This window comes from Hyla sarda, chromosome 12, assembly GCF_029499605.1.
Source record: "Hyla sarda isolate aHylSar1 chromosome 12, aHylSar1.hap1, whole genome shotgun sequence".
Taxonomy (NCBI): Eukaryota; Metazoa; Chordata; class Amphibia; order Anura; family Hylidae; genus Hyla; species Hyla sarda.
Genome location: NC_079200.1, coordinates 64,437,411 through 64,564,189, shown reverse-complemented (window position 1 = coordinate 64,564,189; position 126,779 = coordinate 64,437,411). Strand labels below are relative to the sequence as shown.

The window sequence follows — 126,779 nt, the reverse complement described above, 5'->3', positions numbered from 1 at the left end:
TACTACATGTATATATTTAAAAATAATGTATATCTAATATAATTTACTTACCTTGTTTAGCGTCGCAGGACCTTCGGTCATGTAACCATGTTAATATCCTCTATAGTATGTTGGAGGACCTTTGGAGGTCCTTGGGTCACGTGTTGCCCACAAGCCTTTGTAATGGTGATTGACACAAGTATGGACCAATTAGCACTAGTCCAGCCCCTGCCCATATAAGGGAGCTGTAGCCAATTATCGCTCTCTTGGGCTGCTGCTCTCGTGGATGCCGGACTAGCAGGACGGATCTGCGCAACTTGCAAAGACACGCTAGGCCTGAAAACCTCCCGGCCTCAGCTCAACTAAAACCGTGAGTTCAAAACTACCCCCGCTAAAGCTAGCGTAACTACTGGACCGCAACTAAATCCCCTAAATAGAGTGGAATAGCGCATAATACCATAAAGACTCTAAATTGCTAAAGTCCCAACCTTTGTCAATCTCCAAAGAAAGCAGTTGTATGCATAGAGACTGTTCCGTTAATGAAGTTTGCAGAAAATCTTCAGTAAAAGTTATACCTGTTTCACAAAACTCTCCGGTTGTGGACATTCTATTATCATCTACCTCCCTATCGCTCTTAGGAAGGGTGGCGGTAGGACAAGCATTACTGAGGAGCCCTCACCCTGCTGTCAGGAATAGCAAGGTTTAACAAGCACCCTTTAATCACCGCACAGCTACACTTCCCATACCTTACTCCCCCAGGCTATCACACTAGTCTGTCATAATCGAGTCAGTCAAGTCTGCAAAAATTCAGCGTGGGTCTGCAGCCATTTGTCCAAGTCCCAGCGAGCCCGCAAGTCTCTAAAGTCACTGGTCACCTCCTTGGGCCTAACTGAGCTGTAAAAGACAACTCCATCTGTCTGCCTCAGTAAAGCTGCTGTTGTTCCGTAACTTGGCGTTGGAGTCATTAATTGCCCCGTGCCTAGCCACAAGATCCAGCAACCATACCTCGGATGGTGCAGAGGTTAACCACGCCCTGGCTTCACAAATATAAGGGGTTAATGCCATCTGCCCCTGGGGTAATAACATCGGCCCTTTCATTGCATCCTCACCACACAGAATCTTACTCAGCTAGTCCAGCATTTAGCTGTAAAGGAGCATGTGACATCTCAAACTTGCTCTAAGTTGGGTTATTTCATGCTCTTGCATGAATTGCCCATTTCAGATTCTTTTGAAACTACAGGTTAATTTGACAATTTTTCTGGGAACTGGAAGGTGTAAGTTCTACTTTCGAATGAGACCCTACTCTTTTGGTTCTGAGGTCCAGAGAGTTATGATTATTATTTCCCCTCTGCAAGTGGGTCCCCAAGAGTGGGTATTTTCCCTTGACCCTGATTCTTTGTTTTCAGCTTTGGGTCTTTTGTATGCTGAGTCTCAGCTGCATACTTTGAAACAAGAACACGGACCAGTGGAGGAATATTGCACTGACTTGAGAACACCACAGCTTTGATTTGGATACAAACAAGACAAAAACTACTTTGGCAGCAGGCGCTCAGGATCCCAAAGGAAGTGGTCACACTCAGGTCATAAAGTGGCAAAGTGCAGCAACTTTATTTGATGTACAGCAATAGAACAATGACGCGTTTCGGGGTGAAACTACCCCTTCATCAGATTGACTGTAGTACATACACAGCATAAAACATCTGGGGTTTAAATAGGCATGATAATTGTCAAACACGATGGAGGATGGTGCAAAGATGAGAGGTCATCATCCACATAGCGAAATGATTGTACTGTAAAACACTTATAGAAGGGGTAGTTTCACCCCGAAACGCGTCATTGTTCTATTGCTATACATCAAATAAAGTTGCTGCACTTTGCCACTTTATGACCTGAGTGTGACCACTTCCTTTGGGATCCTGAGCGCCTGCTGCCAAGGTCGTTTTTTTCTTATTTGTATCCAGTTTATCTACAGGACACTATCCGGCTGCACCTGGGACCTTTGGGCTGCACAGATCCATACCATCTTTAATAACCCCATACGGGGTGATATGCATATTTCCTATAGCGGCTAATTTATAGAGCCTGCAACCCCTTCCCCCCTCCCTCTATCTAGGGTAACGCACGAGGCGCCGCCTTCCGGTCTCTCCCCCCCCCCCTTTCTACAGCTTTGATTTGTCAGTTTAGATTGGGCTTGTCTGACTCCTTGAGGGACATGCTGGTTATTCCACACACACACACACACACAGACACAGACACCCTTGACCAAGCTATGACAATAGCTGTGCATTTAGACAGATGTCTATGTGAACGCAGGTGAGAGTGCTTTACTTCTTTTATCTCTCCTTTTCTGCCTGACCCTTCTTTAGTTCCTGTTCCTGTTTAACAAACTTGTGCCAAAAGTGGAACCCATGTTGCTAGGTTCTACCCTGACCCCGGAAGAGCGTCAATGGTGACAGCGCAGTGCCGGGCGGTCCTACCTCCAATGATTCCGCGGCCACCAGACAGAATCTCCGCTCGCTGAGATTCTGCAGTGTGAACATACCCTTAAAAGCTATCAGTCTGCTTCCTCCTATTGCTTGTGATTACAGATCATATCTGTGTCTCTAGATTTCTGTCTGTTATGCCTTATACGTTTCTTCAACCTCCTGCCTGTTTATTAACCATTTTTTTACCTGCTGTTCTGTGCCTTGTAATCCCTCTGGTTTGACCCTGGTTTGCATTTAACTTTTCTTTCATTTGGGGTTTTCTAATTACGTTACTTTCTGTTTTTGACTCTGGCCTGTTTGATTCCCCTTTGGATGTTTGCTGCATTGTTCTCCTTGGTTTGTGCTTTGGTTAACCCATTGTTGCCTGACCTGATCCCTGACCTCTTTACTGTGTTCTGTTTATTGTTTTGAGTGAGTTTATTGTTTTTGGGTAAGCTCAGCTCGCAGTATTCCCCCTCTGACAATAAAAACTATAATACTGCCCCCTAATGTACAAGAATCTAACTACTATAATATTAGCCCAATGTACAAGAATATAACTACTATAATACTGCATACTATGTATAAGAATATAACTACTATAATACAGACCTCTATATATAAGATTTTAACTGTATTAATACTGCTCTCTATGAACAATATAAATACGGTGAAACCTCTCCAAAAGACCATCTCTTTGATCAGTCCACCCCTTTATCTAGACCAGATTTGCTGTGATGTATTTATTATGCACTTTTGAGAAGATCAACTCAAAAGAACACCCCCCATTTTTGTGCAATTTTGGGTAGTCACTTAAAGAGGTCTTAGTGTTCTATAACCCTGCCTCCTATGTACATTGTATGAGTATAGCTAGTATAAAACTGCTCCTATGTACAAGAATATGATTACTATACTAGTGAAAAAACACCCAACCTTTTTTGAGAAATTTTGGTTGGTCGTCTTTAAGAGGTTATAATGTACTATGTACAAGAATAGAACTGCTATGATACTTCCCCCTAGGTACAAGATTCTGTCCACTATAATACTACCCACTTTGTACAAGAATAACTAATATAATACTGCATTTTATGTACAAGACTATAATTACTATAACACTGCCTTCTATGTACAAGAACATAACTACTATAATACTGCCTTCTATGTACAAGAACATAACTACTATAATACTGCCTCCTATGTACAAGAATATAACTACTATAATATTTCCTCCTATGTACAAGAATATAACTACTATAATACAGCTCCTATGTACAAGAATATAACTACTATAATATTGCCTCCTATGTACAAGAATATAACTACTATAATACTGCCTTCTATGTACAAGAATATAACTACTATAATATTGCCTCCTATGTACAAGAATATAACTACTATAATACAGCTCCTATGTACAAGAATATAACTACTATAATACTGCCCCCTATGTACAAGAATATAACTGCTATAATGTGGAGAGTAGATGGAGAGATAGGACCGCACCGCGGCCACCCACCATGTCCGGGAGTGTGTTCACTGTGACAGGGGATGTCAGTGGGATGGTGCAGGGTGGTGCAAAAAAGCAGGAATAAACAATGTCCAAAATAGCAAAAGGAGAAAAAATCGCTTCTGCACTCACCCTTCTTGCGCTGCTTCACTGTGTCACTGAGTTAGTCCATGTACGGCCGGCCGCTGTACGGGAGAGGATTCAGAGAGATCGCTGCAGCCGGAGCTGAGCGGTGACAGCTACGAGCTCGTTCCGAGGTTAAAACAGCTTCTTCGGGCTTCACCTTGTGTCTGTCCGAGCGCATCCTTTATCTGGGTGCTCCAATGACATCATCCTCAGTAGGAGGAGACTAGTGCTACCTGTTCAGGTACGTGATTGATATTCAAAAAATTATTTATATGGTTTAAAACAATGAAGATGCAATATAGATCCAACGGTGCATATGAGGGGAGTGAAATACATCCAAAAAGGGGGGAATTTTATGTACACGGGGATTACAGAATAAGTTCATGTCAGTGTACGGGGGTTCATACACTGGAGCTCACTGGAATACTGGAAGCTCATTGCGATCATTGAGCCCCAAAATGCCCATAGCATCGGTCTTAATGATCCAATGTGCCTCTCGCTGTCGGAGGACTTTCTCTCTGGCTATACCCCCGGTGGCTATTTTTTCCAAGCCGCAGAAAATCAGTGTTTTTTCATCACTGTTGTGGTGAGCCTTCATATGCTCGATCAATCTGGCTGAGCCGATCCCTGTTTTTAGGGACCGTTTGTGTTCCCTGAATCTTGAAAAAAGGCAGCGTTTAGTAGACCCTATGTAATATCTATTACAGGGACATAGGATCGCATATATGACCCATTCCGATCTGCAGAAAATAAAATCCTGTATTGAAATGTCACAGTTACCCAATTTGATGTAGGCGCCTCTATACATCTGGGGGCAGTGAATACATGTCCCACATTTGTAGTTTCCTTTTAATTCATTTTTCGCCATCCAGTTCTCACCGGGTTTTTTGCTGGAGAAAGAGGAGGAGACTAATTGATTTTTCAGACTTTCGCTCCTGCTGAAAGTGACCAGCGGTTTTTTCACTGTGGCTTTTTGCAGGACAGGATCTCTTTCGAGAATGTGCCAATTATTAAGGAGAGCTTTTCTGATGATATTAGAAAGGGGGTTATACTGAAAGGAAAAAACTAATATTTGCTCTTCAATGTCTTTATTCGTTTTCGCAGAAGTAGCATGTTTTTAATTTTTCTTGTATTTTTTATTGATCAAGTCACTTCGGGGGATCTTTTTCACTCTCTCCAGAGCTTCTCTCAGTAGCCTAGGAGGATAACCTCGCTCCTGGAATCTGTTGGTAAGTTCATCAGCTTGTTTTATGAAACCTTCTTCTGTACTGTTGATCTTTTTTATCCGGAAATATTGGCTGTATGGTAGTGCATTTTAAGTGTGCTGAGGATGAAAACTTTGGTAGTGGAGATACGAGTTGGTGGCTGTTTCCTTTCTGTATCCTGTAGTAGTTATGTTGCCATCTTCCATGTGGATCTCTACATCCAAAAATTCTATTTTTTCAGCTGAAAATTTACTGGTGAAAAACATGTTCATCCTGTTTTGATTATTTAAGTACTGTACAAACTCGTTGAATTCGGATTCTTCGCCTTCCCATGCTACAAACACATCATCCACAAATCAACTGTACAATTTTATATGCCTGATATAAGGATTTTGTGTGTCCTCTGCTCAAGTGCTGCCAAAAATAGGTTGGCGAAGGTACATGCGACAGGAGTTCCCATCGCCGTACCTGAACGCTGGGAGTACCATTCCCCATCAAATGTGAAGCAGTTGTTGGTGAGAATTAACTCCAATTCTTCCTTCACAAAATTTGTGTATGCTTCACTTTTTCCAGCGGTGATAAGGAATTCACCTATTACCCGGATCCCCATTTCTTGTGGAATCCGGGTATAAAGGCTCTCCACATCAATGGTAGCCAGTCTGTAGGAGTTAGACCATTGGGTGCTGTCTAGAGTTTTGAGGAAGCTGTCTGTGTCCTTCAGGTAAGAAGGTACACTCTCCAGTAAAGGTCTCAGTAACCAGTCTAAATACTGGGAGAGGTATTCAAATGGTGCCCCAATTCCTGCAACAATGGGTCTCCCCGGGGGAGATTCCAGGCTTTTATGAACCTTAGGTAAAAAATACCAGTGCGGCTTCTTTGCGCATTCTGGTATAAGCTTTTCAGCCTTCTTCTTATCTAGAAGTCCTTTCTCCACATTTTTGTGCAAATATGTTCTCAGCCTGGAAATTATTTTATTTGTAGGCTCTGCGGCAAGGGGCAGGTATACCTCCTGATTTTTTAGTTGGCAATGCGCTTCCTTCAGGTAATACTCCTTGGACATCACCACTACACTCCCACCTTTGTCGGCTTTTTTGATGACCAGGTCCTGTCTGGTGCGGAGCCGTTTAAGTGCTTTTTGTTCTTTCAAGGATAGATTACTTGTTATACTGGGGTAAATGAGTGATTTGACATCTTTCATCACCTGAGCAGAAAATATATCGAGGCTACTCCCTGGTTGTATTTGGGGGGTAAAAGTGGACACCTCCTTTAAATGTGTCAGGTGGGGGTATAATTTCCTCCTGAGATATTGGATTGCTGTCTCTGTCCATATTTACCAGATCAAGAAGGCATTCTTGCTCGAATGGGGAAAAGGTTCCTGGTGCAAAAAACCCTAAAGGGCCAATGCTGGCTTGTACTTCTCCTTCTTTAGCAACATTGGGTTTACTTTTTTTATTAGTGGCTTTTTTTATTGAAGATGGCAACATAACTACTACAGGATACAGAAAGGAAACAGCCACCAACTCGTATCTCCACTACCAAAGTTTTCATCCTCAGCACACTTAAAATGCACTACCATACAGCCAATATCTCCGGATAAAAAAGATCAACAGTACAGAAGAAGGTTTCATAAAACAAGCTGATGAACTTACCAACAGATTCCAGGAGCGAGGTTATCCTCCTAGGCTACTGAGAGAAGCTCTGGAGAGAGTGAAAAAGATCCCCCGAAGTGACTTGATCAATAAAAAATACAAGAAAAATTAAAAACATGCTACTTCTGCGAAAACGAATAAAGACATTGAAGAGCAAATATTAGTTTTTTCCTTTCAGTATAACCCCCTTTCTAATATCATCAGAAAAGCTCTCCTTAATAATTGGCACATTCTCGAAAGAGATCCTGTCCTGCAAAAAGCCACAGTGAAAAAACCGCTGGTCACTTTCAGCAGGAGCGAAAGTCTGAAAAATCAATTAGTCTCCTCCTCTTTCTCCAGCAAAAAACCCGGTGAGAACTGGATGGCGAAAAATGAATTAAAAGGAAACTACAAATGTGGGACATGTATTCACTGCCCCCAGATGTATAGAGGCGCCTACATCAAATTGGGTAACTGTGACATTTCAATACAGGATTTTATTTTCTGCAGATCGGAATGGGTCATATATGCGATCCTATGTCCCTGTAATAGATATTACATATGGTCCACTAAACACTGCCTTTTTTCAAGATTCAGGGAACACAAACGGTCCCTAAAAACAGGGATCGGCTCAGCCAGATTGATCGAGCATATGAAGGCTCACCACAACAGTGATGAAAAAACACAGATTTTCTGCGGCTTGGAAAAAATAGCCACCGGGGGTATAGCCAGAGAGAAAGTCCTCCAACAGCGAGAGGCACATTGGATCATTAAGACCGATGCTATGGGCATTTTGGGGCTCAATGATCGCAATGAGCTTACAGTATTCCTGTGAGCTCCAGTGTATGAACCCCCGTACACTGACATGAACTTATTATGTAATCCCTGTGTACATAAAATTCCCCCCTTTTTGGATGTATTTCACTCCCCTCATATGCACCGTTGGATCTATATTGCATCTTCATTGTTTTTAACCATATAAATAATTTTTTGAATATCAATCACGTACCTGAACAGGTAGCACTAGTCTCCTCCTACTGAGGATGATGTCATAGGAGTGCCCAGATAAAGGATGCGCTCGGACAGACACGAGGTGAGGCCCGAAGAAGCGGTTTTAACCGCAAAACGAGCTCGTAGCTGTCACCGCTCAGCTCCGGCTGCAGCGATCTCTCCGAATCCTCTCCCGTACAGCGGCCGGCCGTACATGGACTAACTCAGTGACACAGTGAAGCAGCGCAAGAAGGGTGAGTGCAGAAGCGATTTTTTCTCCTTTTGCTATAACTGCTATAATACTCCTCCTATGTACAAGAATATAACTACTATAATACTGCCTCCTATGCACAATACAACTACTATAATACTGCCTCCTATGTACAAGAATACAACTACTATAATACTGCTCCTATGTATAAGAATAGAACTTCTATAATACTGCCCCCTATGTACAATACAACTACTATAATACTGCCTCCTATGTACAAGAATATAACTACTATAATACTGCCCCTATGTACAAGAATATAACTACTATAATTTGCCTCCTATGTACAAGAATATAACTAATATAATACTGCCTCCTATGTACAAGAATACAACTACTCTAATACTGCTCCTATGTACAAGAATATAACTTCTATAATACTGCTCCTATGTACAAGAATATAACTAGTGGAAAGAAATGGAGTTGTCCAGAGCAGGATGTCAAGCAATACGATATTTATTCAGCGGTAACTGTGGGTGATGACAGGGTGACGCGTTTCAGCCGCACTCAGCAGCCTTAGTCATGACTAAGGCTGCTGAATGCGGCTGAAACGCGTCACCCTGTCATCACCCACAGTTACCGCTGAATAAATATCGTATTGCTTGACATCCTGCTCTGGACAACTCCATTTCTTTCCACTATTATATGGACTGAGGTCCGGTCCGGTCCGTGAGCGGGAGGGGCGATCGAGTGAGCTGTGCCGCACCTGTTGCACCTATAAGAATATAACTACTATAATACTGTCTCCTATATACAAGAATATAACTACTATAATACTGTCCCATATGTATAAGAATATAACTACTATAATACTGCTCCTATGTACAAGAATATAACTACTATAATACTGCCTCCTATGTACAATATAACTACTATAATACTGCCTCCTATGTACAAGCATATACGGTAACTACTATAATACTGCCCCCTATGTGCAAGCATATAACTACAATATTACTGCCCCTACAGATTATTCAGAAATAACCCCTATTAAATGGCTTGACAGATACAGTGCTCATTCACTCAGCCTATTACAAGACCTAACTATTGTGCCATAATGGCCACATGAATGAACACTGAGTCATTTGTGTGGCCCTTTGCTGCCATCATTTCTTGGTCGCACGTCCTCAATTACACGGGGAGTTGTGCGGCTGACAACTGATGTTTTCTCACCAACACAATCAACCAATGAACAGCTGACCTCTGGTCCCATTACACAGGGCTATATCTACCTGTTTGGCCGATCCATGTAATAGGGCCCCAAGACTGGCAGTGTGAGTATAGAGATAAAATTATGCATTTGTGGAACATTAAAAAAATCCAGAATCATAGAGGAGGATTCAGTAGATGTATAGTCTCTCTCTCTCTCTCTATATATATATATATATATATATATATATATATATATCTTCCGTTTCTTTATCTTCCCAAGGCCCCCGCTTCTGGTAATGGATGTGTGATACAGAGCAATTCATTCCATTCTGTTTCATTTCTCATTAATAGAAGTAGATCCCTATCTCAGTGACAGCACAATCTGATACTTGGAAGACAGACGCCCGAGCCAAGTGAAGTGGCGGTCTCGCTGTGGAGCGACGGTGCTGGGTTTTGATTACTGCAGTGGCTGAGGAAATGTGATAGGTTTGTGTAAGAAAGTAGGACAGTGCATTAGGAGCTGAGAGCGGGGAGCTGGGTGCTTTCTTGCAGGTAACATAAGCGGAGGAAATTCATTAATAATGCACCTACACACATGGGATGAACTAAGTGAATGAGGGGAAGGGGCCCACAGCTACTGCAGCACTCTAGAAGTGGCGGAGACCATACCATTAAAGAAAATTACCAGCATTGCTAGATTAGGCGTGGTCAGTATTGTTTGTGCCAAATTTACACTATGGTCATAATGGTAGCATGGGTACCATGTGACATGGACCTTATCTGGATAGACGCCCTTGGGGTTTTTGGTTTGGTTTGACCATACAGACCATTAATAATGACCTTGTTCAGTTTCCATGAGTTGGTTATGAGGATATAGGGTGCACCTGACCCATCCACACTGGTGGTTACATTAAATAACTTCAATAAACTTTAATATAAACTGTAAAAGAAATAAGAATAAAGCAAAGCACTCACAATGGGGTCTTCTGTCTTCTATTAGTTTATTGCTGCCATTCAGTATAAGAACAAACAACTTGCCGGGAGAAGTAGAGTAGGTGATGGGGCGTGACAGAGGCGACGGGCCGTTTCAAGCTAATAGAGACATAGGCAACAGCCCGTTTCAAGTTAATACAGCACTTCTTCTGGCCGAAAGACGGAGTAATGACATGAAATGGGCTGTCGCCTCTGTCGTGCCCCCTCACCTGAACTACCTCTCCCAGTGCGCCAGTTGGTTGCAGAAGTAGGATACATTTAATTAGAAAATAAATAAAACAATTAAAAGAAGGTTGTAAAAAAGTTTTTTTAAATTACAAAATAAATAAAAAAATTATGAAACATAAAACATAAAAGTATATATAAAAAAATCTATTAAAAAGGGGTATTAAAATATAATTAAATAAATACATAGAAATTAACAAAAATAAAAAAAGGAAAATACAATAAATTATTCAAAGCAAAAAAGTCAACCCCATAGATAAAAGCAATGAAGTATTAAAGGCTATTTATCAATGATGACAGGAAAACATTCCAGAACTGCTGTTACATACACATGAGTTATGGTTCTCTTACAGCCGACAAGTCATCTGGGGATGAACATGTTAACAGTGTGTAACAAAGTGTTTCTGTATATGAGCTTGTTAAATAAATTTTCTAGTGGGTGAACATCAATGTGAGCTAATACCAAACGGGGGCCCGAACAAATAGAACAGAACGAGCCAAAGAATAAAATAAGACTAAAAAAAATCTAAAATAAAAAAAATTCAAATGAAGTAGATTTAAAAAAAAAAAAATAAATAAAATGTTTTAATTCTGTGTGTTTAGTGTAGAGTGAATACACTTTGTATTATTATTTTTTTTATTATATGTTAATAATATAACATGACCACTAGGGGCACTGTTGCACAGGCTCTTATGCAGAGTTTTTGTGATGATGAATGTTATCGACATTTTTTAATACATTTTGGAACTATAGTAAAATATGATTTTGAAAAACTGTAAAAAATAAATAAATAAATAAATATTAGTTTTTAGAATTTTATAATGATGATCTTGCCCTGAATCGATCAATCTATTAAATGGGTATAAATAAGGGAAGTGCCCTGCCTAATATATGTTTACAAGAGAAATGACCTTAGTAATTATTCCCAGGACAGAGACGCCTGAAGATGACCTGTCACAATCATGAATAATGGGGGTGGTGGATCTTATAAACTAGTAAATAGGTTACTGTTCCATGTACAAGCAATTGGTGTGACAAATGACTGCAATGGACCAGATGGTTTATAGTATCACATAGTGCTAAATGGACAGCGATACAATTGGCTGTGTTTGGACAAGAGGGTTGTGAATTGTAACATTACAATTTTCATAGAATAAGTCCATCTAATGTATTATGAAGGAATTACATTAATATCTCCCTATAACTACAGCACATTTAGGGTGGTACTTCTAATAGGATTTCTTTTGTGTAGGAGAGGCACAAACCCTACCATACAATTACCTTTAAGATACATAAGAATAATTGCTACAATGGAAACACAGAAACTGCTCCGTGGTGTATTATCGTGGTGTATTATCCTCCGGACAACCGATAAACGCTAATTGCAATGTGCTCTTACTGGGTAATGTTGTAAAACCCAAGTACAACTTTGGATAGGGCATAAACAGATGGAGATCACTGCAGCCACTCCTAGCCTCAAACAAACAGCTTGCTACTAACCTTCATCCAGGTGGGGGCTGGATAAATCAGGTGCTAATACTTGGGGTACAGGAGAATGACACACTGACACTTGGGGTATAGGATAATAACACTTGGGGTACAGGATAACACTGACACTTGGGGTACAGGATGATGACACTGACACTTGGGGTACAGGATAATGACACTGACACTTGGGGTACAGGATAATAACACACTGACACTTTGGGTATAGGATAATGACACTGACACTTTGGGTATAGGATAATAACACTGACACTTGGGGTACAGGATAATAACACACTGACACTTTGGGTACAGGATAATGACACTGACACTTGGGGTACAGGATAAGGACACACTGATGCTTGGGGTACAGGATGATGACACTGACACTTGGGGTACAGGATAATGACACTGACACTTGGGGTACAGGATAATAACACTGAAACTTGGGGTACAGGATAATAACACACTGATACTTTGGGTACAAGATAATGACACTGACACTTGGGGTACAGGATAAGGACACACTGACACTTGGGGTACAGGATGATAACACTGTCACTTGGGGTACAAGATAATGACACTGACACTTGGGGTACAGGATAATAACATTGACACTTGGGGTACAGTATAATGACATGCTGACACTTGGGGTACAGGATAATAACACTGACACTTGGGGTACAGGATAAGGACACACTGACACTTGGGGTACAGGATAATGACACTGACACTTGGGGTACAGGATAATGACTCTGACACTTGGGGTACAGGATAATAACACTGACACTTGGGGTACAGTATAATGACATGCTGACACTTGGGGTACAGGATAATAACACTGACACTTGGGGTACAGGATAAGGACACACTGACACTTGGGGTACAGGATAATGACACTGACACTTGGGGTACAGAATAATGACTCTGACACTTGGGGTACAGAATAATGACACACTGACACTTGGGGTACAGAATAATAACACTGACACTTGGGGTACAGGATAAGGACTCACTGACACTTGGGGTACAGGATGATGACACTGACACTTGGGGTACAGGATAATGACACTGACACTTCGGGTACAGGATAATGACACTGACACTTGGTCTACAGGATAATAACACTGAAACTTGGGGTACAGGATAAGGACTCACTGACACTTGGGGTACAGGATGATGACACTGACACTTGGGGTACAGGATAATGACACTGACACTTGGGGTACAGGATAATGACACTGACACTTGGGGTACAGGATAACACTGAAACTTGGGGTACAGGATAAAGACTCACTGACATTGGGGTACAGGATAATGACACTGACACTTGGGGTACAGGATAATAACACTGAAATTTGGGGTACAGGATAAGGACTAACTGACACTTGGGGTACAGGATAATGACACTGACACTTGGGGTACAAGATAATGACACTGATACTTGGGGGAACAGGATAATGACACTGACATTTGAGGTACATGATAATGACGCTGACACTTGGGGTACAGAATAATGACACTGACACTTGGGGTACTAATGACTCTGACACTTAGGGTAAAGGATAACGACACACTGACACTTGGGGTACAGGATAATGACACTGACACTTGGGGTACAGGATAATGACACTGATACTTGGGGGAACAGGATAATGACACTGACACTTGAGGTACAGGATAATGACGCTGACACTTGGGGTACAGAATAATGACACACTGACACTTGGGGTACAGGATAACAACATGCCGACACTTGGGGTACATGATAATGACACTGACACTTGGGGTACAAGATAATGACAGACACTTGGGGTACAGGATAATGACATACTGACACTTGGGGTACAGGATAATGACACTGACACTTGGGGTACAGGCTTATGACACTGACACTTGGGGTACAGGATAATGACATGCTGACACATGGGGTACGTCGACACTTGGGGTACAGGATAATAACACGCCGACATTTGGGGTACATGATAATGACACTGACACTTGGGGTACAGGAAAATAACACGCCGACACTTGGGGTACAGGATAATGACACACTGACATTTGGGGTACAGGATAATGACACTGACACTTAGGGTACAGGATAATGACATGCTGACACTTGGGTACAGGATGATGACACTGACACTTGGGGTACAGGATAATGACACTGACAATTGGGGTACAGGATAATGACACTGACAATTGGGGTACAGGATAATAACACTGACATTTGAGGTACAGGATAATAACACTGACAATTGGAGTTCAGGATAAAGACACTGACACTTGGGGTACAGGATAATGACACACTGACATTTAAGGTACAGGATAATAACAATGACAATTGGGGTACAGGATAAAGACACTGACACTTGGGGTACAGGATAATGACACACTGACATTTAAGGTACAGGATAACACTGACAATTGGGGTACAGGATAAAGACACTGACACTTGGGGTAAAGGATAATGACACACTGACATTTAAGGTACAGGATAATAACACTGACACTTGGGGTACAGGATAATGACACTGACACTTGGGGTACAGGATAATGACACACTGACACTTGGGGTACAGGATAATGACACTGACATTTGAGGTACAGGATAATAACACTGACAAATGGGGTACAGGATAATAACACTGACAATTGGGGCACAGGATAATGACACTGACAATTGGGGTTCAGGATAATGACACACTGACACTTGGGGTACAGGATAATGACACTGACACATGGGGTACAGGATAATGACACTGACACTTGGGGTACATGATAATGACACACTGACACTTGGGGTACAGGATAATGACACTGACACTTGGGGTACAGGATAATGACACACTGACACTTGGGGTACAGGATAATGACACTCACACTGGTGTGGTGCTGTGCGGCGTCCGTTGCTGCCGTGGCGCCGTGTCTGTGGGGAGGTGCGACCCATAGACTGGTTTGAGTAGCATTGGGGCCACTCTGCCGGTGGGTCGTTTTCCCCCCCGTGGGCACTGGTGTCGCGGCGGTAGTGGTCGCCGCCCAGTGCTACGCCATTTTATGCTAGGGACGTTAGGGACCCACTCTAAATAGGTGGCCTTGACGTGGCGAGTGGGCTTGTACTTTTTGATCAAAAATGTATACTAACAACCTGTTAGTTTTTGATATTATGCTGAGAAGCAATCAGATCATTATGCAAGATTGTAGATGTGCACCATGTTTGTTTTCTACCCGAATTCCTACAGGATAATGACACTGACACTTGGGGTACAGGATAATGACATGCTGACACTTGGGGTACAGGATAATGATGCTGACACATGGGTACAGGATAATGACACTGACACTTGGGGTACAGGATAATGACACTGACACTTGGGGTACAGGATGATGACACTGACACTTGGGTACAGGATGATGACACACTGAAATTTGAGGTACAGGATAATAACACTGACAATTGGGGTACAGGATAATGACACTGACACTTGGGGTACAGGATAATGACACTGACACTTGGGGTACATGATAATGACACTGACACTTGGGGTACAGGATGATTACATTGACACTTGGGGTACAGGATGATGACATTGACACTTGGGTACAGGATGATGACTCTGACACTTGGTGTACAGGATAATGACACTGACAATTGGGGTATAGGATAATGACACTGACATTTGAGGTACAGGATAATAACAATGACAATTGGGGTTCAGTATAATGACAAACTGACACTTGGGGTACAGGATAATGACACTGACACTTGGGGTACAGGATAATGACACTGACACTTGGGGTACAGGATAATGACACTGACACTTGGAGTACAGGATGATGACATTGACACTTGGGGTACAGGATGATGACATTGACACTTGGGGTACAGGATAATGACACACTGACACTTGGGGTACAGGATAATGACACTGACACTTGGGGTACAGGATAATGACACTGACACTTGGGGTACATGATAATGACATTGACACTTGGGGTACAAGATGATGGCAATGACAATTGGGGTACAGGATAATGACACACTGACACTTGGGGTACAGGATAATGGCACTCACACTTGGGTACAGGATGATGACTCTGACACTTGGTGTACAGGATAATGACACTGCTGACACATGGGGTACAGGATTATGACGACACACTGACACTTGGGGTACAGGATGATGACATTGACACTTGAGGTACAGGATGATGACAATGACACTTGGGGTACAGGATAATGACAGACTGACACTTGGGGTACAGGATAATGACACTTGGGGTACAGGATAATAACACTGACACTTGGGGTACAGGATAATGACATTTCGGGTACAGGATAATAACGCTGACACTTGGGGTACAGGATAATGACACAGACACTAGGGGTACAGGATAATGACACTGACACTTGGGGTACAGGATAATAACACTGAAACGGGGTACAGGAAAATGACACTGACACTTGGGGTACAGGATAATGACACTGACACTTGGGGTACAGGATAATGACACTGACACTTGGGGTACAGGATAATGACACTGACACTTGGGGTACAGGATAATGACACTGACACTTGGGGTACAGGATAATGACACTGACACTTGGGGTACAGGATAATGACACTGACACTTGGGGTACAGGATAATGACACACTGACACTTGGAGTACAGGATAATGACACACTGACACTTGGGGTACAGGATAATGACACACTGACACTTGGGGGTCACCTAACAATGGATGCTGATGAGAATCATGGAACCGTAAGATCTCTGCTAGTTGAGGGGGGACATGTTGTTTAGCGGTTTTATGTAAAGATAGAATTACTGGTATCATACTATTTCCCTCTATTTGAGTTTTAGATTGCGGGGGGATCCGAGCGCTGGGGCCCCCTTGATCTCTTGTATGGAGCCCCGGCCCTCCCCTTGAGCGGGGGCTGCCACGCCCCCTCCATATATGTCTATGGGAAAGCCATTTTGCTATCTTTGGCTCTCCCATAGAGATATATGGAGGGGGGGGGGGGGCGGCCCTCGCTTCGTACAGGGGTCATGGCGCACCACTCTAGGGGAGAGCAAGGGCCCCATACACCCCCAGCAATATAAAAGTTATCCACTACCCTGCGGATAGGCGATACGCTTTTTTCATGAGATATCTCCTTTAATGATTCTATGTGGGAATTATTGCTGTGATGATGATTAGAAAATGAATACTGGAATCATTCTACTTCGCTGCATGTCACATATCATTGTGAATACGGAGGACTTCAGGGATGGGGTGACTACCTACAGTCACCATATTGGCTTCCTTTCCAGGATGAATAAACCATGACAGCAGGGTAGAGATGACTACACAAGTCTAATAGAATATCCCATCATATTTATCATGATTCCTAAATGATGGTAAACAGAGGTTGGCACAGACACACTGAAATGCCTCTGTTGATTAGGGACCCCTGAACTAAATTTACCCAGGAGCCCCCTTTCAGTTGTTGGAGGGAATAACATATTTATTCAGATAAAATCACCACACATTGCCCATAAAAAGCTGCCACACAATACCACATTACTACATACCACAATAATACCAGTAATACCACAGCCAGATCCATGACAGGATGACTATAGGTGGAATCTCCCTTATGCATGCAATGTCCTTATGGCCCTTTATATGTGGGATGATTGACAGTATGCAGCCACATTGGATGATTGACAGTATGCAGCCACATTGGATGATTGACAGTATGCAGCCATAGGAGATTATTGACAGTATGCAGCCATAGGGGATGATTGACAGTATGCAGCCATAGGGGATGATGGACAGTATGCAGCCATAAAGGATGATTGATAGTATGCAGCCATAGGGGATGATGGACAGTATGCAGCCATAGGGGATGATGGACAGTATGCAGCCATAAAGGATGATTGATAGTATGCAGCCAAAGAAGATGATTGATAGTATGCAGCAATAGGGGATGATGGACAGTATGCAGCCATAGAGAATGATGGACAGTATGCAGCCATAGAGAATGATGGACAGTATGCAGCCAAAGAGGATGATTGATAGTATGCAGCCATAGAGGATGATTGATAGTATGCAGCCATAGAGGATGATTGATAGTATGCAGCCAAAGAGGGTGGTTGACAGTATGCAGCCATAGAGGATGATTGATAGTATGCAGCCATAGGGGATGATGGACAGTATGCAGCCATAGAGAATGATTGACAGTATGCAGCCATAGAGGATGATTGATAGTATGCAGCTATAGAGAATGATTGACAGCATGCAGCCATAGAGGATGATTGATAGTATGCAGCCATAGAGGATGATTGATAGTATGCAGCCATAGAGGATGATTGACAGTATGCAGCCATAGAGAATGATTGACAGTATGCAGCCATAGAGGATGATTGACAGTATGCAGCCATAGAGAATGATTGACAGTATGCAGCCAAAGTAGATGTTGGACAGTATGCAGCTATACGGGATGATGGACAGTATGCAACCTAAGAGGATGGTTGACAGTATGCAGCCATAGGGGATTATTGACAGTATGCAGCCATACGGGATGATGGACAGTATGCGGCCATACGGGATGATGGACAGTATGCAGCCAAAGTGGATGTTGGACAGTATGCAGCCATAGGGGATGATGGACAGTATGCAGCCATAGGGTATGATGGACAGTATGCAGCCATAGGGGATGATTGACAGTATGCAGCCATAGGGGATGATTGACAGTATGTAGACATAGGGGATGATGGACAGTATGCAGCTATAGGGGATGATGGACAGTATGGAGCCATAGGGGATTATTGACAGTATGCAGCCATACGGGATGATGGACAGTATGCAGCCATACGGGATGATGGACAGTATGCAGCCAAAGTGGATGTTGGACAGTATGCAGCCATAGGGGATGATGGACAGTATGCAGCCATGGGGGATGATGGACAGTATGCAGCCATAGGGGATGATGGACAGTATGCAGCCATAGGGGATGATGGACAGTATGGAGCCATAGGGGATGATTGAGAGTATGTAGCAATATGTGATGATGGACAGTATGCAGCCATAGAGAACGATTGACAGTATGCATCCATAGGGGACGATTGACAGTATACAGCCATAGTGGATGATGGACAGTATGCAGCCATAGTGAATGATGGACAGTATGCAGCCATACGGGATGATGGACAGTATGCAGCCAAAGAGGATGGTTGACAGTATGCAGCCAAAGTAGATGTTGGACAGTATGCAGCTATACAGGATGATGGACAGTATGCAGCCTAAGAGGATGGTTGACAGTATGCAGCCATAGGGGATTATTGACAGTATGCAGCCATACGGGATGATGAACAGTATGCAGCCATACGGGATGATGGACAGTATGCAGCCAAAGTGGATGTTGGACAGTATGCAGCCATAGGGGATGATGGACAGTATGCAGCCATGGGGGATGATGGACAGTATGCAGCCATAGGGTATGATGGACAGTATGCAGACATAGGGGATGATTGACAGTATGTGGACATAGGGGGAGATGAACAGTATGCAGCTATAGGGGATGACGAACAGTATGGAGCCATAGGGGATTATTGACAGTATGCAGCCATAGGAGATGATGGACAGTATGCAGCCATGGGGGATGATGGACAATATGCAGTCATAGGGGATGGTGGACAGTATGCAGCCATAGGGGATGATTGACAGTATGCAGCCATAGGGGATGATTGACAGTATGTAGACATAGGGGATGATGGACAGTATGCAGCCATAGAGGATGATGGACAGTATGCAGCCATAGGGTATGATGGACAGTATGGAGCCATAGGGGATGATTGACAGTATGTAGACATAGGGGATGATTGACAGTATGTAGGCAAAGGGGATGATTGACAGTATGCAGCCATATGTGATGATGGACAATGTGCATCCATAGAGAACGATTGACTGTATGCAGCTATAGGGGATGATTGACAGTATGCAGCCATAGGGGATGATTGACAGTATACAGCCATAGTGGATGATGGACAGTATGCAGCCATATTGAAGATGGACAGTATGCAGCCAAAGAGGATGGTTGACATTATGCAGCCATAACAATGATTGACAGTATGCAGCCAAAGTAGATATTGGACAGTATGCAGCTATACGGGATGATGGACAGTATGCAGCCTAAGAGGATGGTTGACAGTATGCAGCCATAGGGGATGATTGACAGTATGCAGCCATACGGGATGATGGACAGTATGCAGCCATACGGGATGATGGACAGTATGCAGCCAAAGTGGATGTTGGACAGTATGCACCCATAGGGGAGGATTGACAGTATGCAGCCATACGGGATGATGGACAGTATGCAGCCAGAGAGGATGAGGGAGGACAGTATGCAGCCATAGGTGAGAATGGACAAAATGCAGCCATAAAGGATGATTGACAGTATGCAGCCATAGGGGAAGATTGACAGTATGCAGCCATAGGAGATGATTGACAGTATGCAGCTATAGGGGATGATTGACAGCATTCAGCCATAGGGAATGACTAACAGAATGCAGACATAGGGGATGGTAGACAGTATGCAGCTAAAGGGTATAATGGACAATATGCAGCTATAGGGTATGATGGACAGTATGCAGCTATAGGGTATGATGGACAGTATGCAGTCTTAGAGGATGATTGACAGTATGCTGCTATAGGGGATGGTTTACAGTATGCAGCTATAGGGGATGGTTTACAGTATGCAGCTACAGGGCATGGTTTACAGTTTGCAGACATAGGGGATGGTAGACAGTATGCAGCTATAGGGGATGGTAGACAGTATGCAGCCATAGGGGATTGTAGACAGTATGCAGCTATATGGGATGGTTTACAGTATGCAGCTATAGGGGATGGTTTACAGTTTGCAGACATAGGGGATGGTAGACAGTATGCAGCTATAGGGGATGGTAGACAGTATGCAGCCATAGCGCATGGTTTACAGTATGCAGACATAGGGGATGGTAGACAGTATGCAGCTATAGGGGATGGTTTACAGTATGCAGACATAGGGGATGGTAGACAGTATGCAGCTATAGGGGATGGTTTATTGTATGCAGCTATAGGGGATGGTTTATTGTATGCAGCTATAGGAGATGGTTTACAGCATGCAAACATAGGGGATGGTAGACAGTATGCAGCTATAGGGGATGATTGACAGTATGCTGCTATAGGGGATGGTTTATAGTATGCAGCTATAGGGGATGATTGACAGTATGCAGCTATAGGGGATGGTTTATTGTATGCAGCTATAGGGGATGGTTTATTGTATGCAGCTATAGGAGATGGTTTACAGCATGCAGACATAGGGGATGGTAGACAGTATGCAGCTATAGGGGATGATGGACAGTATGCAGCTATAGGGGATGATGGACAGTATGCAGACACAGTAGACAGTATGCAGCTATAGGGCATGGTTTACAGTATGCTGCTATAGGGGATGGTTCATAGTATGCAGCTATAAGAGATGGTTTACAGCATGCAGACATAGGGGATGGTAGACAGTATGCAGCTACAGGGGATGATGGGCAGTATGCAGCTATAGGGGATGATTTACAGTATGCAGCTATAGGGGATGGTTTACAGTTTGCAGACATAGGGGATGATTGACAGTATGCAGCTATAGGGGATGATGGACAGTATGCAGACACAGTATACAGTATGCAGCTATAGGGCATGGTTTACAGTATGCAGACATAGGGGATGATTGACAGTATGCAGCTATAGGGGATGATTGACAGCGTTGAGCTACAGAGGGTGATACAGTCATATAGGGTGATTGACAGCTAGAGGGGGTGACAGCTAGAGGGGGTGACAGCTAGAGGGGGTGACAGCTAGCAGCCATAGACGATTACTAACATCTTCATAGGGGTGATTTACATCTAGCAGTTAGAGAGGTTCTGCAGCAGCTGTAGGCAGTCGTCTGTTTCTAGCAGTGGGGGTGGGGTGTACAGTCCTCGCAGCCCCTCCCTCCAGTAATAAATGATGCTGCCCTGGCTGTCGTGTGCAGTCTCTATACTGGAGCAGGTAGAAGGGGTTAAGCAGGGAGCTGAGCGGCTGCCAGTCTAGGAGGAGCCCGGGTCCGGATTGCGGAGGTTCGGTTCTCATCTCGGTGCATTCAGCAGCAGCATTGATCATCCAGGGAGATGAGCCCCCCACCCGGTGACACCCCGCCGGTCTGCCCCCCATCCAGCATGGCCCCCCCAAGTCCCATTCACTGACCATGGTGCAGAAATCCCGCAATGGGGGGGTCTACCCCGGCCCCACCGGGGAGAAGAAGCTGAAGGTGGGCTTCGTGGGGCTGGACCCGGGGGCCCCGGAATGCAGCAGGGACGGGGCTCTCCTCATTGACGGCTCCGAGCACAACACAAAGAGGAGCAGCATCCTCAGCAGCAAGAGCCGCTCAGCGGTGCCCGGGACCGGGAAGCCCCCGAAACGCAACGCCTTCTACCGCAAGCTGCAGAATTTCCTGTACAATGTGCTGGAGAGACCCCGGGGCTGGACCTTCATATACCATGCCTATGTGTGAGTACAAGGTGGTGGGGGGCTCAATGGGGGAGCATGCTGATCATTGGGGCACGGTACATCAGGGTACCCCATAAATAGGGTACAGCCAGCCATAGGCATAGTCTGCAGTGGTGGTCTCCAAACTGTGGACCCCCAGATGTAAAACTACAACTCTCAGCATGGGGTGTGAGTACATTGTGATGGGGGCTCTACACAATGCTAGAGGGGCTGTCAACACTGGAGCACACTGGGGTACAGTACATCATGGAATATCAGGTTACCCCATAAAGAGGGTACAGTTGGCTAAAGGTATAGTCTGCACTGGTGGTCTCCAAACTGTGGACCCTTAGATGTCGTAAAACTACAACTCCCAGCATGGGATGTGAGCACACTGTGATGGGGGCACTACACAATGCTAGAGGGGCTGTCAACACTGGAGCACACTGGGGTACAGTACATCATGGAATATCAGGTTACCCCATAAAGGGGGTACAGTTGGCTAAAGGTATAGTCTGCACTGGTGGTCTCCAAACTGTGGACCCCCAGATGTTGCAAAACTACAACTCTCAGCATGGGGTTTGAGCACACTGTGATGGGGGCACTACACAATGCTAGAGGGGCTGTCAACACTGGAGCACACTGGGGTACAGTACATCATGGAATATCAGGTTACCCCATAAAGGGGGTACAGTTGGCTAAAGGTATAGTCTGCACTGGTGGTCTCCAAACTGTGAACCCCCAGATGTTGCAAAACTACAACTCTCAGCATGGGGTGTGAGCACACTGTGATGGGGGCTCTACACAATGCTAGAGGGGCAGTCAACACTGGAGCACACTGGGGTACAGTACATCATGGAATATCAGGTTACCCCATAAAGAGGGTACAGTTGGCTAAAGGCATAGTCTACACCCGTAGTCTTCAAACTGTGGACCTCCAGATGTGGCAAAACTACAACTCCCAGCATGCCCGGACAGCCGTTGGCTGTCCGGGCATGCTGAGAGTTGTAGTTTTGCCACATCCGGACGTCCACAGTTTGAAGACCACAGGTCCATACTAACACTTCCATCGGTAGGTGGCATCAGTAGACATCAATGGGTATTCATTAAATAATAAGGGGTTCCTGGGGTACACTTAACAGCAGAATGTAGTGTAAAATGGGGGTACAAGGCTAGGCCATCAAGTAAAGTAACTAGAGGTGAAAAATTAGGGTACCCTTAATAATTTACAAAGTAACCATTTGGGGGTACAGTAACGATGATCGGCAGTCTAAGTATCCGCAGCTTCACAGCTGTAAAGTTGGAGCCCTAACATAGGCCTGCAAAGAAAATGTAGGGTTCACAAAATGGGGGTTCACACAACAATGGGGTACAAGTCTGCCGTCAATACCCATATGATAGGTGCAGCAGGCAGGTAAGTCTGGATCCTCAGACATAGGAGTGGTCTTCTCTGAAAGACATCATATGGTAGTTTTTAGGGTGTAGTGGAAACTGGGTGTAACAAAGGACAGTAGTTTCCAAGTCATAGGGCTGTACCGTCGTTTCAGATGTATGGTTACGTCCCTTCGATACTTAGGGTGCACTATATAGATTACCTTGCTATATCATGATGCTTTGGCTTGTATTGTTACATCATTATGCTTATGCTGATATAGGAAGCTGTCTATCAAATTGTGGGTAGTGGATTGACGTCATGTTGCCCATTTAGGTTCCTAGAAAGTACTGAAGATACCAGGTGCAGTATTTAGTCCTATGTTATAGCTATTGGTGGTGTTGATGGTGGTGGTGGGGGGTTCTGTGACTGAAGACCGGTGGGGTGTTTTACAGAAATGTTGAACACAAGCTATACATATGTGATACCTATAGGTTAAATTGACTCATTGAGGACACTATGTTGCCATTTGTGTTACTCGATGCCAACATGAGGTACAGGACTCATAACATGAAGAGGAGATTTGTTTCGAAATTCAATCCATACAATGATCCTATGCACTTTAGGACCAGGCCAGCGACCATTGATGGTCAGGTGGCACTTAGGTTCAAGTGGAAGATGCAGTATATTAATGTTCACCTATATGGGTGGTCAGGATTTTGTTTCATTGTTCATGGTTTTAAAACTCAAAGTGGGGTGGCAAATTAACCCTTAGTTTATGGACCACAGATATATGACTAAGCATAGCCCATGTTTGTGAGCTATTCTCTCATTTTAAGAAAGCTTCTTTATTAGAGGATGGTTGGACACCCTATGGGTTCTTTGCACAGTATGGATCTTTTTATACTTTCCATAGTATATTTTTGCCTTATTATTGTTACTATATGGCTATATCATCCCTCTGCCTTTTAACAACCACACCCCAACAATGTCTTCCTCAAATTGGATAATTCTTTAGCTATCATTACAGTCCAAGATCTAGTATGAGCCTGCCTTTTCCTACAGCGTTTGAAGATGTGTCTTATGGTCCATACAATGGTTACATCTCGATCAGTGGTCAGCTTTTTTGAGACTTCAGCTTAGAACTGATGTTTTTATTAGATTCCTGAGCAGTAGGAGGCAAGATTGTCTGCGAATTTGGTCCATCCCACTATTTGTAGACACAAAAGGGGGGAACCTTCCATTCAAAACATCTACAACGTCACAGCTGGAATTCTTGTGCGTCGAGAGGAGCAAAAAGCTGAAGATGTCTTGGTGGTGTAGAGAATACATACAGCATCTGTCCTCAGGGCAGAACCATGTGGAGCTGTAGTCTCTGTATCTACCAGATAGCACATGATAGAACATTCCTTGGCTTATTCTTGTCCTTGGAATGACCACGAGATTGATCTCCCTGAGAGATGTCACTTCTGTAGTAGATGTGGGGGGTTTTCATAGAGCAGAATGCTACATTAGACCCTAATCCACAAACACTGATCAATGGAGATCTTTGCAGAATGTCAGCTGGTGTGAAACCTCTCAGGAAGGTGTGATCTCCTGCCTCTCTTATAGACGTGAGCTTCTTGTTACTGAATAAAGACTTAAAAGAGTACTCTGGCGAAAATTAACTTATCTGCTGCTGAGGTCCCCCCGATATCACCGGGACTAGACCCCGGCGCTCTCAGCAAGGAGTGCGTGTCGTCTACTGGTAGACGGCACCGCTCCATTCATTTCTTTGGGAGCGCCAATGATGCCCGAGAGCTGTACTCATGTCTTTTTGGCGCTTCTATAGGAATGAATGGAGCACATGCCGGCTGCAGCACGTGCTCCATACTGAGCGCCGGGTCCTGTCCCGGTGATCGTGGGGGGCCCCATCGGTCAGACCCCCACGATCAGTTATCTATCCCCTATCCTGTGGATAGGGTATAAGTTATTTTTCATCAGAGATCTCATTTAAAAGAACAGTTGACCATGAAAGATCATAATCTGTAAGTCCATTGTAACAAACAGATTGCCAATGGGAATAGAAAACAGGCTATCAGAGAGGGTTAATCTTTTTTTCTTGGTCTTTGGTCTTAGATCTATCTATCATTCTTGTATTGGTAAAGGTCAGTGAAGACTGGAACAAAGGTATCCCAACTCTCCTTTGAGCGTCTTCACCCACTGGCTTTTAGCTTTGAGGTCTCTAGATCTCAATGTTAACATTGATAGACTGCCCATATGATATGGGATAAGTCAAAATTTATATTTGATATGAACTGAACTTTTTTCTAGCCAAAAAAGATTTTACATATATGTTGTTTAAGACCTATGTCATATATACCAATTTGGTAGCACCTATAGATATTATGGTGAAGTTGGGTGGCCCAGGTCAGACCCATGCCTTCTAATCAGGCACCTGTTTTTTGCTGACACGGTAGGGAGTGTAACTATAGGGACTGAAGTGTATAGTGCTATGGGGGGTGTAGACATAGCAATGGTGCCTTAAAACTGGGTGCCAGAAGGGGCCCACTAGCACCTCTGGCACATAATAAGACACCAATATTATAATGGCACATCAAATTTTGACTTTGGCCCCAGAAGTTTCATGGTACACCTCAAAGGGCAAATAAGTTAGGGATGGAGGCTTATGTTGGTCAAACCATCATAAGAAGAAGCTCTTGGGCTGTTTTTCAGCAAAGGGACCAGGACAACTGATCCATGTAAAGGAAAGAATGAATGGGGCCATGTATCATGAGACTTTGAGTGAATACCTCCTTCCATCAGCAAGGGCATTGAAGAGGAAATGTGGCTGGGTCTTTCAGCATGACAATGATCCCAAACACACCACCCGGGCAACCAAGGAGTGGCTTCGTAAGAAGCATTTCAAGGTCCTGGAGTCTCCAGATCTCAACCCCATAGAAAACCTTTGGAGGGAGTTACTCTAGAGGAGATCTGCATGGATGAATGGGCCAAAATACCAGCAACAGTGTGTGATAACCTTGTAAAGACTTACAGAAAACATTTGACCTCTGTCATTACCAACAAAGGGTATATAACAAAGTATTGAGATGAACTTTTGTTTTCAACCAAATACTTATTTTTATTTGCAAATAAATTCTTTTTTCCCCCATTATGTCTCTCATAGCTGAGGTATACCTATGATGAAAATGATCTTTTTAAGTGGGAGAACTTGCACAATTGGTGGCTGACTAAATACTTTTTTTGCCCCACTGTATATGTCGCCATAGTTACAGACTACAAATTCCTGCGGTCACAAGTTACTCAATTCTCCCTGCCACCACCGCCATCTTCGATAATTGAAGGAAGTAGCGGAATAACACATGACGATAGGGTCAGGGTCTGTTTGTAGTCTGTAACCATGGAGACACATCGGTCTACACAGGCGATGGATGTACATTATAATACAATGAAAATCATTGGCTGACAATCGGGGACAATTTATTCTACAAAGGTCCATAGCAGATATTACTGCAATGTCTTATTAATAGCTTCTTAATGTATGAGTCAAATCCTATTCAGTTGAAAGAGAAAATATCTACGATGGGGAACGATTCATTTTACGATGAATATGTAGGATAATTCCACTTATTACCATGTTGAGGAATAACTTGCATTCTCTAAGAACCCAGATTATAAATAGTGCATCACTGTGTTTGCCGATAACTAAAGAAGGAATAAATCCATCTGATGGTTTGCATAGGGACCTTTAAGAGTTCAAAATTTCCTGTAATGGACAGATTACTGGGTAAAGGGGGATACGCCTTTACCCATATACCTAAATATAATCTACAGAAACAACTAAGTGAATACAACTAAGCGAATTATGTGAATACATTACAATACTTATCCTGTACAGATCTTGTATTATACTCCAGAGCTGCACTCACTATTCTGCTGGTGGAGTTACTGTGTACATACATTACATTACTTATCCTGTACTGATCCTGAGTTATATTCTGTATTATACTACAGAGCTGTACTCACTATTCTGCTGGTGAAGTCACTGTGTACATACATTACATTACTTATCCTGTACTGATCCTGAGTTATATCCTGTATTATACTCCAGAGCTGTACTCACTATTCTGCTGTTGAGGTCACTGTGTACATACATTGCATTACTTATCCTGTACTGATCCTGAGTTATATCCTGTATTATACTCCAGAGCTGTACTCACTATTCTGCTGTTGAGGTCACTGTGTACATACATTGCATTACTTATCCTGTACTGATCCTGAGTTATACCCTGTATTATACTCCAGAGCTGTACTCACTATTCTGCTGGTGTAGTCAATGTGTACATACATTACTTATCCTGTACTGTTCCTGAGTTACATCCTATATTATACTCCAGAGCTGCACTCAGTATTCTGTTGGTGGAGTCACTGTGTACATAGATCACATTACTTATCCTGTACTGATCCTGAGTTACATCATATATTATACTCCAGAGCTGTACTCACTATTCTGTTGGTGGAGTCACTGTGTACATACATTATATTACTTATCCTGTACTGATCCAGAGTTATATCCTGTATTATACTCCAGAGCTGCACTTACTATTCTGCTGGTGAGGTCACTGTGTACATACATAACATTACTTATCCTGTACTGATCCTGAGTTATATCCTGTATTATACTCCAGAGCTGTACTCACTATTCTGCTGGTATTATACTCCCACTATTCTGCTGGTGTAGTCACTGTGTACATACATTACATTACTTATCCTGTACTCATCCAGATTTGCTATTCTGACCAGGCTCTCTTCTACCAAATGATTGTGCTACTGATATGAGGATTAAATGGATGATATGCTATATTGCCTGGTATGGGTTGTCTGTGGGTCCCTTACTTAACCAGCCTGATGAGCTCCTATTTACCATATTAAATTAGCCAAATTCCCCACACAAGTCAATGGAGATCTATGGAAGCACTCTGCCTAATCCATAACTTTCCACTTCTCCAGTGATTTCTCAAGTGAAATCAGCCAAAGTAAATGAACAACAAGGGCCATGTGAACCATGTCCTACCAGCAGGTAAGGGTCCCATTGGTGGTGCACACAAAGATCAAGCAGTTATGGCATCTCCTGTGTATAGTACGATGGGAATACCCTGTACAATATGTTAAAATCATATTAAGACATGACAGTGTAATGAATATGACATGGCTTTTGTCATTAGCTCAGTTCTAGAATGGTGTCCCCAAGGTCTGGTGGAACTACAAGAAGATAAATCATTTCCATTTCATTAAAGTGGTCCTGTCACGTGTGTGTTGGAGGGCAGCCATTTTGCAGGCTGTACCTAAAGGCTGTTGTAACCTCCTTGGATCTAGAAATGACAGTAAACTAGGTCAGTAATCTTCATGAGGCAGCAATACATTATGAAGACCCTTCTGACTTAGTAGGTGACTGTACCTTAACAGGCAGCTTCACTTAAAGCCACTTCTCATGGTCTTGATCCCAATGTCTTACCTTATGGTGCCACCAGAAAAACATAAACTATTTGGGCAAGATATGGGCTCCTACAAATCATGCCACTCTTACATACCCTTTGGAATAAAGTTGTGGTATTTTTCTTAATGGCTCCCAATAAGCCATTGTTTTCCTGAAATCTTTTAATATGTATCTTCGCACTAATGAATCAAAAATGGGCATTAAAAAGAATGGACATCATAATAGAATGGAATGGGTGTCCTGTCAATATCTGGTTTACCTGTTTACAATGATGGCTTCTGTAGAGGAAAGAGGCTCTAGAGCATGATGTTTCCACCCCCATGCTTCACAGTAGGTATGGTGTTCTTTGGATGCAACTCAGCATTCTTTCTCCTCCAAACACAACGAGTTGAGTTTTTACCAAAAAGTTCGACTTTGGTTTCATCTGACCATATGACATTCTCCCAATCCTCTTCTGGGGGGGCGGGGGAGAAGCACATGATTGGGGGGGGGTAAATACCGTTAAATACTGTGGAACTGCCATAATTTACAAAAGTACCATGATACACATTTTTGGTCATACCGCCCAGCTCTAACGGAAGCCCTAAAAAGTTGCAAAATGGCATTTTTTTTTTCATTACGCCCCACAAATACATTTTTTTTGTATTGCCGCAGATTATGTTATAAAATAAGTAATGTCATTACAAAGTACAAAAAAAAACCCCTTATATAGGTCTATAGGTGCACAATTGAATGCGTTATGATTTTTATAAGGTGGGGAGGAAAAAACGAAAGTGCAAGAACGTTAATTGTTTTGAGTCTTTAAGGGGAAAATGGGCTGAGTCTTTAAGGGGTTAAGATACATTGGAGTAAAATTGCTTTTTTTATGGGAGTAAGGTAGCCCTGAATCCATCAGGAGCCAGCATAGGAAGTGAGTGTTTCTGGGCTCACCATCTTTATCGCATACTAAAAGGATCTGAGCTGATGAGAGTGGCCTGGTGGTGAGGAGTAATGGGGCTGAACTCCGCAGCTAGGAGACTATTTGTCTGCTGGTCATTCAACAGTGCCCTCACAGATACAACACAGACATTCATTTCTTTGATCATTTCCTAGTTGGCGTTGTTCATGTTCCGTTCCTGCCCCCCCCCCCCACCCCAAAATTCAGGCTACCGACAGGTCATATGACTCAAAATGCAAGGGTTTAACATTTTACAGTCATGGCCATAAATGTTGGCACCCCTGAAATTTTTCTAGAAAATGAAGTATTTCTCACAGAAAAGGATTGCAGTAACACATGTTTTGCTATACACATGTTTATTCCCTTTGTGTGTATTGGAACTAAACCGAAAAAAGGAGGAAAAAAAGCAAAATGGACATAATGTCACACCAAACTCCAAAAATGGGCTGGACAAAATTATTGGCACCATTAACTTAATATTTGTTTGCACACCCTTTGGAAAAAAAAATAACTGAAATCAGTCACTTCCTATAACCATCAATAAGCTTCTTACCCCTCTCAGCCGGAATGTTGGACCACTCTTCCTTTGCAGACTGCTCCAGGTCTCTCTTATTGGAAGGCGCCTGTTCCCAACAACAATTTTAAGATCTCTCCACAGATGTTCAATGGGATTTAGATCTGGACTCATTGCTGCCACTTCAGAACTCTCCAGCACTTTTTTGCCATCCATTTTTGGGTACTTTTTGACGTATGTTTGGGGTCATTGTCCTGCTGGAAGACCCAAGATCTTGGACGCAAACCCAGCTTTCTGACACTGTGCTGTACAGTGTGACCCAAAATCCATTGGTAATCCTCAGATTTCATGATGCCTTGTACACATTCAAGGCACCCAGTGCCAGAGGCAGCAAAACAACCCCAAAACAACATTGAACCTCTACCATATTTTACTGTAGGTACTGTGTTCTTTTCTTTGTAGGCCTCATTCCGTTTTCGGTAAACAGTAGAATGATGTTCTTTACTAAAAAGCTCTATCTTGGTCTCATCTGTCCACAAGACATTTTCCCAGAAGGATTTTGGCTTACTCAAGTTCATTTTGGCAAAATGTATTCTTGCTTTTATATGTCTCTGTGTCAGCAGTGGGTTCCTCCTGGGTCTCCTGCCATAGCGTTCATTTCCTTTAAATGTCGACAGATAATTCGCGCTGACACTGATGCTCCCTGAGCCTGCAGGACAGCTTGAATATCTTTGGAACTTGTTTGGGGCTGCTTATCCTCCATCCGGACTCTCCTGTGTTGTCACCTTTCATCAATGTTTCTCTTCTATCCACGCCCAGGGAGATTAGCTACAGTGCCATGGGTTGCAAAGTTCTTGATAATGTTGCACACTGTGGACAAAGGCAAATGTAGATCTCTGGAGATGGATTTGTAACCTTGAGATTGTTGATATTTTTCCACAATTTTGGTTCTCAAGTCCTCAGACAGTTCTCTCCTCCACTTTCTGTTGTCCATGCTTAGTGTGGCACACACAGACACACAATGCAAAGACTAAGTGAACTTCTCTCATTTTTATCTGCTTTCAGGTGTGATTTTTATATTGCCCACATCTGTTACTTGCCCCAGGTGAGTTTAAAGGAGCATCACATGCTTGAAACAATCTTATTTTTCCACAATTCTTCCTCAAGATACCATTTTCAAGGTACCTGCTTGCTGTCAGTAAATAGAAACATTCATGGTATTGCATATTTCTATAGCAGTAGTCTCAAACTGTGGCCCTCCAGTCGTTGGCTGTCCGGGCATGCTGGAAGTTGAAGTTTTGCAACATGTGGAGGGCCACAGTTTGAGACCACTATAGGCTAAGAAACTACAGTCCTTATTAGTGGAAACAACCAGGGGTTGTCTGAAAGGGGTGGTCTCCATCTTCCTGCACCCAATATCTTATAATGAGAATGCAAAAATAATATTTGAGATACTTTTTGCAAATTTATTAAAAGTGAATAACTTAAATTTCCCATGAACATAAGTATTCAGACCCTTTCCTGTGACATTTGCTATTTAGCTCTGGCTCCTCCCATTTCTCTTGATCATCTCTGAGATGATTCTACACTTTGATTGGAGTCACCTGTGGTCAATTCAGCTGATTGGACAGGATTTAGAAAGACACGGCCCTGTCTATATAAGGTCTCACAGCTGACAATGCATATCAGAGCAAAAACCAAGTCATGAGGAGGAAAGAACTGCCTGTAGAGCTCAAAGACAGGATTGTGTGGAGCCAAAGATTTGGAGAAGGGTACAAAAAAATTTTGCTTCTATGAAAGTTCCCAAGAACATAGAAGCCTCCATTTTTTTGGGAACAACCAAGACTCCTCCTAGAGCTGGTCACCTCACCAAACTGAGGAAGAAGGGACTTGGTAAGAAAAGTGACCAAAAACCCAATGGTTATTCTGACTTAGCTGCAAAGATCTTGGGTGCCGATGGGAACTTCCAGAAGATCAATCATCACTGCAGACCTCCACCATTCTGAGTTTATGGCAGAACATCTGAAAATAAGCATCTCCTAAGTTAAAGACACATTAAAAAGCCGCCTGGAGTTTTCACAAAAGCACCAAAAGGACTCTGAGACGGTGTGGAACAAAATTCTCTGGTCTGGTAAACCCCAGATTGAAGTATTTGGCTTCATTTCTGTCATGTCTGGGGAAAACCAAGCACTGCTCCTCACTTGCCCAATACCATCCCTACAATAAAGCATGGTGGTGACAGCATCATGCTGCGGGGGTCGTTTTATCGGCTTGAACAGGAAAAATTGGTCAGGGTTGAGGGAAAGCTGAATGGAGCAAAGTACAGAGATATTTCCAATGACAACCTGATCCACAGACATCTGGACTTCAGAATGGGCCAAACATTCACCTTCCAACAAGACAATGGCCCTAAGCACACAGTCAAAACAACACAGTGGCTTAGGCACAACTCTGTAAATGTCCTTAAGTGGGCAGCACTTGTCTCCACAGAACCTGCCAGACAAACATTTTAGGCTCCTTTCTCTAGCACAATCCTCACCTCTTTTTAACCTGTTGGGGACGAAGGGCGTATGGATACGCCCTTGCGTTCTGATACTTAAGGACGAAGAGCGTATCCATACGCCCGTGGGAATTTCGGTCCCCGCCGCGCGTTGGGCAGGGACCGGACTGGGGTGACTGCTGATATCTATCAGCAGGCATCCCGTGCAAATGCCCAGGGGGGTCATTAGACCCCCCCATGTCGGCGATCGGCGCAAATCGCAAGTGAATTCACACTTGCGATTTGCACCGATTCCGGGTCTATGGTGACCCAGAATAGAAGGGGGATTGTGGTTGTCTAAGACAACTACGATCCCCCTGAAGGCATAGGAGTGAGGTGACAGGGGTGCCACCCCTCCTATCCCTACTATTGGTGGTCTAGACGCGACCACCAATAGCACATCGGCGCCGGAGGGGTTTACTTTCGTTTTCCCCGTCCTGCCCACCCACAATAGGCGGGGCAGAACAGGGAAACGAAGGGAACCGAACGCCGAAGGTCCACTTACCTCTCCGGAGGCTGCGGGCGACGGTGATCGGTGGGTGGCGACCGAGATCGGTGGCGGCGACATCGTGCAGCAGAAGAGGACGGCTCCCTGGATCCTACGGAAGTCGGTAAGTTGCCTAGCAACATCTGGAGGGCTACAGTCTGAGACTGTAGCCCTCCAGATGTTGCAAAACTACAACTCCCAGCATGCCCAGACAGCTGTTTGCTGTTTGGGCATGCTGGAATATGTCGTTTTGCAACAGCTGGAGGGCTGCAGTTTGGGACCACTATAAAGTGGTCTCTAAACTGTATCCCTCCAGATCTTGCAAAACTACAACTCCTAGCATGCTCAAACAGCTCTTTGCTGTCTGGGCATGCTGGGATTTGTAGTTTTGCAACATCTGGAGGATCACAGTTTGGAGATCACTGGGCAGTGGTCTATAATCTGTAGCCCTCCAGATGTTGCAAAACTGCAAATCTCAGCATGCCCAAACAGCAAACAGCTGTCTCAGCATGCTGGGAGTTGTAGTTGCGTAACCTCCAGCTGTTGCATAACTACATCTCCCAGCATGCCCTTCGGCGATTAGTACATGCTGGGAGTTGTAGTTTTGCAACAGCTGGAGGCACACTGGTTGGAAAATACTTAGTTAGGTAACAGAACCTAACTGAAGGTTTTTCAACCAGTGTGCCTCCAGCTATTGCAAAAGTACAACTCCCAGCATGCACGGTCTGTCAGTACATGCTGGGAGTTGTAGTTTTGCAACAGCTGGAGGTTTGCCCCCCCCATGTGAACGTACAGGGTACATTCACACGGGCTGGTTTACAGTAAGTTTCCTGCTTCAAGTTTGGTCTGCAGCAAATTTTTCGCCGCAGCTCAAACTCCTAGCGGGAAACTCACCGTAACACGTCAGTGCGAATGTGCCCTAAAAACACTACACTACACAACACTACACTAACACAAAATAAAGGGTAAAACACCACATATACACCCCCTTACACTGTCCCCCCCCCCCCCCAATAAAAATGAAAACCGTATTGTACGGCAGTGTTTCCAAAACGGAGCCTCCAGCTGTTGCAAAACAACAACTCCCAGCATTTCTGGACAGCCACTGACTGTCCAGGCATGCTAGGAGTTAAGCAACAGCTGGAGGCAACCTATTTGGGAATCATTGGCGTAGAATACCCCTATGTCCACACCTATGCAATTCCTAATTTAGTCCTCAAATGCGCATGGCGCTCTCTCATTTTGGAGCCCTGTCGTATTTCAAGGAAACAGTTTAGGGCCACATATGGGGTATTTCCGTAATCGGGAGAAATTGCACTACAAATTTTGCGGGCTTTTTCTCCTTTTACCCCTTATGAAAAGGAAAAGTTGGGGGCTACACCAGCCTGTTAGTGTAAAAAAAAAAATGTTTACACTAACATGCTGGTGTTGCCCCATACTTTTTATTTTCACAAGCAGTAAAAGGAAAAAAAGCCCCCCAAAATTAGTAACGCAAGTTCTCCTGAGTACGGAAATACCCCATATGTGGGCGTAAAATGCTCTGCGGGCGCACAACAAGGCTCAGGAGTGAGAGCGCACCATGTATATTTGAGGCCTAAATTGGTGATTTGCACAGAGGTGGCTGATTTTATAGTGGTTCTGACATAAACGCAAAAACATAAATACTCACATGTGACCCCATTTTGGAAACTACACCCCCGACGGAACGTAACAAGGGGTATAGTGAGCCTGAACACCCCACAGGTGTTTGACAAAAAGTGTTTTCACTAAAATGCTGGTGTTACCCTAAATTTTTCATTTTCACAAGGGAAAATAGGAAAATAAAGCCCCCAAAATTTGTAACCCCATTTCTTCTGAATAAGAACATACCCCATATGTGGATGTAAAGTGCTCGGCGGGCGCACTACAATGCTCAGAAGAGAAGTAGCACCATTGGGATTTTGAAGAGAAAATGTGTCCGGAATTGAAGGCCACATGAGTTTACAAAGCCCCCATAGTGCCAGAACAATGGACACCCCCCCCACATGTGACCCCATTTTGGAAACTACACCCCTCATGTAGTGTATTAAGGGGTACAGTGAGCATTTACGCCCCACAGGTGTCTGACAGATTTTTGGAACAGTGGTCCGTGAAAATGAAAAATTTAATTTTTCATTTGCACAGTCCACTGTTCCAAAGATCTGTCAATCGCCAGTGGGGTGTAAATACTCACTGCACCCCTTATTAAATTCTGTGAGGGGTATAGTTCCCAAAATGGGGTCACATGTGGGGGGTCCACTGTTCTGGCACCACGGGGGGCTTCCTAAATGCACATAGGCCCCTGACTACCATTCCAAACGAATTCTCTTTCCATAAGCTCAATGGCGCTCCTTCTCTTCTGAGCATTGTAGTTTGCCCGCAGAGCATTTTACGTCCTAACATGGGGCATTTCCATACTCAGAAGAGATGGGGTTACAAATTTTGGGGGGCATTCTCTCCCATAACCCTTTGTAAAAATGGTAAATTTGGGGGAAAAAACTGCACTTTAGTGAAAAAAAATTTTTTTTTCATTTACACATCCGATTTTAACGAAAAGTCGTCAAACACCTGCGTGATGTTAAGGCCCACTGGACCCCTTGTTACGTGGCTTGAGGGGTGTAGCTTCCAAAATGGTATGCCATGTGGGGTTTTCTGCTTTTCTGGCACCATAGGGGCTTCCTAAATGTGACATGCCCCCCAAAAACCATTTCAGCAAAATTCACTCTCCAAAATCCCATTGTCGCTCCGTCCCTTCTGAGCCCTCTACTGTGCCCGCCGATATTTCCGCCAGGCTTTTTCTCCTATTACCACTTGTAAAAATTCAAAAACTGGTTCTACAAGAACATGCGAGTGTAAAAAATGAAGATTTTGAATTTTCTCCTTCACTTTCCTGCTATTCCTGTAAAACACCTAAAGGTTTACAAACTTACTGAATGTCATTTTGGATACTTTGAGGGATGCAGTTTTTATAATTGGGTCATTTGTGGAGTATTTCTCATTTGAAGGCCCCTCAAATCCACTTCAAAACTGAACTAGTCCCTGAAAAATTCAGATTTTGAAATTTTTTTGAAAAATTGGAAAATTGCTGCTGAACTTTGAAGCCCTCTGATGTCTTCCAAAAGTAAAAACATGGCAACTTTATGATGCAGATATAAAGTAGACATATTGTATTTGTGAATCAATATATAATTTATTTGGAATGTCTATTTTCCTTACAAGCAGAGAGTTTCAAATTTAAAAAAATGCTAAATTTTCAAATTTTTCTTCAAATTTGGGAATTTTTCACCAAGAAAAGATGCAAGTATTGACAAAAATTTATCACTAACATAAAGTAGAATATGTCACGAAAAAAACTATCTCAGAATCAAATTTATCAGTAAAAGCATCCCAGAGTTATTAATGCTTAAAGTGACAGTGGTCAGATTTGCAAAAAATGCTCCCGTCCTTAGGGTCATAATGGACTCCGTCCCCAAGGGGTTAAACACCCCATATGTATTGCCCTACACAGTAATAGTGTCTGGATTGTGCTTCATATATAGTTAAAAGCACATTCTGTGCCCCCATGTATAGTTTTAGACCCATATATGGCTGTTGGCCCATTATGTTCCCCTTATATATGGTTGTAGGCCCATTCTGTGTCCCCATATATGGTTGTAGGACCATTCTGTGCCCCCATATATGGTTGTAGGACCATTCTGTGCTCCCATATATGGTTATAGGCCCATTCTGTGCCCCCTCATATAGATGTAGGCCCATTCTATGCCTCCATACATATTCTTTGCTAGCATATATAGTTGTAGGCCCATGATGTGCCTCCATGTAGTTGTAAGCACATTCTGAGCCCCCATATATATGTGTACACCCCTCTATGCCCCTATATATAGTTTTAGGTACCTTTGTGCCCTCTTATAATTGTCAACCACCTCTGTGCCCCCATATATAGTTTTCAGACCATTCTGTGCCCCCCTATATAGTTTTAGACCCATTATGTGCCCCTATATATAGTTGTAGGCCCATTGTGTGCCCCCATATATAGTTGTAGGTAGTGCTGGGCAGTATACCGGTTCATACCGAATACCGAAATGTTTTTTTCCTGCACGTTATGAATTTTTGCCACAGTAAGATGTCACAGTAACAAGCAGAACATAGGAGGACCATCTCGGGACAGCACCCAAAAATCATGCTATCTCACTGTATTTGGGATGGCTGGGACATATGCATCACATTTTTTCCTTAGTGGTTTATAAGAGGAAAAATTTCCCAGTTTCTTGAAAAAAAAAAAAAAAACTTCTATAGGCAGGGCACGCTGGGAATTTAAAAAAACTGCTATTGAGCCAAAGCACGGCTCCGGTTGTAACAAAAAGTTGTGAGAAGCATTAAATCTGTTTGGGCCAATTCACACAGTGGATTTTCTGCCGTGTGCTCGGGGCAAAAGAAGCCCATTAAAAACAGTGGGAAGTGGAGTTTTTCCAGCCACATTCCGCTCGTAAATTCTGCTGTGTGAACTAGGCCTAAGGATGATGTCAGATTTTCTTTGACTTTTGCAGTGGTAGCTGATTTATGAAAGGTGAGTATTTCTTTGCGCAGTCTCACTCCAACCCAGACCACATTTTAAAACCCTACTTAGATCCAAGCTTTTAAGTGATTAGTATGGCCTCTATCTAGTAGCACACAAAGGGGCCAGGAGCCGGCCGTGGGGTCTTCACCATTATTTTCTGCTGTTTTACAGTGACTGCCTCACATGCGGAGCTGTATAGACCATTGATTTCTTCTCATCACTTCCAGTCCCGGTGGAGCTGACAGTCTGATTTCCCTGCAGCAACACTTGCTGTGTGTGCAGTTTGCTTTGCTGAAATCCTCTGTGACTCCAGTGTAAAACAGGCTCCAATTTAAAGGAAAGTCCAATTTTATTTGTCATTTTTCAAGACAATAACAAAGAGCTAATATTCCTGATCTACCCTATGAACCGGTGGGATTTAAGTAAAAGTGCATAAAAGTAGCACTTTCATAATGATTGGGGGTGTTCCTGGGCTAAGCAGGGGCAGGGCTTAAAAAGTTTTACACCTGTATTTATTGGGAATTTCCTGATTTAAAGAAAATATTCTCTTCAATAGTCTTTTTTATTTCCATTGATTATGTTGACATCCCTGCCGCCCCGGTGACCCCCAATGCGCCTCTTCAGAGTTAAAGGGGCTGTAAAGTTAGTGTAGTTCATAATATTGTGTCTGTACTTGTGTGTGACGGTGGTCTTGCAATTCTTCTGTGATTTCCGCCCCAATATTTATTGTTAACAGCATACAAAATTACTCTTGTCTCAGGTTTTCCCAGGTTGTAGTACAGCCGAGACATTTTATTACTAGTCAGGTGTGAAAAGGAAGCCTGTCCTGCTTCAATGGGTGGAGCGACCGGTGGGTGGGGAAGAGATCATTCTGCAACTAATTGTATTTTTGCAATAGCTCTAGGCACCCAGTTCAGAAAATACTGGGTTTTTGAATGGAGTGCAGGTCATTAGGGTTTCAATGGGTGGGGTGGCTGATGTGTTGGAGGGAGGAAAGTGACCTCACACTTACACATAAGGAACTATGGGATTTGTAGTTGAAGAAGGAAACACTAACAGGAAATAGCCAGTTCACAAAAGATAGCCACAGTGTTATGGTAATCTCACAGCATAGCCATATAGCTCCAAGACAAGCACAGATCCTTCCTAAGCATGTCCATTACTGTCTGCCAGGTACATCCTAAAATCACCTTATGGTGGAGAACCCCTTTAAACACTGCACCAATTATAGTAACCAAGTGCAGAACTCCCCCGCAATCTGTCAATATTAAACTCCAGACGTCCCCTAATTTTCCTTTATTGATTTCTCATTTGCTTTATAACTAGATTAGAGCCAGCAGAGCAGGCCTGGTATCTGTACCAAGAAGAAGTCGGTGCCAGGCTCCTGCACCATTCTTATTCAGTAATTGCTGCCGCGAAACCTGTGATAATTTGTCATTATTTCCTGGAGGTATGACTACAAATACATCAACGGCAGCAGACATGGCCATGAGGGTTCGAGGAGGGGGGAGGGGTTGGGTTAGGGCACTAAAAAAATTGCAGCTTGTAAATTCCCGGGTGTGGACAGTGATGTACTGATGAAAGGGTTCAGAGGTTACTGTAGCTCACGCTAAAAGCCAAGCACTTGCACTCCAGGCCCTGGCTATGGATTTTCTGGTCCCATAGGGGATGCATTAGAGTCAGAGATGGACTTGCGCATTTTGTTGAATTTATTGACACCATTTTCTGTTTCCTGGTGAATACACTGGGTAAATTAGATATTATGGGGGCTTCACCACAACTCCCCTTGTAGCTATGAACTCTTTTCAGGCATTTCATATATATTTTTTGAAAAAGTAATGTTTTAATGGCTGCACACATTTGTTTTCCATTTGTTTAACCTATAGAAGCTGTCCAGCCAAAAACCACCAACCTTATTCATAGACTTCCAAGAGGAATAACAGTGGAATTTCACAACACATCATTTTAAAGGGGTACTCCACTGCCCCAGCAACCAGAACATTTTGCTCTGAACGCTGGGTGGGGGCTACGGGGTTGTGACGTCACGTCCACGCCCCCTAGTGATGTCACGCCACGTCCCCTCAATGCAAGTCTATGGGAGGGGTGTGGCTGCTGCCACGCCCCCTTCTATAGACTTGCCTTGAGGGGACGTGGTGTGACATCATGAGGGGGCGTGGCTGTGAAGTCACAACCCCCATAGCTGCACCCAGCATTCGAAACAAAATGTTCCGAACGCTGGGGCAGCGGAGTACCCCTTTAAGTAGTGATACTCCAGAATTATTATCTCATAAGCAATATAAGGATTTAATATGGCATATGATGTTCGCTTTCCTTCATCCTGAACAGATAAGTATATATTCGTATTGCTATATACCAACAAGATACAGAAAGAATCCCCTCGGTCACCGAATTCACAAGATAAATATTGTTCAAACAAGAACTAGGGTACCGTTATAAACTTCGCTTTTAATACGTGCTCATTAAAAGATCACTGAATTATCAAAATCAATACACATAAAAGTATCAAAGGAATAAACGTGACAAATACTCATAGGACCTAATATTCCAAGAAAAGCTAAATGATCCTCACAAATGTAATGCTACATCCAGCAGCAAACAATATTGAATAGTTTCAACAACAATTGATAGAAATTAGCTGTCCCTGTCCCAACGCGTTTCCGTGTGTGGGATGATTATATATATATGTCCCTCACACTTCATCAGGGGACCATAGAGTAGCATAGGTGCATAAAGATTAGCACCTTAGGTCTTAATACCAAAAAATAAACCATATATCACAACAAATTGGAATAGGACTAGTTAATTTGTATAGTCCAAAAGATATATTCATACATTCCCCTGTCAGGGTTAGTAATAAACAGCGGTCATGGCAACTGAAAATTCGTCTCCTCTATATACCCAAGATGCATAGTAGCGATCGGGTACTGGAGCGATCGCTAATAGTATGTGCGGCGTGGAAGACAAAATAGTGTCCTAATAAAGTCAGTTTTAGTCTGCAATCACAAAAATATTCATACCTCAGATCATAACCAAAAAGGTTTTTCAGGAATAGAAACAGCAACTCCCTTATCCACAGTTTGTGTATAGTATTACAACTTGGCTCCATTCGCTCCAATGGAACTGAGCTGCAATACCACTCCCAACCTATGATGTGGTGCTGTTTTTAGAAGAAATCATTTCCGTTTTTTAATCCTGGATAACCCCCTTCAAAGTAATTCAGACCCAAGATCAGTTATCTGAAATAATTCAAATGCCTAAATAAATTTAGACCCCAGAAAAAAGACCTGAAAGGGGTACTCCGGTGGAAAACTATTTTTTTCATATCAACTAGCTCCAGAAAGTTAAACAGATTTGTAAATTACTTCTATATAAAAAAAATCTTAATCCTTCCAGTACTTATCAGCTGCTGTATACTACAGAGGAAGTTGAGTTGTTCTTTTCTGTCTGACCACAGTGCTCTCTGCTGACACCTCTGTCCAGAACTGTCCAGAGCAGGATAGGTTTGCTATGGAGATTTGCTCCTACTCTGGACAGTTCCTAAAATGGACAGAGGTGTCAGCAGAGAGCACTGTGGTCAGACAGAAAAGAACAGCTCAACTTCCTTTGTAGTATACAGCAGCTGATAAGTACTGGAAGAATTAAGATTTTTTTTAATAGAAGCAATTTACAAATCTGTTGATTTTTAAAAAAAAAATCTTGTTTTCCACCTGAGTACCCCTTTAAATAATTCAGACCCCTAAATAAATTCAGACCTAAGACCAGACCTCTAACTTCCTCTAACTCCTTAATAAATTTAGACAGCAAACCAGACCCCTCTATAAAGGTATTTTTCTCACTCTGGAGCTCATCTTAAGCTCTAGCCGCTGCTGCACAGATGGTACTAATGCTGGCATTATCTGAACAGTGTGTGCCGACTGCACATTATGTCCTGATGCTGGATGGTGTCACAACCAAGTGTGGCAGCAAATCGAGCTGAACAGGAGCCCAGAAGTGAGGAACATTAGTAGTATGGACTGATAGATAGATAGAGGCTGATTAAAATGATCTGTGTATCTGTCTAAGGCTATGTTCACACGGGGGAATGTTCGCACAGAAAATTTCCATGCGGACATTTCACCGTCAGCTGAGCACCGGCTGAACATGCCGCGCTAGGACCACTCAGAAATGCGCAATCTCATAGATGGCAATGCCTCTCTCTGCAGAAGCGGGACTCTGCAGAAAAAATAGACATGAGTGTTTTTTCTGTGGACGCCGGAATCTAAAACATCAGAATCTGAAATTCTGCTGCACTGTTTACATGGAAGAATTTCCACGCCAGATGTTTCAGTCGCGGAATTTCTGCCATGTGAATAGTGCAGCAGAATCCCATTGAAATGAATTAAATTCTGCTGCTGTAGAATGTCTGTGCGGAATTCTGCAAGGAAATCCCATCATGTGAACATAGCCTAAATCGGTTTGAAACAATTTTAATTCCTTCGGATTACCCCTGTCCATGTCAGGAACTGTCCAGAGCTGGAGCAAATCCCCATAGCAACCCTCTCCTGATCCAGACAGTTCCTGACATGGACAGAGGTGTCAGCAGAGAGCACTGTAGTCAGGCTGGAAAGAAGTACACAACTTCCTCTGGAGCATACAGCAGTTAATAAGTACTGGAAGGTTTAAGATTTTTAAACAGAATTCATTTTCAAATCTGTTTAACTTTCTGGCACCAGGTGATTTGAAAACATTTTAATTCCTCTGGAGTACCCCTTTAAGGTTCTAGATTGGTGTGGAGATACGTATGAGGAGATTTATCCAAACCTGTGCTGGGAAAAAGCTGACCAGTTGCACATAGCAACCAATCAGATTGCTTCTTATATTTAAATATATTTAAAATGAAAGAAGCAATCTGATTGGTTACTCCAGGCAATTGCTCCAATTTTCACCAGCACAGGTCTTGAAAAATCTCATTATTAGGGTGCATCTTGATTTAAAGTGCCGGCAGCACATCTCTAGTCTATGGATGGGCTGTGTAGGTGTTTGCACCTCAGCCCCATTCTCTTGAATACTGTAATACCAGACACATCCTTTAGGCAAGAGTGGCGCTATTTTTCCGAAAAGAAGCAGATCAGTTTTTTTTAACTTCTGGACAGATCCCTTCAGTTGCCTATAATGATTAGTAGAGACCTAACACTTGTGTGACAAGTGACATACATGACTCGCCTCTGCCACATGTGAAATAAACTCTCCTCTACTGAATCCGAAATAAATTCAATGGTGTATGCAAGGAACTCAACTCTGCTGCACCTGAAAATAACTGCACTCTACTGCGTCTGAAAAGAAACCCCGCTTTCATCTTTCCTCACCCAAAAGAAACTTGCCTTTTCTGGGCACAACAGAAATGTCACCCAGCCACATCCAGTTCAACTACAGCACTACTATGTCAAGGACAAACACAGCTCTGCTGCATCTGACAAAACCAAATGAACGACGCATTGGGTAAGAAGGACACAGATTAGTTGAATTGTTTAAAGGGGTACTCCAGTAGAAAACAATTTTTTTAAATCAACTGGTCCCAGAAAGTTAAACAGATTTTTTAATTACTCCTATTTTAAAATCTTAATCCTTCCAGTACTTATCAGCTGCTGTATGCTCCATAGGATTTCTTTTTGAATTTACTTTCAGTCTGACCACAGTCTGACCTGTCAGGAACTGTCCAGAGCAGGAGAAAATCCCTACAGCAAATCTATCATGCTCTGGACAATTCCTGACATGGGCAGAAGTGTCAGCAGAAAGCACTGTGGTCAGACAGAAAAGAAATTCAAAAAGAAGAGAACTTCCTGTGGAGCATACAGCAGCTGATAAGTACTGGATGGATTTAGATATTTAAATAGAAACTTTCTGGCACCATTTTTTTTTTAACCCATTTAAGTTTGGAAAATATTTACAATATTAGCAGAGCTGGGAATGTCAGATATATCAGAGCTGAATTTCTGCAGACCACAAGCAGTAATGTGTTGTTGCTGGACACAGCAAAGCTGACTTTCTTTAAAGGGGTATTCCAGAAAAAAAATATGTCAACTGGCTCCAGAAAGTTAAACAGATTTGTAAATTACTTCTATTAAAAAATCTTAATCCTTTCAGTACTTATGAGCTTCTGAAGTTAAGGTTGTTCTTTTCTGTCTAAGGGCTCTCTGAGGTCTCGGGAAACGCCCAGTTTAGAAGAGGTTTGCTATGGGGATTTGCTTCTAAACTGGGCGGTTCCTGAGACACGTGTCATCAGAGAACACTTAGACAGAAAAGAACAACCTTAACTTTAGAAGCTCATAAGTACTGAAAGGATTAAGATTTTTTAATAGAAGTAATTTACAAATCTGTTTCACTTTCTGGAGCCAGTTGATATATATATAAAAAAAGTTTTTTCCTGGAATACATCTTTAAGACACAGCAGGCCTACGTTTTTCTGATCCAGCAGATGTTTCTTTTGGATTTAGCCATGGTGAGTTTCTTTTGGAAGCAGCAGAGCTGAGTTTGTTTTGGACAAAGCGGCGGTTAGAGTTTCTTGGCTTTATAGTGTTAATTATTGTCTCTGCTCTGGCAGTGAGTGGGTTAACTCCAAGGCTTCATTCAGTCTGCCTGCCAAGGATGGAGTAAAGCGCCCTGTCAGCAGAAGTGGTCCTGATCCGTCTCCACTTGGCGCTGCCGGGTCCAGTTTCATCGGTTAAAAGCTTTAAGTAAATGAAATGCGGTCTGATTGCAGCTGATTTGTGTTACTCGCTTGTTTGCCCTCCACAATTGTGTGCAATCTCCCAACATAATCGCCCATATCATACCCACGTGGATGGCGCCAGTGCCAGGCAGCCACCTAAGTCCTGCAGCCGTCCAACTCAATGTCTGTTTATCATTTCCAATAAGTTCAGCGGGTAGTTCCTAGCGACATGGGAGGCACAATGTACCTCATGCCTCTCCATCTCACTGTAAAGAACTAGGTGCCCTTCACTGCAGACAACCAATAGGATGGTAAAATTGGTCATAAATTGAAAACATATTTACAAAAGAAGCTCATACAGTAGTGAGGGAAAAAATTGTATTTATCGAAAATTATATTTTTTTTGAACAAATTTTTTTATACATTTTTAAACACGGATGAGTTTATGTGGGCGGGCAGAGAACTAAAAATCTAGCCGGCAATATAAAAAAATGTAGAATAGGGCCATTTAATTATAAAAATAATTTTTTTTTTATAATTAATTTTGTAAAACTTTTTATTAGTAATGTATTATAATTATGTGTTTAATAAAAAGTGTTTTTTTAACTTTTTATCTTTTTTTTATAAAATATTTTTTAGGTAGTACTACTACTCCAACCATGGAACAGACTGTTCCATTATGGGTGTAGTAGTACCTGTACTTATAGACAGATCGCAGCGGGTGTCACTTCTGACACCGCGATCCTCTAGTACAGTGGTCTTCAACCTGCGGACCTCCAGATGTTGCAAAACTACAACTCCCAGCATGCCCGGACAGCCGTTGGCTGTCCGGGCATGCTGGGAGTTGTAGTTTTGCAACATCTGGAGGTCCGCAGGTTGAAGACCACTGCTCTAGTATAAACTATAGAAGCGGGTGTCACGCCGCACTTGTCTGGTCCCCCTGCCCGGCACTATACGCTGTCATGTGAGGTTCTCTTCACTTCACAGATTCATATTTCCAGCTGAGAGTTGTGATTGGCCAGATAGTGTTGGCCAATCACAACTCAGCGGCATATACTAATCTGTGAAGTGAAGAGAACTTCATATCACAGAGGAGTATAGTGCCAGGCAGGGGGACCAGTCAAGTGCGGCTACTGCTGCTTCTATAGCCTATACTAGAGGATCGCAGCGAGTGTCAGGAGTGACACCCGCTGTGATCTGACCTTAACTGCAGGTACTACTGCTCCCAACATGGAGCACACTCTGCTCCATGCTGGGAGCTGTATTACCTGCATTAATAGACAGATCGCAACGGGTGTCTGAAGTGACACCCGGGCCATCTGTCTATTAGTACAGATACTACAGTTCCCAACATGGAGCAGAGTGTGCTCCATGTTGGCAGCAGTAGTACCTGCAGTAAGGGACAGATCACAGCAAGTGTCACTCTTGACACCGGTTGCGATCATCCTGATGTGAATTTCGTGACTCAGCTGTGCTCAGGGCTACTGAGCCGGGAGAACAGCTGATTCTGAGCAGTATATACAGTATACATCGTATATCTACTGCCCAGCAAGAACTTACAGTGTGCCTGCAATGTGTATACACATTGTTGGCTCACTTAACAACTTGCTGAGCAGTGCGATATGCGCCAAAAGAGTTGGACAGTGTAGTCTAACCCATTGGGTGGTATACACTATATACAGCTATCTATAGCTAGCTGTATATAGTGTATACAGAAGATGAAGTCCCCTTACCTCCCTCCAGTCCCGGCTGGGTCCATGTAGCCCCGCCCCTAGTGATGACGTAATTAGAGGCGGAGCTACAGACGGGAGCTGGACTGGTAAGGGTGTGAGGCTCTGTTTATATTGTAGGTTTTGTATAATGTGAACAGACCCTTCTGACAGGGAGACTCCAGCTGTTGCTAAACCACAACTCCCAGCATGCCCAGACAGCCAAAGGCTGTCTGGGCATATTGGGAGTTGTAGTTTTGCAACAATTGGAGGCTCCCTGTTTGGGAAGACAATATTTGGGAAGCAATATGGGCGTTCTCCCCAGCGGAGAGTGCCAAAAAATGTCCTAACTAATTTTTTGTGTTTTTATTTTTTTCATGAATAAATAAAAATGCATAGGGTTCCCGTATTTTTATCCTTATATAAACCAGATACCAACCAAGCAGCAACAGCCTGGCATTACCAGGGTGGACGAGGACCAGTGTTACTGGCCCTTACCAGCCTAAATAACGCCAGCCTGTTACCGCTTAGGCCCAAGAGCGCCATTTTTGATGCTCCGGGCCTGTTGGTATCGGATCTTCCCGGCACCCCTGAGGCGGTGGGTACTGGGGTAATAATTGAGGGTTAGCGCTAGCTGTTTTTGGGGCTAACGCTAAGCTTCGGCTTAGTAATGGATTCCGTCAATAAAACAGCTTCCACTACTAACCCTGAAAATTCTATTTAAAAAACACTCCCCCACAGCCCTCGTTAGCCATTTTATTAAAAGGAAAAAATCCAGTTAATCCGCAGCAGTCATCTGAATCCGCCATAATCCTCTGCATATATGGATCTGAAACGAGAAGAAAAAAGAAACTAAAAAAATGGGTTAGGACATCAGCGGAGAGAGCGCTCATAATGCAATGTCTTCCCAAACAGGGAGCATCCAATTGTTGCAAAAGTACAACTCCCAGCATGCCCAGACAGCCTTTGGCTGTCTGGGAATGCTGGGAGTTGTAGTTTAGCAACAGCTGGAGTCTCCCTGTCTGGGAGGACACTGCTAGAAGGCTCTGTTCACATTATACAAAACGGATAATGTGAACAGAGCCTCACACCCTTACTAGCCTGGCTCCCGTCTGTAGCTCCGCCCCTAATGATGTCATCACGAGGGGCGGGGCTAAACGGACCCAGCGGGGACAGGGAGTGAGGGAGGTAACCGGACCTCGTCTTCTGTATACACTATATACAGCTATCTATAGATAGCTGTATATACTGTATACCGCCCAAAGGGGTTATAGGAGCAGGGAGTCCTGTCAGTCTGGTGACAGGATTCTTGGCTCCTGTACAGTATACACGGGTACACTATGCACCCCTGTATACTATACTGCCGGGGAGGTGAGTAGTGATGCTGTACATAACTCCTCATCTCCTTAAACTCTGTGGATCGGGCGCTCAGCATCCGACCCACAGAGCGGTACCTGAAGACAGTGGAAAAACTGGCACAGGGTACAAAACTGGCTGTTTCCACTCACCAGGAAAAATGCTAGAAAAAACTGCCAAAATGCAGGAAAAAGCTGTGGCAGTTTTTCTGGCAGTTTTTCCTGACGTTTTTGCTGGTGGGAAAAAACCTCAGTGGAAACCTACCCTAATAAGCTATCCCGTGATCGCTCTGACTACTAGAATGGGAATGTTAAGTTTTGAAAAAGGAAAAAGAAAAAACAGAGAACCAATTCAATTCAGATACACATCCTGAAATAAATAGTGAGTTTAATCTCAGAAATATAGGGATTAATGATAATGTAATGGAAAAATACACCCATAATGGTGCTATTCCCAAAAGAACTTTGGATAATATGTCTTTTGCAAATAAATATAAGACTAAAAATAATAATAAAAATAGAAACCATGAGACCAACAGAGGGTGAATAAAGACACTGTAGATCGAGAGAAACCCACAGTGAATAATAGCAACGAACGCAGCCATACCAGAGAGAACCCCACCTATAATGGCAGGGTATTCTACAAATCTGATACACACAATCATAATCATAAAGAAAGGGTGAGAACTAACTCCACGGTTCCTTCTTTCACTATGAACACCATTCCACCACGTCTCCCCTTTGTCTTTCCCCTTGCTGGAGTTGGACCACCCTTCTATATCAGGGGAGGTCCCCATTGAGAATTCCCCTACTGAAGCTATTAACATTAAAGGGGTATTCCAGGCCAAAACTTTTTTTTTATACATCAACTGGCTCCGGAAAGTTAAACAGATTTGTAAATTACTTCTATTAAAAAATCTTAATCCTTCCAATAGTTATTAGCTTCTGAAGTTGAGTTGTTGTTTTCTGTCTAACTGCTCTCTGATGACTCACTTCCCGGGAGCTATGCAGTTCCTATGGGGATATTCTCCCATCATGCACAGCTCCCGGGACGTGACATCATCATTGAGCAGTTAGACAGAAAACTTCAGAAGCTAATAATTATTGGAAGGATTAAGATATTTTAATAGAAGTAATTTACAAATCTGTTTAACTTTCCTGCGCCAGTTGATATATATATAAAAAAGGTTTTGCCTGGAATACCCCTTTAATGTCACTTTGAATTCTTCAACTGAGCTGGATGATTCTTTGGTTACTATATATAACACACCATCAGCTCTCATACCCTCTTCCGTAACCAATCCATCCCATCCACATCAGTCTCTTTTTTAGAGCTTTCCCCCACACTGACTTCCAATACCAAAAATCCCCATCCCCTTACCCCTGTGACAGTTTACAATGCTCGAAAATTAATCCAGAAAAACAGAATTACAGAGTATTTCAGCATAGCAAAGACTACATTAACCCCTTGGGGATGCAGGGCGTACAGGTATGCCCTGCATCCCCGATCCTGAAGGACCCAGGACGTACAAGTACGCCTCTGGGAATTTCGGTCCCTGCCGCTCGCCGGGCGGGGACCGGACCGGGATGCCTGCTGAAATCTGGCACAGTAGCATTTAGGGAAAGCTTTAGTTAGGCAGGGACAGTTTCTTAGGGGTTAAAAAAAGATTTTTTTTCCAGCGTACCGTCTGTAGGTGTCTGCGGGTCCACAGCACCTTTAGCTGTTTGACCTGTGCCCTACATGGTGGCTGCGGTCTGCCCCCAGCGTTTTTTTAGGGGGGTGCAGACCTTTTTTTTTTTGCTAAACTGTATGGCCGTCCCTCTTCCATATAAAAGAGTGGCTGGCCCAAGCTAAAGCCCACCCACCACTGAGCAGCCCTGTAGTACTGATTGCTTATTTGTGGTGCAGGCACTTTTTCGTTTTATAGCAGCTATTTATTTTTTATTTTTGCACTTATAGTCGGTCCATAACACCAGTAGCAGGCCTGTGCTGTGTGGACAGACCTTACATGTGTATGCGGCCTGCCCCACCACAGTGATTTATCACTGATCAGCATTTTTTTTTTTCAAGGAAAGGAACTTTTTGTCGGGTTTTAATTGTTTTTTTATAATTTTATTTTTCAGTTTTTTTTGTGTGGGGGTCTGTGTACGTGCCACCTGCCACTGTTCTTGGCTGAGTGGCCAGACCCCCCACTGACTTCTGCACCCCCTGCCGCCATCAAGTGCTAATCAGTGCGCACACCACTGCTTAGGTAAAAGTTTTTTTGTGCTTTTTATTTTTTATTTTAATTTTATATTTTTATACTTTTGTTTAGGTGGTTGGTTAGGGAGGGCTAGGTCGGGTTAGGGTAGGGCAGGTAGTATCGCACCACACCACACACAGCACATACATTAATAAAGATTTCCCCACACATACATCCCCCCCCCATTAGAGTAGGGAAATGTTTTCAGTGGAGGAGGCATATGTCATACTTGCCTCAGAAAGTGCCTCAGAGGACGAGGAAGACCCCACCTTCCTTATTTCCTCGTCCTCCTCCTCATCTTCTGATGATGAGCCACCAAGGCGGCGGAGACGCCCCCAAGCAAGGCCGCAAACCTCCTCTGCTCCTGACCCTGTGCCCCATGCTAGTATGAAAACCTGTTGCTGGTCAGGTATAAGGATAAGAGGGATGTCCTTATTCTCACCACAATTCATGGGAACGCCAGCACCCCTGTCCCTGTACAAGGTACCGTGGGACCGGTCCTCAAGCCTGATTGTATTCTGGGCTACAATCAGTATATGATCAAGTCCTGAAGCCATATGATGCCATGCGGAAAATACGGGCATGGTACAAAAAAGTTGCTGTCTACATGGCACAGGTTGCCATGTATAACTCTTTTGTACTGTTCCAGTACGATGGCAACACAGGGACATTCCTGCAGTTCTAAGAGGAAGTTCTAAATGCCCTCATCTTTGGTGACCACCAAAGAGCAGGTAGAGCACCTCTGGAATTATGGTTGCTCGGATTGTCCCTGGCCATCACTTTCCAGGTGAGGTCCCCCACACTGGAAAGAGTGATGACCCAGAGTATAGCCGAAAGTAAAAATTATGCCTGCCCCAAACCCTATGCTCTGAATCATCATTCTGGGAATGGGATGTGTGTGGGCGTCCCTATTCTGTTACCTCAAATGCGCACCCCGCTCAGATGGGGAGAGAGCGCTGTGAATTTGAGGTAACTGAAACCCCCCAATGCTGTTGACTCTGTGTCCCATGACCCATATTATTGGGGGGAAAAAAGATACTATGAGGGGTATTGGGAAATAATTTTTTTTGAGGGGGGATGTTTAGGTTTAAAATTTTGAAGACGATGTACTCTGGACTGGTACATTGGAGTCGAACTTTGAGGAATTAAAATTAGGGAAAAGGAATATAAATGTAGTGCTCCATGGAAGTGCAATTTTTAATGCAGAGGCCTGGATGATCGGGCAAGTGTCACACTGAGTGGTGGTGTCCTTCCGAATCCCCCTCCTGTGACGTGCTGTGCATTTTTTTGGGATCGTCACATGTGGGTGTTTCATTTTTGTACTTTCCTCTGAATGTATGTAACCGTCAGCTACTGATATGCCATAGGCCTCAAATGCAAACAGGGATACAGATGTGGAGGACAGGAATCCTGGCAGGGGTTCCCTTGTTCCTCCAGCAAAAACCGACTTCGGCACGGTGAGCGCTAAAACCGGCGGCGTGATGACACGGGAGTCAGGAGTAGCTTGTATCAAACTTTTTTTAATATCATAAAAAGTGGTAATACATAGGGACTACGCGTTTCGGAGGGGCTCCCTCCTTCCTCAGGTCCAAGTTACAGTGTGAGGATACAGTGTTTAATATATACAAAGAACTATGAATACATTATTACATTAAATATAGAAAAGTTTAATGTAATAAGGTATTCATAGTTCTTTGTAAATATTAACACTGTATCCTCACATACATACAGCAGCTGGAAGGATTAAGATTAAGTACAAATCTGTTAAACTTCCTGGAGCCAGTTGATATGAAAAAAATAGTTATCCATCAGAGTACCCCTTTAAAGGGGTAGTCCAGTGGTGAAAAACTTATCCCCTATCATAAGGATAGGGGATAAGTTTGAGATTGCGGGGGGTCCGACCGCTGGGGCCCCCTGCGATCTCTCTGTACGGGGGCCAGGCTCTCCGGCCAGATAGCGGGTGTCGACCTCCGCACGAAGCGGCGGCCCACACGCCCCCTCAATACATCTCTATGGCAGAGCCGGAGATTGCCGAAGGCAGCGCTTCGGCTCTGCCATAGAGTTGTATTGAGGGGGCGTGTCGGCCGCCGCTTCGTGCGGAGGTCGACACGCCCCCTTCCCGTGGGCTGTCGGGGCTCCGTACAGGAGATCGCAGGGGGCCCCAGCGGTCGGACCCCCCGCGATCTCAAACTTATCCCCTATCCTTAGGATAGGGGATAAGTTGTTCGCCACTGGGTTCACCGCTGGACTACTCCTTTAAGTACCTTGGAGATAAATGGGAGGTTAGAAAGGAACAGTAGGAGGAGCAGAGCCCCAAAGCAGCACGGAGTAGGTCAGAATATCAATGTTTGGGGACATGCCTGTATGAAACAGAGACAGTGGGGGAGAGTTATCAAAACCTGTCCAGAGGAAAAGAGGCCTTTTCAAAAATAAAAGAAGCAATCTGATTGGTTGCTATGGGCAACTCAGCAACTTTTCTTCTGCACAGGCTGATAAATCTCCCCCTATATGCTGATCATGTAGCTGACAGTGACATTTCTGCTTTTGTGACTTTAGGATAAGGCTCAGTGTTATAATTGAGTAAGGTAATGGAAGCATGTGGGAGGTCACAGATTGATGCGGAGTCTGCCAGCTGCAGAGTATTTCAGAAAATCTATGCTCTGATCATGTGGGGAAAAGGGGCCTGGCTTATCACAACGTTAGGACAAGGCTGTGTGGTAGCGCGGTGTGATGAGGGCAGTTGTTGTTACCCTAGGGGCAGATGGCATTAACCCCTTGTATTCGTGATGCCAGGGCATGGTTTAGCCTAAATCCACCCGAAGGTATACTGCTGAATCCTGGGCTAGGCACGGGGGTAATAAAGACTCAGACGCTAAGTTACGGATAATGGTAGCTTTGCTGAGGGTAGACAGATGGTAATGTCTATACAGTTCAGCCAGGGCCCAAGGAGGTGACCAGTGATGCAGAGACCTTAAGAGCTTGCTGGGACTTGTAGTAGGACTGGACAATTGAATGCAGACCACACTGACTTGACAGATGACAGGGACTGACTTGACTTGACTCATAAAGCTGTGACTTTATCTTACTTGACTTGATGGTGGCTGCAGGACTGGACTTTGAGGTCTCCAACACTCTGGACACACACACTAGGCGACTGCACTGGACCTCAGCTTAAAAGAGAGAGAAGCTCCACCCAGGGCTTATATGGGGGAGACTAGCAGGGAGCCCATAGGTCACTTTTGGGATCACCTGGTCACTGGTACCTCATGGGTAACAATCACATGACATAACTCTTCAAGATACAACACATTTTATAATACGATACACTGCAGAACATATGTACAGGGGGGGAAACAGGTGCAAGGGGCCCTGGGGACACTGAAGGAGGCTGCCTGACAGGACAGCAATGGTACGGGGCAACATCTCCCGTACTGGGCCACCACAGCTGCTTACAAGAACACAAGGATGTCCAGCGCAGGTAAATGGCAACAGGATGCTTTATTACGGTACTTCAGCACATAGGTGACAACGGTACAGGTAACGCGTTTCGGCCCTGGAGTTGGGCCTTAGGTCTTGACTAAGACCCAACTCCAGGGCCGAAACACGTCACCTGTACCGTTGTCACCTATGTGCTGAAGTACCGTAATAAAGCATCCTGTTGCCATTTACATGCGCTGGACATCCTTGTGTTCTTGTATTCCGTATACCAGGCGCTGCCCACGCCAGTCCGGGCGCTGCGGGCTAGGGGTGAGAGCTGAACATCTCCTGTGTGCGACCACAGCTGCTTGTCATGGAAGCGTAAGGGTCTGTTCACACTGATTTAGACAGGGCCACTGAATCCCAACCAGGAGGCCTCCAGCTGTTGCAAAACTACAACTCCCAGCATGCTGGGAGTTGAAGTTTTGCAACAGCTGGAGGCACCCTGGTTGGGAAACAATGGAATAGACAGTCTAAGAATGTGCCTACTTTTTCATGCTGCTTGGTATATCTGCTGCATTCTTAGTCTTCATTCACACGGACGGATTTGCGCGTATTTTATGCAACGGATCTGCGGAAAATGGACCCCTACATTGTGCCGGCATCTGTGCCTGCTCATAGCTGCAATCCGCTGCTAAGAGCAGACACTCTTCGATGTGCGAGTCGCCACGCTCTTGCGGAGTATACTAGCACATATCGCGGCCACTTCCCCTGCTCCCTGAGCTAGGCTGAAAGCAGCCGCGATGTGTGAGAGTATATTGCGCATGCACCTGGCGGCTTGCACATCGCAGCGTGTTTGCTTGTAGCGACGGATTGCCGCTATGAGCAGGCATAAATGGAGGCACAATGTAAGGGTCCATCGTCGGCAGATCCGCAGCATATTTTATCCATCTGTGTGAACGCGGCCTACATACGCAGATTTGATGTGGAGGATTTGATGCACAGGATTTTCTGCTGCAGATTTCAATGTAAACTAAATGACTGATCACAGCTTCTAATCGGCAGTTACAAATCCTGCGCATTAAATCTGCGCAGGATCCTGTAAGTGTGAACGTACCCTAAGGCTGAATTCACTCTACAGAATTTACCAGCTGAGAGACTTGGAGTTTACACCCCAGAAATTCAAATTTCAGTCACCGCCCCTTTTTTGGACATGCCGGAAAGAGTCTGAAACTACTAATAAATTTGGCGCAAGTCACATATGAAATTTTTTAAATATTTTTTTTGCACCAACATACACTAAAATTCTGGCACATCTGCAATAGGAACTGTGGTGATCTTCTAGGCAGTGAGTCTTCAACGCACTGGACCACCTAAATGGTTGTCACCCCAAAACTACCCCACTCTGAAGTATAACTGAGCCTGTGCCCCTGTGATAAAGTAATAATAATCCCAGGATTGTGCAGCTACCAAAGCTTCTTGATAGACAATAGATTAATAAAATATGTTTTGTTTTTTGTTTTGTTTTTTCGTAAAACCGCAGATTAATTTCCCTTCTCATTATCCTATTATATGAGCTCCAGATAATGAGACGTTCCCTGAATCCCCAGGATATTTGTGATGCAGATCTTATAAACAGGCGCAGCCATGTAATTGTCTCCACATAGCAGGGCGAGCGCGCCCACAATAGAAGGGTGTTACCCATGGGACTAGGGCGGGCGTATTAAGCCGAGATGCTGACTATGGCAAAAACCACAAGGAAGTGCTAAAGTCAAGTTATTGACTGGATATTGCTCTCTTCACTAAATTTGAGATGCCCCCTGGGACTGGAGTAAAGGACCCCCTCCCTCCTTTCCCCAATGATCATTGTGTATTGCTTTGCTGTCTTCTGATTCCTCTCACCCCCCCCCTCCATCTGCAATTCTTTGCAATTAACAGAACCGTGCAATTCCTGTAGGTGTTGGATTCTCATATGTCATGTAGGAGGCAGGAGAACAGGAACATAATATATAATGGATTTGTAGGATTGCGGTGTAATGGGGGGGGGGGAGAGTTCCTAAAAATATGTCTAGCAGGGGAATATGAGACTTATAAATGTAATTCTTAAAGAGCAAATCTTAGAGGTTATGGAACGTCTACTACCCTTGCAGGTATGTATTCTTCAGCATAAGGGGCAGTATAATGATAGTAGTTATAGTCTTGTATATGGGACAGTATTAGGGTAGGTTCACATGGCAGAATTTGTGCAGAATGGACATTGATTTCAATGAGATTCTACTGCACAGTTCACACGGAGCCCGCGGTAAGAAGAGACCTGTCTATTCTTTCTGCAGATTTTGCAAGGAAGTGCATTGCCCTCTATGAGACAGCGCATTTCCGGGTGATCCTAGCGCCTGCAGGATTAGTTAACTGTGCGGAATCTGCAGAATTTCCGCTGCAGGAATTTCATTGAAGTGAGTTGTCTATAAATCTATACAGAATTTTCTGTTTCAATTGTTTTAATGAACAGGTTTTTGTGTTATATAATAGAAAATACAAAGGTCCCATGCAAGGGATACATAGTATCACATATCACATTCTTATAACATAAGAAAAGAGAAAAACATATAGCCAAAAGGTTAGAAACATATAACCAAAAGGTTAAAAACATTGGTGGAGCCAAATATAAATGATATCCAATAGACAGAAATCAAATGTCCAAAGAGTCAAAGAAAACCGGAAGTCTGTGTTATCCAAGTTGGATGATGGAAGATTAAAGGGGTACTCCGTTGGAAATTTTTTTTTTTTTAAATCAACTGGTGCCAGAAAGTTAAACAGATTTGTAAATTACTTCTATTTAAAAAACTTTACCCTTCCAGCACTTTTTAGCAGTTGTATGCTGCAGAGGAAATTTCCTTTTTGTCCTGTCCACAGTGCTCTCTGCTGATACCTCTGTCTGTGTCAGGAACTGTCCCGAGTAGCATAGGTTTGCAATGGGGATATTCTCCTGCTCTGGACAGTTCCTGATACGAACATCAGGTGTCAGCAGAGAGCACTGTGGGCAAGACCAAGAAATATTTCAAAAATAAAAGAATTTCCTCTGTAGCATACAGCTGCTAAAAAGTACTGAAAGGGTAAAGATTTTTTAATAGAAGTCATTTACAAATATGTGTAACCTTATGGCACCAGTTGATTTAAAAAAATTTTTTTCCACCGGAGTACTCCTTTAAATATCAGGTTCCATGGGAGATTTGTAAGCAGTCCACAACCTATGGAAAATCAATATATAATCCCGAGAGTAAATTAAAAGGCAGGAAAGAAAAAGGAAAAGGGGGGGGGGGATTGGGGTAATGGAGGAAAGGTGAAGAGGAAAGGGAGGGTAGAGGATTAGAGAAGGAGCATATGCAGAGCTGACAAGTCAATTGACAGTAGTGACATATTTAGAAGAAGACCATAGGTGCCAATGTGCGTGAAGACCCAGAGCCATAGGCAATTGTTCTTTCATTAACATACGCGTTATTAACTTTTTGTACAACCGTGTCCAGTGAGGGTACATGAGGCGACTTCCATAGGCTAGTAATGGAGATTTTAGCTATAATCAAAATAATGCAAGCTAGGTCTCTGGCTTTAGTAGGGATATTATCAAGGTCGATAAATAGTAGTGCCATTTGGGGGGAACACATTAGGTCAACATGAAGTACCTCTTCCAACAAATGTTAACACGAGGACCAATATTGTAAAATAAGCGAACATTCCCATAGAACGTGTAACAGAGTGCCCTTTTGGCCACAATTATGCCAACAGTGCATGGAAGTGTTAGGATACATGCGGGACAATCGACCAGGGGTGTAATACCACTGTAAAGTAGATTTCATTGCAGATTCAATATGGGAAACAGTGAAAAGCCCTATGGGAACACCTATAGGCCTTCCTCCATTGGTCTTCAGACAACACAGTGCCCAACTCGTTATCCCAGGTGCGGAAAGGGTGTGACTTACGGAATTGAGTAGCGTGGAAAGCTGCTGAGTATAAAGGACAAAGACCTTTTATGTTACTTGATAAGAAAGCCAGAGAGGGTTTATGAATATGGATAGAAGAAAGGGGTGTAGTAAGAAGAAATGTGTAAGTTGTAAGTATTTGTAGAAATCAGAATGGGGAATCTTAAAAGCGCATTGGAGAAAAGTGAAAGGAAGGAGGTTGTCAAAAGAGTACAATTGATGGACATGAGATAGACCTAGCTGTACCTAGTTTATAATATCTAGGTGGGGGACCATGGCTTTGACTAATGACAAGGATTAAAGAGCCTTTTCAGTGGGCGTAGGTGTGCCAACCATGGAAACATAGTCCCTCCATGCTTTATAGGAAGCTGCCACTATAGGGTTTGAGAAGGAGAGCTTAGAAGATGACCAGTATGGAAGAACATCTTTGATCTGATGAGGGGAGACACAATAATTTTAAATGTGAACCCAGGGAGCATAAAGGTCGGCCTTTCGCCAGCCACGTAATGTTCCTACCAGGGTAGCAATGTAATAACACCAAAAATCAGGCTTTCCCAGGCCACCCAAATCTTGTGGTTTGGTCAGGATGGAAGCAGCTAATTTAGGTTTATTACCGGACCACACAAAGTTAGAAAGGAGTGATTGAGCCTCAGAGAAGAAAGATTTAGGGATTCATATAGGAAGGGTCTGAAAAAGGTAAAGAAAACAAGGAAGGAGTAACATCTTGAAAGCGGCTACTCTACCCAGCCAGGATATATCAAAACCTGTTAGTCGATCAGCTTCCTTGCTAATATTCCGTAAGAAGGAGTCGTAGTTGTCAGAATATAGAAGTTTATGGGGGTAAAATAAGTTTATCCCCAGATATCTGAGACTGGAGGTTTGCCAGTCAAAGGGATGGGCAGTTCAAAGTGCTGAGACAGAAGATGGGGCTAGATTTAAAGGAAGTGCCTGTGTTTTTGTAGAGTTAAGTATATGCATGGCAGCAGGCCCCGAGACAGAAGGGTCAGTGAGTGACAAAATAATGTCATCTGCATAAAGGGATATGAGATGGTATCTCTCAGCAATAGAGACACCCGATATCTTTTCCCCCTGCCTCAGCGCCTGCACAGGCGGTTCTAGACATAGAATGAAAATGAGAGGGGATTGGGGGGCACCCCTGCCTTGTACCGTTGCTTATGTCTAACTCCTCTGAAAGGGTACCATTAGCGAAAACCCTAGTGGAGGGCATGGAGTAAAGCGAGATAATTGCATTATAGATAGGGCCTTCAAAACCCAGATGTCTGAGGACCGAGAAGGCGTAGGACCAGCAAAGCCTATGAAACGCCTTCTCGGCATCAAGTGCCAGGACCAAGGCAGGAGTGGAATGGACCTCAATGTGGTGTAGAATATTAAGGAGTCGCCGTGTATTATCTGAGGTCTGACAGCCGGGCACAATTCCGGCCTGGTCAGTATGGACCAGGATGGGAAGTAATTTAGCAATTCTAGTAGCTATCAGCTTAGCAAAAATTTTCAGGTCCTGATTCAACAGGGAAATAGGCCTGAAATTCTGGGGGGCTGTCTGAGATTCGCCCGGTTTAGGAAGGGTAACTATCAGCACCTGAAGATTTTATTTTGGAAAGGCTCCTTTAAGGATAGTCAAAATATAAAAATTATGCAAGTGGGGTAAAATGATGTCTAGGTAGGTTTTATAATAAAGGTTAATAAACTCATCAGGGCCAGGGGCTTTTTGTAAGGGGATAGAGCTAATAACCTTCTTTATTGCAGCTGGAGTGAATGTAGAATTTTGGGATGCAAGCTGGTCATTATTTAAGTATGGGAGATTGAGGGTAGAGAGGAAAGATTGAATAGATGAGGAGCGGTTGGGGGGGGGGCAGGGATAGTGCGTTCCAGGTTATAGAGGGAAGAATAGAAATCTTGAAAGCCGTTAGAGATATCCTTAGGAGTATATAAAGTGGTACCAGAGGAAGGGTGTACGAGATGAGCAATGCGGGAGCCAGCATGATTGGCTTTTAGTCTGTTGGCCAGAAGAGCACCTGCTTTATCATTTTGAGAGTAATATTGCGCTTTGACACGCCTCAGGTTCTTCTCATACATGAATAACATTAGGTTCTTGAGTTCCTGACTTAGGGATAGCAGTTGGGCAGAGGTAGTGGGGGAAGGGGTAACTCTATTAAGTGCCTCAAGGGTATTAAGTTGCGCTAAGGTGTCAGTAAGTTGCTTGTCACATTCTCTTTTACAGAAGGTCCCATATTTAATAAAAAAAAAGCCCCTCATGTAAGCCTTATGGCAATTCCACAAGGTCATCAGGTCTGTATTAGGAAGAGCATTATTCATAAAATAATGTGAGAGTTCAATACACAGAGACTGGGCATGTTTCGGGTGGGATAGTAGAAAGGGGCTAGCTCTCCACAAGTAGGATGGAGTCGGATGGAAGTTTTCTTGCAGGAAGAGAGTAATAGCTGCGTGGTCGGACCACTTGATTGTTTCGATAGTGGAATCCGCTAAAACATCTAGGTAGGGTCGTTCAACTAAAAACATGTCCAATCTCGAATACGTATTATGAGTAGTGGAGTGGTGGGTATAGTCCCTTTCATTAGAATGCATAATGCGCCATACATCATATAACTAAGCGGATCACAGTAAATGAGAAAATAAGGTGGTCAGGTTGCGGTGAGAGGTGGCAGTATCTTAAGTGGCATCCAGTACCAAGTTGAAATACCTGCATATAATCAAAGGCCCTACTTTGTTTTGGGAGGCTATTTTCAGTGTGCGTCGTATAAAATGCAACTGCCCTTGATCGGGTGCGTATAAGCATAGGATCAGGGGTCAAGTCCTGGAAAAAAAAAAGTGAGGGAACTCACCCATGATTTCCACTCAAGGGCTGGTGCTGCTAATGGAAATGGTGTTCTTGCTGTGGAAAAAGGGCAGGAATTAAGTTCCCACACGTTCCTGCAGGACTTGACCCCTGGATAGGATGGTATAAGATTTATTATTGATAGAGCAAACTAGGAGGACAGAGGTGTCTCTTGGGCACATATGATATCCCCTCCTAAAGACAAAGCTTCTTTCCATAGAAAAGCTCTCTTATATGGGCTATTAAGACCGTTTACATTGATACATATTATGGTACTTTGAGAACCATAGGAACTTACATAGTAATGAGAGAATATAGCAGTTTATCAGGGAAGCAAGGGACCCAGTGTGCCTCCCAGCCAGCACGTACAGGTCACAATAGTGTGGGTAAGGCTGCATTCACACCTCGTTTTTACTTTACGGGTGCCGGACGGCTGGGGGAGGGGCAAACCGGGCTCTTCCGTACCCCAGCCGGACCAGCGCTGAAATTCATTTACTTTAATGAGCCGACCGGAGTCAAACGGTGACTCCGGTCGGCTCATTTTTGACCCGTAACCGGTTTTGTGACCGGACCTAAAACTGTAGTATACTACGGTTTTAGGTCCGGTCAGGAAACCGCATACGAGTCAAAAAGGAGCCGACCGGAGACACTGTTTGACTCCAGTCGGACAAGTAGTTATAAACTTGTCCATAGGAAGCAGTATAGTAGTACTTTTTTCTTGTACATAGGAACAGTATTATACTGTAGTAGTTAAATTCTTGTATATAGGTGCCAGTATTAGAGTATTTATATTCTTATACATAGTGGATAATGGGGAAAAAAAAGGTCTTAGAGGTGCTGCGAAAAAGTGGTCACAAATGGAGAGACTCGAGCCAGCACAGGACAATTATTATTTTATTTGACACAACGGACGACGCGTTTTGGCACACAGAGAGTGCCTTCCTCAGGTCCAAACATACAGTGCAATCTCTGGGGTGAAAAAATGCATGGATGCACTTGTGGTGTTCCTGTGAAGATAGGTGCTGGCGTGGGTATTATAGTAGTTATGTAGTTGTACATATGAGGCTGTATTATAGTAGTTATATTCTTGTACATAGTAGACAGTGTTAAAATAGTAATATTTTTGTACATGTGGGGCAGTATTATAGTAGCTATGGGCATATGTAGAGAGGAGGGGGCACCCGAGTAACGGTGCCGTGCTCACGTACCCAGGAAATCCAATGAAAAGCAAAATGCTCTGGCACTGTCTTTTTTTGAGTATCAAAGAAGCCAGTGCTAGGACATTTTTCTTTTCATCATAGTAGTTATATTCTTGTACATGGAGTACAGTATTATTATAATTATATTCTTGTACATAGGGGGGGGGGCAGTATTATAGTAGTTATATTCTTGTGCATAGCATCCAGTATTATAGTAAGTATGTTCTTTTACATAGGAGACACTATTATAGTAGTTATATTCTTGCACTTAAGAGGCAGTATTATAGTAGTTTTATTATTTTACATAGGGAAACATAATTTTATTCTTGTACATAGGAGGCAGTGTTATAGTAGTTATATTCTTGTATATAGGTGGCAGCATTATAGTATATTATTTTTGTATCTATAGTATAGTATTAGAGTAGTATTATTCTTGTACATAGGAGCAATAATAAAGTTGTTATATTCCTGTACATAGGTGGCAGGATTATAATAGTTATATTCTTGTACATAGGAGGCAGTATTATAGTAGTTATATTCTTGTATATAGGAGGCAGTATTATAGTAGTTATATTCTTGTATATAGGAGGCAGTATTATAGTAGTTATATTCTTGTACATAGGAGGTAGTATTATAGTAGTTATATTCTTGTACATAGGAGGCAGTATTATAGTAGTTATATTCTTGTATATAGGAGGCAGTATTATAGTAGTTATATTCTTGTATATAGGAGGCAGTATTATAGTAGTTATATTCTTGTACATAGGAGGCAGTATTATAGTAGTTATATTCTTGTACATAGGAGGCAGTATTATAGTAGTTATATTCTTGTATATAGGAGGCAGTATTATAGTAGTTATATTCTTGTATATAGGAGGCAGTATTATGATCACTGTAAGTTAGTGTTCTGTTCTCTTCTTCCTCAGGTTCCTGCTTGTCTTCTCCTGTCTCGTTCTTTCTGTCTTTTCCACTATTAGAGAGTATGAGGAGAAGTCAGAGGGTGCCCTCTACATACTGGTATGTATAGGAAATAGATTGTCACCTCTTTGAGGCAAGGACTTGAGTGATGAGATTTAATATTGTCCTTTCTAGGGCTGGATGATATGGCCTTTAAATATTCGCTGAACAAACCAAATATACTGTACACACATTATTCCAAACTACTTTCTCCAGCAATTAGAAATCTGCCCCCCGTCCAGTGATTGTGGGGGTCTGACTGCTGGGACCACCAGTCAATGGGCACGTCGGGCTGTACCTGATATCCTGTTTTGACAAGTTGCTGATTGCTTGACATGAACACTATGAAAATGGGGCTTTATAAACTAACACAAATACAGGCAACCTTAATACGTTACCTTTGGTATGGGGTTAATAAAAAAAAGTTACTAGCTGTATCACTCAAAATAAGGGGACTCTATTATTCCTATGGACATTTAAATACTTACAAATCCCCAAAAATAAAAATCCAAGAGCCATTGTCCATAAGCATTAGCCACAGTGTGTAAACAATAAAGAGGACTAGCATCTTTGTGAGACAAAAGGGGTTATGTTTCTTCTGGAGGAGAGGATCATTAATTTGTGGGGAGACTTATAGGCCATTCATGCTCCAGTGGGAATTTTGCGACGAATGGATATTCAAAGCAGCTCTCACACCGCTTTCTCCAAGTGGCTTTCCCTTAAAGTAAGTTTTTTTTTATTCCAACCAGGAGTCTTGGAAACTGAGTGGGAATATATGCCAAGCCAGCACCCTGCTCTGTAAGGGGAGAAAGGGAGAAAACCTCAAAATAGCTGTCTGCAGATGAGTATTATGTTCAGAGGAAAAGTTGCTGAGTTGCCCATAGCAACCAATCAGATTGCTTCTTTCAATTTTGAAAAAGCATCTGAAAAATGAAAGAAGCAATCTGATTGGTTGCTATTGGCAACTCAGCAACTCTTCCTAAGGACAGGTTTTCATAAATCCCCCCCCCCCCCCTTGTTCTTCTAGAGAGATCTCTGGCTTGGCATACATACAGTCAGGTTCCAAGATGCCTAGTTATAATAAAACACTGACATTAAAGGGGTACTCCATTGCTAGACATCTTTTCTCCTATCCAAGGGATTGCGGGGGTCTGGCCATGCCCTCTCCCATAGACATGAATGGAAAGGTGTGACGACACGAGGAGGCGTGGCATGACATCGACCACGGCTACCACAACCCACCGTTCTAAACATAATGTTCAGAACGCTGGGTGTCTGCACGGAGATCGTGGGGGGTCCCAGAGGCTGAACCCCTGTGATCACACATTTTATCCCCTTTCCTTTGGATAGGATATAAGATGTCTAGCAACAGAGTACCTCTTAAAGGGAAAGCCATTTGGAAAACTGCTTTAGATATCCTTTATTCCTAAAATTCCCAGTGGAGCATGAATGGCCTACATATCTTTATGAAGCTCTCCTTAAAGGAGTACTTTGACAAAAAATAACTTATCCCCTATCCACAGTAGCTGATTGCGGGGCACTCACAGTGAAGAGCGCGTGTCATCTACCGAAAAACGACACGAGCTCAATTCATTTCTATTGGAGTGCTGAAAAGACCCGAGAGCTGTACTCTGCTTATCACTGAGCGCCGGGTCCCGTCCCGGCGATAGCGGCGGGGGGGGGGGGGGGGGGGGGTGGTGGTGGGGGGGGGGTCTTTTAGCCCTCTCCTGTGGGGTGGGGATCAGTTATTTTTTGCTGGAGATCTTTGCCCCTATTCTCATTAGGCAGCCAGTACCCTGCTCTGTACTGACAAGGGGCGAGACTAAAAAATATCTGTCTGTAGGTGAGTATTCTTTCTGGAGAGATTTCTCTCTTGGCATATATTCCCAGTCAATTTCCAGGATTCCTAGTTTAAGGGAAAGCCACTTGGAAAAGGTGGTGTGAGAGCTGTTTTGCATATTCTTTTTTTTTTTAGCATCTCTGTAGCACTAGTTAGTCTGTTGTACCCCTCAGATGGAGTGCCCAGTGTGAGTGGGAACAAAAATTGTGTGGAATGGTGCCATTCTGTGAAGATTTACAAGCCAAAACCTATGCTACAAAACACCAGATGTCTCAATAATATGACATTGACTTCTGGTTGTAGAGGTGCTCTAGCTGTCAAGAAGGACCTGCCTGTTTGTAATGAAAACTGTTCTCCCTGTGTCTTCTTACTTTTTCTGCCTATTCTGCGCTGTCCCTAGGCTCCTTCAGATAAGCAGTAGGTACCTACACTAAAGTGGAACTAGCCTAGGGTGACTAAGTTGAGGAGTCTTACTATGGAAATATTTACACACTTGAAGTTGAATGAACCCAGGATTATATCCTCTTCTAATTTACAATCTTTTCTTTCCAACAGGAAATTGTCACCATTGTGGTCTTCGGGGTAGAATACTTTGTCCGGATCTGGGCTGCCGGCTGCTGCTGCCGTTACAGAGGATGGAGAGGACGGCTGAAGTTTGCTCGCAAGCCATTCTGTGTCATCGGTGAGGCTTGTTTTGTCATATCTGGTTTATGATAGCTATCAGGTGACCTTCCCAGTCACCTGCTAGGTATCTATAATATTCAGCTTTCAGTATAATATTCCCTCTCCCAGATCCAAATTCTGTCAATATGTAGACATTAGAAAGTCGCCAAAGAAGGACTTAAGGTCGAGGAGAAAAACACAATTATAGTGCTCCGAACCCTGAAACAGATATAAAGTTAAATGTATTTAGTTTTGGCTATAAAAACACATGAGTATACTAGGACAGACAGTTACATTGATACATATGATCTCTCTAAATTTACAAGTCGTGAATGGTATTGCATAACCTATGGGGGTAGGGAAGGGAAATGTGCCCTCTGCAGCTTAACCCCCAATACCTCTCTCCCTACCTTTTGGGAAGCCGACCTCCTTAAAAGGATTGCCTCAACCACAAAGACGGTCCCTATCCTCTCGCGAAGTAAGGGAATAAAATAATAGAAAATGACAATAAAGCTGCTAAAAAGAATTATGAGTATTTAGAGTGACCACAAAAACAACACACACAAGTGCAGTTTGAAAATATTTACACTATAGGACAATATATTTATATACAATATCTGATGATATCATGTAGATCAATAGATAAAAAGACTAAATGATGCCAGTACCAGTACTAGTTCCAACAAGTTTCTCTCACCTTATTGAGTTCATCGGGGAATGAACCGTCGTGGTTAAAACAATAATGACATTAGCATCACACAGAGATACAGTGATTAAAAGAAAAAAGACGGTATTCAGACAAAGTAGTGTATGTCATCCAAATGTAATGTTCAGTTATCCAGGGCCAAAAGAGCATCTAGCACAATACAGGGAATAAAATGCAATGTGAAAAAATAACCTTGCGGGATAATGTTAAAAATCATCAGCCATTAGCAGAATAGAAGCATAATTTCACTACATGTGTCCTATCCAATAAGAGATAACCAGATGTGTAATCTCATTACACATATCTCATAATATCAGTATCACATATTTATGCCCAAGGGTTCCTATACACACCAAAGCTACACAAGTTGCTAGGAACCATATCAACGTAATAGGTATTGTATCCTTCTATAGGCATATACAGTATACATATATTGTGTGCATATATACAGTGGGGCAAAAAAGTATTTAGCGCCAATTGTGCAAGTTCTCCCACTTAAAAAGATGAGAGGCCTGTAATTTTCATCATAGGTATATCTCAACGATGAGAGACATAATGAGGGGAAAAAATCCATAAAATCACATTGTCTGATTTTTAAAGAATTTATTTGCAAATTATGGTGGAAAATAAGTATTTGGTCAATAACAAAAGTTCATCTCAGTACTTTGTTATATACCCTTTATATACCTCAAATGTTTTCTGTAAGTCTTCACAAGGTTTTCACACACTGTTGCTGGTATTTTGGCCCATTCCTCCATGCAGATCTCCTCTAGAGCAGTGATGTTTCGGGGCTGTCACTGGGCAACATGGACTTTCAACTCCCTCCAAAGGTTTTCTATGGGGTTGAGATCTGGAGACTAGCTAGGCCACTCCTGGACTTTGAAATACTTCTTACGAAGCCACTCCTTCGTTGCAAATGCTCTCTAGCAAACTTCAGACGGCCTGGACATGTACTGGCTTAAGCAGGGGGACACGTCTGGCACTGCATGATTTGAGTCCCTGGCGGAGTAGTGTGTTACTGATGGTAGCCTTTGTTACTTTGGTCCCAGCTCTCTGCAGGTCGTTCACTATGTCCCCCCGTGTGGTTCTGGGATTTTTGCTTACCGTTCTTGTGATAATTTTGACACCACGGGGAGATTATCAGTGGTCTTGTATGTCTTCCATTTTCTAATAACTGCTCCCACAGTTGATTTCTTCACACCAAGCTGGTTGCCTATTGCAGATTCAGTCTTCCCAGCCTGGTGCAGGTCTACAATTTTGTTTCTGGTGTCCTTCGACAGCTCTTTGGTCTTGGCCATAGTGGAGTTTGGAGTGTGACTGTTTGAGGTTGTGGACAGGTGTCATTTACACTGATAACAAGTTCAAACAGGTGCCATTAATACAGAGTGGAGGACAGAGGAGACTCATAAAGAAGAAATTACAGGTCTCTGAGAGCCAGAAATCTTGCTTGTTTGTAGGTGACCAAATACTTATTTTCCACCATAATTTGCAAATAAATTCTTTAAAAATCAGACAGTGTGATATTATGGATTTTTTTTTCTCATTATGTCTCTTATAGTTGAGGTATACCTATGATGAAAATTACAGGCCCCTCTCATCTTTTTAAGTTGGAGAACTTGCACAATTGGTGGCTGACTAAATACTTTTTTTGCCCCAGTCTACATCCAATGTTTGCATTAATATGCAGGGTGTACACAGATGTATTAATAAAAGATACATACACATATTGAAAGAGGATAACATATATCCGATAGTATATGTAAATGCATGGCTAGCTGCTTATCTGTCCTGTGCAGGAAGTTATGATGCGTCTCCATTAGGACAGACTCTCCATGGAGTAATTGCCACCATAGGTAGTCAGAGGAGCCGCATATGTTGGAGAACATGGCCCACATAATATGTGATACTGATATTATAGGACATCTGTTAATCTTCTATTGGATAGGACGTGTAATAAGATTATTATTCTATTCTACCACTGACTGATTATTTTGGCATTATACTGCAAAGTATTTGCCTACATTGCATTTTTCCCTATATCGTACTATATGCTTCTTTTGGCCCTGGATGACTTAAATGGGCACTGTCAGATCCAAAAACTTTTGATATGTTGTAAAGCATGCAAAACCAATAGGTTTTGCAATTGCTTTCATTAGAAAATTTTCAGTATTTCATACTGGAAAAGCCAGTCAAACAACTGCCCCCCTGTCTGCTTGGGCACATACTAGTCCTGCTGTGTCCATGCATCATCACCTATGTCATGGACACACTTCCTTGATTGACAGCTGTCAGTGCAGGGCTCACAGCTGGAGGAAAAATCCTCCCACTGTCAGCTTGTGTCCCCCTACTGTCAGTGAGGACAAGCTGGGAGTTGTAGTTTTGCTAATGCTAGGGAAGATGTGAGCAGACAGTATACTGAGAGAGGGGGCGGAAACCTGCACAGTGAGGCCACACCCTCTCCATTTGAGAGGAATTCAGACTAGTGAGCTAAACTAAAAGTGTAATAAAAAAATAAATAAAGGTGCTAGACACATAAAAATTAGATGTACATGGTCAGGATTAGGTACTGAGTGATATATTAAAAAAATGTTGTTGGATCTGAAGGGTTTGCTTTAAGTTCCCGTTTGGATGACATACACTGCTTTGTCTAGGTACAGTCTCTTTTTATTTATATTCACTTTATCTATGTGTAATACTATATGTTATTATTGTCCTAACCTCGGCTATGATTTAGGAACTCATGCCTCTTTAGTTCCCTGATGAACCCGCAAACTATTAAGCAAGTGAAACTTGTTGGAACTAGTACTGGAACTGGCATCATTTAGTCTTTTGTTAAATAATCTATGTGACATCATCAGAGATTGTATATTTTGATCCACACTAAATTATTTTCATATTGAACTTGTTGTGTGTGTTATTTTTGTGGTCACTCTGAGTTGTGGCTATTATCTCCATAAACTTTTTAGCCATTTTCTATACATTCCCTCTAGTGTATTACCTTACTCCAGCACTAAGCAAGAGGTTTGGAACATCTTTGTGGATGGGGCCACCCTATAAAAAAATTTAGGGAGAGAAGTAATGGGGGTTAAGCTGCAGAGTGCACATTTCCCTCCCCTACTCCCATTGGTCGTGCAATAGCCTCCACGATTTGTGATTCAGAGTAACCATATGTATCAAATGTTACTGTCTGTCACAGTATACCTATATGTTTCTTATAGCCAGAACTAAATAAATGTAAGTTTTATCAGGTAGGTTCTATATATTCCGTGACTTCCACACCAGGTTCATTTACGGTACTTTACTGTCATTTATCTTATTGTTTTTCACCCCACTCAGCGCGTACTCCAATATTATTTGACGTTTTAGATCTGTTTCAGGGTATCTGAGCACTATAAATGTTTTTTTTTTCTTTTTTCTTTTTTACTAGATCTTTAGTCCTTCTTTGGCATCTTTCTAATAATTGTTCCAAAGACTTATGGTTAGGGGGAATTCGGCATCCCTAGTATTTTTATCTTAGCCAACGTAGTGAAATTTTGTTTAACGTGTAAACATGAAGGTGAAAGGGTAATGGAAAACTTTTTGAGGTGCAAAATTTTAGATACAAATAAGTAGCTCAAGCTCTTTTCTTTTTTTCTTGGCACAGACATCATGGTGTTGATAGCGTCCATAGCGGTCCTGTCTGCAGGGTCACAGGGGAATGTCTTTGCCACCTCAGCTCTCAGGAGTTTGAGGTTCTTGCAGATTCTGCGTATGATCCGTATGGACCGGAGAGGAGGAACATGGAAACTACTGGGCTCTGTGGTGTATGCACACAGCAAGGTATTACACACTGTACAGTAACCTTGTCTCTATGAGTGTATAGCAGTGATCACCTCCTCAAAAGCATTGTGTTGGATTAGATTAATTTGGCTGACAGTGCCACACTTATCTTCAGGTTTCTCTGTGGTAATGCAGCTTAGCTCCATTTACTTTTAAGTAGCTGAGCTGCAATACCAAACCTGTGCATAGATGTGGTACGAAAGGACTCCACTACCCCAATTCATCCATGACTTCAATAATGAAAAATAAAGTACTCCCTATAGAAGTTTTGCCACCTACAGGTCTTGGTCAAGTTCTGTACTGCTTAAGGGTATGTTCACACGAACGGACCCAGAGCGCATTTTACACTACAGATCCGCCGCTGATGGACTGCTGCATGGTGTCTTTACATGTGCCTGCTCAGAGCAGCAATACGCCGCTACGATCAGACACACTGCGATGTGTGCAAGTACACCGCGCATGCGTGACAACTTGCACATCGCAGTGTATCTGCTCGTAGCGACCTATTGCCGCTCCGAGCAGACACATGTAAAGACACCATGCAGGGGTCCTTCAGCGGCGGATCTGCAGTGTAAAATATGCTGTGGGTCCGCTCGTGTGAGAGTACCCTTAAAAGCTTTTCCTGGGAAGTACTGCTTATGGCCTAGCTGCACTGGACAACCCCATCCATCAGCTGTTTTGCACCTGGAATACAGAAAGACTGGTAACGGAAAAAGATGGCTCCATACTCTGTGTAGTGGTGGAACTAAGTTACTGCAGCACCTATTCACTTCGAGTTAAAGAGTGTTTCTACCTAAAAAAAATTATTTAAAAAAATAAAAATCAGCAGCAAATATGAATCCTAAAGTTATGCTTAATTTGTTGTATCTGTCTCCAGAAATTAGGGTGGTAAGCAATGTGTCTAGCCCTTCCCTCCCAATAGTGCCCCCATACAGCAGTTACCCACCAATAGTTCCCCCACACAGTAGTTCTCCCCATGATAGTAAAGGAGTTAACCCTCCTTTGAGTAAAAATTCTACAGATACTCCTTTTCGTGCATGACGCAGGTTAGTGCAGACAGCATGCCACGGGATGTGGCGTCCTTGGCTGCTCCTCACTCCTTGCAGGCCACTGCCCTATAGCAGATTGTGGCTAACAAGGGAGTGTGACTGGGTATTCCTTTCTGCTCTATCACAAGGGAGGACACTTGACCTGGGTATCCAACATTCCTTGAGTGAGGGAGGCCACAGGCCAATGCTGTCACTTGAAGTGATACTTATCCTACTTCATGGCTGATGTGGCCCTGTATGGAAGTTCTCAGCCATGGAGATAGTTAACATAAATTGATCATCATGGAAACAGAAACTGTGATGAACATTCCAGTGGCTTGAACAAGGGATCGACCGATTATCGGCCGATATTATCGGCTGATATTCACGTTTTTTGCCGTAATCGGTATCGGCTTCTATCCTGCCGATAATGCGCAAAACAAGGCGTGCGCACAAATCGGTTCATTGATTTAAAGCACCTGCTTAAAATCAATCATCTGCAGCGGCCTTGGGGGGGGGGGGGGAATAGCCGATAATTTATACCGGAATATCGGTATAAGTTATCGGCTATCGGCCTTAACCTCCACAGATTATCGGTATCGGCCCTAAAAAATCGATATCGGTCGATCCCTAGTTTGAACACATAGATTGTAGATGCAGGGCGCATTTAAGGATTATATTTTTGACTGTAACTTTGTTTTTACTTTTAGGAACTGATAACAGCCTGGTACATCGGCTTCCTCTGTCTCATCTTGGCGTCATTCCTGGTGTATCTGGCAGAGAAAGAAGAGAACAGTGAAATGTTTGATACTTATGCCGACGCCTTGTGGTGGGGACTGGTGAGTGTCTGAGTTCTTTAGGCTGTGCCATGTATAAGGAACACTGAAGTATTTTAGGAAGCTTGTAAGAAATTCTTTAGACCGGTTACAGAGTGTATATAATTTTGTGTGCACATTAACATTGATCCATGTACATGGCAACAATTGTAAGCAGCATTTCTCTGACATTCATCCTATTACAAACCCAGACTGGCGAATAACAGGGAGCAACTACAATAGGTTATAAAACACATATCCAAAAGACTGATTTTAGCTTTATTAGGAGAGATTTATCAACATTGGTGTGGCTGACCCCTTTTTTTGCACCATTATTTTTGGTTGTCTGAAGGCTTGCTTATCATACAGTCTCACCGTTCTGTTAAATGGCGTTTCTGTAGACTTTTCTGTTGAACTAGCGACTTTTTAGTGATCAGAGAATTTTGTTTTTGTAAAACTACTGAACCCCTTTTGCAATTCCATTGTAATACAGATGCTTGAATTCAGCTCGGTACGTTACAGTTTTGAAATCAGAAGAATGAATATTTGGTGACTGTTCCTTTTAAATAATGTTTTTACAGCAGCTTTACTAAATTTAGCAATCTTTAGGTGCTCTTAGCACTGCCACATGTAATGTCTAAAGCAAATAAAGTTCTAAAGTTCTCAGTCCAAAATTACTGCTAAATGAGGATCTTAACAGGCTGGTCTACTCTGGTGAAAGGGGCAAAGTGTAGTCTTCACTTTACTCACTCTGCTGAGGCATCCTTGATAAGATACTCAGAAAGTGCATCCAGGGAAGTCTTCCTAACTTGGCAGACAGACAGCACTGACTCGAATGTTTGGCCCACAAAAGATCAGAGTAATTCAGAGAGGCCCTTGTTCAACTTATCCTTTCTTGCATAATGTAGATTCTCCCTGTTGGAGACCAGAATTCTTTAGAGCTGTACCCTCACAGCAGGGACAAGAACAAGTATCAGGAATAGTGACTTGCTTGCAGTCTGTTGGCTTATGGGTAGGTATGCCTAGCAGTTGCAAACCTAAGACCAGCTTTACTTCTCTCAGTGAGAGCCGAGCTAAGGGACATTCACAAAAGGCCAGTTCTCAATTACCTGTGGTAAGACACTTTTTTCCCTAACTTTATTTTATGAGACTTTTCAGTGGATAGTAACTTTTACATAGGCAGTGATGGTGATTTTGTAGGCCACTTTGTACTGTCAACAATATTTGTGCGCTAACACCACAGAACAAATCGTCGGGAAACCAAAAATAAAAATACAACATTTGTATTCAACAAAATAAAAAATGTAAAAGACACCGTCGGGCACCATCAGTTATGGCATAGGGAGATGAAACAGACCATACTTTAGTATCCTTTGCCCATAGCTTGTAAACTTATATCTGTGGCTTTAGCTGAATAGTTGAAGGGGCCGGCCGAGAAGCAGCTGCTTGCCTCCCCTCATTGACCCAATTGACATACAGGGCTCTATGCTTGGACTGGGTCAGAACGGGGAAGAGGTGTGTTTCTGTAACTCGGCCCCGCCTCTCTGACTCCGGCCGAAATACATAACATCTTCGGATATAGTTTACAGTCTGTGGGCAAAGGATACATCTGTTTCGGATATCTGTTTCAACTCTCTATGCCCTAACTGATCCGTACCTCATAAGATGGTGACAGTAAAAAAAAATAATGCAAAGGTGTTTTTTAGTACATTTATTTGTAAAAAAAAAATAAAATTTAACATGAAATAATCGCAAGCATATAATTGAATCATTAAATTAGCCAAAACAAGCAATCCATTTTTAATATTGCACAGAAATAAATTATTTAAAATATTATTTTTTTCAAATAAACCTTCCCTTCTAAGGCTTCAGTTTCTATGTATTGATCTGTATATATTTTAAATGATGTGCATTAAAAATGAAACCAGTTTCTGATAAAGTGTGTAATGTTAGTGTACTTGTTATAGATTGTTGACAAGCTTTTTTTTACACCATGTTAGTGGTGGCGCAAGGTTGAAACCTGTTTTTATCCCCTTGTTCCAAAAAAGTCTCAAATAATAAATCTGTGTCTACTGCATATTCTAGGATAAGATTGGCCTCTACAGAACACATTCATGAAACAGGCAATGCCAAAAAATCCCAAGAAAGCCACATTGCCCAAAAATTTGCTACATTTTACAATAAAAAAAAAAATAAACTGTGAAAGACAATGAAAGATTCCCCCATTCTCCCTACTAAAAGGTATCGCATCTGTTATGTAGAGTACAGAAATCATGACTGTATTGGAATTCAGCATCACAGTGTCTGATGGAACATGAATCTCATAAATATTTGACTATGTGAGAGTGAAATCACTCCTTCCAAGAATAATACTGCTCTCACTGGCTACACAGAGCCTTCAAGTCTGACAGTATTATACCGTAGTAGTTGTATTTATGTACATGGGGGCAGTATTATAGTAGTTATATTCTTGTACATAGGAGACAGTATTATAGTAGTTGTATTTATGTACATAGGGGGCAGTATTATAGTAGTTGTATTTATGTACATAGAGGGCAGTATTATAGTAGTTATATTCTTGTACATAGGAGACAGTATTATAGTAGTTGTATTTATGTACATAGGGGGCAGTATTATAGTAGTTATATTCTTGTACATAGGAGCAGTATTATAATAGTTATATTCTTGTACATAGGAGCAGTATTATAGTAGTTATATTCTTGTACATAGGAGGCAGTATTATAGCAGTTATATTCTTGTACATAGGGGAGCAGTATTATAATAGTTATATTCTTGTACATAGGGGCAGTATTATAGTAGTTATATTCTTGTACATAGGAGGCAGTATTATAGTAGTTGTATTTATGTACATAGAGGGGCAATAATATAGTAGTTATATTCTTGTACATAGGGGCAGTAATATAGTAGTTACATTTGTGTACATAGGGCGCAGTGTTATAGTAGTTATATATTTGTACATAGGAGACAGTATTATATTAGTTATATTCTTGTACATAGGAGACAGTACTACAGTATTTATATTCTTGAACATAAGGGGTAGTATTATAGTAGTTATTTAGTTGTATATAGGAGGTGGTATAATAGTAGTCATATTCTTGTAAACAAGGGGTAATATTGTAGAAGTGTTATTGTATATAGAGGCAGTATTATATTAGTTATATCCTTGTATATAGAGGACAGAGTTAAAGTAGTTAAATTCCTGTATATAGGGGCAGTAATATAGTTTTCTCCCTCAGACTTTGGCTGTTTGAGCTCTTTAGTATCTGCTAAATGATGTGGTTGTGACAATTAACCTCTAGGAATTTTCTTGTTTTTCTTCAGATCACGCTCACTACCATTGGTTATGGAGATAAGTATCCACAGACTTGGAACGGTCGTCTTCTCGCTGCCACCTTTACTCTCATTGGAGTCTCATTCTTTGCTCTTCCTGCTGTTAGTACATTACTTTTTTATTTAGTTATCTGGTTTACAAAATTCATTTTCAAGTATTCTCATTGGAAATTTACAGTGTATACAGGGGTTCTGCCATTTAAAATCTAGGAAAAAACAACTACTGTACAAAGACTGGTAGCCGCAAGACGTGTAGTACCTATATAGTCCATTGTAGAGATCAATGAATCTCCTGACATGCATTTTAGATCCGACATTGCAAATCTAACTGTTAGGTTTGTTTTAGATTTGGACCCGATTCGGAAGTACTCCGACTGCCCACACAAGGTATATTCAGGAGCATGGACTCCTGTCAAAGAAGTGGCTGTACAGGTAACAAATCTGAAACAAAACATGAAAATGCTTGGATTATAACGAATTAGAATTTTCTTGAAATTCTTTAGACCCAAATAAAATTCTTGGTAAATCAATACGCAAATTTTTAGTCCATGATTTCAGTGGGCACGATGTAATACTTCATTTCCCCAGTGGCGGCGTTGCAGGGAAAGTGAGAGCTTGATGGTTTCTAACAGATATCAGCTGATCGCTAGTTTGGAAATGTAATGTTTTGTGATAGAATCATCCTGATTCAGATGTGTAACTGCATTGTTATGTCTTCAGGGGATCCTTGGATCCGGATTTGCCTTAAAGGTCCAAGAACAGCACAGACAGAAGCACTTTGAAAAGAGGCGAAATCCTGCGGCCGGGCTGATCCAGGTAACGGATGGATGTTTTCGATTCCCCTATTCCCATTGCTGGGACCTGTTATAGACCGCGTGTGGAGGTGTAAACTTCACATCATAAATCTGCCCATTGTTATCAAAGCACAGACGTCATCCTGTGCTGCAGCCAGCTCCAGCGCTAGAACAGATGGCACCAAGGGAGTTTTCAGGGAAAGGTGAGAAATAACAAAATGCAGAATGAACGTCCTCATTTCAATCTCTTCTGGGTGAAGTAAAGCTTAGGAACCGAGGCAGAATGATAATTGGACAAGCTGTTCATTTAGTACAGTTCTGATGCAGAGCTACTATTTCCATCATCTTTGAGGGAAACATAATCGATTGAGTTGGATCTTTTCCTTTCCCCCATGTCTTAATTCTGTACTGGATTTCTGACTCAAAGCTCCTACACTCATACATTGTAGTGAACCATGAGAACATTTTCATCTATTGACAGCAAGCAGAGATAATTAACACATTTTGGGTAATTCTTGTAGCCTCTTGTCTATATACCCCTTTGAAACTCTTAAGATGCCTATGGCCAGTTTCAAGGAGTCCCATCTGGACATTTATCGCATATCCACAGCATGAGCTATGCCATAATTGTCCGATAGATTTGGGGCTCACACCTATGTCAAGATTGAGGGCCCCAAGGCCTCATTTCGGCCACTGGAGGAGGTGGTTAGAAAGCTAAAATCAGTTGAGGTGGCTATTTTTCGCAGTTTGCTTAAAAGGGTACTCCGGTGGAAAACCTTTTATTTTTTAAATCAACTGATGCCAGAAGTAATTTACAAATCTGTTTAACTTTCTGGCACCAGTTGATTTAAAAAAAAAAAAGTGATAGATAGGGGATAAGTTCTAGAACACGGGGGTTACAACAGCTGGGACCCACCGTGATCTCCTGAACAGGGCTTCGGCAGTCTTATGGAAAGGGGCGTGCCGACCCCCGTACGGAGTGGCAGCCGACACACCTCCATGTATCCCATAGTGTCAGCCGTGACTTCCTGCGGGGGTCGGAATGGTCGCTCCATTCAGGAGATCCCAGCAGTCAGAACCCCCGTGATCTATAACTTATCCCTTATCCTTTGGATAGGTGATAAGTAATTTTTCCCTGCACTACTTCTTTAACTCTTGTTGGCTTTATGGAACACTGGTGCTACAATATGTAAGTATCTTCCATTAACCTTTTTGGGAGTTACCATTCAGGTTGTTTCCGGCTATCTGACAATCTGCGGCAGCTGCAAGCAGATTGAAGGGGGTCTGGGGGCCTTCAAACTCGGGATAGTATTGGACTATTGGACATTTATGGGTTTGCTCCTATGGATAATATCTCAATTTGGATTTGCGGAATTCACAGATTTATTAATGCCCTTCCTGCTGTTGAAATGTTGCTGATTTTCACTGTGGATTTCATTCTTTGCAGTGTAACTGAGTAAAATCCACACACCATGCACATTTCTTTGCAGATTTTTTTTTTTCAGATTTTAGGCCAGTCCCACGTTGTACCTTTTACACTACCTGTGACCATTAAAGTAGGTTTACAACGGGTGTCTACTCTTTGCCAAAAAAAATTATAAGATGCTTAAATTTAATAAAATAACTTAACTTTTACTCACATCTCGGATGCAGCACGAATGCTCTGACAAGCACCCTGGTATTTAACACTAAAGACTGCAATGTGACTGTTGCAGCCAATCAGTGGAGTCTAGATGCCACGGGAGCCACATCATGTGATCAATGAGGCCACTGTTTGGCTGCAGTGGTCATGTATGGTATCACATATCACTGCTGCTAGTAAACTAACATCACAGCGTTCACTGGAGCTTCTCCACTGGGTTGCTGTGGGATTTGAGTAAAAGTTTTCATATTATTTTATTTCATTTGAGCCTCTTATTACAATTTTGGATAACTGCTTAAAGGGGTTCTTCGGTGCTTAGACATCTTATCCCCTATCCAAAGGGTAGGGGATAAGATGCCTGATCACGGGAGTCCCTGTCACGCCCCCTCAGGTAGGCTTGCATTGAGGGGCGGAGCGTGACGTCACACGGGGGCGGAGGAATGACGTCACACGTTGCCGGCCTTGTGGTCGTCCGTAATCAGACCCGGAGCGAACACGCTCCGAGGACTGATTACAATCGGGGTGCCGCGTGCAAGATCCTGGGGGTCCCCAGCAGCGGGACTCCCGCAATCAGGCATCTTATCCCCTATCCTTTGGATAGGGGATAAGATGTCTAAGCACCGGAGAACCCCTTTAAGTGGGGTTATCCCACTCCGGGGTAGGTGATGACTAGCTAATTGGTGGGGGTCAGATCATAAGGAACCCCACTGATCATGGGAACTCAAATCAACTGCCCCCAGAGTGAATGGAGTGGCAGTGAGCAAGCTCCTTTATTGCTCCCCACAATCTCTATTTGACTTCCAAACATTGTCAATGGTGAATAAAGCAGTGGCCAAGCATGCGCAATAATGCTCCATTTGCTCCAGGTACAATTGACCTCTGGGAGCATTTTATTGGTGAAGGTCCCAGCAGTCGGGCCCCAACTGATAAGCTCGTTACCACTTGTCTTGAGACAAAGAATACATTTTTAACTTGTGATAACCTCTTTGATAGATATGCCTTAAATGTGTAAACAGTGGGGTCTAACTATTGAGACCCCCAACAATCCCAAGAATGAGTGAGCACACTTGACTGTTCCTCTATCTTCATTAGGCGTTAAAAGGATAAAATGATTGCCACATGAAGATTACCCCTTTCTCAATGGGGTCCAGTTTTCTTATCCGTTAAGGACCATCAGTTGTTGAGGAAAGCTATATTTGGCCACTCATTTCTCATGTAGTGGCCGTTGAGTAGCTAACCATATGGCAATACATTGATCTAAGTCTACCGTATTAGGAGCTTTTCTTGCTTATAGAAGGGGATCCAGGGCAGGTAACCTCTATGACATCCTTTTTACCCAGTAGATAATTGGCAGGGATTCTCTAAATTTGGCCTGGCATATATTCTTCACCAGTAACAAGGACCACCACGGTCATACTCTCTTTTACATTGTATACACACCCAAAATCACATTCAACAGGAGGGAGTAACCAACCTTTCATTTCTTTAGGCGTCTTGGAGGTTCTACGCTACTAACTTGTCTCGCATGGACCTGCACTCTACGTGGCATTATTATGAACGCACAGTTTCCGTGCCAATGTACAGGTAGAAGATCTATCCTTGTGTCACATGATACCACCCCACACAAAGCCCACACTCCTCCCCACACAAATTTTATCTCATCACTTGAGAATTTTGAGTTTGTGTTCATCTACATTTTTAATGGTTTTTTTTTTGTGCCTATTAATTTTATTATGCTTTTGTGTAATTTTTTTATTTATTCCTTTTTTTCATTTAACCCCCTCCACCCCTCCCATTGTCAGTAGATTTTTGTTGTATCATATGAACATATGAAGACGGCTCATTCATCAGAAGATACTAGGTAACTCTTCACAATGTTCTGGGGATACGGGTATTGAATGGATGTTGGGTCAAACTTTAAAGATCAGATTAATAGGTCATGATAGGAATTCAAAATTCTGAAAGGTTATAGCACCACAAGTCCCAGCACAGAGATTCATGAGCATTAAAGGGTCACTCATAGTGCCTAAAGGGATCATAAACAGAAAGTAGAGATATTGTATATACCCACCTCTCTGGCCAAAAAGACTTTTGGTTTGTGTTTTGTGGCAAAGTATTGGGAGTGTCTTTAGTTTGCTTACCTACAATACAGATACTAAACATCAAATATGAGTTCAGCGCCACCTACATGCTTGTAAACACATCGCTACTACAATAGAGTGTCATGTAATTCAGTTGAGTCCACATATTCCCTTCCCTCTGTTCTAGTTTACCCAAAAATTTTTGATCTCTTTTGCTTTTCTCCCCTCCTTTGCTGTTCGACGAGCAGCTCTCAAACGTATGGCGCGTCCAGGTATGGCACACATATATGTGGAACATTCTGTCTTCCACCCTTTCCCTGGCATTGTGCTGTTGGTTTGCCATCTTAGCTGTGGTTTGTGTACCCCCAGTGACTGTAAGATCTCTGTGACCATTTTGTGGTAACCTTTTGTGTACGTATTAAGGAAATGAACATAATTTTTGGTGATTCACATGCAACATGCCTGGGAATGAGGGAGTATTATTGTCTAAAATGGCTAAAATGCATCTTATCTGGCCAGGTTGTGCCATCTGAGAGCGTATCATAATGCCCTGTGACCTGAAGATGTGTTGGTTCAAGCTACAATATGATCTTGTAAGGCAGCCATTTTGTGGACTGAACCATCCTTCATAGCTTTACTTTGGCATCTACACTAGAGCTTCATACTATTTGTCTATCGGGGGCATTTACCTCTATGGACCGAGCCTGATATTCCTCTCTGTTCCCGTAAATCTTTTGTTGTGTTGTGTCAACATTGGTCATGAGATATCTTGTGATTGTGCAACAATGTTCGTCATTTGTTACTCTGTGTTTGTGGCTTGTAGGTCGTGTTTCCTGAATAATGGCCCTTTAAGTGACAGAACTTTCACGCTATAGTATTTCTGTTTTAATTTTTAATTGTTTACATTTTTTTTTTTTTATAGTAAGGGGGTAAGAATTTTCTGAGAATCTTCCTTTGACAACTCTGTATGATATAATAAAAAATTTCGCCACTGCAGCAAAACGTAACCATAGCAATTTCAGCACCCAAGGATACTATGGCTACATGATGGATTAGTAATAGTAGACCAGGGTAAGTTGGCCTTTGGGCCAGCCCATAGATTGGTATTCAGTTTACTACATCCAAGATGGAACTACCACTAACATTTGCAGCTGTTATCTTGTGTGATCTAATATTGCCCTTAACCAGCTTAGGCATCAACTATGATAGGTCTGCAGGAGAATACGTCAACACATTTCTAAAATCTTGTCTTCTATATTATTTTCTTAGGCTGATCCCACCACTGAATCAACTGGACCTTCTTCGGAACCTGAAGAGCAAATCGGGACTTACATTCAGGTCAGATGTGCCAGGGGGGGATTTTTGCAGGGTTGGTCAATACATCAAACTAATATATAATATAGATATACAGTTTGTGATATATGGATGGGGGTCTGAGCTGTGCTGCACCTTGATCACCCCCCAATCACATTCGTCTCTTCCCACTTGTGCCCATTCTTGTCCCTCTATACCGATATGTTCATGTACTGTATCTGTAATAGTAAAAATACTAAAGCTATTGGATGGCTTATGGTGACATTGCCTACTGTAGGTTGCCTAAGCCAAAGCATAGCATTGCAGTCTTGTTGTGTCATGTGATACCACAGTCCAGCTTCACCAATATACAACATTGCAGGTGAGGCAGATCGTGCCTATGAATTTGGTGACAGACGATAACGTGCTGACCTAAAATGTTCTCTCATCTTGGCTTACCAGAACCTGTTGATTCCAAAATATTATGTGATGATTTGGGGCTAGAGATCCACATGTGGATGAAGTGTGTATGCTGGGAAGGTGGTATTAATCTTTAAAGAGGTTCTCCACTTTGGGCAATTTCAGCTACATAGGTTTTCTTGACGATAGGCAGATCACACAGTGTCCCCCTGTTAAGATCCCCAGTGATCAGCTATAAACTCTGGAGACACCTGGCAGTAGGTGTTCAGTTACCCTGCAGTGCCACCACAGGGTAAATTGAAGCATTACACTGTGCTCATTAACATTTGTGGGTTGTCTGTTTAAAGGGGTTATGTGACGTAAAAAATAAATAAAAAAAAACAGACTTACCTCCTGCTGCTCCTCCAGTGCCTCATAAATCCTGCGGTCCTATTCCTTGCTACTGGGGGTTGACACGTCAAACACGCTAGCCACAACAATGTCTGGCCAGGGATAAGCTGAGTGCCGGGGCCCAATGTGTCAGCCTATCACTGGCCAAGGCGGGACATTGAAAACCTGAGCAGCAGTCTGAAGTGTCAACCCCTAGCCGCAAGGAAGAGGACTGGTGGATGGAGCAGCTATATGGGATGCATCGGGGGAGCTGCAGGAGGTAAGTCTGTTTTTTTTGTTTTGTTTTAATGCTGGCAGCCTGGACAGGACCAAAAAAAAGTGTAACAACACATTTATCCCCTTTATGGCAAGACAGCATAAGTCCTCCAGAGCAGAAGACACTCTTTATATCTCCTCTCTGGTCAAGAGATGAGGATGTTGAACAGAAAAAATCAGGGTATAAATATTAATGCAAGTGTAGTTCACGAAGATCCAGCTCGCTCCACCGATGCACCCCAAAACGGATCCGCACCCAGCCCGGTGCACACAGATTCAAACAAGGAGAAGGGATCCAGCGGGGGTAAGTAGAAATCCAGACTTTATTAGAACTCACAGTAAAAGCAGTACAAGCAACCAGCAGATCAGACGCGTTTCAGGCGCATGCGCCCTTCGTCGCTGACGAAGGGCGCATGCGCCTGAAACGCGTCTGATCTGCTGGTTGCTTGTACTGCTTTTACTGTGAGTTCTAATAAAGTCTGGATTTCTACTTACCCACGCTGGATCACTTCTCCTTGTATAAATATTAATCCATCCTGAAATATTCATTGATGATCTTCCTGGATTTGCTTTTGATGTCCTGTGTACATGTCGCTCATGTAGAGAGTTTTTGTGAATTATTTAGTCACTGACCTGGGAGTGAGCGCAGGGTCAGTCGTAGCTTTTTTATTTTTTTTTCTTCCCAGTGCACATCCAAGTTTGCAATCAGTATGCGGTTTCCATGGCTACAGGCTAGTACAGTTTCCATACCAACGCCTCCTCTCCTGTGACTCATCTCTTCCTTACTGCATATGTGGAGAGTGGGGCAGTGACTCCGCAATGACCGCGCAGAACATGGTTCTAAGGCCCCTACCCTCCTGTCATACTTACTTGTGTTCGTGGTTTAGCAAGGATTGCATTTTCTGTATTAGATTTTTTTTATACTATTTTATTATTGAAGCGCCTCTTTCCCTGTCTGTTGTGCTGCTTCCGGAAATAGCGCCATCGATGACAAAGGTCGACTACCTGTTTATAGAACTGCCATAGCTTGAGCCATAGAGAGAATGTTCCTTACGTGCCATATGTTAAACCAATATATGCAACATTTTTGTTTTCTTTTTTATGTGTGTTTTACATTTTGAAAATTTTTAAGCAATTTCTGCTTTCGTACCAATTCCCAGTTCTGCAAGGCCCTATAGAAGTCTCTACATACAGAGACATAAGGAGTCGTTTTCTCTCTCCTCTGAAAGCATTGGGCAGGGATTTGGTATTGGACAGGGACCCAAAGCTCCTATACCTCCATGATATGGGAAGGGATTTAAGGTGTCAAATTCTAGCATGTGCATGAGGCCAAATGTGAGTGCCGAGATTCTCCTCGCACCTTCTCATCAGGCCCTTAGGCTTCAGTTGTTTCCTGACAGGCTCTATGGGGGAGAGTTATCAAAATCTGTCCAGAGGAAAAGTTGCTGAGTTGCCCATAGCAACCAATCAGATCGCTTCTTTCATTTTTTGGAGCCCTTTTCAAAAATAAAAGAAGTGATCTGATTGGTTGCTATGGGCAACTCAGCAACTTTTCCTCTGGACAGGTTTTGATAAATCTCCCCCTATAGGCTGTAGTCTGCTAACAGCTCTCTGTCTGGATCACTCACATTAACACGTTGTTCATGTATTCGAAGGACTATCCTGTGAACTGGGCCAAAAAAAGGGGAACTGAGTCAGTGTCATAGTGAGGGGGTTCAGCACAGGATGAGGGGAATGGCAAAATATATCCAAGGCCTGAGTGGGTGCCCAACCCAGATAAGGTTGGGTTCACACTGGTAAAAGTTTCCATTTATATTTTTTTAGTTGTACACAATAGTGCAGTTGACTACGTTTTTACATACAGCAAACTAAGGCTGCATTCACACCTCGTTTTTACGTTACGGGTGCCGGAGGAGGGGCAAACCGGGCGCTCCCGTACCCCAGCCGGACCAGCGCTGAAATCCATTTACTTTAATGAGCCGACCGGATTCAAACAATGACTCCGATCGGCTAATTTTTGACCCGTATTTGGCTTTCTGACCGGAGCTAAAACCGTAGTATACTACGGTTTTAGGTCCGGTCAGGAAACCGCATACGGGTAAAAAATGAGCCGACCGGAGTCACCGTTTGACTCCGGTCGGCTCATTAAAGTAAATTGATTTCAGCGCTGGTCCGGCTGGGGTACGGGAGAGCCCGGGTTGCCCCTCCCCCAGCCGGATCGGGCACCCGTAACATAAAAACGAGTTGTGAATGCAGCCTTAATCATACTCTAACAGAAACAGTAAAGCAAAGAAATAAATCCAGCATGTCCTACACTGCTCCCCATGAAAAAAGGAAAGGTTTGTTAGTATGCCTGGAAAAATATATAAACTGATTTATTTATTTATTTTTACATTATTTTTGCATTATGGGGCAAATGGTGTTGGGGGAAATTAAAACTCGTGGGAGCGTAAAGTTAAAGTTTATTCATCAATAACAGGAGGCGGAAAAAAATAAAAGATATATATATATATATATGTATATGTACACGAATAAAGATATGATGTTATAGAGAACATAACAAAGACTGACAGAGCTGTATAGACAAAGCATCCAGTAGACAGCGCCCTCTAGTGACAATGTACAATGTCTGTACATAACATAATAATAATAATTAATATTGAGGAAAAGGTTCTATTATTACGAAATAGCAAAAAAATATGTTTGTAGAGCCTTAATTAATAGTAGTAATAAATCATAATATTACTCATAACAATTCACATTTTATTACTAAAATAGTAATTATGTTTTTTTTCTTTTGTTTGTTTTGTTCTGAAGAAGCATTGTTTATTTATTTATAAGTCGTCTGACATACTATAATTATATTAATAATATATTATTAGTATTATGTATTGCTATTTTTATTTTTAATCATTGCATCTTTACATATTATTAGTCATTACATCCTAATCATTGCTATTTTATTATTAATCATTGGATTATTACATATTATTAATCTTAATAATTGCTATTTTATTCTTTATTATAATTATCATTTTTCAATAGTTATATTATTATGGTTCTAATTTTTTTTAATGAAATAGACATATTTCTAGACTGCTGCTACCTATATATTTGTGGTTTGGTTTAATCCTAATATTATATATGAGAAAAGTCACAGGTCAATTCTCTGGTAGATAGAACTCAATGGGCAGTTTTTCCATTTTTTTTTTTTACAGTGCCTACTCATCCTCTCCCCATCCTCCCGCAGCCAAGTCCTCCGCTTGCTTTGTCTTGCTTGTGTCCCAGGCAGATTGTAGCTGAGAATTAACAGAGAATGCGCCATTTTATCATTGCATTACAGCTAACATAATATTGCTTCTTGTTTTAAGGAAAGAGCAGCAGGCTGAGCCGCCACCCAGGTTGGTACCCAGACGTGTCATGTCCCCATACTGTGTGTCCTCCCTTATTCATGGTAACCCTTACTGACACCCACCCACTGGCTTCTGTAGCTACCCAATCCCCCTCATAGCTTCTCTAATGCCTGTTCCATTCCACAATCTGTGTTCTCTCTCTAATGTCACTAACAGCTCATTGCACCTATGGCTTATACACAACAAGGAACGTTTATTTGAATGTCAAAACATATTGGCAAAAAAAGACTGACTTTTTTGGAACATTTTTGGTTGAATGTCCATGGGGCTTGTGTCATGTGATCACAAATCGATGATCCCCAATTGTGCCTCTTTGCGACATGAGGAAGTTTATGGCAGTGGCCAAGGGGGAGGGTTTCATCTAGGAACTCCTCCCCTTTTCTTTTTTAAGGAATATTGTCACCACAATATATGTCCTTTATAGTGCTGAATTAGAGGGTGGCGCAGTGCCCACTATACTGCCTCCCCCTTTGTGAGCCCTTTGTACCATTTCCCCCATTTATTAGAACACAGTAGAGTTCCTATATTTATCAGTTCTTAGTGCAGTGTCCCTCAAGCTGTTTCAGAACTATACCCCTCAGCATCCCCTGACCGCCCTGGCTGCCTGTTGTGCGAGTGACAGGTGCATAATAAATGTATTACTAAGATATCACATTATAACGCTACAGTCATGTGCACACTAACATAGGCTGGTCACCCATGCATGGACACTGTCTTGCTCACATGGTACATTGTGATATCTACATGTTGTCTCATATAATTACAGGCTCGGTTAGCCTGCAGCTGGTGCCCTTGCGTTATATTGTGCACAAAGGGAACATTTTAATTGATGGTGTGTAATACTTAATTCAGCCTCTGGGTGGCTCTGTGAGTCAGTGAAGAAGTTTGTTTTGTTTCTGTAGTTAGTCTCCATGGTGGAGCAAGAAAATAGTGTAACCAGTCTGGGCCCCTTTTAATTCTTTCTCTCATTTCCCTTTTGTCTGTTTCCTCAGCCTCTTTTTCCATCATTTGTGCTTTTACTGTCTCTCATTTTCTTCTTCTCTCATTTTCCTCCTGTTTTTTTGTTGCATATATTACCGGTGGCTTTTCTTTACTTTTGTCTCCTTCTCTCTACTGCTTTATTTACCATTTCTTCTTTCTTTTTGTGCTTCTCCCATTTTTTTATTTACTATTCTTCGTGCTCCTATCTTCTCTTATCTATTTTTCTCCCTTTAATCTCCTTCTCTTCCTTATTTTCCTACGTTGTTCTTCCATCATCTTATCTTCATTATCTAGTTCTCCTTTTTTACTGTCTTCTTCTGTTGCTTATTAGTGTTTCCCTATTTACTAATTATTTTTTTTCTAATTTTTTATATATATTTCCCATCAATTCTAACAGTTTATATTTCTATCACTTCTGTCTTCATCTCTCCCTCCCTTCTACCTCTTCCTTCCTCTCTTCCTTCCTTTTTCTCCTCTAGTATTGTTCTTATTTTAACCTTTTCCCTTCCCCTCTCCCTTCCCCCTCCGTTCCCTCCTATTCTATTTTTCTTCCAGTGTTTCTTCATTCTTTTCTACATTTTATTTTTCCTTTTTTCTTTCATATCCCTCATTCTCTTATTTTTGTTTCTTCTTTAAGTTTTTTTTTCATTTTCTTCTTTTCCTTCTTCCATCCCTCTTTTCTCCGTCTCCCTTTCCCTTTTCTTTTTTTTCCCTCCAGTTTTCTGTCTTTTTATTCTGTTTTCCACTTTTCCTTCCTAACATTCTTTTTAATCTCTTATATCTCCCTTTCTTTTCTTGTGTTTCTTCCTTCAGTTTTTTTTTCTTTATTTTCTACTCCTTCTTTCCATATACCCTATAGATACAATTTCTTCTTTAATTGTCCCTGTATTGATTTTTCATGTAAGATTCTTGCCCTTTGCCAGCCTTTTTGGCTTACTTAGGTGTCATCCTGCTCTGAGTAATCAGGACTGGCCAACATCCCAGGAATGTTCTGCCGTCTCTCAGCTCTGTAGTGACAAATCTGGTTTAGAAATAAATGTGAATGTTTCACATCACTACTTAGGGTTATGTAGCAGTTCGACTATATGAATTATTTGTTAGCGACCACTTAGGGTTATGTAGCAGTTGCAGGATATGTATTATATGTTGGAGCCCACCCTAAAACATATCAGGGGCCCAGTTGCGCCAGAACATTTGTTCCTTGTGTCTTGGTATTATTTTTATTGTAAAGAAAACCTTGTTGTGTAATTTGACAGATCAGCCACAGGATGGCAGCATTGCACATGTTTGTATCTATAAAACTATTTTGGATCAAGTTTATTTTTGTGGCAATTTTTCTTTTAATATTTTTACTGTTTTACTGATGTTGGATGATGGTCATATTGGAGAACTGCACTGTAATACTACAACGATACTTCCAAGTAGTGGCGCTAGTCACACTGATGGATCCTAAATCAGAATAACAGTCCTGCTTACTCTCTACTTTATTCCTGTGTCAGTTTTTATGGCCGGCTATGATGGGGGACTTAACTGTAGCCTAACTGGATTTTCTATTAAAGTCTGAGGTTGTCTATAATCCACCTGCTGTAGCGTCATTTTCTCGCACTTTATTCTGCAGCTGTGCTTGTTCAGATTGGTTGATCTCTATAAGCACAAGCACAGTGGTACCCAGCACCTCTGATCAATATGGCATCTTCTGATCTGCACCTCTGTTTGGTTCCTTCTCTGTGTTTTTAATATCGTTACATAACATTATAGTACCCGAATATTGGCTGAGCCCGGCTCTGCACTTCCATATATCATCTCGGTTGCCACAGTGCAGTGAAGTGTTCAGCCGCGGCTCATGATTTACACACATCGCAGTCTGGTGACACGTCTAGCAGTCTGTGGGATAAATGTGTGCCTTTAAACACTTTATCATGGGGGTGATGTGATATATGAGCCTCATGCCCTGTAGCCATTTATTTCATGAAAATGATGACAGCAGATAAGAAGGAGGGTGAGATTATGTGAGGACTGTGACCTGTTAGTCCATGACCTCCCTCTTATCTTCATATCATTACAGGTACTTAATAGAAAGGGCAGGATTCCTAGCAAACCAGACTATTTCAGGAGAGGAGTATGTTGACTTTGTCAAGAGCAGTGACCTGGCCTGTAAAAAGACAGTGCTACTTGTCACAGGGCCAGTCTGTGACCTTTTATTGTTCTCCATGTCATGAGTTACATAATGGATGGGTCAAGGTGACAGTCAATGTTAAATATTTTAAGAGAGGAGTGTGTTGACCTTGTGGGGGTGTGTGTAGGGGAGCAGTGACCTGTCCTCCACTTATGTGACATTGTCATAGTGGCAGTGCCAGTCTGTGATCTCCTACCAATCTTCATATCATGAGTTGCATAATGGGTAGGAAGAGAGTCCCTGGCAGCACAAAGTATTTTGGAATATAACTGTGTTGACCTTGTTGGGGGCAGTGACTTCTTGTGTGTCAGTGCTAGTGAGGACATGGCTGGCAATTACATTGGTAGTGTCCTTGTATGGAGACCATACACTTGTCTTCATATCATGGAATTACCCCACAAGGAAATCTTTCTTCAGTAATACCATCATAGAAGTGGACAGGTCACTGCCTTTAACAAGGCCAGACACCTTCTCTCCTCCAATGTTATATGCTGCTGTGGTACCCTGCTCCTTTTACTATGTAAGTCTCAGTCTTTAACCTTCCTCTGGTCCCTTTCCCTTTCTCACATCATAACACTACCCCTTTTACATGCAGCTCTCTCCCTACTAACATGTAAGCGATTAAGTCACTGCCTCCAACAAAATCAACACACTCAACTCCTGAAATACTCTGTGCTTTTGAGCAAAATCATCCCTTTACTTATATTTTCAGGAGAGGAGTATGCTGACCTTGCAGAAGGCCCTGACCTCTTAACTAATGCGGTGATGTTTGTAAGGTTGGTGGTGTATGTGATGAGGAGTTTTCATGATATGAGATGGGTGGGGGTCTAAAATTGATAAACATCTGAAGAAGGTTCCCTCCACAGCAGCACAGAGTATCTTAGGCAAAAAAAAATGCCAGTCATGTAGAAGTAGGGATCTATCCATTTGCATGTTATGTATTGGACAACAATAAAACCTTAAATAGGCAGTCTAAATACAGCGGCAGAAGAGTGTGTTGATCTTGTAGGAGACAATGACCAGTCTACTTTTAATTCAAAAATAATAATTGTATGAACTATGTTGATTGACGTGAACGTGATTCCTTGTCAATATGTTTATGCTAAATAAATGTACAATGTGTCGACCATGATTAACACCATCAATAACTGAATTGGTCATATTGGTTTCTAATGGAGCAGAGAATATAGAGTAGCTGTAAACCAGCAAACTCAGCATTTTAAAATAGTAGATCAATGGATAAGGTAAGTACGCATAGAACAGCAAATGCTGTAGGGAACTGAAATTGGATATATAAGTATATCAGTGGCCAGTAGGAGCAGTACTCTGTACCATTCAGACTAGGTATACAACCTTATATTTTGCAACCTTTTATTAATCAAAGTCTGTTAAGTTGATGCTTACTCTTCTGATCCTGTATGACTATGGGTAAAGCAGTGCTCCACACTTAAACAGCAATTTCTATGTTTTTTCATTTTAAAGTGAAATCATTTAGCTTTCCTTATCCTTCTCTGATCTTGATACTTGCTTCTAAGAATGCATTGAGGATTCTACTGTTAGCCCTAAGGGTGTAGGACCTCTCAGTGTGCCCCATGCTGGTTCAGTATATGTGCGTATAGCTTCCCTTGGATCCCTGTGTCTCAGGGTAATGCATGTTTTGGGACGGCCACATTACAATGGATTGACTTCCTTTTTTTTTTTTTTTTTTTATACCAAAAAAATAAAAAATTGCATACACCCCTATTTTCTGCTATAATTCCTGTAAAATCAGCTTAGGATCTGTCAGCACAGGGCCGGTGCTATATTCCAAGTGGCAGCAGAATTTTGAATGCAGCTCTGGAGTATAAGACCTGTTGAAACCCTAGATTGTTACAAGATGAGTGTAAATTTGAAATTTGAAATGGTTTAAAGGGGTACTCTGGTGGAAAACTTTTTTCTTTTTTTTTTAAATCAACTGATACCAGAAAGTTAAACAGATTTGTATATGACTTCTATTAACCTCCCTGGCGGTATGATTCTGTCTGGAAATTTGTACCAAAAGCGGTACAATTTTTTTAACTGAATTTCACATCTCCCTCCGCCCATTTCACATCTCCCCTGTCACATTCCCCCTCTCCCTTGTCACATCCCCCGTCACATTCTCCCCCCTCCTTGTCACATTCTCCCCCCTCCTTGTCACATTCTCCCCCCTCCTTGTCACATTCTCCCCCCTCCTTGTCACATTCTTCCCCCTGTCACATTCCCCCCCTGTCACATTCCCCCCCCCCTGTCACATTCCCCCCCCTGTCACATTCCCCCCTTGTCACATTCCCCCCTGTCACATTCCCCCCCCTGACACATTCCCCCCTTGTCACATTCCCCCCCCTGTCACATCCCCCCCTGACACATTCCCCCCCTTGTCAAATTCCCCCCCTGTCACATTCCCCCCCTTGACACATCCCCCCCCCTTGTCACATTCCCCCCCCTGTCACATCCCCCCCCTGACACATTCCCCCCCTTGTCACATTCCCCCCCTTGTCACATTCCCCCCCCTGTACATCCCCCCCCTGACACATTCCCCCCCTGTCACATTCCCCCCCTTGTCACATTCCCCCCCCTGTCACATTCCCCCCCCTGACACATTCCCCCCTTGTCACATTCCCCCCTTTGTCACATTCATCCCCCCCTTGTCACCTTGTTCTGCAGCAGAATACACTAGGTTTGCCGGCAGATTTCAAACCTAGTGTATTTGCTGCAGAACAAGCCCTTTCCCCTTCAGCCAATCACAGGCTTTACACCACTGCGGCCTGTGATTGGCTGAAAAGGGAAAGGTCCTGTAAGATGAATAGTGAAGAGAGGACACCCCGGACCGCACGGAGGGGAACGGCATCTGCAGGGACCGGGACTAGGTGAGCAAAAGTTTTTTTTATTTTACTACTTCTTCCTTTTACACTTAGCTCAGTGTTTTTCTAACAGGGGGCCTCCAGCTGTTGTGAAACTACTACTCCCAGCATGCCCGGACAGCCTTTGGCTGTTCGGGCATGCTGAGAGTTGTAGTTTTGCAACAGCTGGAGGCCCCCTGGTAGGGAAACACTGACTTTTAGTATTTTTCTTTACCTGCTCTGGCCGGCCCCCGTAACGGGAGCCGACCCGAGCAGATAATCGCTTGTTTTCCCGGGGGCCGCATCGCTATATCGCATTGCTTTTGCGATATATCGTGCAGCCCGGCCGGGAACTCTGCAATTCTACCCTGAGCGTGACTCGGGATTACCGATCCTGGCAGGGAAAATTAACCCCGAGTCACGCTCGGGAATACTGCTCGGGAGGTTAAAAAAATCTTTACCCTTCCAGTACTTTTTAGCAGCTGTATGCTACAGAGAATATTCTATACTTTTTGAATTTCTTTTTTGTCTTGTCCACAGTGCTCTCTGCTGACACCTGCTGCCCGTATCAGTAACTGGGGATTTTCTCCTTCTCTGGACAGCTCCTGAAAAGAAATTTAAAAAGTATAGAATTTTCTCTGTAGCATACAGCTTCTAAAAAGTACTGGAAGGGTAAAGATGTTTTAATAGAAGTCATATACAAATCTGTTTAACTTTCTGGCACCAGTTGATTTAAGAAAAAAAAGTTTTTCACCTGAGTACCCCTTTAAAGTGGAATTTTCTGTATGAATTTATCCATGCTTTGTGCCTAACGCACGTTGTTTTCTATAGCTTCCAGAACCGGAGACCTCTTTGGGGACCCTCAGAGTGTTTTTCTTTGTTCTGGAACAATGCATGTCCTCAAAACTAATTTTTTACTTTCCCCTGATTTTCAGTAAAGGCAAAATTCTCTGCAGCTGCTGCTCGGGGGAAAATAGGTACCGTGAGAATCCATCACAAGGACCCCAAACTGCACGTCCTGCCCCTGTGATCGGTTTTCTTACCCTTTTAAGTTTTAGTAGAGTTTCCATAAGTCTGGGGTCTCCACATTATCTCTTTATCTTCTCAAACAATTGGCAATGCATTGATCTCATTAGCCTGAAATATTCATCTTGGCCACCAGAGGACCCTGTGACTTTTGGCAACTCTGCTCAGCTTCATTCCGATATACTAACATTACAACTGTCTAACCTGAAAATGCACCCTCTCCCCTGCTACTGCAGTCTAGACTTACTGTAACATTACCAAAATACTAATACAACCTTTATAAATTTGCTTTTACTAGTCCATAATTGTAAAGCTCTGAAGCTTTTATTTAATTACATAAAGAAGCTGCAGAGAATTGCAGTACGCAACCACTACAAAGTATATGGCACTATGCCATGGCCCCTCTTATCAGCTGATTGGCGAGGGGTTCAGAGAGCCCCGCAGATCCTCTATTGATGAAGTTACAGTACCAGGCAGGGCGACTACAAACTGTATGGAGCTGTACCTGGTAAACATTGAAGGACATATGGCGCTTCCAGGAGTGCAATGGCCGCTTCAGTTAGGTGATCGGCAGGGGTTCTAAAAATGTATCCCCCACCAATCTGATATGGATGGCTTATTTTAAATAGGACATGTGGCACACCCCCCAAGAATGAGATTATCAATAAATAGCTTGATCACACAACATTTAACAGTTTCTTGATTTGCTCTCCTGTTCCTGAGATATGAGGGTTTATAGTTTGACTAACAATTTAGAGAATTGGTCAAATGGGCGTGAACTTAATTATAATAATGGGAGTGACTATCACTTGTTGGGCGGGGATATGAAAGTAAATAAGGCATACTCACCTCTTAATATACAACACCCACCCCCTGATTTTATAATCCCGCCCATCACCTGTCATTCCCATTTTTAAAACTAAATTCACGCCCATCCGACTGATTCCCTGAATGGTCAATCTATAAACCCTCATATCTCAGAAACGAAAGGGCGTATCAAGAAACTGTAAAAAAAGGTGTGTAATTAGGGGGGCCTAGGCTATTAAATAAGCAACAAAGTAACATCTTAATTTTTGGGGTTGTCCACGGGTCCTCTTTTAGGATTGAGTTAAAAGGGTTATCCAGGAATCAAAAAACAGAGATAATTACTTTCAAAAACATCTCCCACGTCTGTCGCCAGGTTGTGTGTGGTATTACAACTTATCTCTATTCCCTTCAATGGAACTGAGCTGCAGAACCATACCCAAACTGGAGACAGACGGGGAGTGTTTTTTTGTAAGAAACTGGCTGTGTTTTTAATAACTTTAATAACTTTATTATTTTGGGTAATTGTTTTACTTGCTGAATGTGTCTTTTCATCGCCTTATTCTGACGCCTATAACTTTTTTATTTTTTCATCTATGGAGCTGTGTGAGTGTTATTTTTGTCCAGTGAGATTTACTTTTTTTTTGGCGCCCTATCGGCGTAGATGGGGGGGTTTTGGTGGCTCTGGACACTAGGATTCTGTGAAGCAACTTGTAAAGTTTACTGAACTCCTTGTGCAAATCCAGTGTAATAAAGATGCATTGATGCAGCTTGGTAGGTTACAATTTGGGAGTCAGAAGAATACATATTTGGTCACTGTCCCTTTAATTAGTGTGTTTACAGCTTTACAGAGTTTAGCAATCTTTATGTGCTTTATTAGAACATGTAATGTATATGTTCTCTCGGTCACAAATTCTCAGTCCAATATTACTAAAGCTGCTGGATGAGGATCTGTGAAGCAAGATGCAAAATGTAGGTGCAAATGTACTCACTCTGCGGTGGCTTCTGTGACACAACACTTGGAAAGGCGCATCCATGGAAGTCTTAAAGGGGTACTCTACTGCCCAGCATTAGGTACATTTTGTGCTGAACGCTGGGTGCGGGCTGCGGGGGTCGTTACGTCACGGCCAGGCCCCTCGAGACATCATGCCATGCCCCCCAGCTGCCACACCCCCTCCCATAGACTTGCATTGAGGGGGCGTGGTGTGATGTCAAGACCTCCACACCCAGCGTTCAGCACAAAATGTACCGAATGCTGAGATAGTAGAGTACCCCTTTAATGATGTGGCAAACAGGCAGCACTGTTTTGACCGTGTGACTCACAAAAGATCAATGTTATATAGAGAGTTCCTTGTTCAACTTTTCGTCTCTTCCAAAACAAAATTCTCCTTCTCGGAGATTGGAGTTTTGTAGAACACATACTCACAGCGTGGATGAAAATTTTCATTGCTAGGGTTGTTGCTAGGGTCCTAGAACATTGGGGCATTGGCCCTCTGTGTTGCACTTTGCCCAAAGTCTAGCCAGGACACAGGAAACAAAGGCCCAAAGTCAACAGACACAAAAATGCAGAGAAACATACAACCACTTTAAGGGAATGTTCACACAAGCAGGTTTACAGCAAGTTTCCCGCAGTGAGTTTAAGCCATGGGGGATTTTCCATGGTAGATTTTCCGCAGCAGAATCTACGAAGCAGATAACATTGACTTTAATCCCGAATGCTGCAGATTTTCTGCTGCGGAAAATCCGCCTTGGCTTAAACTTGACCAAAGTAAAAATAAGCACTGAAATTCAAAGTCCTATTGATTATGAGCTTTTCAACGCAGATTCTGGAGGAATCTAATTCCTCATCGGAAGTTCCACAATAGAATGTCCGCTGTCTGAACTAAGGAACCAAATCCCATTAAAATCAATGGGAGGCTGCTGCGAGCAGATAATCTGAGCAGAATCTCCGTAGTGTGAGGAGGCCATATATACTGATATAGACATACCTCTTGAAGGATAATTCCAGCACATTGCCTGCTGTTCACTCTCATGCACCAGACGATTATTTAACCCCTGCTACAAAATGCTTTAATCACCTCTTTCTGCCGATTTACCTTTGTTTCCATGTGTCTTGCCTTGTCTGCCCGCTGCACCCATCTGTTGTCTTTCTCCCCTGTACCTTATGCTTCTATATAGAAAACACTTATTTGCTAACTGCATGAAAATGTCATCGTATATCTTCTCCTCAGATATGGTATGGCTTTTTCACACTTATTTTTATTATAACAATGAATGCATGATTATTGTTTAAAGGGGTACTCTGGTGGAAAACACATTTTTTTAAATAAACTGGTGCCGGAAGGTTAAATACATTTGTAAATTATGTAGCGTATAGATGAGTAGTTCGGCACTGCTAATTTCTGAACCTGAAAGCGCGTGGACACTAAGTCGCTGTAGCGGAATGGGGATACGGCGGTGCTCGGACTCACGTAGAATATACCATCAGTGCATGAGAAGACAAAGAAAAGTCGGCACTCACCGGGTTTCCAATTCAGCAGATTTTATTGCACGTTGCTCACAGCCGTAGTACAATTCTAGGGGAGACGACGGATGGTACAAGGGGGGTACCACAGAGAGGCGACACCTGTGTTTCGCACTTAGTAGTGCTTCAACGGGCCTAACTCTTTACCGGAACATGTCATCTTCTTATACAGGTGTGTTTAGTAATTGGACCTATCAGCATCTAACACACCTTGTGACGTTAAAAGAAGGGGAGGAGGTTGCTTAGTTAAGCTTGTTCCTACTTAGATCTAGCTCATTGTTCAGACTGCCAGGACTAGTATCATAAAAAACGCCCTTAGAAGCAAACTGAGACATCAACTTTATCATTAAGCCCTAAGACTCCCGTTGCGTCAGTAGCAATTATCCATTGTGTCTCTCTTCTAAGAAGGTTTTTATCAGATCTTAGCCCCGGTCGTGCAGCTACTTTTTCTATTCCTGCAAACCTTAATGATTCGTGACTTCCTCCATGGGCTTCTACTACATGGGAAATAAATCTGGGAGCTCCCTTTTTAGTGCGTAGAGAGTAAAAATGCTCTCTGATTCTAGCGCACATTTGTCTAATTGTTTTCCCTATATAGTAGAAGCCACATGGGCAAAATATAACATAGACCACGTTTTTTGTTCTACACGTAATAAGTTCGCTAACCGTATGGGTGATTGGACCTATTCTGAATGTTTGCAAGCCGAGATTATATTTACAAAAATTAAAATTTTTACATTGAAAATTCCCTGTTGGTACATGACTAGTTAACCAATCTGTTTTATTTTTCTTTTCTTTATCTTTTTGTGTGTTTTGTGCACGTTTCAATACTTCTCCTATTGTTTTCGTTTTTCTATAGGAGATTAATGGTTTCTTTCCTGCCATTTCTTTGAGGTCTTCATCTGTCTCTAGTATATACCAATTCCTCCTAATTGCTCTCTCTATCATTTTATTTACCGGTGAATTCTGAAATGTGAACGTGAACCTATTCAAGGGCGCGTTTTTATGTTTTTTTCTGCATAATTCTTCTCTATTTTTCTCATCTGCTTTTTGTCTCCCTTTCTTAATTAGATCTACTGGATAGTTACGTTCTATTAATCTTCTTTCTAGCTCGGTTGCCTGTTTTTGATATGTTGCACAAGTGCACAAGTCACTGAGCCAACCCCCAGGGCGACCTATAGTCGCGGGGATCGGCTCGGTGACTGAGCATTTGTCACAGTATTTAGATTTCTTGCTTCGTCCTATTTTGCCCACAATTCCAGCATACATTAAGGACACTAGTCACCTATTATCTATAGTGAATGACTTACCATGGGAAGAAGGTTGGAGTTTATGTTCCATTGACGTCACTAGCCTGTACACTGTACAGCCTGTAGTTTCCCTTCTTTCACTAACAGTTTAATATCTAGAAATTCTAGCGTATCTCCGCCATATTGGTGTGTAAACTCCATATTATGACCTTTAACGTCATTAAGGTAATCTACGAACTGATAAAATTGGTTTCTAGTTCCTGACCATATTAACAAAATGTAGTCCACAAATCGGACATAGGTTCTTATATATTTAATGAATGGATTAGCAGTAGTATAAACTATATTGTTCTCAAAATTAGCTAGATACAGATTAGCGTATGTACAGGACACCGGTGTCCCCATCGGGGTCCCGGTGTCCTGTCTATACCACCTGCCTTCATATACAAAAGTACTATTTTGTAGGACGAATTTGAGGGCGTCTTGTACAAATTTAATGTATTGTTTGGAGTTCTCAGTTCTTTTCAAAATTTCGGTCACCGCCTGCACACCCGTATCGTGGGGGATACGGGTGTACAGGCTAGTGACGTCAATGGAACATAAACTCCAACCTTCTTCCCATGGTAAGTCATTCACTATAGATAATAGGTGACTAGTGTCCTTAATGTATGCTGGAATTGTGGGCAAAATAGGACGGAGCAAGAAATCTAAATACTGTGACAAATGCTCAGTCACCGAGCCGATCCCCGCGACTATAGGTCGCCCTGGGGGTCGGCTCAGTGACTTGTGCACTTGTGCAACATATCAAAAACAGGCAACCGAGCTAGAAAGAAGATTAATAGAACGTAACTATCCAGTAGATCTAATTAAGAAAGGGAGACAAAAAGCAGATGAGAAAAATAGAGAAGAATTATGCAGAAAAAAACATAAAAACGCGCCCTTGAATAGGTTCACGTTCACATTTCAGAATTCACCGGTAAATAAAATGATAGAGAGAGCAATTAGGAGGAATTGGTATATACTAGAGACAGATGAAGACCTCAAAGAAATGGCAGGAAAGAAACCATTAATCTCCTATAGAAAAACGAAAACAATAGGAGAAGTATTGAAACGTGCACAAAACACACAAAAAGATAAAGAAAAGAAAAATAAAACAGATTGGTTAACTAGTCATGTACCAACAGGGAATTTTCAATGTAAAAATTTTAATTTTTGTAAATATAATCTCGGCTTGCAAACATTCAGAATAGGTCCAATCACCCATACGGTTAGCGAACTTATTACGTGTAAAACAAAAAATGTGGTCTATGTTATATTTTGCCCATGTGGCTTCTACTATATAGGGAAAACAATCAGACAAATGTGCGCTAGAATCAGAGAGCATTTTTACTCTCTACGCACTAAAAAGGGAGCTCCCAGATTTATTTCCCATGTAGTAGAAGCCCATGGAGGAAGTCACGAATCATTAAGGTTTGCAGGAATAGAAAAAGTAGCTGCACGACCGGGGCTAAGATCTGATAAAAACCTTCTTAGAAGAGAGACACAATGGATAATTGCTACTGACGCAACGGGAGTCTTAGGGCTTAATGATAAAGTTGATGTCTCAGTTTGCTTCTAAGGGCGTTTTTTATGATACTAGTCCTGGCAGTCTGAACAATGAGCTAGATCTAAGTAGGAACAAGCTTAACTAAGCAACCTCCTCCCCTTCTTTTAACGTCACAAGGTGTGTTAGATGCTGATAGGTCCAATTACTAAACTCACCTGTATAAGAAGATGACATGTTCCGGTAAAGAGTTAGGCCCGTTGAAGCACTACTAAGTGCGAAACACAGGTGTCGCCTCTCTGTGGTACCCCCCTTGTACCATCCGTCGTCTCCCCTAGAATTGTACTACGGCTGTGAGCAACGTGCAATAAAATCTGCTGAATTGGAAACCCGGTGAGTGCCGACTTTTCTTTGTCTTCTCATGCACATTTGTAAATTACTTTTATTTAAGAATCTTAATCCTTCCAGTACTTATCAGCTGCTGTATGCTCCACAGGAAGTTGTGTTTCTTTCTGGAATACTTTTCAGTCTGACCACAGTGCTCTCTGCTGACACCTCTGTCTATATCAGGAACTGTCCAGAGTAGAAGCAAATCCCCATAGCAAACCTATCCTGCTCTGGACAGTTCCTGATGCGAACAGAGGTGTCAGCAGAGAGCACTGTGATCAGACTGAAAAGAACAACTCAACTTCAGTAGCTGATAAGTACTGGAAGGATTAAGATTTTTAAATAGAAGTCATTTACAAATCTTTTTAAGTTTGTGGCACTAGTTGATTTAATTTTTTTTTCCCACCGGAGTATCCCTTTAACCTTGACCACTAAGAACACTCATTGTATTATTTTTCTGGTTTTAAACCTTCAACCCCCTTCTTGCCCTGACAGCTGTAGACGGTAAAACCAATTGTTTTGATAATTCCGTGTACCATCAGATTTACTTACTACTTTTATAGTCCACCTTTAAATAGTTTACACCATCTCATTTAGTCATCTGACAACTTTTGTTTATGGCCATATCCAAGGTCAAAGAGGTTATATCATTTTGATGTAGAATTATCCTAACGTGACATAAATCCGTATTACTGCATGTTTGTCATAGCCATAAACAGACACAGAGGAATATCTGTATGTATTGCTTCTGGTGTAAAAGTCAGTTTCGTTTTCAGTTGTTGAGTCTTTTAAAGGCTAGGATTGAAGCATATGTCTTAGATGTCTTCTAAGGTGGCATTGGTCTAGGAAGTTGTACTAGGTTCGGGGTGCCCAGTGTCCCATTACATTGGTTCTAGCATCTAGTTAGCTTTTTGCAGGCCTTGCATTGCTTCTTCATGTATTTATTTCACATTAATATTGATTTTCATAAAAAGGTCTTTTGCGGATTATTGGTTAGTGTCTTTTTTTTCTCTGTCCAGTGCCCAGAAAGTGAGCCTGAAGGAAAGGGTGTTTTCTAGCCCCAGAAATGTTGCCATGAAAGGAAAAGGTTCCCCCCAGTCTCAAGGGGTGCGTCGCTCCCCCAGTGCTGACCAAAGCATGGAAGAAAGCCCAAGTAAGGTACCCAAGAGCTGGAGCTTTGGCGACCGAGGACGGACTAGACAGGCTTTCCGCATCAAAGGATCAGCGTCACGGCAGAACTCTGAAGGTGGGTATGGTGTCCCAACTTCTCTGATGATCTCCGTTTGGGGGGTTGTGGTCAGTTAATGCCAGCATTAGGGGGCATTGTGGTGGTAGAGGGGTTTATGCCTGTATACTTTATGGTCTAGGGTAGCAAAAGGCATTAATCTGTCCACAGATCTTCACTTTGTCTAGTATAGTGTTCATATCACCATACATGGTGATCTAGGATAGTGGAATTATGTAATCCTGTGGATAGGGGATTAGTTTAGTTCTTCTGAGTACCCCTTTATATTTGTTGTTTTAACCACACAATATAAAATATAAAAAAAAATTGTAAAAACATTAAAAGCTCTAAAAAAAGCTAAAAAAAACACGTATCCTACTTATTACCATAAGTAAATTATCAGTCATAAATAAATAGTCAAGCAGTCAGTATTGCCACACCTTTAACAAATGTCTAATAATGATAACTAATGCTCATCCTGCAAAAAAAAAATAAAACAAATAAAAAAAGCCTTTCACCATTGTATTTCCATACAAATAAAATTGTGAGCTTCATAATTTGGCAACACAATGAAAAAAATATATATACCGTATTTTTCGCCATATAAGACGCACTTTTTCTTCCCCAAAACTGGGGGTGGGGGAAAGTCGGTGCGTCTTATACGGCGAATACACCACATCGCGGCGGTCCCTGCGTCCATCAACGGCCGGGACCCGCGGCTAATACAGGACATCACCGATCGCGGTGATGCCCTGTATTAACCCTTCAGACGCAGCGATCAAAGCTGACCGCCGCGTCTGAAGGGAAAGTGACACTAACCCGGCTGTTCAGTCGGGCTGTTCGGGACCGCCGCGATTTCACCGCGGCGGTCCCGAACAGCCCGACTGAATAGTCGGGTTAGTGCTTACAGGACACCGGGAGGGACCTTATCTGCCTCCTTGGTGTCTTCTCCGTTCAGGGATCCCCTGTATGGCCGGCGCTCTCCTTCCTCGTCATCACGTCGTCACGTACGTGCGTCGGCGTGCGTAACGACGTGATGGCGGCGACGGAGAGCAAGGATACCCGGCCGGCAGCAGAGACGCCACAGCGATGGAGCGACATCCAGGGCAGCGGTGACGGGTCCGGAGCGGCGGGGACACGTGAGTATTACCTCCTATGCAGTAGTCTTCAATCTGCGGACCTCCAGATGTTGCAAAACTACAACTCCCAGCATGCCCGGACAGCCAACGGCAGTCCGGGCATGCTGGGAGTTGTAGTTTTGCAACATCTGGAGGTCCGCAGGTTGAAGACCACTATTGGGTTCAAAATCTTTATTTTTTTAGATTTTGCTCCTATAAATTGGGTGCGTCTTATACGCCGGTGCGTCCTATAGGACGAAAAATACGGTATATTTTTTTCATTTTGTAAAGGCTGTAAAACCTACACCAAAATATAAACCAAAAATATATATAAATTTGGTATCACATAATAAAAGTTAAGCTATTATCACTGCACAGTGAACACCATAAGAACAAAATCCAAAAAACAATCCCCAAAATTGCAGTTACTGCTTTTGAGGGGAAGATGAGAATGAAAGATGATATGGTGTCCACCAAAACTGGCTACAGTACCAATGGGTTAAAACCATTTAAACAAGTTAATATAAAAAAAAATAATAATAATAATAAATAAATAAATGTACAAGACCCATAGTATTGTCCCATCTGTTGTAAATAGGGATGTTCATTCATCCTGCTTAAAGGGAACATGCCAAGTGGAAAATGTAGTCCAAGCTTCTGGGAGCACATTTTGGGGAGATGCCTACCAGTTTGATATATAGGCTGACATTTATCATTGTCTTTAGACAGTTTTTTGTATCTAAAAAAGGCGCAAGCAGGGTCTATTTGTGCCTTTTTGTGCGCCTTTTGGTTTACACATTTCTGCTGATTTTGAGTTGCAATCCACTGATTTTGGCAATACACATGATATGTGAAAAGGTGCAAAAAAGGCGCAAAACCACTGAAAAATCTTTAAAACTACACCAGCCCAGACTTAACTTAGCTTTTTGGAGAAAATGTGAACTGCACAAAATTTATCAAATGCTCGGTGACTGTTCAATTAATTTGGCGCTCCTACACATTACCAGCACACAAAAAAAAGGTGTAGAAAAAATACTTCACTTACACCTACAATGATAAATGCCGGCCATAGTGTTGTGGGTAAAGATTCAGTAGAATTAGTAATTAAACCATTTAACCCCTTCAGGACCAAGCCCATTTTGGCCTTAAGGACCAGAGCGTTTTTTGCACATCTGACCACTGTCACTTTAAACATTAATAACTCTGGAATGCTTTTAGTTATCATTCTGATTCCGAGATTGTTTTTTCGTGACATATTCTACTTTAACGTAGTGGTAACATTTTTTGGTAACTTGCATCCTTTCCTTGTGAAAAATCCTAAAATTTGATGAAAAATTTGAAAATTTAGCATTTTTCTAACTTTGAAGCTCTCTGCTTGTAAGGAAAATGTATATTACAAATTAAAAAAAAATTTATTCACATATACAATATGTCTACTTTATGTTTGCATCATAAAAGTGACGAGTTTTTACTTTTGGAAGACACCAGAGGGCTTCAAAGTTCAGTAGCAATTTTCCAATTTTTCACAAAATTTTCAAACTCACTATTTTTCAGGGACCAGTTCAGGTTTGAAGTGGATTTGAAGGGTCTTCTTATTAGAAATACCCCACAAAAGACCCCATTATAAAAACTGCACCCCCGAAAGTATTCAAAATGACATTCAGTCATCATTTTAACCCTTTAGGTGTTTCACAGGAATAGAAGCAAAGTGAAGGAGAAAATTCACAATCTTCATTTTTTACACTCGCATGTTCTTGTAGACCCAATTTTTAAATTTTTACAAGGGGTAAAAGGAGAAAATGTATACTTGTATTTGTAGAACAATTTCTCTCGAGTAAGCACATACCTCATATGTCTATGTAAAGTGTTCGGCGGACGCAGTAGAGGGCTCAGAAGGGAAAGAGCGACAAGGGGATTTTGGAGAGTACGTTTTTCTGAAATGGTTTTTGGGGGGCATGTTGCATTTAGGAAGCCCCTATGGTGCCAGAACAGCAAAAAACCCTCACATGGCATACCATTTTGGAAACTAGACCCCTTGAGGTACGTAACAAGGAATAAAGTGAGCCTTAATACCCCACAGGTGTTTCACGACTTTTGCATATGTAAAAAAAAAAAAAATTTTTTCACTAAAATGTGTGTTTCCCCCCAAATTTCACATTTTTCCAAGGGTTAATAGCAGGAAATACCCCCCAATATTTGTAACCCCTTCTCTTCTGAGTATGGAGGTACCCCATAAGTTGACCTGAAGTGCACTATGGGCGAACTACAATGCTCAGAAGAGAAGGAGTCATATTTGGCTTTTTGAGAGCAAATTTTGCTCGGGGGGCATGTCGCATTTAGGAAGCCCCTATGGTGCCAGAACAGCAAAAAATACCCACATGGCATACCATTTTGGAAACTAGACCCCTTGAGGAATGTAATAAGGAATAAAGTGAGCCTTATTACCCCACAGGTGTTTCACGACTTTTGCATATGTAAAAAAAAAAAAAAAAATTTCCACTAAAATGTGTGTTTCCCCCCTAATTTCACCTTTTTGCAAGGGTTAATAGCAGAAAATATCCCCCAAAATTTGTAACCCCATCTCTTCTGAGTATGGAGGTACCCCATAAGTTGACCTGAAGTGCACTATGGGCGAACTACAATGCTCAGAAGAGAAGGAGTCATATTTGGCTTTTTGAGAGCAAATTTTGCTCGGGGAGCATGTCGCATTTAGGAAGCCCCTAAGGTGTCAGAACAGCAAAAAAAAACACACATGGCATACCATTTTGGAAACTAGACCCCTTGAGGAACGTAACAAGGGGTACAGTGAGCATTTGCCCCCCACTGGTGTCTGACAGATCTTTGGAACAGTGGGCTGTACAAGTTTTCATTTTCATGGACCACTGTTCCAAAGATCCGTCAGACACCTGTGGGGGGTAAATTCTCACTGCACCCCTCATTACATTCCGTGAGGGGTGTCGTTTCCGAAATGGGGTCACATGTGGGTTTTTTTTTTTTTTTTGCGTTTGTCAAAACCGCTGTAACAATCAGCCACCCCTGTGCAAATCACCTCAAATGTACATGGTGCGCTCTCCCTTCTGGGCCTTGTTGTGCGCCCCCAGAGCACTTTGCGCTCACATATGGGGTATCTCTGTAGTCGGGAGAAATTGCGTTACAAATTTTGGGGGGCTTTTTTCCCTTTTAACTCTTGTGAAAATGTAAAGTATAGGGCAACATCAGCATGTTAGTGTAAAAAATAAAAAAATTTTACACTAACATTCTGGTGTAGACCCCAACATTTCCTTTTCATGAAGGGTTAAAGAAGAAAAAGCCCCCCAAACCTTGTAACGCAATTTCTCCCGAGTACAGCGATACCCCATATGTGACCCTATTCTGTTGCCTTGAAATACGACAGGGCTCCAAAGTGAGAGCGCCATGTGCATTTGAGGCCTAAATTAGGGATTTGCATAGGGGTGGACATAGGGGTATTCTACGCCAGTGATTCCCAAACAGGGTGCCTCCAGCTGTTGCAAAACTCCCAGCATGCCTGGACAGTCAACGGCTGTCCGACAATACTGGGAGTTGTTGTTTTTCAACAGCTGGAGGCTCTGCTTTGGAAACAGTGGTGTACCGGACGTTCTTATTGGGGGAGGGGGGCTGTGTAGGGGTATGTGTATATGTAGTGTTTTTAACTTTTTATTTTATTTTGTGTTAGTGTAGTGTAGTGTTTTTAGGGTACAGTCACATGGGCGGGGGTTACAGCGAGTTTCCCAGCGCAAAATTTGCTGCATCTCAAGATGCGAGAAACCCACTGTAAAAGCCTCGCCCATGTGAATGTACCCTGTACATTCACGGGGGTGGCGGGGCGGGGGGGGCTTGCATCAGCTGTTGCAAAACCACAACTCCCAGCATGCATAGTCTGTTAGTGCATGCTGGGAGTCATAGTTTTGCAACAGCTGGAGGCACACAGGTTAGGAAACACTGAGTTAGAAACAGACAATGTTTCCCAACCAGTGTGTCTCCAGTTGTTGCAAAACTACAACTCCCAGCATGCCCAGACAGCTGAAGGGCATGCTGGGAGTTGTAGTTCGGCAACATCTGAAGGGCCAGATGTTGCTGAACTAAAACTCCCAGCATGCCTGGACAGTCAGTGCATACTGGGAGTTGTAGTTTTGCAACAGCTGGAAGAGCACAGATTGGAGACCATTATACAATGGTCTCCAAACTGGGGCCCTCCAGATGTTGCAAAACTACAACTCCCAGCATGCATGGTCTTTTAGTGCATGCTGGGAGTTATAGTTTTGCAACAGCTGGAGGCACACAGGTTAGGAAACACTGAGTTAGAAACAATGTTTCCCAACCAGTGTGTCTCCAGCTGTTGCAAAACTACAACTCCCAGCATGCCCAGACAGCTGAAGGGCATGCTGGGAGTTGTAGTTCGGCAACATCTGAAGGGCCAGATGTTGCTGAACTAAAACTCCCAGCATGCCTGGACAGTCAGTGCATGCTGGGAGTTGTAGTTTTGCAACAGCTGGAAGAGCACAGATTGGAGACCATTATACAATGGTCTCCAAACTGGGGCCCTCCAGATGTTGCAAAACTACAACTCCCAGCATGCCCAGACAGCCAAAGGCTGTCTAGGCATGCTGGGAGTTGTAGTTTTCAGACTCCTAGAAGCAGCAGTGAAGATCTTCACTGCTGCCTCTGAGGACCACATACTTACCCGTCGCTGCTCGTCCACGTGGCCGGTCCCGCGCTGCTCCTCGGTCCCGCCGCTGGATCAGGTAAGTCCGCCGGTCCCCACGTGTTCCCCCCGAATGCCGCAGGTCCCCGCGAGCCCCTGCAGCGCTTCGTCCCCCGTTCTGCCCGACTTCCAGGGGCGGGCAGTGCGGGGGATCTGAACTTTCACCCCAGATCACTGTGATTGGTCCACAGGGACCAATCACAGTGATCGCTGACCAGGACCATCAATTGATGGTCCTGGGGGTGAAGCAGAAGTTGTCCCCTGCTGGAAACAGCGGGACTTCTGCCAGTTAACCCGTGCGATGCTGCGCATCGCCGGGTTAACTGCATGTCATTTATAAACGCCGGGATGCGCGAACGCACTGCACAACCCGGCGTTTATATATGACATTCTGCGGGAAGGGGTTAAAGGTCTTATCCGGCAGAAGGGGGGGAGGGTTTTTAGAACTTCCCAGGCCCGGCATGTCACGCTGCAGCTCAGAGAAGGACATGGGAGGTACCGCATGAACTCTGGGTAAAGGTTTATTTTTTTATATCCCACACAATGGACATAGTTTTAATGTGTTGATGGCAGTCACAAGAGCGAGCTCCCTGCTGTGGCTGGTGTGTCCGCTCATAGTGGCAGATTTCCCGCTGACACCACAGTGACTCTTTGTAGCAGATGTGCAGTGGGAAATCCGCCACTACCAGCGGACACACTGAGCTACCCGCCCGCAGCAGGGAGCTCGCTCTTGTGACTGCCGTCAGTGCATCTGCAGCATGAAATATGCTGCAGATGCACTCCATGTGATCCTACCCTTAAGCGTCTGGTTATTCTGGGTTTAGAAGTCCAGTAGGTGGTCCTGCTCAGTTTTTGACAGCTAACTCCTAAGCCCAGAATGAAGTTCTACTGATTATTTTTTCATATATATATATATATATATATATATATATATATATATATATAAATTAGTAGAAATCCGCAGCACACAAAATGATGAAAAGTGCAAAAAAAGAAATGTATTCCATATCTTGGTGAAAGTTACAGCGACGTTTCAACCAGCTCTCCTGGTCTTTCTCAAGCATAACACAAGTGAATAAAGCCATCATTCTTATAGGCCACACAATTACAGATACAATTAATACAAAAGTGTACAAAATCATAGTATAACAAAGTATATATCACTCCAAACTGCACAGTGTATAAATGCAAATATATCAAAAAGTTTCCACAGAATCATATATATGTGCAATCCCAAAATTATTAAGTAATCCCTAATAGGGTCCTGATGATTACTCAGAACAGATGTGTACATGTGAATTAAAATATTAAAAACAAGATACCTGCAGTAACGCTAATGGGAAAAACTCACCACAGTAATGGAGAATGCAAGCGTGGGTCGATTCAAACTGCGCATGTGCGCCAGGGATCTGTAACGGAAGTCTGAGGGCGCATAGGACCTGTAGTCATGGTGATAGTACACAAGGTGAGAGTGTCGATACTTCTGCGCACGCGCGCAGCGTTCCAAGCCTCACTCTCATCCCCGGACCTAGACATACTGTTTGCGTTCCAAGCCTCATTCTGAGGCTACCGAGTGTCCAAATCACCATGGCATAATGTCACATGACCTAACTAAAGGAACATAAAAATGGTGTAAAAATAAAGTAAAAAAAGTTAAATAAATAAAATAAAAAAATAATAATAAAGTGTTCATCTGGAATGGTCCAGTCTGGCATGATTTAGTCAAAGTCACATATTATCATGGAGTCGTGCTATTACAGTTCCAGATCACGGACACAATGAAGTGTCCGGATCCAGATCTGCTGGAGCACGGTATCCAGTGGCAACCATGGTCTGAGGTCATCACTTTCACCAGCTCCCAATTGCACCTTCCCTGTTATGTCTTAGGCTCAAGCAAGGACTATTCACATGCTCCTAGTGGAACTGCGTCCACCCGGGACCCATATATATATGTGTGTGTGTGTGTGTGTATAACAATCTGCTTACCTCATCCTATTCTATAACATGACACTGACAGATTGAACAGCATTTTCAGTGTGCTGGTTTCTCTTTAAATTGTGATGTTACTCATGGGACGTATCTCGCCCAGCAGTCAGCCTCCCAGGGGAAGAGATTCCGGAGGACAACCGAAGCTGTAATTGTGAATTTCTTGCTGAAGACCTGACTCCTGGTCTCAAGGCTTCAATTCGAGCCGTGTGGTAAGTCTTCCAAATTTAATCCATAAACCCCCAACAGGGAACCAGATTGCTCGCTGACTGACCAACTTTCTATTATCTATAAGCATAATGAAATTTCTGGTGTCAAAACGGAAATTCAAGGAGAGCCTGCGACCCTACGATGTCATGGATGTGATAGAGCAGTACTCGGCTGGTCATCTTGACATGCTGGCACGTATCAAAAATCTGCAGTCCAGGCAAGAAACCTTCTCAGCTTCTTTTCCTGCCATATACTAATATACACATTTTTGACAGTACATGTTGTATCTAGCCAAGATCCTGTTCATATACAGAATCCAAAGTCACTTGTATGTAAATAGACATAGCCGTGTAATGATTACGTGGCACTCCACTATGTTGATCCCACAGCTATGGGATGTAATTTATTCAGTGACCCAAAAGGTTCAAGAATGTGTATGCACAATTGTTAATATCATTGTCAGGTTAAGGTTATCACATTGTCTGATGTTTATCCATGCAACCCAGAGTGTACTCGAGTGGTGAAACATGGCTGCCACAAAGCTGCTTCAAGCTCATGTAATGGGCATAACTTATTTAACCATTTGGTTTAGTTGACCAAAACAGGGCTAGACATCCATAGCTTGGTAAATTGAAATGAAAAAGTAGTCCAAGATTTGCTGAGAGCAGTGTCCCACAATCTGTGGCTCTCCACCTGATGTGAAAGTAAAACTCCCATCACGCCCTGATAGATAGCTTTTGACTCTAAGGGCATAATGGGAGTTGTTGTTTTGATACAGCTGGAGAGCCACAGATTGGGGAATGCTGCTAAGATTATGGCGACTTCTTAAGAATAACGGTGGCATCCTGACGATAGGAGTATGGAGAATGTAGCAAGGCTACTTTCATAGCAATAGAACATATGACAATATTAGTTCATGCAAACCCATATGAGTATGGTTTCGGAAAGTTTTATTCAAGATCAAGTTAAGGTAAGTACATGAATCAAAGAGGGATTACTGGAAAATCAAATGTAATGGTTACAATGGTTGAAGGGCATATACATACTGGTGTCTTACCATAAAAGTTAGGCCTACCAAAGTGGGCTATGCACATTGGACATCTGTTGGTCTTAAAGTGAACTTGCCACATGTTTCTTGTTGCCCAAATCATGCGCAGCTTGAAACAGATACAGGTAGTGGCATACTGACTAGGACACTATGATTTGCTTTAAAATGCTCAGATATTTCTCAGAAGTCATAGTGTTGTAAAGCCACAAGGACATGGCCTTAACAGATGTTTTGTCCTTATGAGTGTATTGGACCAGTGTGTGCCCCAACACATCCATAGTCAATGGCACTTACTGATACTTCACACTGTCTTCAGCTCTTTCTGTAAAACTGTAGCCCCACAGGAAAAACAATTCTGAGGTGTGCCCGAGCCAAAAACAAATTTTGGGAAACACTGGTAAACTAATTTGACCTTCTAAACCAGAAAAAATATTGATGTGAACTTTGTGTCGACCTCCATGAGTCCTGGATTCTAGATCAGTATTAAGCAGATAGTGGTTCAAGGATCAGGAGATGTTGGCCCAACAGGGTGTTCTCCTGCAGAAGTGGGTGATTCAATGAGAGAATTGTGTTTCTCCTACTGTCCTAACAGTCTATTGAGAACATTTGATCTTGTAGGAGTTCGACAGTCCCAATCCCTATGATTCTTGAGGATGTAAGATGGTGCCAGAGGTATTTAGCCGTGTTAGTTAGGGGGACTAGGACAGATGGCTCCCAGATAATACTCTTCAAGAAGATATCGACCATGGGTGGCACTAGCCTTTACTAGATTCCAGTTTCACCACCGATTACACTCTGACCTGCGACCTACGTACGATGATTACTCCCGTGACCAGTTTTGTGTCTTGTGTCATATTGTGTATTTTATCCACTCCTCCATCATGATGCACAAACCCTCTCTATACTTTCACACTGTGTCTGTCACCTTGAACCATAGGAATATATGTTGATCTATATCCAGTATTCCGACCAGGATATTGCTACATATATACATGCAAATATATTCCAGTCTTCCCAGCCATCCCAGACTTTGACTGGTGGTTTTGCAGCAACCTACACACTGACACAGCTGAATTCAGCCAAATGGAATATATTTCCAGTCTATTGAAAATTTTTCCCTCTTGAATTTTTCCCAACTTTGCTTCATTATGCATTTTTGCTGGTGTTTTGTTTTTCTATTTACTTTGCCAGGATAGATATGATTGTGGGTCCCCCACCCCCTTCAACACCCCGGCATAAGAAGTACCTTACCAAAGGATCAGTGCATTCTACCAAAGAATCTCCCTTGTACTCTCCTAGGTTAGGATTCACCAAAATGCCTCTTTGTATGGACTGCTTTTGTTTATTTTTTCCTTTCTTGAAGGCGAACCTCTTCCAGTCCATTGTTTGTGATGGCATATAGATGCTGGGAAAACCTTGGGCATTGACAAAAGATAGCCCTATAGGATTCTAGGATCCACTTCCCTTCTTCTTATGAGTTCATTGGCTTGTATAGATGGATGTAAGGACCAAAAAATCTTCAGGAAGCAGAGTATAGGGTCTAGTGTAAGACCGTGAGAAATAGCTCAGAACACAGATCCTTATATTGATTTTCATAGAAACTCAAATAGAATTGGCAATGACTTCTAAAACTTGGTGCAGGGTCAACAGGGTTAGTCCTCTTAAAGAGCCACTAAATCGAATTTAATGAGTGGTCATGTACAGAGTCCACTCTAGGTTTAGTTCTCCTTTAAGATATAGGCTTCACATGAAAGCAAGAGTTTGTGAACCTGATTCTGAATGAGATGCCGGGAAGCTTAGCCACTAGTTAGGGTGAAACCAAGTTGTCAAGGTGACCCATGCAGAAGGTAAGTGTCCATCACATAAATGGGTGAAAGGGGTTTGCTGGTATTATTTTTTTTTTTTTTAGCTGCAACGAGGTTGAGAAGACAAGCATCCTCCTTTGTTTTATCTGTTGCTAGTCTTTTTTTCTGCTCTGGATTCTACCTTGTTTTGCATGCACGCATGTGGTCTAATGGAGCATGACAAAGATGGCATCGTGGCTGAAAATTAGCAGCATTTTTATGTTTCTTTTAATGTATTTTTTTTAGAAAAAATAAATAAAAAATGGTCTTGAGATCCCAACAAAGGTCATTCTATTGAGCCTATAAAGGAACCAATGAGTAGAGTCATGAACACATGTTACATGTATGCAGTGCAGATTGCAGCTCTGTTGATGGATATATAACAATAGGCATCTTCTCTATGGCTTTAACAACTCACATGTATTATCTAGTAGAGGAGACTTCCATGTTCTCGGCAATCCCCTTTTTAGCTACAGCTCTTGAAACTTGAGAATTTTGTGGTTACCCATTGTGGACCATGGGTGACATGGATGTTCATTGATTTCAAAGGCCTTCTTTCTAGTATTTGTTTTCCATACAGCTCCAAAATTCTAACCAAGCAACTGGAGAGCCATGTTTTGCAGATGGGTAAAGTAGATCCATAGCTGTTATAATCCTAAAAAGCAGAACTTTAACTGCATAACAACCAGACAGTGTATATACATTGTGCTGTTTACCATCTCAGAGATGTTATGGCAGTCTTTTTGTGCAATTTCAATGATATTGGCTAAACCAACTTAGGATATCACGAGAACCTAAAAGGTAAAGTTTCAGATATCAAGTTTAAAGCATAACCTCAGTTATTTAGCTGATGATGCATTCACACCACCTTTTGACTATACGGCAGAATTTAAAAACTATCCGCTGCTGTATTCCTGCCGGACCCGCGCCGCACCCCATTCATTTGAATGAGACAGGTGGTGTCACATAGTGACTGCGGTTGGCTTAATTTTGAACCATATCTGTTTTGTTGCCGGACTAAAAACTGTGGCAGACCACGGTTTTCAGTTCGACAACAAAACTGGTTACGGTCCAAAAATGAGCCGACTGGAGTCACTATCTGACTCCATCTGGCTCATTCAAATAAATAGGGTGCGGCAGAGATATGGCAGTGGACAGTTTTTCAAATTCTTCTGCCGTATCCCCAAAACGTGGTGTGAATGAGCTCTGACTTGGCAGGAAAGTCAAACAGGAGAACAGGCAGTCTCATTGTCTAGGGTAGAAGCCTCTCCTGCAAAACTTAAGGTTTTTTGGCATTGTACAGTTGCCTAGGTAATAAGACCAACTTACAAGTATGGCCACACATGGTGTGTATATGGCGGATTTGTGCAGAATTTTTAGCATTTAGGGCTCACTCTAGTGTTATCTCTCAAAAAGTTGGATACAACTGGATCAAAAATTAATTCAGTGTTGGTCAAGGCAAAATTAGAGTTAAGGTATTATTACGTACACCACTAGCAAATTGGTGTGGAAAGCAAGTCTACTCACATGCTTCTCTGTATTTTGTACATGATGGACATTATTCAGTTTCGGGTCCAAGCTCTACTCTTCAGAATATGTTTAGACATCATTGCCTCGTCCATCATCTACCCACTAATCGAATCTTTAAATACTATTGAAAAGATCATCAGCAAAATCATAGTCTGCATGTATATAGCCTATAGTTTCTTCTTTTCAATAAGGTTCTCTACTGGTCCACAGTGGACATATGTTGACCAACTCTTCCTGGAATGCCTTCTATATAGGAAATTTGGATACCAACTAAAAACCACTTTTACTGTTACAAATGGTGGTATAACTGAAATAGAGAGCTGCAAGATCCTTTTCTATTCTACTGACCAAGGTTCCCAACTCACAGTTTATCTTAAGTATTAGCATTTTCTCTGTACATTAGGGCTTTCTCGTCCTGTATTTCAACAGTATACTGGCAAAGCAAGTTATGTCTTCATTTGGATTACATACTTAGTGAGCTATAGTCAATAATATTGCCTAGAGGTGTTTTAGGCAAACTCATGGGACTCTTCTCATCTGACCCAGCTGGTAAAGCAAAACATTAAAAAAAAAGTTGCCTGGAACCTAGGCAGTTGTTGTAGGCTGTTGCTTTCTGCCTTGCAGTATCCTGGCCCCTTCATCTTCTCTGCTGTCACTGTGTTTGTCTGTGTCCTCTCCATCCTTGCCCCCACCACCCCCATTTAGTGCACGTGTCCCCATCACATATCATGCCGGCTGGTGGGAGCCCCTCAGCATTCAAGTGTGACACAGACATAATGAGCAGTACAAAGAGAATAGGAGGAAGGTTTCTGTAGATCAGTAGTATCCAACCTGTGGCTCCCCAGCTGCTGCTAGCTGGAAGTTGTAGTTTTGCTACAAGTTGGAGACCACTTTTGTAGATATTGCACCACCAGGTCAGCTGTTGGAAGGGTTATACAAGAGCGGCTGTTCACTCCATTCTTATCCTTTCTATACTTTTTCCTTCAAATTAAGATTTTTTCACCACTTAGACGATAAAGGCAAAACCAGGACAAATATGTTTTATTGTTGCAAGAATTACATTACACTTAAATAATCCATATACTGTACTGGAAATGTGAACATTGTACTCTTGTAGGACTTTTCACATCTGCCTGGGATTTTTGGTGTTCTTGGGTTCATAGATTTCAATGGGTACTCAAATCTCTTTTAAGTTATTAGATGATATACCAGTTTCTAGTTCAAACTGGGCTGTGATTCTAGAACTAGTTTAGTTTTGGACCCTTTGGAATAGAGAAGCTCCTCTTCATTCAAAAGTAGCATTGGAGGCTTGCTGTGACACTTAACTAATCTTTGGGCATTCTGGGGTATATTTGTTTTCCTGGTAGAGTGGACCAGATTGTCGGAAGAGGAGGTTCCATTACTGAGAAAGACAGATCAAAGGGAGCAAGTGAACCCGAGATGCCTGAGGACCCAAGTATGATGGGTCGTTTGGGCAAAGTGGAGAAGCAGGTGAGTCCTATTGCCGACAAGTAAAACATTTTAAGAATAAAATCATTTTTGGAATTTCTTAGGGAACCTGAGAATTTTTTTTAACACACCATATAGTTAGCCAATAAAATAGTTGTCTCCACTTTGTGCAGTTGTTGCATTTTTATTTATGTTGTAATCTTTACAGGTGCTGTCAATGGAGAAGAAACTTGACTTTTTGGTTAACATTTACATGCAGAGAATGGGCATCCCACCCTCTGAAACAGAGGCTTACTTCGGGGCCAAAGACCGCGAGCCAGCTCCTCCATATCACAGTCCAGAGGACAGTCGGGATCCCGTAGAAAGAAATGCCTGCATTACTAAAATCATTCGATCCACAAGCTCGACTGGCCAAAAAAACTTTAGTGCTCCTCCAGCACGGGGAACAACAACAACGTATTGCCCTCCATCTACATCATGGCAGCAACAGCAGCCAAGTCACCGACATAGCCATGGTTCTTCACCAGTGGGAGATCCTAACTCCATGGTTAGAATTCCTCCACCCCCATCACATGAGCGCTCACTTTCTGCATATGGAGGAAACAGGATGGGGACAGGTGAAGAAGGATCTGCCAAACACCAAGACACAGCAGCTTTGAGAGATAGTGACACCTCAATATCCATTCCTTCAGTGGATCATGAAGAGTTGGAGCGTTCTTTCAGTGGCTTCAGCATTTCTCAGTCCAAGGAGAACCTGGACGTTTTAAACAATGGGGCAGTGGCTGGTCCTGGTCCCAGCAACAAAGTTCGTCCTTATATTGCGGAGGGGGAGTCAGACACAGACTCAGATCTCTGCACTCCCTGTGGACCGCCCCCCAGGTCAGCCACTGGTGAGGGACCATATGGCGATATGGGATGGCCTACTAGCAAATAAGCGGTTGCCTAGGGCTATTTTGGACTTGGTTAGATATTGGCAACCAGACAATAATGTAATGCGCCCAGAATGAGGGTCTTCACGTCTACATCCTCCTCTGAAGGTGCAACCACATCAAAGTATTTAGCAGCAAATGTGGCAAAGAATTTTTGGTGGCAGCATTTTGCATTAGGCCACGTAAATTACTGCAGTTTGCTTGAACAGCCCAGTACTCTGGGGCAGGTACCCTATTACCTTGGGTTTCTGATAGACCTAGTCAGATGTTGGCAATTTCGAGTTACTAGATGTTGAGTTTGCAGATAAGTTGACAATGGTTGATATTGGTTCATCGTCTCTTCACAACTTTTGACTTGTTGGAAGTTAAGACATCTTCGTAAGCCCACTGGGCTGTTTATAGACTTTTCGTAACCTCACACACCTTTTCTTCATTGTACAGTATTTGTATAGAATATTGCAAATCTATTCCATCTATTTTCACATTCACCCATTACAAGTCTTCAGTTGTAGAATTTTATAGACCTTACGTTTTCTATAATACTGTAAATAGCTGTACAGAATATTTAGGACCCCCTCCACCTGAACTTTTTTTTCAGGCGTGTACAGCAGTATAATAATGATACATTGTAAAATTGCTAAATCTTGGATACAGACCTATTATCTTTAATGGTCTCTTCTGCATGTATACAGTTATATGTAAATATCATAAACCCCACTACATCTTCTAGATCCCTAATTCACCAAATTTCTCCCATTTCTCTTTCTGCATGCTCCAAAAAAATTGTACCTTTTTGTTAACTCACTGAGAAAACTCTTTTCCAGTAAAGCTGCCAACTAACAAGTCCTAAAATAGAACTTTTATAGTGAGTCCCTCCTGGTTTACAAACATTGAGGTCTCATCTGGTGCTCTCGATAGTTTTATTAGGTTGGATATGATTATTCATACGGCATGAAAGGGCTTGATCTCTACAGCCCACAATGTACTAATGTAAATCTATATATATAAATATACAGTTGAGATGCCTTACACGTTTCTGTGGTCTAGAGGGCATATCTGGCCATAGCATCCTAAAAATGATAACCTGAATTCATGTCATGCCACGAGAGTACATCCAACCATACTTTGGCTCATACTGCAATCGACAACAGTGCAGTTGCCTATGTAACAACATATGTAAGGGGAATTTCCATTTTCAGCATCCATTCATTTCTTGGCTATTACCTACCTGGCATCTACATTATCTCTCATAAGTGAGTCCACCCCTCATTTTTTTATAAATATTTTATTATTTTCTTGTGACAACACTGAAATAATGACACTACAATGTAAAGTAGTGAGTGCACAACCTGTATAACAGTGTTTAATGTTGTGTCCCCTCAAAATAACTCAACACACAGCCATTAATGTCTAAACATTGGCAACAAAAGTGAGTACACCCCTAAGTGGAAATGTCTGAATTGGGACCAATTATTTTCCAGCACTGCCGTAAGCCTCTTGAGCATGGAGATCACCAGAGCTTCACAGGTTGCCTCTGGAGTCTTCTTCCACTTCTCCATGACGACATCATAGAGCTGGTGGATGTTAGAGACCTTGCGTTTTTATCCCATTTTATTTAGGGGATGCCCTACAGGTGCTTAATAGGGTTAAGGCCTGGAGACATGCTTGGCCAGTCCATCACTTTTACTCACAGCTTCTTTAGCAAGACAATGGTCATCTTGGAGGTGTGTTAGGGGTCATTATCATGTTGAAATACTGCCCTGCGATCCAGTTTTCGAAGGGATAGGATCATGCTCTGCTTCAGTATGTCACATTACATGTTGGCATTCATGGTTCCTTTAATGAACTGTAGCTCCCCAGTGCCAGCAGCCAGGGGCATAGCAATAAAGGTAGCAGTTGCACCTGGCCCTGGTGCCTAAGGGGGCCCCAAAGCACATCTGCCCCATAAGAGACCAGTATCATAATTGGCAAATGGGGCCCTGTTGCAGATTCTGCATCGGGGCACAGAAGCTAAAAGCTACGCCTCTGCCAGCAGCACTCATGCAGGTCCAGTCTTTGACATTCACACCGCTATGCTTGACTGTAGGCAAGACACAATTGTCTTTGTACTCCTCACCTGGTTGCTTGACCCAATCTGAACAAAATAAGTTTACCTTATTCTCATCCGACCACAGGACATGGTTTCAGTAATTCATGCCCTTAGTCTGCTTATCTTTAGCAAACTGGTTTTTGGCTTTCTTGTACATCATCTTTAGAAGAGGCTTCCCTCTGGGACAACAGCCATGCAAACCAAATAAATGCAGTGTACGTGTATGGTCTGAGCACTGACAGGCTGACCCCCACCCCATCAACCTCTGGATATGACACCGAGCATGTGCACTTTACTTCTCTGTTCAACTATGGGAAGGCCTGTTCTGAGTGGAGCCTGTCCTGTAAAATCTCTGTATGGTCTCTTCCACTGTGCTACAGCTCTGTTTCCTGGTCTTATAGCCTAAGCCATCTTTATGTAAAGCAACAATTCTTTTTTTCAGATTCTCCAAGAGCTCTTTGCCATGAGGTGCCATGTTGAACATGAGAGTTTGGACAATGAGTGCAAACAATCATCCAATATTTACCATGAGTCGCTTGATTACAGAGACTCCAGCATCTTATGTAGTCAATATTTATAAATGTGCAACACGTTTCAGCTCTGTATAATCAGAGTCTTCCTCAGGCATAGCCTCATATGTACACATAGACATCCAGGGTTTAAATAGACATGGTGGGCATTCTGTGGTCCTTTTAGAGTCTGAAGGAAGCACTACCTCTTAAACCCTTTTTGTTTTTCATGTTGAACTTGTAACAGTGATCAGTATTAGAGAGTGTGAGAGCGATAACATTACATTTAAGACACCTGCACACTATTCACACCTACGACTTTGTTACACTAACGAGTCACATGACATCGGGAAGGGAAAATGCCTAATTGAGCCCAAATTGTAGATTTCCACTTGGGGGTTTACTCACTTTTGTTGCCACTTTTGTTGAGGGGACACAAAATTAAACACTGTTACACAGGCTGTGCACTTACTACTTCACATAGTAGCAGAGGGTCATTTCTTCAGTGTTGTCACACGAAAATATACAGTAAAATACGTTAAAAAAAAGTTATGAGGGGTTTAATAATTTATGTGAGATAATGTACTTCAGAAAAAACTGAAAATCATGGAGTGTGACCCCTTTTAACACTCTCTACATTTTCAGAATTTTACCTTCCATTTGTATAGAACAGACACAACCAAAATGTCTTATTTTATAGGTTTCTGTTGCATTAACAAGAGACCATAGCATGCACAGAAGGGGACAAAAAGCTGCAATGGTTTTGTAAATATGGCTGTTTTCTTTAGATAAAAATAAGGCCATTTTCTTTCCACACTTGTTGCTGTGATTGTAGCCATATGTAAAGAACATTGCAGCAAGGTTTTATGATGTGGTTGCACCTTTCCAATACTGAGGAATGCTCTATCGGGGGAATGACTTGGGATGACTTTGAGGAGCCTTCCACACTTTAAGCTCAGGAAGGGTTATGTTGGGCGAGAGAATGCATTGTATTTACTTGTTTCTCTAGCATTTGGACTGTAGGGGGCAGCTGGGAGAAAAATATTGTACTTTTTATATCGGGACTCCCAGGCTTCATTCACCAGCACCACTGCTGTGGCTGCCCCAACCAACTATTGGCACACTGGCTTTGCCTGGATTGATTTGCATTTCTGCCTTGGCTTTTTGTTGCACTTGTTCTCTCCAAAGAAACTTTTTACATAATTGCCTTTTTTTTTCATTTCCAAATCCCAGTTTTGCACTGGGCCAGTCACGAGACCTCTGTATATGGTCCACTCTTGGTTTAATAGGGTTTAAAGGGGGGCCATGCTAGCTTCACCACACTGCCTGCATCTTGGGTTTTTTGCATCTTGTGAATGGCTGTCCTGTTGCGATGTTCTGCAGCCTGCAAGAGATGGTTTAGTGCTATGCTCCACTTTCTGTTATGCATTGTGAATTATTAGCCTTAACCCTACAACTGCCAGAAATGCATGCAACATCTACACAGCTCCTCGCAAGCTTTAACGGCAGTAAAGTGGTTAAAGGCGAGACAAAATAAAAAAGTAAATGACCCTTTTTGCGGACAGAGGGGGCAGCTGCTTATTGCTGTGCAATTTGCCGTAGGCTTCCTTTTGTGCAAAAGGGATGTATGCTTTTGAATGATAAATCTATGGCAGTACTTATGGCTCTTGATGGTTGGCTCTGGGTAAGTTGTTGATTTATTGAAGATCTGGATGGGTCATGAATGGTTAGAGGACTGAATGCACTTCCCTTACATCTTTATAGAGAAGCTCTATATATCTGGAGACACTTTCCTTGAACTATTCATATATTGGGATTGATTCTTGCAGCTGTGGGAGTGACATAAAAAATATTTGTTATGAATGGCCGCAACATGGGCACATTTTAGTTCTGTATTATAGCTCCAAGATCTGGACTCCATAGTCCAGAGTTCTGTTCAACCATACTTGTTGATAATAGAACCCTATGCTGACTAAAATTGTTATTGTAGACTCATGGGAGATATAGCTGTTGCGTTCATAATACGTATACTAAGATGCGCCTGTTGTTGCCGATCTGAAATTGACATAAAGCATTATATTTAGTAATAGATGGGTGAATATCCACTTGGCCAGTATTTGATGATCACTCACACCTCCATTATAACCTTTCTACAGACCTTAAGATCCACTCCTCATATTGTCTCAACATGACAAGGTCCAATCTGCAATATTTAGTCACTTGAATGTCAAATGTCAACCCAATTTCTGGTGGGTAAAGATCACAGTCAAGTACTGACCCCTTGCCTTCGAGAGTCCAGGCTACTCTTGTTCTCAAGTAGAAACAAACCAGACCTCCCATTAGTGCCACAAGTATCTTTGTCTTTAGGGTTCCCGAAAACACAGAGAACGTTTTCCAGTCTTGAGTGCCTTTCCATGCCAAGAGAGGCTGCTATGGAGATACATTGACGGGAAGTCATTAAAAAAATCTTTGTAGAACGGATGTGTGTCTTGTCTTTATTCACTACAACATCAACAGGTCCCTGAAGAGATCTACCTAATATTCATCCAAGACCCCAGCCTCAGATCATGAAATATCTAGTCCATTTTGTCCTCCTAGTCATGGGACTCATGATTTGAGAGCTTAAGCTGGCCATAAAAATTATATGAATTGTGGCTGAACCCGATACTTTTCATGGGAACGACCAACCATTTATTGTGTGGGGGTCCTCCTGACTCTTATCAGATGATAGATCTTGGGGAAGATTGGACATGAATTTCACCATCCTTTTGTACTCGGGTGTAAGCTGCCACCAGAGGACTCTGGCAGGGCTTTCTCCCTATTGAGAACAATTGAGAGATGGCTTTTAAAAGTTAAAGTTAACACCTATCTAAGGCTGTTTTTACATCATGCTTTCATGTGTACAATTGACATATGCATCAGAAGATCTCTTTTTTTGTCACCTTATGGAGGCCAAAAGAGTGTAGTTTCCATCTATTTTATGTTTGTTAGAGAGTATACATATTGGTAACACATCTACATCCAACTCCAACTTCCCCCAAAAGGTCTTGCTCTTCCAGTAGATGTAGTGGGTAAATCCACAGTAAGTATATTGAAACATGCCTGAAATAAAGATATATCGATTCTAAGATGGATGTAAAAAGGAAATAATAGTTCACGAAGATCCAGCTCGCTCCACCGATACACCCCCGACACGGATCTGCACCCAGCCCAGTGCACACAGATTCAAACAAGGAGAAATGATCCAGCGTGGGTAAGTAGAAATCCAGACTTTATTAGAACTCACAGTAAAAGCAGTACAGGCAACCAGCAGATCAGACACGTTTCAGTGATGTCATCCATCTGCACAGGTGTCAGTTAAATACCGGACAGGTAGTGGGTGGAGAATTAACCACCAATTATACTACACTGAGGCCGCTGACTACGGTGCAGAGGAAAATACTAATACAAAACATGGGAGGGATGTCAGTAAAAGTACAAAATGCTAAAAACAATACACTAATAAGCGAATTTGCATAAATGGCTTATAATAAATATGACACAGAAATATAGCATGGTGAAGAAATGTTAAAAGAAAAACATACAAAATATACACCAGTTATAATCAACTGTGGATATTATACAAACGTGTGTGTGTGAATGCGGCGTTAATAATGGAACAGCAATTCTCTCATTAAATTCAAACCTTTTGGTGCACTTGTGCCCAAAGTGAATTGCCAAAATGCTTCACGTTCCAATAATTTTCGCCGCACACAACCACCACGAGGTCCTATGTGAACACGTTCTATAGCATAGATTTGAAAATGATTAATGTTACCACCATGGACGGTTTTAAAATGTAAGGATGCTGCCGAACGGTTTCTTACGGCATTGCTAGTTATGTCATTGAGATGTTCCAGCGCTCTAACCCTAAGTTTCCTGGAGGTAGAGCCTACATATTTAAGTTGGCATTGCGAACACTCAATGACATAAATTACATTATGGTGGTTACAATTAATGTAATCTTTTATATAGTAATTTTTAAATGAGCACATTAACAAAATGGATACCCACATTATGGAAACTAAAACAATCAAGCTACAGCGTGACATACGGGACTATGAAACTAATCAAGTCTATGCGTGGGGTAAATGGGAATCAAGTGAACCCAAGTCAATTCTAAAAAATAAAAATAACAGAAGAAGAAAACGCAACCGTAAACCAAAAGTTACATTTAGCTCATCTGAGTATGAAACTGAAGCTAATGGAGACAGCACAGAATCGGACGCTTCACAGTCTTCAGCTGTTCAACAACGTCATCTTTCAAAAAACTCCAAGCGCAAAGGAAACCCTTCCGGAGGGGGGGGGGGGGGGAAACACAACAGACGTTGCTACTCCCAGACTGAGCAGCCAACTGATCAGATATTAACAGTGCTAAATTTATCAAATAAGGCACTTACTCCTGATCAGATGAGTGTCCTTAGCAAGGGGATGAATTTTTCCCCCTCAAATGATCTGCACATTTTAAAATGTTATGTGAAATTAATAAATTTGTACGGAAACATTTTTTTGCAGATGATGTTCTTGATAATGATGCATTAATTTCCCAAACTGATCATGTCAATGAATTTTGTGGTTTGCATTTCCCTGAGCAGGTGGCCTTATGCACACTACAAGATCTGGCTGGGGAGAAATTGGACGCAGTCACCAATAGCAACCCTGCTCATAGAAATGCAAACCCATATTTCTATCCCCTTCAATCTAGAACTAATGGTATGGATTTATTTCAAAATGCAGTGGAGACAGATTTAATTGCGTTGGGTAACAGTCGACCAGGACTGTCCAATAAACATCGTAACCTTTCACGCAGTGAAAGTGCCGCCCTCAATGAGCTTAGCTCTGCAGAAGACATAGTAATCAAAATGTCTGATAAGGGCGGTACAGTCACTGTGAGGGATAAGGTTGTTTATATACAACAAATAAATTATCTGCTCTCAGACACAAATGTGTATAAAAAATTGGATAATAATCCTACCGCCAAGTTTAAAAATGAGTTGGATAGATTACTTAGTGTGGGTGTTAGTCTGGGTGTCATTTCAACCAGGGATAAGGAATACATGTATGGCCTATCCAAAACCCATAAACAAATCCCCCCCCCCCCATGCGACCAATTGTGTCTTCTTGTGGTTCCCTTTTAGAAAAACTTTCCATATGGACTGGTCAAATGCTTCAGCCCATGGTCCAAAGGGTCCCTGGTTATCTCAAAGATTCCAGAGACGTTCTTAGAGCTTTTGAACACCTTACATGGAGGAAAGAGTACAGTTGGTTAACCTGTGATGTTGTCTCATTGTACCCCAGTATTCCCTGGCATATCGCCATGGAGACACTGGTGTACCATCTGGACAACCACAGTGATTATACTGCTGATCTGAAAGAATTCATTAAAATGAGTACATGGTATCTTATGACACACAATTATTTTTCTTTTGATCGGGTGTTTTTCATTCAATCCAGTGGCATTTCAATGGGCGCTAGACACTCACCTTCCCTAGCCAATTTGACTATGTCATATTGGGAATCCAAGTACCTTTTTTCAGCATCTAATCCATTTGTGTCCCACGTGCAGTGGTATGGCAGATTCATAGATGATCTCCTCCTCATTTGGAGGGGTGAGATGTCTGCCATACCACTGTACCTGGAATACATCAATGACAATTCCTTCAATATCAAATTTACTCATCACTCACATCCACTCAATATCTCATTTCTTGACCTTGAATTCAGTTTAGTGCCAGACCAAATTATTTCTGTTTCCACGTTCCGCAAACCCACTACAGGGAACACTATTCTCAGAGCTGACAGTAATCATTGTTGCTAAAAAGGATCGTTCTCTTTCGATTTCTCCACCTACTAATCATACACAACATAGTCGCTCAGATTTTTAGAGGAAACCGGTCATTGCACTTACCTATTCCCCTCAATTCACACAGGTCAAGCATATCATTAATAGGCATCTTCATTTTCTGAGGCAGGATGAAATCGTAGCAAAAATATTATCTAAAGGCTGTCACATAGTCCCAAAAAAGGCAAAAACCCTTGGAGATATTTTATCACCTAGTTTGGTATTGTCCAATCCAGTTAACAGAAATAACTGGTTGAGTAAAAGAGGATTTTTTAAATGTGGCGGCAGGATTTGCAGAACATGTAATTATGTCAAATTATGCACACAATTTTCTAATGCAGAGCAAACTAAAAATTACTATATAAAAGATTACATTAACTGTAACCACCATAATGTAATTTATGTCATTGAGTGTTCGCAGTGCCAACTTAAATATGTAGGCTCTACCTCCAGGAAACTTAGGGTTAGAGCGCTGGAACATCTCATGGAACATGACATAACTAGCAATGCCGTAAGAAACCGTTCGGCAGCATCCTTACATTTTAAAACCGTCCATGGTGGTAACATTAATCATTTTCAAATCTATGCTATAGAACGTGTTCACATAGGACCTCGTGGTGGTTGTGTGCGGCGAAAATTATTGGAACGTGAAGCATTTTGGCAATTCACTTTGGGCACAAGTGCACCAAAAGGTTTGAATTTAATGAGAGAATTGCTGTTCCATTATTAACGCCGCATTCACACACACACGTTTGTATAATATCCACAGTTGATTATAACTGGTGTATATTTTATATGTTTTTCTTTCAACATTTATTCACCATGCTATATTTCTGTGTCATATTTATTATAAGCAATTTATGCAAATTCGCTTATTAGTGTATTGTTTTTAGCATTTTGCACTTTTACTGACATCCCTCCCATGTTTTGTATTAGTATTTTCCTCTGCACCGTAGTCAGCGGCCTCAGTGTAGTATAATTGGTGTTTAATTCTCCACCCACTACCTGTCCGGTATTTAACTGACACCTGTGCAGATGGATGACATCACTGACGAAGGGCGCATGCGCCTGAAACGCGTCTGATCTGCTGGTTGCCTGTACTGCTTTTACTGTGAGTTCTAATAAAGTCTGGATTTCTACTTACCCACGCTGGATCATTTCTCCTTGTTTGAAAAAGGAAATAATGCAAGGGTTGATTCGAAAGATCAGGTGTTCTTTATCTGCTAAATATCTTCTATGTTTATACAAAAATTGGTCTAATTGAGTCTTAAAGGGGTACTCTGGTGGAAAACAATTTTTTAAAAATCAACTGGTGCCACAAAGTTAAATAGATTTGTAAATTACTTCTATTTAAAAATCTTAACCCTTCCAGTACTTATCAGCTGCTGCATGCTCCACAGGATGTTCTTTGCTTTTTGAATTTCTTTTCTGTCTGACCACAGTGCTCTCTGCTGACACCACTGTCCATGTCAGTAACTGTTCAGAGCAGGAGCAAATGCTCTGGGCAGTTCCTGAAACGGACAGAAGTGTCAACAGAGAGCACTGTGGTCAGACAGAAAGGAAATTCAAAAAGAAAAGAACTTCCTCTGTAGAATACAGCAGCTGATAAGTACTGGAAGTATTAAGATAGAAGTAATTTACAAATCTGTTTAACTGTCTGGCATCAGTTGAATAAAAAAAAAAAAATTCCAACGGAGTACCCTTTTGAAAGTTTAGGCATGATAAGTGTAATTGTTGGTCCATGTAACATATGAGAAACATACTACTGGAAAGTCAGATGAGAAAGATCAGATCTGAGATGGGTAATCGAGGGAACAGAGGTCTCATATACATGTGTGTGAAATAGTATTTGCCCCTTTCATGATTTCTTATTTTTTTTGCAAATTTGTCACATTTAAATGTTTAATATCATCCAAAATTTGCATTATTATACAAAGACAACCCATGTAAACAACAAAGTCATCATTTCATATATTATGGGAACAAAAACTCCACCAGCAGAACAGTGAGTGCAGCTCTGGTGTATAACACAGGATGTTACTTAGGATCAGTTCAGGATAAGTAATGTAATGTATGTACATAGTGACTCCACCAGCAGAATAGTGAGTCCAGCTCTGGAGTAAGGTTGGGTGTGTCTGTGCTCCTGTGACTTCCAGCAAACTTCCAGAGAAGCAGACTTTTCTTCCGCCCCTCCCCAGGTGTGTGGCAGACTCCTGGGTAGGGGTCTCTGCTATGGAGCCCCGGGAATCCAGGACTTCATTTTGCGCTCCCCGTTCTAGGCCGGAGGGGTGTGTGCGCGAACATGCAACGGCCAGTAGCCAGGATGGGGTCAGAAGATCGACCAGGGCCCACAGCAATGTGGGGCCCCCTCCCCCATCCCCAGCTGGGAGCTGCAAAGCTTCTAGCAAAAGTTCATCCAGGCCAAGAAGCTCATCCAGGCAGAGGAATGGAGTAAAGGCGTCTACATCAGTTTCCCCAGAACCTCAGCAATGGGGGGTAAAGGGGCCAAGGGAATCCCTGGCAATATTCACATCCAGAATGCAGGCCAAGATGGCTCAATATGAGGAGCTTGGGAAGCAGCTCAGAGGAATAAGAGCGGATTTAAAATTTGTCCGCTACCAAGTGGATCAGTCATCCAGGGCCAAGAAGGCAGCATTTGCCGCTAAGGTAAAAACATTAAAGAAAAAAGTGGAGGAGATTGTGCGGATGAGGTCTGACATTGTGGAAGGTGCCGGCATTTTCCGTGAGAAATTTGTCCATGGTGCTCGTTTCTCTGGTATGCCGGTCTCCAGAGATGATGATGATGATTGCCAGAGTGAGGAGGAGGAGATGGAGGAAGGTGAAGGAGGTGAGGAGAGCAATGTGAGTGAGGGGGATATGGATACTAATTCTGTGCGTGACACCACTGCTACCCCTGACCCCCCACTTACCCTGAGTGAAGAACGTGTGAACCCGGCTCAGGTGGCCTTACCTACCTCCAGTGATGATGATGATGATAATGATGATGGCAGTGACTGCAGTCAAGGCAGCTGCTTGGCAGATGGGGGTCTCCTGCGGGCGATTGTAATGCAGGAGTCCCCCACCCGTCTGGAAAACTTCTCTTTTGGAGAGGATTTAGGCCCAGAGGAGGAGAGGAAGAATAAAAAAGCGAAGGGCAGGAAGAGGAAGAAAACGCAAGGACAAGTTAAGTTTGTCTTTTCTTCTTTCCAGCAGTCTGAGTCAGCTGAGAAGCCGATTCAGGGTGCTGGGTCCCCCAACCTGCCA

The 126,779-nt window shown here is 42.5% G+C and overlaps 1 protein-coding gene across 5 annotated transcripts; it reads left to right on the top strand.

Annotated features, from left to right (window-relative positions):
* Window positions 1–21,942: 21,942 nt before the first annotated feature.
* Window positions 21,943–120,111, top strand: KCNQ2 (potassium voltage-gated channel subfamily Q member 2). Of its 5 annotated transcripts, XM_056548947.1 has the most exons (17): window positions 21,948–22,591; window positions 62,882–62,972; window positions 65,308–65,434; window positions 69,765–69,940; window positions 71,679–71,807; window positions 75,126–75,236; window positions 75,855–75,950; window positions 79,060–79,154; window positions 79,900–79,923; window positions 80,921–80,989; window positions 85,381–85,410; window positions 99,994–100,220; window positions 108,133–108,238; window positions 108,322–108,453; window positions 110,476–110,583; window positions 114,026–114,149; window positions 114,316–120,111. In XM_056548947.1, the coding sequence occupies exons 1-17, from the start codon at window positions 22,290–22,292 to the stop codon at window positions 115,039–115,041; spliced, it is 2,673 nt and encodes an 890-aa protein (XP_056404922.1). In that variant the 5' UTR covers window positions 21,948–22,289; the 3' UTR covers window positions 115,042–120,111. The 5 variants fall into 5 exon arrangements, 4 of the variants coding, with proteins under 4 accessions (XP_056404923.1, XP_056404922.1, XP_056404925.1 ...); XR_008849336.1 differs by lacking the exon at window positions 114,316–120,111 and having other exon boundaries at window positions 21,943–22,591; window positions 110,481–110,583; XM_056548948.1 differs by lacking the exon at window positions 79,900–79,923 and having other exon boundaries at window positions 21,947–22,591.
* Window positions 120,112–126,779: the final 6,668 nt, after the last annotated feature.

Bases quoted from the DNA above. Each gene is read 5' to 3' on its own strand.
- KCNQ2 (XM_056548947.1), top strand. From the start codon at position 22,290: ATGGTGCAGAAATCCCGCAATGGGGGGGTCTACCCCGGCCCCACCGGG. The intron at 65,435-69,764 runs GTGAGGCTTGTT...TTCTTGGCACAG, and splicing joins CAAGCCATTCTGTGTCATCG to ACATCATGGTGTTGATAGCG. The intron at 79,924-80,920 runs GTATGGCACACA...TTATTTTCTTAG, and splicing joins CAAACGTATGGCGCGTCCAG to GCTGATCCCACCACTGAATC.